The 116,194-nt window shown below is 41.9% G+C and overlaps 1 protein-coding gene across 1 annotated transcript; it reads right to left on the bottom strand.

Moving 5' to 3' along the window:
- Positions 1-8,695: 8,695 nt before the first annotated feature.
- Positions 8,696-109,346, bottom strand: Cmtm8 (CKLF like MARVEL transmembrane domain containing 8). Its single transcript, XM_027932474.3, has 4 exons — positions 108,724-109,346; positions 20,969-21,142; positions 10,715-10,831; positions 8,696-9,126 (listed from the first exon to the last, which is right to left on the bottom strand). The coding sequence occupies exons 1-4, from the start codon at positions 108,868-108,870 to the stop codon at positions 9,043-9,045; spliced, it is 522 nt and encodes a 173-aa protein (XP_027788275.1). The 5' UTR covers positions 108,871-109,346; the 3' UTR covers positions 8,696-9,042.
- Between the last annotated feature and the right edge of the window lie 6,848 nt (positions 109,347-116,194).

The raw sequence follows: 116,194 nt of genomic DNA, 5'->3' as shown, positions 1-116,194 counted from the left end.
AGTGCTCAAGCATTAAGTATCATGCACTTAGCTTATAGGAGAGGTTGTCTTTCATACTCTATTCTCATTTTACACACAGTTCCCACAAGTGTAGTGAAAATTAAAAGCAGTTAATTCAAAGGGGTTAGGCTGCCGTAGAAGGGAGATGTACTATCATATAAGAGTCTATGCTATCAATCTGCACAGTGAGGAAAATGCTTGCAAATATATAAAAAGCAGGTGCAAAATTAACAACAAGGCCATTTGGGTGGGATTTTGCTGGATTATAGCATTGTTCTTGACTATCACCCCTTATTTTCAAAAAGTGAAATCAAGTCCAATGCTAACAAACTAGGGAAGACTATTACATTTTTTAATAAAGATTTTTAGCCAAAATGTCAGCTAAATATGGTGGAAGAATGTTCTAGAATTATGTAAGGCAGTAGAATAGTGTGAATGCAAGAACTTCTCTCTGTGTAGGTGAGGTGTACAGATGTAAATTCTCACAGTTCTCTGTATTAGGTATAAGATAGGTGCAAATTCTCCCATTTATCCATTTTTATCAAAATTTGTAAATGAGAGCTTTGCAGATGTTTGGAACAGAATACAAACTTTCAAAGATGAGAAGCCCACACTCCCTTCATTCTTAGCTCCTACTTTACCCATGAAACCTTGCATAAATAAGACAAATGGTGGGGCTGGGGTTGTGGCTCAGTGGTAGAGCATTTGCCTAGCATGTGTGGGGCACTGGGTTCCATTCTCAGCAACGAATATAGATAAATAAAATAAAGGTCCATTGAGAAGTAAAAAATGTTAAAAAAAAAAAAAAAAGATAAATGGTGGCCAAAGATTACCTTTCCTTCCGAAGAGACCAAGGCAATGAGTGGGTACAGTCCTCCACATGGTTTGAAGGCAGTGGCTCCGGCTACTTGTCCACCTTTATAAGGGAGCCTGAAGATGTTCATTTTTCCACTAAGAGGATCCTATCTTTTCTGCCTGATGAAACAACTGCTTTCTTTTGTCTTCTACTTAAAAATTATTTTCTGATTGTGAAAGTATTTTATGCTCACTGGAGAAAACTGGGGAGAAATTCAAAGAAAATCAAAATTGTCCGATAGTCCTTCCACTCTTTACTACTTGACTTGCTCTGCCTTTTTGTAAACTCCAGTATACCTTAAACATTTCCCATAGAAACTCCTCATAAACAGTTTGAGTGGCATTGATTTTTTTGCATACTTTTTTTTTCTCCATCATGTATTTTGAGAAAGATAGCACTTTAACACCGATCTTTGATTTAAATAAGCAATCCAGCAGCCCCTGTTCAGCACAGTTTGAGAAACTTCTCTGCAAGAAATGCAAAGGGAATTCATCAGTGAAGTGCAGTGTGAAGAACGACTGGGGTTCTGTATAAACTTGGGAGGGAATCAGTTGGAGTCCATTGATTCGGTCTCATTGACCAGGCATGTAACTATTTAAGCCTTCTCCTACAGTGGAGTTTTTAGGTGACTCTAGCTTTTTTCTTTCCTATTACACATAAGACCAGGATTAACATCTTTGTGCATGAAACTTATACTCCTAAGATAGGCATCCCCAAGTCCAAGGGAACATTTTAAAGATTCTTTGTATATACTGCCAAGTAAATTTCTGGAAACATTGTACCATGGTGTCCCCACACCCTACATAGTTTACACCTGATTCCTTTCCTCATAGTCCCGGTGTTTGCAGTAGACTAGGCTGGAGAAGAGAAGATCCTTAGTGAGAAAATCTCAGTCAGCCCACATGATTCTATTTTTTCTTCTTGAAACCTTAAGCAAGTCACTGACCACTCAGTGGAGCCTTGATTGTCCTTATAGATAAACAGAGCTGTGGAAACTGCCTAAGGAAAAGACTTTTTCACTCCTGCAGGGCTAGGGATCAAACCCAGGGCCTGGTGGATGCTAGGCAAGCCCTCTACCACTAAGCTATGCCCAGTCCAGAAGGAAGACTTCTTTGAAGGTCAATCCACACTCTATATGAAAGTAACTTGTCAAGTGAAAGTTTGTAGGATGAATCATATGAACTTTTCAATTTTGTCTGTCAAAGAAGCTAACAGTGGTATTTTCATGTGGTCCAGTCTAACACTGTATCATTAAGTGGCCGGAAACTATTACACACCATGGCTCATAAGTGAATAATCATCTACATGTTCTAGAAACACATCAGCTAAGTTGTGTGTTTGTTAGGGTACTCAGCTCATGAACCATTTGTTAGCTCTAATTTATTAATCAATTTTTTTTTTTTTTTTGGGTACTAAGGATTGAACCAAGGGGCGCTTAACTTCCCAGCCCGTTTTTATATTTTATTAGAAACAGGGTCTTGCTGAGTTGCTTAGGGCCTCACTAAGTTGCTGAGGCTGGCTTTGAACTCATGATTCTCCTGCCTCGGCCTCCGAGTCGCTGGGATTATAGGCATGTACCACTGTGCCTGGCTTATTAATCACTTAGTCATTTTTCTAACAATCTAATTTGGAGCACCCCTAAATAGATGCACAGGTTCAGCTCTTCACCTGCAGGTCTCTGCTGACCTGCTCAGTGCTGGGTTCCCTGTGATGCACAGAGACCCTGTGGCCCCAGATCTAATCACCTTGGCAAGCTTGCCTCATCTTCTATCTTGCTAATCTTTCAAGGTGTTCCAGAACTCCTCCTGACCAACCAGAGTCTTCACTTCAGTAGATGTTTATTGAGTACAAATTATTCTAGGCATCGTACTGAGCTCCAAAGGGAAGATGGAGATAAAAACTCATCATTCCAGCTCTCCAAAAGATCACAGGTCAAATGAGAGGTAGATGGTAGGAAATGATTTGACAGCAGAAGAGATCAAGGTGATAATGGACATTGAAAAATATCCCACACTTTCTTTTAAAATTGATCTTATTATCATCTGGCATTGTCCCTGTAACCAAAAAGGCTAAGGCAGGAGAATCACAAGTTCAAGGCCAGCCCCAGGAACTTAGCAAGACCCTGTCTCAAAATAAAAAATAAAAAGGGCAAGGGATGTAGCTCAGTGGTAAATCACCCCTGGATTCAATTCCTAGTACCCAAACACAAAATACAAACAAATAAAAAACCCAGCTTTATCAAGATATAACTTACTTAAAAATGTACCATTTTAAGTGAAAAGTTGGTGAAATGTGTCAAACATGTACACTTAGCAATAGCCATCACAATCAAGACAGAACATCTCTCACATCAGAATATTTCCTGTTGGGACTGGGGTTGTGGCTCACTGGTAGAGCACTTGCCTCACACACATGAGGCAGTGGGTTCAATCCTTAGCACTACATAAAAATAAATAAAGATGTTGTGTCCATCTACAACTAAAAAAATATTTTTAAAAAAGAATATTTCCTGTGCCCCTTTCTGTACAATTCATCTTCAGCCCCAGACAACTACTGATCTGCTTCCTGTCATTATAGATTTGTTTTGTTTTTTGCTTGAATTTCATACAGATAAAATCTAACATTAGGTTTATGATCTGACTTTTTTCATTTAGTGTGACATTTCAATGATTCATGTTCACATTGTCACATGTATCAGTAGTTTATCCCATCACATGACTACAGCATACCACAATTTATTTAGTCATTCACTATTTGATAGATGTTTGAGTTGTTTCCAAATTGGGTCAATTATGAATATAGCTACTACGTATAATCCTGCACAAGTCTTTTTTATTTTATTTTATTTTTTTGGTATTGGGAATTGAACTCAGGGGCACTTGACCACTGAACCACATCACCAGCCCTATTTTGTATTTTATTTAGAGACAGGGTCTTATTGAGTTGCTTAGAGCCTCGCTTTTGCTGAGGCTGGTTTTTTGAACTTGAGATCCTCCTGCCTTAGCCTCCCGAGCCATTGGGATTACAAGCATGGGCCACTGCACCTAGCCCAGTCCTATTCTTGTAGAGTCACTGTTCTTTGGCATTTACTGGCCAACTTACTTATAGAGATGTAAACCACTTCTCAAGAGACGGTAGACCTTTGAGACATAACAGGTGAAGTTCTCACTAACAGTTAAAATGTTTGGAGTTCTGATTGTAAATGTCACTCCTTCACACTCAGCTTTTCTATTGAAATGATCAAAGATAGGTCATGAGGTTCTCTTTTGAGCACCTGTCCTCCCTCCTGTTTCTCTTTCTAGAATCTGTCCATGCAATTACCCTCTGAACTCCCTCAGGAAGCCTTGAGGAATTCTCTCAAATAGCTTTTCAAAATTTCTTCCTCCTACTCCTCCTTCTTCTGCCTCTTCCTTTTCTCATTCTTATTTTTTGGTATTGGGGATTGAACTAAGGGATGCTTTACCACTGAGCCACATCCCCAGTCTTCTTAAGTTTTCATTTTGAGACAAGTCTCACTAAATTGCTTAGGGCCTCACTAAATTGCTGGGCCTTGAACTTGAGATCCTGTTGCCGCAGCCTTCAGAGTTGCTGGGATTACAGGCATATACCACCACGCCCAGCTTCAAAATTTCCTTTGTCTAACGTTGACTTATCTATCCCATCATTACTGTCAGGACTCTATGGTGGCTTACTATGTCTCCAAGATGTCCTATGTACTGCTTAGGATGCATGCTGTTGCAAGAAATTTGAATTAGTTTGAGTAGAATTATTTACATATTTGCTAAGTCAGAGTTTGGAAGCTTTCAGGGCTGAACTGATTCAGTGGCTCTTCTTCTCTATGAATGGCTCCCCCTCTTGGTTCAAAATATTTGCAAACAACTTCCAAGATACATATTTTCTTAGTTGCCTTCCAAGGGGAGGACTGTCACTTCAAGGAGTTGCATTAGAAAAGTCAGTTATGTAATCATTCCATAATCTACACATATACCAAGGCATCACACTGTACTCCCCAAATATATATAGTTATTTGTCAATAAAAATATCAATTAAAATATAGGATAATAAAACATTCAATGAGCACCTACTGTATGCCAAGTGCTTTAAATACATTATTTAATATAATCCTCACATTGACACCTGCAATGAATATACTCACTTTTCACATTTGCTAGGTGGATGACTTAGCAAATTTCTTAATCTCCTTTTACCTTGTCTGTAAAATGAGGATAATCTAGTGCCCACTTCATAGGGTTGTTCTGAGAGTAAATGAAACAAACATAAGATAGAAACCCTTGGCACGGTGCCTGGCATATACAGAGAAGCTTCAATATACGTTAGGTATCTCACGCACAGAGTAAGCATGCTCCCAGAACTCCCAAGCAAACCCTGGCTTACATGATCATCTGTGAACAAATCACAGTGGCCAAGGGATGGGTTAGGAGCCACCTGCTCCATTCCTAGAGTCAAAGTGGAGTCAGCCTCCCTTAAGTACCTGGGTTGTAAGTAGAACAGACATCAAATGAAGACTAGGGGCAGTAAACAGTAAGAAGGAGAAAAGATATTGGGGAGAGGAGGGAGCTACAAGGTCTTTTATGTCCTGGATTATTTTAGTTATTCTGAATATTTTAGCAAAAAAAGATATTTACCACTGATAGGAAAGTTTTCTCAAAATATATCTTCCAAAAATAATCTTCCTCAAGTTCCTGAAGTCACATACCATATGAGGTCAAGCACTTTCTCTTAAACTCTGTCTTCTTTTATCTATACCTAACTTTATATAATCTCCAATTTATAACAATATTCATTATAATCTTCCTTATTATCCTAAGTCATCAGCACTGGTACAGTTATCTTACCTTCTTTTACAACTGCCTGCTTACAATTCACATTTGGTAACAGAATATCACCAGAAGGACATTTATATAAGGCCAAGTAGGTGCCATCATTCTTAGTATGTGTGTGTGTGTGTGTACAGTTTAGCATTATACGCCCAGATTATTTTCTTTGAAGATCCATCTTTTCAATTACATTTCAATAAAACCCATTTTTTTCCTTTTAAAACACATCTTTTCAATTAAAGCAATAATTGTCTGGGGAACAAAACTATGGACTTCAAATTGGTTTTCCACCCGAGGTTCATCTTCATTTAGGATTTTTAAATGTCGGTGCTGTACACAGAGATTCGTTATGTATTTAAAACCTTTTGTGTGCTAAGACCCTGAGGGGGTTTTCCTGTGAAGGGAGCAATTTAAAAATCTGAAAATAAATTATTGGTATTGAACATTCTTGTCTCTAGATTTTCTTGTAGTTTTCAAATATTGGCTAAATATTTATCTTTTGGGGGTATGGGTTGGAAATAGCTATGGGGAGAGATTAATTGCCTAAAGCATTTTATTGATCTGCCATGAGTGGGTAAATACATCAAATTAAAAACTCACCCAGCTCCATCAAAAAGCACATGAAGGGCTGAGAGGTGAAGGCAGATGTTGAGCACAGATGATGGTAGAGATGAGTTTAAGTATATTGTATGCTCTCCCCGTAATAAGATTTTTTCAAATCTGTTCTTTTCTTCTCTCTCCTTTTTTTTTTTTTTTGGTGCCAGGGATTGAACTCAGGGGTGCTTAGCCACTGAGCCACATTCCCAGCCCTTTTAAAAATATTTTGTTTAGAGACAGGGTTGCACTGAGTGCCTTAGGGCCTGGCTAATTTGCTGAGTCTGGCTCTGAACTTCTGATCCTCCTGCCTCAGCCTCCCAAACTGCTGGGATTACAGGTGTGTGCCACTGAGCCTGGCCAGAAACCTCTTCTTAATGTTAGCTATAGGTACAAGGCAATTTTGTTTGTTGTTTGTTTACTTGTTCATTTGTTTCTTCCTCCTCCTCCTTCTTCTTCTGCTTCTCCTTCTTCCCTTGAGACAGGGTCTGACTAAGATACCTAGGCAGGCCTTGAACTTCCGATCTTCCTACCTTACCCTCCATCCCCAGTGTCTGGAATCACAGGTGTGCATCACTGTGCCTGGCTTTTTCTATTGCTGAAAAGAAAAAAATATAAAGAAAACTAACCCAGTTCAAACCTTATAGTTTCATCTAGTGACAGAGCATCATTTTGTTTTCTAAAAATTATTCATGAACAAGATCTCTCAGCATGCACAAGAGGAAATAAGATCTTCCTTTCAGTTAAAAAAAAAATAAACACTTCTTGTTGTTGTTGCTTTGGTGAACTCTCAGGGTAACACGGAGTCCTGCTCCTGGAAAACCACAACAAAAGACAAGACAGCAAGTGGCCTGCCCAGACACCAACTGATCACTGCTTTTTTAAATAGACTATTTGGGGGATACCAGTTTAAGAGAGACCCAAAATTGTAATCTCTTTGGAGACCATTTCAAAGTGTGGTTTAAGGCATCCTGGAAGTTACTTCCTGTAAACATGGCCATGGTTATAGGAATAAGGTACTCTCCCACAGCATATAAAAGCAGTCTTTTCTTTCTTTTTTTTTTTTTAGCCATTTCCAGGAACAAACCTCTGTGTAGATGACTGTTTTCTTGCCTAGTCTGGAGCTTTGATTGCAATACCATGTGCCTAAAAGAGTCCCCACCAGGTATGTGAAGGTGCATATGAGCCTGAGAAGAACAGATGGACAGAGAAGTTATTTCAGCTTTTTTCTTTTTCTTTCTTTCTTCAAAATCTATTCAGTGGCAGGTTCTCCTGGTGATGACATAAAATGAGCTTTGAGAGGTTCAGGGCACCAATCTCTTTGCAGGTCAGTGTTGAGAAAGCTTGACCTTCCAACAGGTTGCTCCCTGCTGGCGCAGTGGTCCTATGTGCCCCTTGGCCACCCAAGCCCCACCCCCTGCCCTATCCCTACCCTACCTCTACATCTCATTTTTGGAATCTCCTCCCCATTATCTCTTTGGGCCTGATCTACAACCTAAGAACCTTTTTCACTTGGATTTTTAAAGGACTGGGGTGGCTATTATTAGATACTGAAGAAGAAGTCTTAACTCTCTTGATTAGGTGTAGACAGAGCTCGGAGAAGGAATTAGAAGCAGCTGAACAGGAAGACCCACATAAACAAGACCCAACAGAAAGAAACAGCACTGCTAAGCAAGTAAGATACTGAGAAGAGACCATGGGCAGTCATGTCGACAAGAGTGCATGGTGTCAGCTCTGTTCATGTCATCGACTCATCTACTAGTGTTTCTGTGGTTTTTATGGTTTTTCAAAAGCTCATATTGAAAAATCACCCAAGATACCTGCTGTACCAGCAAGAACCATCCTGCCAAAACACTTCTAAGTACAACCCTGATCAGAGCTCCACCCACCATCTGTTAACACCTACTAATAATGTTACAGTATATCTGTGCCAAAGATTTGAGATATTGAGACTTTTGGGGTCCACGAGTTTCTATACATGTCACTCTGGTCAGCAAGATAGTTTTAAGGTATATGCAAAACATTTATCCTACTTATCCTTTTAATGGTTATATATTCATTTTTAATATGCATTAGGAAAGAATGAGAGAAGAAGGGAGAGAGAGAGAGAGCAAGAAGAAGAGGGAGAGGGAAAGAGAGAGGGAGGGAAAAAATATATCAATCCCTACATTAAGCAGCATCACCTAGCATGAGTTCATTATCAAACTCAAGGCCAGGTCTCAATAGATGATTTGGGGGCCCAACCTGTTAGGGTGTGAGAATTATGGGCTCTGTGATACTCAGATTTGAGAAGATGAATCTCTCCTACTACCCTGACCAGTGACTGTGGACAAGTGTCTCCTGCCAGTTGGGTTGTGCGAGGAAGAACACTTTCCAGAGTCCTTCATTTTTCAGCGGACACATTAGCTGGAGTTTTGCAACATTTAATCACAAAAGAATCTGGCATTTTAAAAGTTAGTTTACAAACTTGACACATTCTTAATATTAGCAATTTATCTATTTATACATTGTCTACGAAAATAAGGTCTGGGAGACATCAACAAGATACTTAAGAGTTCATTAAAAGCTATAGCACTTTGCAAATGAGTATCCAGTTTAATTGTAACAAACCACTACCAGCGAATTTAACTAAGTATATAAAAACATTAGTTAAATACAATTCTCTGGAAATATACATTATACCTACAGTTGTTTTTACAGTGAGATTCTTCCTGTTTGAGTTTTTTCCCCCCTTTTAATTATCAAAATGGTAAATCACTGCATGGTCCTGGATCTCCATGCTGTAAAACTGAAATATGTGTTTCCAGCGTAGCAGATGGTGACCAGGAAGGCGAAGAACTGGAGAAAACAAAGCATAATAGAAAAGGGGTTTAGGGCACATTCTAATTAGCAAAAGTTATCATTTCACCTCCACTGAGTGAATCATGTACTCACGACATTCCCCTGACTCCAGGCTTCTCATCTAAAATTACTTTATTGGTTCAATTACTTTCTTCTCAAGCAATTTCTGGCCAGGCTGATTTTAGCTTTTGGAACATGTCTGGAAAGTCTATAGTTCTGCTCAAACCACCTCGGGGAGATCCCTTAGGAGTGAGTATGGTGGTGCATCTATGAAAAGTCTATCACTTCTAATTCAGCACAGGCAATTTTCGACCTTGGATTACCACAGGGTCAGCTCGCAGAAACAAATTGAGGTGGCCAGAATAAGCAACGAACCCAGATGGGGGAGGAGGAAAATTCAGGCCCTTCTTAAGGGGGCAAATACACTCACTGCTAGCCCATCCTTGCTGTATGTTAATTGGAGTCCAGTCTTACCAAAGCTGGGGATGTTTTAACATCACGTGCATTTATGCTCTCTACCTTTTAAACATGATTTTCAAATCTAAACAAAAGAATATAATGAACCCTTACATGTCATTAGTTTTCCTTTTTTTTTTTTTTTTTGGTACAAGGGATTGAACCCACAGGCACTTAACCACTGAGCCATATCTCCAGCCCTTTTTTACATTTTATTTAGAAATAGAGTCTGGATAAGTTGCTTAGGGCCTCACTAAGTTGCTAAGGTTGGCTTTGAATTCTCAATCCTCCTGCCTCAGCTTCTGCTCCTGGCCATACCATCATTTTTAATGTTCTCATTCTGTCATTCCTATCTAATCACCAATCTCTACTCCAGATAGGCTTCTTTTGGGCATGGGATATTTTAAGGCCAATCTCAGAGCCATTCTTCAAACTAGTTTTTTTTTTCCCTTTTGTATTGGGGATTGAACCCAGAGGCACTTAACCACTGAGCCACATCCCCAGTCCTATGTTGTATTTTATTTAGAGACAGGGTCTCACTGAGTTGCTTAGTGTCTCACTTTTGCTGAGGCTGGCTTTGAACTTGCAATCCTCCTGCCTCAGCCTCCCAGTCTGCTGGGATTAGAGGCGTGATCCACCATGCCCGACATTTTTTTTTTTAATTAGAAAAATAATATACAATTATGGTTTTAAAACAGTATGCAAACACATAAACTAAAAAATGGAGGTTTCTCATCTTATTCCCCTCATTTTCCAGTCCCAATCCCTGGATGGAAGCTCCATCTGTTTTTCTGAGCATTCTGAATGCACAAACATTTCCACTATTATGCTCATTCTCTGCAACCTCCTCCACTTAATAAGCTGTAGGCAGTGGAATCATTCCAGACAGTTCTTCTCTCTCAGGTACTTACCTTCCTCCATTCCACTTTCACTTAAGCAGAGGGCTTCAACCCGATGGCTCTGCAGCCTGCAGGTCATCTCACCAGTTTTTGAAACAGCAAATCAATTGTCCACTTGTTACTATTACAAGTGGCACTTTTTCCTGTAGATAACTTTGTCCTCTTCCCTAAGTAATCCTTGGGGGAAGGAAGAGGAGGAGGGCTGTGAGGAGATGGGAGGGCTCACTCACCGATGAGGCCGCCCAGCTGTTGAAGTTGTGATTGCCCCTCTCTGGAGAGACAGAAGATGCATCCACAATGGCGGCAGAGAGGTATAAGACGAAGGCACTGCCATTAAAGCACAGGCCCTGGGGAGAGGCAGAGGGGCAGAGTGTTCAGGGTGAGAGGGACCTCAGAACCAGGCAGAATTGCAAAATCTCAGAAGTGCAGAATTGGTAAGGGGCCCAAGGGGAGGACAGGAGGGGGAGGAAGCTGTGAGAAACAGCTGCAAGAGGAGAGGGTTTGGGGCTGGGGTTGTGGCTCAGCAGTAGAGCGCTCGCCTAGCAAATGCGAGGCACTGGGTTCAATCCTCAGCATCACATAAAAATAAATTACAAAAAAAAAAAGAGGAGAGGGTTTCATACCAGCTCACGCACCAGAAGCCATTCCACCCAGCAAGGCACCTCCATGCTGCTGCTAAATTAGCCCTTATTCTTCCTCAGCTGGTTCTTGGTTCTCATTTAATGCAAATTTCAGCATGGTGACACATTGGTGGAGCAAGGCAGGCAGAGGCAGGGGCCACATGGTGAGAAGAGACCTTTTGGGAGAGCCCTTTTTCCAAACAGACGGGGCTGATGGCTCTAAGCAAGCATGGGCATTTCAGTGAGCTCCTCTGGCCACACGGCCAGTTTTTCAAAGTAAAAAAGAAGACTGTAGATATCATCACAGCCCTTTAGGAACTAATCTTGCCCTTGGTTTCACCTTATTATTATTATTTTTTCTATTCTTAGAGAACAGAGATATGTAAATCCAAGGAGGTAATTGGTTTTGAGTTATATTTAAACTCCAGGAATTCATAGTCTGAAATGTGCAAAGCTTGGTCATTTCTGAACACCAGTGTGAGTGTGGTGGGGTCGGGAAAAACCTAACAGCCTACAGGTAAGAAGAGGGAGGCATCTCAAGGAGTCAGCCCCCTGTGGTCTAGCACCTCCCCCTCCACAGTTCAGAGGGGAGAGGGATGGGCAGAGGAAAGAGGAGGAGGCAATCTTTTCCTTCTCAGAGGAGAAAAGGTACATATAATTTTCCAGATGTGGGTCCCAGAATTTTGAGTTGAACATCCTTGTGACCATCTCTGCCCCTTGTTCACACGGCCCCTGGGTTAGGTGATGAGACTCTGAAACAAGGGCTGTGTCAGGATCACATGCAGGGTTTGGGCTGCCCCTGATGTTCATCTATCATTGATAATGTGTCTCCAAGAAGCTCTGGTTTCCCTAGATGACTGTTTTTTTGTTTTCTTTCTTCTAGTACCAGGAATTGAATCCAGGGGTGCTCTATCACTGAGTTACACCCTCAGCCCTTTTATTCTTCTTTTATTTTGAGACAGGGTCTTAACTAGTTGATGAGGCTGGCTTTGAATTTGCAATCTTCCTGCCTCAGCCTCATAAATCACTGGGATCATAGGTATGTGCCACCATGACCAGCCATCTGAAGATCCCCCCCCCCCCCCCCCGATATTGGGGATTGAACCCAGGAGTGCTTTACCACTGAGTTACATCCTCAGCCCTTTTTATTATGAGACAGGGCTAATGAAGTTGCTTAGCGCCTTGTCTAGTTGCTGAGGCTGGCTTCAAATTTGTGATCATCCTGCTTTAGCCTCCCAAGTCACTGGGATTACAGGCATGTGATACTGCACACAGCATCTGTACATTTTTTTAAAAAATATTTATGTTTTAGTTGTAGTTGGACACATACCTTTATTTTATTTATTTATTTTTTGGAGGTACTGAGGATCAAACCCAGGGCCTCCCACGTGCTAGGCAAGCCCTCTACCGCTGAGCCACAACCCCCATCTGTACATTTTTTAAAAAGAAAACTTTGCTCTCTTTTCACATCACCTTTTAGAACTTAAGGCAGTGTCTCCCTTTCTACTCCAACCCCTCCTTTTGGGTGCAAACACTTTAATACAAATGGAGCCATGGAATTATTAACTTGATTCCTCCACCTACATTTAAAAGATACCAAAGACATTTTCACAGGTAGTTCAAATAGACTGTGATTCTTGTCATGGTATTAGTGCCTCAAAATTAAACTCTTCCCCTATTGATGGGCATGTTGATATTACTTGTTTGCCAGGATTACAAACACTACTGTAATAACCATCTTTGAATGTGTATTTTGGGGGTACCCATGCATGGTCAGTTCTCCAACAAGGATGAAGGGGCCAGATATGGTGGCACACACCTGTAATCTCAGCAGCTTGGGAGAGGCAGGAAGATTGCGAGTTCAAAGCCAGCCTCAGAAACTTAGCAACTCAGCGAGACCCTGTCTCAAAATAAAATACTAAAAAATGGCTGGAGATGTGGCTCAGTGGTCGAGTGCCCCTGAGTTTAATCCCTGGTACAAGGGGGAAAAAAAAAAAAGAGTCCTTGAGCAAATATGTGAATAATGAAGACGTGCAATGGCCCTGTCTCCCAGTAAGTGTGGCCCAGTCCTTTTTTCTGAACTCTACAGAAAGGAGAAACTCCTCTACTTCCCTTGCAAACAGGGAGAGGGATGAGTAGGAGATAGGCCATTCTTTTCCATATACCACCTGCCAGGGGTCCTGCCGGTTATTCACAAGACTCCATTAATACCATCTCACAGAGCCTAACTTTTTGGTTTCTCAGTCTTGCTTAATACTCCCCAAAGTAAATATGTCCCAGGGGATGTCTGAATTGGGGAACTGGGGTGAAAACATGTGGAGACATGAAAGAAATAAGAAGAGCAAAGAAACCAGTACCCGAGGTTGTTTCAAAGGTTCAACAAAGAGAACAGGTGATTACAGAAACCTCAGAGGGCTGTAGAACATCACTGAGCCTCACAGAAATATGAGGTCTTACTGCTGTAAAAGAAGCAGGTCCCCGAATCAGGGGCTGTTCAAGCCGAAAGAAGTTAAAGCTTCCCTGTTGCAAATCCCAGTTCTGGACACATCCCTGGGCTATGGTAACGGCAGAGTGACAAGGACAACACTGTACCTTACTTGATCCCTGTTCCACATAAAGGCACTTTTTTTTTTTTTTTTTCTCAAATAAAGGCACACACAGACAAAAGCCATCCAATAGCTGGCAAAGCTTTGTTGATCCTCCACCCTGTGTTATTGGTGTCTACAGTTTAAAAGACCCAACTGCTGAGGATGCTTACTCCCTTCACGGTAGAGAGAAGGCAGGTTTAGGTTCATGGGTTTCTTCAAGGCTGGAACCAATTACTGAATTTCAGAGTCGAGTTCATTACACGTGACTCTGAGCCACACAGGTCAGCCCTGCACAACCTCCCTGCCCTGGGTGAGACCCAGACTCCAAGTGACCAGCTCCAACAACAGGTGACTCACAGCCCTCTGCAGTGGCCCAGTCAGTACTGGACAGATTTTGTTTGTTTGTTTTTGTTTTTAGAAGTTCCACATAATTGAGGGCAGTGTTATACATATGACACATACCAAATAAACACTTCTTGATTCAAAGGGTCAGAACTGAGCTTTATTTAAACTGGTTTATTTTTACACTGCTGTGCACAGTACTGTCTAGTTAGCTCGACTACTTCCAACATCCCTTCAACTCCTTTGGTCACAGAGGTACTGAGAGGAAGCCTACTTACAACTTCCCTAAATACTAAGAGAAATTTTAGGTCTGAAGGTAGTGGGAAGAAGCCCTGACCATGTGTAGTGAGCATGTGGACTTGGCTGTTGGGAACACGACCCCAAATGAGTGACTTAAGAAAAAGTTTATTCCTCTTTCACATCACAGGCTTGAGCAGCCAGAGCTGGAGTGGAGGCCTCAGGGTGACAGGAACACAGCCTCTTTCCTTTGTGTCAGTCAGCCATCTCTAAGGTCTTACTGTTTTGTACATAAGAAGGTTAACACTGACCCAGATGTATCCCAGCTAATAGGGACATGGGAGAATGTGCCCTGTCTTAAGGTTATGGCCCAGAGGTGTGGCCCTGCCTCTTTTATCCAATAGCCAAGCTTAACCCTAAGGCCCAACTAGGAAACCTAAACTAGCTGGGTGTCCATGGGCCTAGCTGAAAATTCTGACTAGAGAAGAAAATAGATACGGAGGGATAATGAACAGCCCCTGGTGCTGAATCTATTCAGAGAGCAAAGAGTACAAGACTTTCAGGTCAGCATCTGGCACTGGGTCTTCAAGAGTTCCAAGGAAGGCAGAGCCACCTGGATCACCATCTGGCATTCCCCAAGGCTCAGGTCCAAGCGAGCAGCTGGGAAGAATGGGTCCTTCCTCTTGCTCCCCTGGAACTTTGACACTCTTCTTAGTATTCACAAAATGTCATTTTGCTTAATATTATAATTAGCCTTGTGCATCTCCTCTGTCTTTTCCATCAGAGTTCATCTTTTGAGGGCAGTAGGATGTCCTACTCATCCACCACTTGCCTTTCTAGATCTCTGGCCTCCATCACCAAGTATTAGTGGAAGAGATATCCAGGTCTGATGGAAGAGATGTGGTCCAGGGAAAGGCTGAGAGGGTACAGAGTGACACCAGACTGCTCCCTATCCTGTCCACAAGCAGCTGCTGGAGGAGCTCCATGCTACTCAGGGTGTGGCCCACAGACCAGGGGCAGCAGCACTACCTAGATATAGCTCGTTCTCAGACCCTGTCCAGACCTACTGAATCAGGTCTGTCGGGAATTTCCAAGTAGGACATATTCTCAGCAATATGAAGAAGAACTGTATTTTGAATCCACTACAAAGGGAGAAATGATGAAGACAGAATGTGGTGAACAAGAAAGGATACAGGATGGAGGAACAGACTTGGATGCCAACTTCTGTCCTTCATCCTACCCCTCACTGGCTACATGGCTTTGGACAAGTCACCTCTTTAAGCTCTTTCCTCTGTGCCTTCTGCTATCTGTTCTCTCTTCTCCTATGATAACAGCATGTCTAGTGACCACTCAGAGTCAAGATCCTACTTTTCATCTTTCTTGGAAGGAGTTGCAGTCACATGGCCCTGTTTAGACCAATAGGATGCAAGCAGATGTAATGAATGTGACTTCTACATCATGGCTTAAGGGGAAGAAATGTGCCCTCCCCTTGCCTCCTTTTAATCTTCTCTCCTGACTAGAAAATAGATGTGATGGCAGGTGTTGAAGGTGCCATCTTGGACCCCAGGCAGAAGCCAAGGGTTAAAGATGGTAGAGCCACAGATAGGAAGAATGTGAAATGCTAGTTGATCTCATAGACCATGTGACTTACATGAGCCAGTGTTAGCTTGGATCTCTCTAGTGTAGGGATCAAACTGACAACTGAACCGATTCTACTCTTAATTTACAAAATGGGGAAACATACAAGTCTCACATATTTCAAAGGAGACAGTGCTTCACAAGGACCCATGTGAACTGTAAAGTGATCTACTTGTATAACCTACTCTTCTTATTTGTGTTTAATGACTGTATCAACTAGAGGCCAAATAGAGGCCTAAGTCAAGTCACTTAGAACCTGACTGTGCCCTTCATACTAAATCACTACTGGTTAATGGGAGACAGGAAGACTCAAGGAATACCAGTCACAATGTGGTCCTACCAGGTGATAGGAGGGCCTCAGCTCTGTAGGCTCAGGTAGACTGGCTAGAAACAGAGCCAACAGGAAGGTGTCCATTTCATGTCTCTCAGCCCTCGATCATGAATCATGTCCTTAATACTGGTACTACCATTTGTTGAAGGGTCTTTTGGAAGCTTTGCAATAACAAACAGGACTCTTTGGAGCTGCTATACTGAAAAGATCAACCAGGCACATCTAGGCGGGCACTTCCTACTCAAGATGGTACAGTGGAAATGGTCACTTCCAAGGTCAAGGGAAATTTGAATATCAATGAGCAATGGGAACCAAGCAGACTCCAGGGTTGAAAACTGTTGTCAGCATTAGGAGACCTGTCTCCCACTCCTGGCTACCAAACATCCTCTGAAGGCCTCAATTTCTTCATTTGAAAAATGGAAACAATCCATTCCACCTTTGCAGAGTTATTATGAGGATTAAATGACGTAAAAAATAAAGGATTCAGAACAACATCTGCACACAGTAGGTACTTAAGAAATGGCAGGTGCTCTTCCTGGTGAAATAATGCAAGCATCCCCTGCCCTTTGGAGCTCACAGGGATTGCAGGGAGGCCAAAGGAATGAGCAACAGAGGATGAGTCCTTGGGAAGTACCTTTATGGAGGCCCTAGTGCTTGGTGCTAAGAGGAGGGACAATTTTATTGCTTTGAACTTTCAGCTCCAATCAGATTTATCATAAAACGCATCCAAGTCTCTCTGAGAAAATGATGTTAGAACAGCTGTAGTCCAGGACCATAGAGGTACTACTGGAGACCAGCTGCTGCTCTTGCTGGTCTATATCAAAAGAGGATACAAGGTGATTGTACACCTCTGCAGACACATTAAGGGAATGGATTATTATTAAGATAGATTCCAGTGGAGAGCTCATGCCTTACCAGCTGGGGAGCTGGATTATGAAACTATTTTTCCAGTGTTCCAGAAGTGCTCTTCCAGCCAAGTTCCTGGGGACTACCAATCCCTGCTCTGCTATTGTAGATTCCCTAAATACTCTGAAAATCAAGAGCAAATCCAAAAGTCATCTGGTAGCAAGAACTGACTGGAACTGACATGGGAGCGATATGGTCTTTACTATCCCTCGTAGCAAGAAAATTCATACGTTCTTGCAGAAACATTAACATGCCTTATTAGAGTGCCATCCCAGACTTGGGCGCATATGTCACATATTGTAGTAAAGGCACCAAATTACTTTATTACCATTCTAGAATTTGAAAAAATATCTTAACTTACATCTGGCCTAAAAGTTTCAATTCAGGGATTTGGGGCCTATAATTATCTCCAGACCAGTGTTTCTCTCATACTTTTAGTTGCCTAAAAATTATTTGGACTAATTTTCATAATAGAGATTTCCATGCCCTTTAGAGTTTCTGAGCCAGTCAGTAGAGTAGGACCCAGGATTTTGCATTTTTGACAAGCATCCAGGGATGTAGCTGGTTCAGGGCCTGTGTTTTAGCATCATGATCCTAGGAAGGCTCATCCAGCACCAGGAGCCAATTGGCTGTTTCAGTCCACAGTCCTAGCCTAACCCTTGCTGTGTTCCCCATCAGTACCAGGACCCAACAGGGAAAGCCAGCACCCCTGGCCCCCAGACTGCTCTGTAAGAGATTCTGCTGGGCAGAAGGTAACACAGAAGTTTAGTCTGAGTCTTCAGTTGTTAAGCAGATGGAAACTTTTTCTAGTCCCCCCTCTGGATCTTCAGTTAGCACCATTTACCCAATCACAGATGCTCTGGGAGGTCGCAAAGGCATTTCTTAGTTGGCACAGCAAACAAAAACCCCAACCAAAAGCCAGACGTGTTTGAGCTGTAGCTTCTATCAGCAGAAAATGAAGTTTTAAAAAAACTGGCTGTAAATATGTTATAATTGGTAGAGTTCACACTTCTGGATTCTCTTAGGAAAACAAACAAACAAGTCAGCAGTCCTGGGGGCAGAGTTTCAGATTATTTCTTTGTGAAATGACGAATGTTCTCAAGTTAAGATGCTAAGAAACTGTTCCTGGGGTGGCAAGAATTCAGCACCAAGCTGAGTTTTCTCACTTGTTTGACCTATCTGGTCCTCACACGTATGAGAGTGCCCAATTCCTGACTGCTTTGCTTAATGAGATAAATAATGAAATGATTTCAAAGGGACTAAAGGTCCCAGTCCCTTGACTTCTTGTTGGGGTTCTTACCTACTGCTAAGGTAGAGGAGCACCTGGAGCAGGAGGTCAGAAAAAAAAATCTGGGTAAAAATTAAGACACACGGACCCCCAGTGTATATGAATCTATGCAGTCATGAGATTCCAAACCTCAGTTTCCTTATCTACAAAATGGGGACATTATAAACTTCGCAAATCAATCTCTTAGAATCAGGGATTGTCTGCAGGGTCAAAGTTAATTTTTGAAAACCTGCTATTTAAGGCAAGATTTAAAGATTTTAATGGAATAAATCAATATGAGAGTTTTGAGTTCCCTTCTTGGTTTATTCCATAAAAATGTTTAGTCTCCCTTATGGATCCAACAAGAATTTTTTGAAATAACGTTTTACTAGAATACAGGTATGCTCATTCAATCAGAAATTGCAGGTGGCTGCTTTTGCCCAGCAGGAAGAGGTGACTAGTTGTGACGGAGACAGGATAGCTCAAGATGACAATACTAAATGTATGGTCCTTTATTATTATTATTTTAATATTTATTTTTTAGGTGTACTTGAACACAATACCTTTATTTTATTTATTTTTATGCGGTGCTGAGGATTGAACCCAGGGCCTCGCACATGCTAGACGAGCGCTCTGCTGCTGAGCCACAACCCCAGCCCCAATTGTATGGTCCTTTAAAGAGAGAGCTTGCCATCCTCTAATCTAGACAACATAACTAGAAATTGAGACTTGTACAAAAGGGTAAGTAAGTAGCCCAACATTTTGGTTCCCTGCTACACTGTCTGAGCTCCTCTTCTTCCAGGTTCACGTCACTTTCTTTGAGACTGACATTAAGACTCATCTTTTAGGGCTGGGGCAGGAGCTCAGTGGCAGAGCACTTGCCTAGCATGTGTGAGACACTGGGTTTGATCCTTAGCACCACATTGAAATAAAATAAAATAAAGGCATGCTGTCCATTTACAACTCAAAAAAAAAAAAAAAAAAAAAAAAAAAAAGACTCATCTTTCAGCTGGGTACATGCCTATAATTCCAGCAGCTTGGGAGGCAGAGGGAGGAGGATGCGAGTTCAAGGCCAGCCTCGGTAACTTAGTGAAGCTCTGGGCAACTCAGTGAGAACCTATCTTCAAATAAAACATAAACAGCATTCCTTAAATGACCCCACATACTTTGAGCATTCCCTCACCCTGAGTTCCTATAGCTATTATTACTTTAGGGTGCTACCTGTCTTTGAATGCAATATACAAACGAATCTGTCCTTCCTGTACCCACGTGGGGGGGGGGGGGGGGGGAGGAGTGAGACATTGATTCCAGTGCCCTAGAAAGTCATGAGCGCCTTGCTTGGAATTCCTTTCAGAACCTGCAACATATTCTTAAAAACTCTAATGGAGAATCTTCACTTTTGGATGTGGGAAAACAGCCAAGAGTCAGTCAATCTATTTTGTAAAATAAAAGGAGAGTAGTTTCTTGTGGGGCTTAACTTAGTTCTGAAGGCAACTCAGAGAGAACAAAGCCAGGTGCATCTGAGCAGCGACAGCGTGGTTTGAAAGCCTGCCAACTTAACCTGGGTCCAGAGCCTCCAAGTGGGAAATGTTTCAAAGTTAGTTCAGAAGTCAGTTATTCAGCAATAATTTTTTTTTTTCTGACATATTGGTTGAAAGCAAACAAAAGAATAGTATACCTGAATGTGAGACTAGGCACATCAGAAGGTACCTCAGAGCTTTGTTTTATACATACTGACATACACACATGTGGCACCATTTGGATTTTTTAAAAAAATCATATGGCCACTTCAAATTCCCCAACAAGACTGCCCATGCTCCAAGGCAAAAGGACCTCCATCTTCTATCTCTGTGAGTCCACTGAGGACATGTATTGAATCTTCAGGATAAAGCTAAATGTCACTTCCTTTCTAAAGAGTTCCAACCTGAGGTGGCAACTCTGTCACACTGTGCATAATCCCATATGGCATGTGGCGAGGGACTGTTATCTGCACATTTTCTTATCTACTTCCCCTTACCCTGTGTGTTTAGCTTTCTTTAACCTTCAGGTAGCAGAGTTCCTGGAGCAGGACAAAACTCCAGTCACCCTTGATTGGAGTGTGAGGGTGGCTACTTGTTTTCTACAGTAATTTTCATTTTCCATTCAAACTCTTTACACACAAAGAGATGTGATGTGCAAAATATTCAGGAGAGGGTTGAAGGAAGGAAGATCTACAGAGGCTGGTGCCCTGACACTCCTGCTTCCAGTGACACTGTCTACAAAGAACAAAGAAGCAAGCATCTATGTACGAGAACCCAGCTTTTCTTGATTCAGACTCCTGAGAATTGGTTTGCTAGTGAAATGAATTCCTGGATCTTCCAACGTGTCCAGTTTCATACATCTCAGTAAAACACTTGAGAAGCCATCAGATGATGCTGACCCTGTATGCTAAACTGGGTTGTCTATGGCTTGGCCCACTCTGCAAGGGCAGAGAACCATCTTGAACTAAGTACAGGACTCTTGGGCCATCCCACCTAGTGGGCTCTGGACAGGAACACCACCCTTGGCTTCCTTACCACTGTTGTCCAGGGCACCTGAGGAATCCTGGTGTAGGTCATCGTTATGTAGATGATGAGGAAGAAGACGGTGAGGACCCAGTAAAATACAGCTACGAACATGACCCAGCCAAATGCGGGAACCCGGAAGTACTCGGTTCCAGCGATAAGTGTCCATACCAGTAGACCCAAGACCTGTAAAATGGTAGAGGCAGTGGAAAAGAAAGGGGATGGGGGAGGAACAGGGGACAGAGAAAAAGATAATTATACAGAGTGTCAATTACAACTTACTTGAATATTCACACATACAAACACACGATTTAAAAATAGGGATTGCAAACTCTTATGCCCACAAATACTAGGAGGGTAAGATCAATGACCATGGCAGGCAGGGTTAGAGCCATGGCAAATAAGAAAATCCATGTCTTGTGTTAAGCAGGCACTCTCTATGCAGCTCTGGCGGATTTTAGTGGGCTGGTTTCAACAAATCTGCCCCCTTTTTTCCTTAGAAGAACACAGAAACTCAAGTTTGCCCATGATAATCTTGTTTTTAAAATATTAGCACTAATTAAGAGTCTTAAAACACCACTCAGGGCAAAACAGCAACTGTGGCTGGAATTTGCTCTCAGAGCAGTACTTGTCAAAGAAACATGACTGCAGGTCCACTCAGAGGCAGTCCTGGAGCTGATCTGCTCCCACACTCTGAGCCTCTGGGCATTCCCTGCCTGCCATCGCTGCCCTGCTCACAGATGGTGGAGAGTGGTGGCCTGAGAGAGCTGTCAGAGGAAGAGCAAGCCAAGGTCCCCGTGCAGACACGATACTTGGCATCTTATCACAAGTGGCACACTATCCCAGCAACAGCCATTCAACTCTTCACCACTGCAGAGCAAGGCCAGAGCCAAAAGCCACATCAACATCACTTGCTGAGTCCTGGAGGCCTATATCCAGGCACAAGAAACTGACCTAAACCGGAGGTGTCTAGAGTCCTGAGCAAAGGAAGGCCAGAGAAAGGTAGGCACTTGCATTCCAACACTTTCCAGAGTGCTGGACAGAAGGACTTTATTCCTAAGTCAAGGGAAAGTTAGAGTCTGTACCACATCCCTAAGGGATACCATCAAAAATTCAGGGTGAACTCTGGCCATAAATGCTGGCTTGCTGGGTGACTCAGGACAAAATATTTCACTTCTGTTTTAGCTTTCTTTGCAGTCTGCAGAACAAATACTAAAGTAACGCTAAGCATACAAAGCTGGGAAGATAAATGTTGCTCATTCGTATACCATGTGTACATCTACAATGGTCAGGCTTCTTGTCATCGGAAAGTGGGATATGAACTGAACAGATCCTGCTTGTAAACAGCTTAACGTCTAGGGGTGGGAACATCAGACTAATTAGAACTGAAAATCACTATACAGGAATATGGTCAGGTTCCATATAGGGGGACATCACATTATTGGCAGGTACAAGAAGTGTCAGAGAAGTAAGCTCCTAAGACAGGCGGGAAAGTAATGTTCGTGCAGAGTGTGGCATGAGCAAAGGTTGAGGGTGGGGAGGGCTGGGCTACCTTCCAAAACCAGAAGGAACATGTATGTAGTAGGTTAAAAAGGGTCACATGACGCAGGCCCAGGAAACCTAAGGATTTTGTACTTTATCCTAAGGGTGAGGGTTTTAAGCAGAGACTGATGATATCTGGTTAATTTTTTTTTTTTTTTTAATCAGATCACACTGGCTGCATGCAGAGAATGGACATGTGGAGGGGTAAGAGGTGGGTCTGAGGGATGAGTTCAGAGATGGTGCAGGTACCCAAGTGGGAGATGGGGATGTCTTCAAGACCAGTGAGGTGGGAGTGAATATTGAACAGTTGGTAAATTCATGACAAATTTCAGGAGTAGGCAGGACTTTATAGATTACATATGGTGGTGTGAGAGGATACAGTGGAATGACTGGTCCCAGGTCTCTGGAAAGGTTTAGGACATGGTTTAGGGTTTCATTTGTTCAGCTGGAATGACAAAGGAGGAAAGGTTGTGGGGGTGGGGGGGTGGGAGGGATGCTGTTGATGAGCTCAGTTCTTAATCTGTCAAATTTGAGGTGGCTGCCAGACTTTCAAGACAGGTGTTTTAGTCAGCTTTTTCACTGCTGTGACTGAAGGACCTGACCAAAATAATTGTAGAGGAGGAACAGTTTATTTAAGGGCTCATGATTTCAGAGGTCTCCATCCATAGACAGCAGGCTCTATTCCCCAGGGGTTCCAGATAAGGCTGAACATCATGGCGGAAGAGAATGGCAGAAGGAAGGAGCTCACATGGCCATCAGAAAGCAGAGAGCAAGACTCCACTTGCCAGATACAAAATATATACCCCATAGCCACACCCCCAATGAACCACTTCCTCCAGCTACACCCCACCTGCCTCCAGCCGCCACCCTGTTAATCCCATCAGAGATCAATTCACTGATCAGATTAAGGCTATAACCCAATAATTTCTCCTCCAAACCTTCTTGTATTGTCTCACATGTGAGCTTTTGGGGGACACCACATCTAAACCATAACAACAGGGAGGAGATTTGGGCCCTTCTTTAAGAAGACCTCAGTGAGTCACGAAGCCTCAGGTAGGATTCCCAGGGACACCGTACAGTTGATTCCTGAGAGAAGCACACCTCTCTGTGAAAGTCTGCATGCCTGTGCTGGGAAGCAGGTGACAGAGTCTGAGTGTTGCTGTTTCTCCTCTTTAGAGTTGAACATGGACATTTCTTTTGTCTCCTTGATGTTGTATATGGATACCAAAGAAAAGGTGCTTAATGGAGATGTGTGTTTGTGCTTACATTGGTGGCAATAAAAAAAGTGAGGATGTACAAAATGGATGTGACTCTAGAAAGCACTAAGCCTCACACTAATGGGGATTTTGAGCCCGAATTCATCCCAACTGACAGGTAATCTATACCCCTATGTTTGACATTCCCTTGGATCAGTAAGGTTGGTAATGGGTATAATCCAGCACAACAGCATCGGAAACAACATTTTAGGGCCTCTTGATTCAAACTGAAAGGGTCAGATGGGCCTTTTGTTGATGATTCACACAAGAAACAACAGTGAATGAATGATTGCAAATGTGTTTATGGTGCTCTTTCAGGATTGCAAAGGTTTAAGGTTCACCTGACAGCTCTTGGCTATGAATGCAAAAACGTTTTTCATTAATAAGCAAATGGAGCCTGTTGTCCAGAGCTGCAGTTGTCCAATTTGCTAGCAACGGTCCTTGCAGATGCAGGACAATATGTTTAACTGAGCTGTTTCTCAAAGAGCAGGAATACTTGACCCCTGACCTCACCAGCAAACATAGTATAAAGAATGTCCCTGTCAAGAGAAGAATTGTTCTACCCCAGTGAATTTCCTAGGTAAGTGAAATCTATCTTCAGGCAAACCTTTTATCTCCCTCTATAAGCAGTACTGATGAAGATCACTCTACAAAAATGTCACTCATCTCCTATGTGCATGTGTATGTGCATACATTTAAGAAAAGTCCTAGATCTTTATTTGCTTAGACTGCACAAATACCATTTATTCTCCCCTGGATTGCATTTTGTAAGGCCAAGCCTAAAAAAAAAAAAAAAAAAAAAATTCAAGAGTGAGAAATATAGGTTAAAAAAGAGTGAGAAATATAGGTTAAAAAAGAGTGAGAAATATAGGTTAAAAAATTAACATGGAAATATATCCACGAGTTGGAAATTTAAGAAAAAAAAAATCAATACCAACAATTTTACCAACCTTTTCTCTTGCATTCCTAATCCACCACCTGAGTGTCCTTTTCTTTCTCTCTTTATAAATATGGATCATTCTGTACATGGCGCCTATAACTTGCTTCTTTCAGTCAGCAATCCCATGGAGGACATCCTATGTACTATGTACAGAGCTAGGTCAATTTTAATAGTTGCTGGTTCTCCATAATTCATGTAACCAGTTCCCTATGGAGGTAAATTTAGGTTATCTCTTTTTATGTTTGTACAAAAATGCCCAGAGCATATTCTTACAATATAATCTCTGCATACCTGAATTCCAGGACACAGTTCTAGAAGTAGAATTTCTAGACTGTTTGTCCTTACAAGCAGATGCTGTCAAATCACTCTCCAAAAACCCTATACTCATTTACCTTTCCATCAAAAAGCATGTATACATGTAGATATTCTATATCTATATATCTATAACCTATATTCTATATCTATATTCTTTTTTTTAAAATTGTAGACAGACACAACATTTTTATTTATTTATTTATTTTTATGTGATGCTGAGGATCGAACTCAGGGCCTCATGCATGCAAGGCAAGCGCTCTACTACTGAGCCACAACCCCGGCCCTCTGTATCTATATTCTATATCTTCATTTATACATGCTTTCCCCTTTCTACTCTCACTGGACTATATTCCCCAATTTTTGTTGTTTTTGAGACAGGGTCTCACTATGTTGCTCAGGCTGGTCTTGAACTTGTAAGCTCCAGTGATCCTCCTGTCTCAGTCTCTCTAGTAGCTGGGGCTACAGGTGTGTAGCCACCACAAATGGCTAATTCCTATGCTTTGAATGATTAAAAACTTACTTCAAAATAGAAAGCAAGAGAGCTCATATTTTGCCTTTCACTACTTTATTGAAATACAGTCAAGAGAAGTGTGACAAATCCTAAGGGAACAGTGTGGTGGATTTCCACTAACTGAACCAACCTGTGTACCTAGCATCCCCATCAAGAAACACACCACAGCCAGCACCCGCTTCTAGTTACTGCTTCTCCCCTCCAAGGGCAACAATGATCCTGATTTCTAGCCTTAGTTTTGCTCAATTTCCATCTTCATACAGATGGAATCGTACAGTCAGTACTCAACACACCCGGCTTCCTTTACTCAGCGCCGAGAGTCAGACACAACACAGAATGTAGTTCTTTCGTCCTCCTGACTACCAGCAACAGTTCTCAAACGTGGAGGGCTTGTTCACCCAGATTGCACAGACTTTGCTCTAGAGTCTGTGATTCAGATCTAGGGTGGGATCTAAGAATCTGCACTTCTAGCAAGTTCCTGGTGATACTGCTGTCAGGAGCCAGCAAGTTATGAACCACCGATACATACTGTTCTTGTTTCTGCTTTAAATTACATTTTCCTGACCTGTGCTAAGTATTTTTTTCAAATGTTTATCGGTAACTTACAGAGCTTTCCTTAATTGATAGGTTAAAAAAAATTGCTTTCTGATTGGTAGAGATTTTTACATAAGAGGGATAGTAACCAACAATACATGTGGTACATATTTTCCCCATGTAGTTTTTTTTTTTTTTTTTTTAGTGTCATGAAGTCTTGTCAATAGGAGTTTTAAAGTTTTACATTGTTCATTGGTTACCTGAACTCTTCTTCTATATCTACCCACTTAGGAAATTCTTCCTCAACACAAGATTATAAAAATATTCTCTTGTATCTTCTTTTGTAATTTTGTACGTATGTTTACACCTTTAATGCAACTTGAATTGACTTCTATATGTAAGTTGAGAAGAGCTTTTAACATTTTTTTTTTCCTAGCAAATCAACCTAAATATCACTTATTGATGACTTTCCATATATCGGGGCTCAGCTTCTGGACTTCTGGAATTTTTATTCCATTCCACTCACCCGTAGTCATTGCTGTGCCTGTGTCAACCAATGTAGCTTACAAATGTATTTAATGTATGTTAGGCTTCTGGATAAAGATATCAGACTGAATAGAAGAATCTAATTTTGTTTCCTTCCCCAAACTCTTCTAAAATTATCAGGAGGATGGATGAATAGGAGAGAAGGCAAAGGGAACACATTTGGGGGAGCTAAGAACACAGATTGATAAGGGATAATGGACTCAGCCACTCTGAGAGGGCTAAATGCTAAGATGGCTAGCAGGGAAGTCAAGAACAAAACCAACCTTGCTGCAAAGTCTGAGAAGATCTGGTATCTCTGGGCCTGGATGCCTAGGCTGGGTTTGGGTGGGGAGCAGTGGCTGCAATGTGGAGGGGGAATGGAAGGCTGTTTGAAAGCAGCTTAGTCTTTACCCTCTGCCCTGCTCCAAGCTGCTGCATGTCTCTTCACCTCTTCATTAGTTTGAAGGTTTATTTTCTAGGTCAGGATTCCTCACTCTCAGCCCTATTGACAAGGTGGATCAACAATTCCTTGTTGGAGGAGAGGACTGTCCTGTGCACTAGAGGATGTTTGGAGCAGTATTCCTGTCCTCTTACTTACTAGATGGAAGCAGCAAACCTCCACTTCTCCCCTCTTGATGACAATCAAATATATTTCCAGAATTGCCAACATGGGAGGTGAAAATCACTTCTGAACGAGAACCACTCTTCAGAAGGTGAAACGAAGTTAAGTCTCTGAATGGAGGGGCTTAGTTGAAAGTTTCAGCATCAGACTGTAAGCAAAGGTTTAAATTCAATGTGAAGACTTACCCACACTTTCAATCCCTAGACTTTTCCCTTTACTTGGGTTGGATGGTTAGCAGCCGGGTCTTGACTAATGTAGAAGAAAAAAGCTAAAGATACTGACTTCCAGGATTCTTCAGCACACAGCCCAGCTAGGTCAATCCACCATGAAGTTCAAGGCTGAGAAGCCCCAGCCACATGCTCAGAACAGCTAAACAGCTTTGCAGTCTCAAAACATGGGCAGACAATCCAGCCTTCCCAGATCTATGGAGACAGCAAAGCCTGTTGGCAAGGGTGGGATCTGAGACCAATATACAAACTGGGAGAAAGTGACTTGCAAGAGGGAGAAGAAAACATCCCAGGAAAAGAGTCTTCTGCATCCCAGAGAGAAGAGACTGTATAGGAGAAATAGGAGGTTAGAAGAAGGACAAATGGTCCTTCAAAAATAAAAATGGTTTTTGAAATTAAAGTGAGAACAGCAGAAATGAACAACTCAATAGAAATGTCAGATGGTAAAACAGAGAAAACCTTCTAGAAACACATCAAAAAGACAAAAACAAAACAAAACAAAAAAACCCCAAACACTAGTGTGAAATACAGAAAGCTAGAAGACAGGTTCAGGAGGCCAAACATCTAATTACTGTTTCAGGACAGAGTCTGGAGAAGATGGAGGGAAAGAAACCAATCAGAAAAGTCAAGAAAACTCAGAATTAAAGGAACACATTTCTACATAAAAGGGCTTATACCTCCTGAATACCTAGCACAATGGATTAAAAAAAGACCAAAACCCAGGTACATCATGAAATTTCAGAACATTAATCAGAAAGAGAAAATTCTTTAAACAACCAAAGAACAAACAGATTGCCCTACACGGGATCAGAAGCAAGAATGGCTTTTAATCTTTCTAAAAGTGAACAGTCAGAAGATAATGGCCAATGCTTTCAAATTCCTGAGGAAAAACGATTTCTAACCAGAAATTATCTGGAAGATTATCAATGAAGAGCAAGATGAGAATGCATTTTTTTTTCCTGATTTGCAATGTCTAAAAAATTTTCCTCCTCTCATGCAATCTTTCTCGGGAATCGACACCAAAACAAGGCATAAGCTTTAAAAAGAAAATGCCAAACAAGTCAACAGGAGAACCACCCAGGAGAGAGGTGAAGGTCATCCCCAAGATGAAGTGAAATCCACACAGGAGAGGTGCCCAGACTTGGAGGGTAACCAGGTCAGGCGGAAGACAATATTACAGGTTGTCATCATCATGACTATGGCATGTTCCTTTCTTCACCTGCTGAAGCTACTAGAGAACTTGCTCCACCAAAATGAGGCAGGAAACCAAGAAAGAGGAAGAGAAGGCAACAACCTCACAGAAAGGCAAAGGTTTGTTTAAGATGGCAGCCAGGGGAGATCCCTAGGAGAAATTCATCATAAGATAAAAACTGGAACTCTGGTTATCTGGTGTGATTTACCTTACAGAAAACGTTATTGAGAGGCCACTGGGAAAAAATGAGACCATTAACTACAAAGATAATTGAACAAATTTAAAAAATAATACTAGGCTGGAAATATAGCTCAGTTGGCAGAGTGCTTGCCTCACATGCACAAGGCCCTGGGTTCAATTCCCAGCACTACACACACACACACACACACACACACACACACACACAAGAGACACTATGCTATTATATATACCTCAGTATGAAACAAAAGAAAGGCAGGGGGCAGTGGTGCATGCCTGCAGTCCCAGCTACTTGGGACGCTGAGGCAGATAGGTTTTCAAGTTCAAGACCAGCCTGGGCAACTTTGCAAGACCCTGTGTTAAAATAAAAATATAAAAAGGGCTGGGGAATGTATATTTGTGGTAGAACATTCCTAGGTTCAATCCCCAGAATCACATACACACAAAAAAGTTATTGTTCACTGAAAAACTCAGATCTAATATTTGCATGAAGATAATAAACACTGAATATTGACTTCAATGATAACATGGAGCAGGAAAATGATAGACATGATGCCACAGCCTGAAACTTGTCTCTGGAAACATTCATTTGTGGAAGCCTCAATTCCCAGTGTGATGGTATTAGGAGGTGGGTCTTTAGGAGGTAATTAGGCTTAGGTCATGAGGGTGGTGTACTCATGGTGGGATTTACTGGCCTTGGAAGAAAGACATCAGAGAGTTGGCTTCTCTTCTCGTTGTCCCCACCCCCCTGCCACCACATGCACCAAGGAAAAGCCCTGTGAAGACCCAACAAGAAGGTAGCTCTCTGTGACTCAAAGAAACTTGCCCTGCTGATACATTGATCTTGGACTTTCAGTTTATAGAACTGTGAGAAATAAATTCCTGCTACTTACTCAGTCTACGGCATTTCATTATGGCAGTTTGAGCTAAGACAAAAGGTGATAGGAAGTTACCTGTTATCATGTAAAACCGAAGACAGCAGCTCACATATTATTTACAAGTATGAATGTGGATAAAGCAAGAGGTGACTCATGTGGTTACCTCTGGGAAGGGAGGATGCTGGAATAAGAAGATATGGGGTGAGAATAGCTGCTTGTGATAAGCCTTTTAGTTCTAAAGGTATTTTATCAATCTACTGGTGTCAGTTGATTCCCTGGACTTTTCTGGCTAAGACATCTGCTTTGATGCTTTCCAATATTTATACCGGTTCTTTCTCTCCTCCTCCTCCTTCTTTTTTATTTTTTTGCATTATTACATTAGCTAGACTCTCCAGAACTATCTTCCAGAACACAAGTGATAGTAACCATCTTTATTATTTTAATTTTTTTAATAGTTTGATGATGTTATTGTTTTTTGACAGATGGTAGATATCCTTGATCAAGCTAGAGATTTCTATTTTTTAGTGAACTAATCAGCTTCTTTCTTCTCCAATGTCTCTCCTGAATAGGACAATTAGCTCAGTCAAATGCCTTTCTTTATCTTCCTTTTAAAATTAAATGTAGTATTCCTAATTCCTTTTGATGATTCAGAGTCAAAGCAAACATCAAATATTTCAATTACCATCTTGTCCTGTAGGATGAGATTCCTTGCTTCTATTCTGATGGTACAGGTTTTCTATGAAGATTTTTTTTTTTTTTGAGGGAGTATCAGGGATTGAATTCAGGGGCACTCAACCACTGAGCCACATCCAGCCCTATTTTATGTTTTATTTAGAGACAGGGTCTCACTGAGTTGCTCGCTTTTGCAGAGGCTAGATTTGAACTCATGATCCTCCTGCCTCAGCCTCCCGAGTTGCTGGGATTATAGGCATGCACCACCATGCCCAGTTTATGAAGAAAGTTTTTAAAATTGAAAAGCATGAGCTGTCACCTCTATGGTTCTCAGTAAATGGATTCCAGCAGCCCTCCTCTGCTCTTTGTGTGTATAACCTGCGTCCATACCATCTTCATTCTAACATTCTGTGGACTAAGAAAACAGATATCTTACATTTTTTAAATGTAAGAGATACCAAGTTTGTCCCTGAGGACTTTCCTGAGGAGTCAAGTCTATAAGCTTGTGACAGCAATTCTGCTGCTCAGATTTATCTGCTGGTAGTGTTAAAATGATAGACATGAGGATGTACACTCATGGTGGGATTTATTCATATTCAAATACCACTAACACGGGTTTTCTTGGCACTGCTGGTGGGGCAGGAAATGCCACATGGCTGTAGCATGAGTTGGCTAATTTACTTCTGAGATTAGTTTTGATTGACAGAAGCACCTTTAGTATACCTACCCCTCAGCCTTGAAAACAGGTGATTTTTGACAAAGTTCCCTAGGAGCCAAGTACCAGTGTTCCCAGCAGATTTTGCTCAGAGGCACTGCATGGCTCCAGGTGTGAGCTTGAGAATAGTATACCTCTGAAGTAACTCTTTGGACCTTAAGTCATATTATCATTACAAATTCATTTCAATGAAGTGGCACTGGAAATCAGCTATTGTAGCTTTACTTTGACGTACCCCACCATGAGAACCAACCAACATTCCTCTGCCTGGCTGCTCTTCTCCTGACCTGTGTTTAATATGGTCAACATATGGCAACACACATTCATTCAAAATTCTTACCAAGTTCTCACTGGCAGTGCAAAGCTGGGGGGAAACTGACATGGTTGCTGCCCCCAGACCTCAATCAATATCTAATTACAAACTGTGATGAGTCTATAAGAAGAAATGAAGTTAATATGGGAATGCAAAGTACAAGGACCCCATCATTTGGACGGCTGAAGGAAGTTTGAGATTTAAATAGGTGAAAGGGAGTTAATCAGGCAAAATTTTGAGGGTGGAAGGAACAAGTCTCTGAGAGACCCCCAGATGATAATGTGTGTATCCTGTAAGTCCCAACCTCAGAGGCAAAGGCCGGGTGGAAGTCCAATTAGGGAGGAGGCTGACCCATGTTCGGCATCTGACACCAGTCTCCAAGGATGGCACTATTTCCTCAAGTCAAGACTTACTCCATGCGTGGTTCAAGGGCCCAATAGTGTTTCCCCTGGAATTTGATTAGCTCCTCGTTTTATAGTTGCTGGGAAGTGGAGGCCATTTTCAGCAGCAATCAGCCTAGGGTGACAGAGCTGGTCAATGGTCAGAGCAGAACCGGGCCCAGTGGCATCTTTTGGTCCAATGCTATCTTAACTCATAACGACATCTTGATTTCTTTATTGATGCTTTCTTTCCTTTTCCTTCCTCTCTGGCTGCGGGAGTGGGGGGAGGTGCAGACCAACCGCAGACCAACACATTCCCTGCCCTCAGGCAAGTTGCTACCCTGAGCTTCAGTTTCCTCATCTAGAGAATGTACTACAGAAGTATCCCTCACAGGGTTGTGGGAGGGGAAATTGAGTTGAGCAATGTGTGCACAACAGTGCTTGGTATGAGTGAGGTGCTATGTCAGTTATTGCTACTTTCTAAGATTATCTATCTATCTATCTATCTATTGGTATTGGGAATTGATATCTATTTATTTATTGATACTGGTAATTGAACCCATGGGGTACTTAACCACTGAGCCACATCCCCAGCCCTTTTTTATATTTTATTTAGAGACAAGATCTTGCTAAATTGCTTAGGGCCTCAATAAGTTGCTGAGGCTGGCCTTGAACTTGTGATCCTCCTGCCTCAGCCTCCCAAGCAGCTGGGATTACAGGCGTATGGCACCACGCCCGTTTATTTTCTAAAATTATTACCAAGGTTTATCATGACTGGCAGGTGTGTGCCTTCCCTCTTTGTTTCTCAGGTTAAACACTTATATTTCTCTGACTCAAGCTTTTCACACCTGTATGGAGCCTGCAAATCTTACCTATTTCCACCACGATGGATGTACAGACTGATCTTGAGGGCTCTTCAGTGAGCAGTACTACCAACAAGATTCAACGTAAGTAAGCTGGGGATGTTTGACCCTCAGCTCCTGTCCCTGCCCAGTGGAGACATGCTGAATGCCACAGGTCTGCCTCAGGGCTATGGTTACCATGTTCTCTGTTGCTATTTGGTTTAATGGTATAATGTCAAGGGCATCTGGCTAGTGGAAAGCTTCAGGCTTTGAATTCTCAGTGTGTGACTAGCAAATAACTTATTTATTCAACCAATATTTACCAAGCACTTTTTATGGGATCAAACCCCAGGCAACAGCACAATCTCTTCTAAAGTGTAAGTAAGTGCTTCATTTGAACCTCATCGCTTGTCCCCTGAAACAATTTCAATCATGATTGTTTTAGATGGGGAAACGGAAGCACACCCAACAACAGAGTCCAAGCTTTTTAGCTCTCATGCGACAGAATAGCAATGTCATGCTCTGTTGAACTTTTCTGTGCTCATCTATATAGTTCTGGGATAATAAGCACTTTCCAAAATCCACGTGATGAGACAATATGCTCTACTGGTGATAGCTACTGTTAATAACTAAAGAAACTGCACAATTTGGCAGACCATAAAACTACCTTCTAGGAATAGCCAGGTACAGTGCTGAAGAGGCTGGTGTGTGAGGCAGAGAAGCTGACTCCTGCTCATTTATTTGCTTGCTTGTTTCTCTCTTTCAGTTTACTGGGGAGTGAAGCTAGGGCCTCCTGCATGCTTGGCAAGCACTCTACCACCGAGCTACATCCCCAACCCTCCTGCTGTTTTCCTGTTGTGTTAGGAATGTAGCATTACCTAGAATACCCCAGCCAGCCCCCACCCCAGTGCAAAATCTGTGGACATAAGTAGGTTCTAGTGAAAATAGCAGATGCTTCAGGGCAAACTACCCCTAGTTCTGCAAAACAAGATTCCCCAAAGCTGTCCACTGCTACTAAACCCAGGGAATGTCCTCTTCAGATGGGATCAAGCTGATTATCACAAGGCCTTTTTATCTATCGGTCTCTCAGGTAGCTTGTTGGTTCACTTTAGATAGAGCCAGATAGAAAGAAAACGGGGAGGGCACTTAGTCCTATTTCTCTGATCATTTAACATCCAGTTCAGAAAGCATGGGGCTCTTTCTTCAAAAAATGCCAGGAAGTCCTCAAAGAAAGTTCATGTATAACAGAGATTGACATAAAGGCAATTTTGGACCAGCAACTTTTGACTACTTGCTGCCTCTGGGAACAGGGCTGGATACTCGGGGACAAAGGTGAGTGAGACACAGGGTCCGTGCACCTGAGAAATTTACCATCCACTGTGAGAGACAAACATGATTCAGTTTTTTCTTCTTCACCAGAGTTGACAAACTATGGCCCATGACACATGAAGCTCACTGCCTATTTTATGTAGACAATCAACATAGCCATGTTCATTCATTTATATAGTATCTATGTTTGTTTGGGGGCTAAAAAGGCAGAGTACAAAGCTTCTGGGCCACAAAGCCTAAAAATATTCCTTTATACGAAAAGTCTGCCAATTCTTGCTTACCATCACACATACTCTCTGCATCCAGAAATATACACACATACAAATGTGTGCAATCATTTGCTTTTATTTCTTGCATTTTTTTTTTTTCCAAACAAACCAGGTTATTTAGTGCATCAAGCTGGAGAAGATGCAGGACAAGAGTGTATCCCTTTCCAGGATCATCAAGGAACCACGTGATCCTCAAGCTGCCCTCTGCCTACATTCGCTTCATAGAGTCAAGAGGATCTTTAAGCCAGTCGTCCCCTCTGGTCCCGGCTGGTAGTTCTATTCAGCAAGAGAGGTGAGCATCTCCGCTTATCCACTAGAGGGTGTCCAAACACTGTTTATAAAGGCGCTCTGGCTGGCCGCTGCTCCACGGAGAGATCAGAGCTGGTCTGGATGCGTTCCTACGTGTAAGGTGCATCGCACAGAGTTGGCAGGATGTGGAAGAATAAACTCGACTCTCCCCCATTAGTCCCAGACGTTGCCTGGAAACACATCTGACACAAAACGCAGTCAGCTGGCTGAGATAAGGATGAACTAACACAAAGACTTGGAAGGGCAAATTCCATCCACACGTTCACAGCCTCCTCCTTGAGCCCTGCAGAGTTTTTACCAAAATGTGTTTAATGCTCTATGGGAGAACCGTGCGGAGCAATGACCAGTGCAGCCTGGGGACTTCAGGCCTGGGTGCCTTCTCCAGCCAGGCACGTGGCTCTTTGGGCCTCTGCTTTGCCAGTCTGGGAAACAGAGAGGATAAAGAAATCAACGGGATGGGGTGCCCAGCACCTAGGAGGAGCACATCCAAGTCACCTGGGTGATTTCAAGCCTACGGACTTCTTCCCACTTTCAAGCATGTCACAAGGGTGGGTGTGTCCCTTTGGCCCTCTCTGACCCTTTCTCAAGTCCCACCGTGGAGTCCTTTGGGTGCTCCAGGCAGAAGAAGCTTGAAGCCTAGACATTACCAGTCATTTGTGACTTACCTTGCTCTGGCTTAGGACTTCAGTCTGACGTTCTATGATCAACTAAAGGCCAGCTCTGGGGTATACCACAGGACCCTGACATTCCCAGTAGGCAGTGAAATGGAAATCTGCACACTGGGTGGGTTTTTAAATGTCTATAAATTCTCTGACACTCCTCTTGAATGTGGGCTGGACTAACTGATTTGCCTCTGATGAAGAGAATGTGACAGAGACGATGCTATGTGACTTGGGAGGTTAGGTCTGAATGAAGACACAGTGTCCCCCTGGCTGTCTGGCTCTTGGATCACTGGGTCTGGGGAAGTTAGCTGCCATGTTGTGAGGACACACAAGCAGCCTGAGCAGACGCCCACGGGGAAGGATCCGAGGCCTCCCACCAACAGCCTGCACCAGCCTGCCAGCCGCATGCGTGAAGCGCCAGTCAGGTCTTCAATAAGTACAGCCCTGGCTGCTGTCTGACTGAGCCTCAGGAAACCACCTGAGGCAGAACTGCCTAGCCAGCCTGCTTCTGAATCCCTAACCCAAAGAAACCGGGAGTGATAATAAATATCCACTGTTGTTTTGAGCCATGGAGTTTGAGGTAACATGCTACATTATGATAGGCCATGAATAAACTAAATACCATCCAATTTTGCATTGTACATAAGAGGCAGCGTGGTATGCAGTAGAAAGGATAGGAGGCCTGGGATTGTCACAAATACGTCCTGTGACCATGGGTAATCTTTCTCTTTTAAGCCTCAGTTTGTACCGCCATGAGATGGATACAGCCCTGTCCAGGTTACCGCAGGGTCTGAAGATGTTTTGTGATCTACAAAAATCTACGTTAAGCAACAGTGATTACTAGTCCCTGTGTTTATTTCTTCCAGGAAACATGATCCAATGCTTAGCAGAGCTGGTGTCTTGGTGGTGAGGGTCATAGAGTACTTAGCCAGTGAACGAAAGCAGGGAGTTGGGGGTGCTGTGCCTATAATCAGAACCACCAGCCTTGGGGAGTTGAGGAACCTCTACAGTGGAGGTTGGCACGCTTTCTCGGTAAAGGGCCAAATAGTAAATATTTCTGGCTTTGTGGGCCATATGGTCTCTGTCACAGCTACTCATTTTGCCACTGTAGCAGCGAAGCAGTCACCAACAATGTGGGAATGCATGGGAGTGACCGTCCTCCACTCAAAACTTTATTTACAAACACAGGTGGCAGGCTGGATTTGGCTGGCAAGCTACAATTAGCCTTGCTTCTCCAAGTGTGTGGTCCTGGACCAGGAGATCAGAATCACCCACAGCCTGTAGGAAAACGCAGACTTGCAGGCTCCCCCCAGACCTCCCAAATCAGCACCTTTGGGGCAAAGGCCTGGCAAGGTTCTCCCAGGTATCCAGGCAGCTCCAGTTGGACTGGCCCAACCTTTCTTCCCTCCTTTCCACAGGGTGCTCCCTGCAGCAGGGACCTAAGAGGGATCTTGAGAGCCAATAACCCAGATTAAAGATCTTCTCAGGCCTCATAAAGAGCACAGGTCATCTCAGTTTTCCCTATGAATCTTCCACAAACATTTGGTTTTATAGTCCTGGCCACCAATGTCAATAGAGCAGGCAGCCCAAGCCAAATAGAGTCTGGAGGAAAATAGAAATGTGTGGTCACAACACTCCTAGAGGGAGGGGTCTGGATCTGGTGATATCCCAAGGATGTCCCAGTGTGTGCAGGGCTGGACAGAGTCATCCGTGGTCAGATGCCAATCTGCCTCCCAGCTCTACCAGACTCTTTCAACACTTTACCTCGCTGAGTGGTTTTGGTGAAGTGAGGATATGGAAGACAGGTATGTTTTAAGGAACAGAAGAGAGACAAAGGCTTATGGGAAAGGCTTGTAGAAAGGAGTGAGGGGGAGACAAGGCACCACGAAACAACTTCTTCCATTTCTACGAGGGACAGAGACCCTTAATGCCATAACCACATTTGTCATCTTGCTGCCAACACTAACATTAGCATTTGCACATGGAATTACCAACTGCATCCCTCCTATCTCATTTAGGCAGAGAACCATCGTAGAGGTAAGTATGAGAATTCCCATTTTAGAGAGGGGAACCAAGGCTTCTGGCAGTGAAAGGCCCCATTTAGAACCACATTCTATGAAGCTGGTAGAGTCCCACCCAAAGCCAGATCCAAAGGCTACTTTATACCACAGAGTCTCCAGGGGTGACCCACAGGTCCACAGTCCCTCCTCTTTTTTCTTTTTTTTTTGGTACCAGGAATTGAACTCGACCACGCCACATCCCCAGCCCTAACTTGTGCTTTATTTAGAGACAGGGTCTCACTGAGTTGCTTGGCACTTCACTTTTGCTGAGGCTGGCTTTGTACTAGCGATCCTCCTGCCTCAGCCTCTCGAGCTGCTGGGATTACAGGCATGCACCACCGTGCCTAGGCTCCATAGTCCCTTTGAGGACAAGGTAACATCTTAAACATACAAGTCTTGATTTCTGTAGACTCCAGTTTATCACTGGTCCCCTGGAGACAAGAGCTCGCTTCTACTGGGGATAGTTCCACCTCTGTCCTACTCTTGGGCACCAGGGAGAGACGGTGATCATATAAAAGGTTTAGACACTGTAAACAGTGCAGGTAGCAAAAGTCAATCTCAGCCACCCTTTAAAGTCCATCTCAAAAGAACTAAAGTAAAAAAATCAAACAAGGAGGATCATGGAGTACTTCCCTCCATCAAAGATGGGAGCATCTGCCCCACCCCTGCACTTAAAGGGGGCTCTCCAGCCCTCTACGAGCTGCTGTTTTTCTGAAGTCCTTCCCTTGGTCTATTCGCCATCTGGATGTTCAACTGCCTCCAAGTGCAGGAAGGAAGACAGCCACATCTTTGAGTGGAGTTCTGACTTCCCGACCAGCAGGTCATGCTGCATCCTTGGAGCTGCCAGGGCCCTGGCAGACACATCTTCCTTGCAGGAATTTACGCTCCTTTCCATGGCCATTCTCGGCTCTGTCATCCCTGGGTTATGGTGCGCTTTTGGTTCCAATCAAAAAGAAATTTGAGAGTCATAAATCATAATGGACACTCTGGGAAACATCTGGGAACAGGTGTGGAGGGCACAGCTTGACACCAAGTGGGAAGACCCGAGAGAGTCTCTGGAGACCAAATCAGGCCTGTCCTTCCCTCCATCTCAGACACAGAAGCCCTGGCGGGATGGAATCCTTGACCCTGGCTAAGCTTCCCCGCTCCCCTGCTGGGCAGAGCATGGCAGAACTGTGCTCTTGCTAGGAGAGCAGGCAGGCACTTCAGAGACATGGCTCTCAAAGGCCCCAGCGACTTCCCCTTCTCTCCCTAAAATGGCCAGGGGCTGAGGGAGCAAGAACCTGCAAGACCCCCGGGCCCCTGGCAACCATTCATTTTTTAATGTCTCCAAAGTTTTGCTTTTTCCTCAAGGTGTAAAGGAGAAATCTTATGCTACAGTTAGAAGCAATGCATTAGAAATGCATCCAGCAACATAGTTAGATCTTCGAAGCAGCACTAAATGAGAAAGGGAAAAATATGAGAGGTAGCCCTTCCCAAAGAAGAGTGTGCAGGCAAATCATCCGGGGTTCTTATTAAAATGCAAAGCTGACCCAGTAGGTCTGTGGTAGTCTGAGCATCTGCATTTCTTCTTCTTTTTTTTTTTTTAAAAAAAAAAATAGTTATTTTAGTTGTAGTTGAACAAAATCCCTTTATTTTATTTATTTATTTTTATATGATGCTGAGGAATGAACCCAGAGCTGGGTGAGCGCTCTACCACTGAGCCACAACCTCAGCCCCCTGAGCATCTGCATTTCTAACAAGCTCCCTGTTGATGCCCCTGCTGCTGGTCCATCTACTGAGAAGCAAGGAGCTCACGAGGAATGATCAATCACACTTGATGGGCCAAATCATGCCACGACCTGTTTTCGTGGTCTGCAACCTAAAAATGGTTTTACATTTTTCAATAGTAGAAAGAAAAATCCAATGAAGAGTTCTTTGTGACATATCAAGACTTAAACGACATTTGAATTTTGGTGTCCACAATTAAAATTCTATTAGAACACTGTCAGGCTCATTCTTTTACAAATATCTTTGGCTGCTTCTGTGCTACAGTAGCCCAGTTAGGCAATTGCAATTGAGACAACACAACCCATGAAGCCTAAAATATTTACTCTTTAGCTCTTTATTTAATTAATTAATTTATTTTGGTACCAGGGATTGAACCCAGGGACCCTGAACCACCGAGCCACATCCCCAGCCCTTTTTAATATTTTATTAGAGATAGGGTCTCACTGAGTTGCTTAGGACCTTGCGAAGTTGCTGAGGCTGTCTTTGAACTCGAGATCCTCCTGCCTCAGCCTCCTGAGTCACTGGGATTACAGGAGTGTGCCACCATGGCCGGCTCTTTGGTCCTTTTTACAAAAAGCTTATCTACTCCTGATGTAGGCTGCTATTCCCTAGGTAAATTTAAATCACACACATTCTAAACCACTTCGTTTTACATACCAACTGCACATACATCAAACACATATTAATGGTAGTCCATGGGGAAAGGGGCTGGCTGAATGGGATGAGGTTAAAAGGCAACAAATCAAACGAGGAGCCTTCAAGGATCAGTGCAGGTCTGGTGCCATGAACCGGACTGGGAAAATTCACTCTCCTCCCAGGTGCAACAGAGGTTGAGAATCGCCAGCCAAGGTGGTCTTGTGAAGCATCCTGCCCTCTTGGTACTCAGAGGCCCCATTGAAAGGGCTCTATTTTCAGAGGCTGGCTGCTGGGTGCAGACTCGAGATGGACCGAGGGCTCTGTGTGTGCTCAGAGCAGGATTAGAGGTGCTGCCACAAGCGGCTCGAGCTCAGGCAATTTCCCCAAGTCCTTCACTCTGTTGGCCAGGTTTCCACTTCCCACTCTGTGCCCTTTCCCCAAGCCCCTGTCCCCTTCGGCCCCCTTTCTATTATTCTACTCTGATTTTGCTTGAGATTCTTCTCCAGCTAAGAAGCCTCATCTCTCTCCCTTGGGTCTCACAGGGCACAGTTTACTTCCTCATGTACACGTGAGGATGCTGATGCCCACAGAGGTGGCTATCCCCACGGCAGGTCCATGGAAGGCAGAACTAGAACCCAGGGCCCAGCCTTAGTCTTGTCTTGCGTCTACTGCAACAGGCTGCATCAAATCCAGTCCCACAGGGACAACTCCTTGCTGAACCTCTGTAGGGTTTGAACTTCATAATCCAAACTTTGCTCGAATCCTCCAGATCATTTTATACTTGCTTCGTGATTTAAGTGCTTCTCTTTTCCCCTTTTCATTCATGAATTACCTCCGTGTGTGTGTGCAGTCAAAACACACAACATAAAATGTATTACTTGAATCATTTGAGAATATACAGCATAGCAGTAATAACTGTGTGCACACGGTTGTGCCACAAATCTCTAAAACTTTTTCAACTTGCAAAGTGAAACTGTATACCCACTGAATATCAGCTCCCCTTTCCCCCGGTCCCTGGAAACTACCAGTCTGCTTTCTATTCCTAAAAGTTTGATTACTTTAAATTTTTTCATTTGAATGGAATCGAGCAGCATTTGATTTTCCATGACTGGCTTATTTTACTAAGCATGATGCCTTCCAGGTTCATCCATGTTGTAGCCTGTGATAGAATTTCCTTCCTTTTTTAGGGCTCAATAATATTCTCTCTCTCATAATCCCCCCCCTCTTTGTGTGTGTGTGTGTGTGTGTGTGTGTGTGTGTGTGTGTACCCACAACATTTTCTTTATCCATTAATCTGTTGATGCACATTTAAGTTGTTTCTACATCTTGGCTATTGTGAATTATGCTACACTGTTTTTTTTCTTATGTTTTCTTCTAGGAGTTTTGGAGTTTCAAGTCTTATAATCCATGTTGAGTAAATTGTTACATATGATGTGAGACAAAGGCTCCACTTCATTCTTTTGCAGATGGATATCCAGTTTTGGGTCTCACAGGGCACAGTTTACTTCCTCATGTACACGTGAGGATGCTGATGCCCACAGAGGTGGCTATCCCCATGGCAGGTCCATGGAAGGCAGAACTAGAACCCATTTGTTGAAAAGACTGTCCTTTCCCTTGGCACCTCTGTCCATTTTCCCATATGGATTATTTTCCAAATGCTCTATCATCCATAAATGACACATTGATCATAAATGGCCAATTTCCAGCAATTATTTGACTAAATAAATGAGGGTTTATTTCTGGGCTTTCTACTTGGTACCACTGGTTTATATGTCTGTCTTCATACAAGTGCCACACTATTTTGATTACTGTAGCTTTGCAACATGTTTTGAAATCAGGAAGTGTGAGGTCTATGGTGTTGTGCTCTTTCTCATCAATGTTCCAGTTACCCAGGGTCTTTTTTTTTTCTTTTTTGGTTCCTTATGAATTTCAGAACTCTTTTCTATCTCTATAAAACATGCCCTTGCAATTTTTATAGGATTATGTTTAATCTGTAGGTTGCTTTTGGTGGTAGAGACATTTTAACAATATTGAACCTTCCATTGCAATGAATATAAAAGGTCTTTTCACTTATTTATAACTCCTTTAATTTCTTTCAGCATTGTTCATGGCTTTCAGTGTACATTTTTCTTTGTCTCCTTGGTTATATTTATTCCTAAGTGTTTTGTTCTTTTTGATTATATTGTAAATCAAATTATTTTCTTAATTTCCTCATTGCTCATTGTTAGTGTATAGAAATGCCAACCGACTTTTGTGTGTTGAATTTGTATTATATTATGCAATCTTGTTCAATCCATTTATTATTCTAATAGCCCCCCCCCCCACTTGGGGTTCTAGGATTTTCTACATTAGATCATGTCACCTATAAAATGAGATAATTATTTTTTCCTTTCTCATTTATATGCCTTCTATTTCTTCTCTTGCCTGACTGCTCTGGCTAGGAATTCCAGTCCTGTGTTGAACGGAGGTGGTGAGAGTGGGTATCCTTGTCTTGTTCCTAATCCTAGCCAAAAAGCTTCCCATGCCTCACCATTGAGTATGTTAGCTACGGGCATGTCATACATGGGCTTTATTATGTTAAGGTAATTTTCTTCTATTCCTAGTTGTTTTTTCAAATCATAAGAGGGTGTTGAATCTTGTCAAATCTTTTCTGCATCAATTGAGATGATCATGTAGTTTTTCTTTATCATCTGTTAATGTGATATATTATATAAACTGATTTTCACACGATGAACTATCCTTGCATTCCAGTAGTAAATTCCACCTGGTTATGATGTATCATCTCTTTTCCATGTTGAGTTTGGTTTGCTAGTATTTTGATGAGGATTTTTGCATCAATATTCATTAGGAATAAAATCTGTTATTCTCTTGTAGTAGATACTGTCTAATTTGGCATCAGGGTCATGTTGGCCTTATAGAATGAGTTTGGAAGTGTTTTGTTGTTTTTTTTAATTTTTCTTTTAAATTTTTTTAAATACTTATTTTTTAGTTGTAGTTGGACACAATATCTTTATTTTGTTTATTTGTTTTTATGTGGTGCTGAGGATGGAACCCGGGGCCTCTCACATGCTAGGCAAGCGGTCTATCACTGAGCCACAATCCCAGTTCCTCTTTACATTTTTTTTTTTTTTTTAAGAATTTGAGAAGGACTGGTGTTAATTCTTCCTTAAACATTTGGTAGATGTTTCCAGTGATCCTGGGCTCTTCTCTATCCATACATTTTGGATTATTGATTCAATCTCCTAACTAGTTAAAGTCTGTTCAGATTTTTTCTTTCTTCACGATTCAGTATTGGTAGGTTGCTATGTTTCTAGAAATATATCCACTTCTTTTAGGTTATCCAATTTATTGTTCAGAGTAGTCTCATAGTTCTCACAGTTATTTTTGTTCGTAATGTATCCTCTTTCACTTCTGGTTTTTTGTCATTTGAGTCTTTTAATCTAGCTAAGGGTTTTTCAATTTTGTCAATCTTTTCAAAAAAATCAATTAAGCATTGCTTTCTTGATTGTGAGAACCACGTACAGAGATATGTATATAGTTTTGGGTTCTAATATTCACTGATGATTGGTTCACACCTAGTATCACAGGAAAAGACTCTGCATGGACCAAAAGAACATTTTCCATTCTATTGATGATTGTCCAGGCAGTTTCCTCTATCAATATATTCCACACTTCAATCTTTTGACCTGTCATATTTAAAAAAAAATGAAATTTCTACCTACATTAAGTACTCAGACAAACCATAACACAGCTTATATAATCTGGCAGATGGAAACAGAACACTCTAGTTGCTCTCTGAAGGCCCCTTATGTGCTGTATCTAAAATTTAGCAATGGCTGGGAATACAAACCATGTCTTAGCAAGGAAGAAAAATGCAAAGGGATAATTTTGACAATTTCCCTTGCGAGTCCTCAATGCAAACCTCAGTCTAGAAGAAAAGAAACCCAAAACCTTCAAGTAATTAAAGTAGACAAATTTCTTAAACATAAAATTCTTCTTGGCAGATAATGAACTGTTAAGTCATAAGAATGTTTTATTTTTTACATGTAACAGCCATTAATAAATACATCCACAACTACATTTTTAAATCTGAGCCCCAACATTTTAAGAGCTGTTTTTTTTTTCCTGTAACATATTAAGTTGCTATTAATCAAAATTTATTTTAAAAGCTGTAGGGAAGAGAGATTCACAAGGGGGATGCATAAAATCCTACTTGGGAGCATAATGGCTTTCTAATTCAGTTGCCATGTAAACTATGGTTTTCCTGGATTGCATCTATACATAGCAAGTTTGTGAAAAACTATTTGTTTAGTCTTCCAGCCACTGAATGAGGGTCACTAAGGTTACTAGATACCAGGACAACCGTAGAGGCCTTGCACCAGGCCAGTGCATTCAAGAAGGACAATGGAGTCCCTTCCCTTAAAGAATGCTCAGTGTGGCCAGGGAGAGAAAACTAACACCGTGGGGCAGCTAAACAGGGGCCAAGGAAGTGGAATCGTGTCAAGACATGCCGACAGAGATTCACTCACGGGGGGCAATAAATGACTCTAGGGACCCAGAGAGGATTCCCTTTCTGATCCTTAGGAAGGCCAGCACCTCCGTGTGAGTAGCTGTGCTGCAGGCAGGGATGAGGCTGGCGTTTGGCACCTACCTACTGAGATTGGGGCTAAGAGGCCATAAGGTTGGCAATGGTCCGCTTGGCAGTGCAAGATGCAGAGGAGGGTGGTTGGGGCCGCGTCATGGACAGTTGGAATGGCAGGTGAAGGAGTTCAGATTCTATTGACTGAGCAGGCAGAGATGGGGCCAGAGGGATTTTTGGAAATCTGTTTTGGCACCAGTGTTTCACCCTGGCATGCCTTCAAGAATCTTCTTTGGCAATGGCTATACGGGGAGAGCCAGTCAATCATGGAGCATGGCTGGTCATTGGGAACATTCGTTCAACGTGCTGTGAGGCCTTAAAGGCCAGTGAAGGCGCCCTGCCAGGACAGCTTCCACACATTTCCTGGCTGTCTCTGCCTCATCCTGGGAGCAGATCTGTATTCCTAAGGTCCTGTTAAGCACCACTGTTCTAGTTCATGCCATGAGCCACCACTGCCCCGGGGAGAGCGATGCCCATCCACTCAGGGGCTCAGATGCTCAGCCTGACACTTTACAGCCTGTCTCTGGCTCCTTGGAACGTGCTTTGTGACCGTGGAGTAATGAGAAGGGACATTATAAAGCACATGACAAATCTGGGGGACCAGGCTATGTGCTGGGGCATGGGAAGCTATGTTTTCTTGGAATATCAATTTGATTCATGAATTTGATTCAAAGGTTTGGGGGAGAGCTAGGGAAGATACTAAGTACTATCACAGACAAATAACGAAGTCTCTGTGCACCGAAAATCAAAAATCAGAAATATTGTAGGGGAGACAGCCCACAGGAATTTAAAAATATGAAACAAAACTTCAAAATCAAAAAAATTTAACCTGAGCAGCTTCAGGCCTTCCCCTCAGATTGCTGACAGAATGAGTTCGCTCTCAGAGGTCGACCATATTTTTTTGGAAAACCTGAAAAGTCCAGTGTGTAGAGACAACATGTTCATTTAGATATCTACGTGACGTTCCCCTTCCATTAAGTCTTTTTTTTAAAATATTTTTTGTTTGTCAATAGAATTTATTTTATTTATTTATATGGGGTGCTGAGACTTGAACCCAGGGCCTCACACATGCTAGGCAAGCGCTCTACCACTGAGCTACAATCCCAGTCCCTGCCCCATTAAGTCTTAAACAAAGAAAAGTCCTCTTCCCTGACTCCTAAAGGAGCTAGAAGTTAAGATGTCCTTTTATCTGAACAGATGATTGTGAAAGCATTTTAAAGCCTGCCAATGACAATCCATCTCTCTTATTGGAACTTTTTTTTCCCCCTCCCTGTAACTCCATGACTCCCAAGCATCCACAGGTCTATTTCACAATTTAAATCGGCCGTTAATGACTCACTAGGGATAGTCATATATCAGTGCCTCCCCAAAAACTGATATAAGATACTGCTGTAAAATGAGCCAAAATTTTAAACAGTTCACTGAAAAATGGCAGAATATGCTACCTCCAAATTTGCTACTTTGGCATAAAGATTATTTTGAGCTCCACACGCCTGAGAAGCAACAGATGCAGGGAGGGCCCTGCCAGGATGGCTTCCACACCTTCCTGGCTGCTGCTGCCTCCTCCTGGGAGCAGGCCTGCATTCCTAAGAGAAGATGCTATATCTCCAGGCCCCCAAGTCCACTCTGACAACAGGAAGTACAGCCTCTCTATGGGGAGTTTCCCTGCATCAGGAGGAGAAAACATTCTCAGTTCCAGAGACAGAGAGTTGAGGCCTGGAGTCTGCACAATAGGTCTTAAGATAACTCTATCTCCCTTTGGTCTCGCCATCTATTTTCGTTAATTTTCCACAATGGCCTCTTTGTTGAGCTCCGTAGGTAAGCACCTGGGTTTATCACTTCTTACAGTCTTTGTGGGGTTGGTCTATGGGGTTCCCCATGTGTATGTAAAAATCTGACTATGTGTTTTATTTTTGTTCTTCCTGCTAATCAATTTAATTCTCAGGCCCCCTCAGAGACCTGAGGAGGGTCAAATTTTGCCTTCTTGACATCACCAAAGTCCTTCCTGCGTGAGGTGAGACTAAGAGATCCCAACCCCCTTTTCCTTAGATAAGGTGAAAAGTAATCATTGCCTGAATGAGGAAAGTGAGATTGTCTACTACCTTTCCCACCCTGTTAGGCCTCCCATAGTTTTATGGAAGGCAAGGGCACACCCACAACAAGCCCTAATCCTCAATCTGCAGCTTGCCCACCATCCACAAAAACTTCCTGCTCAAGTTTTACCAAACAGTATTAGTAATATTTATAATAACAAATAACCCAATCAACAAATGGGCCAAGGACCTGAACAGACACTTCTCAGAGGAGGACATACTCAATCAACAAGTACATGAAAAAATGCTCACCATCTCTAGCAGTCAGAGAAATGCAAATCAAAACCACCCTAAGATACCATCTCACTCCAGTAAGATTGGCAGCCATTATGAAGTCAAACAACAACAAGTGCTGGCGAGGATGTGGGGAAAAGGGTACACTTATACATTGCTGGTGGGACTGCAAATTGGTGTGGCCAATTTGGAAAGCAGTATGGAGATTCCTGGGAAAGCTGGGAATGGAACCACCATTTGACCCAGCTATTCCCCTTCTCGGACTATTCCCTGAAGACCTTAAAAGAGCGTACTATAGGGATACTGCCACATCGATGTTCATGGCAGCACAATTCACAATAGCTAGACTGTGGAACCAACCTAGATGCCCTTCAATAGATGAATGGATTAAAAAAATGTGGCATTTATATACAATGGAGTATTACTCTGCACTAAAAAATGACAAAATCATGGAATTTGCAGGGAAATGGATGGCACTAGAGCAGATTATGCTAAGTGAAGCTAGCCAATCCCTAAAAAACAAATGCCAAATGTCATCTTTGATATAAGGAGAGCAACTAAGAACAGAATAGGGAGGAAGAGCATGAGAAGAAGATCACCATTAAACAGGGTCGAGAGGGGGGGAGGGAAAGAGAGAGAGAAGGGAAATTGCATGGAAAAGGAAGGAGACCCTCATTGTTATACAAAATTACATATAAGAGGAAGTGAGGGGAAAGGGGGAAAAAAACAAGAGAGAGAAATGAATTACAGTAGATGGGGTAGAGAGAGAAGATGGGAGGAGAGGGGAGGGGAGGGGAGGGGGGATAGTAGAGGACAGGAAAGGCAGCAGAATACAACAGACACTAGTATGACAGTATGTAAAAAAGTGGATGTGTAACCCCATGTGATTCTGCAATATGTATACAGGGTAAAAATGGGAGTTCATAGTCTGCTTGAATCAAATGTATGAAATATGATATGTCAAGAAAAAAAATAAATAAATAAAAATATAATAAGTCCATATTCCCTTCTGGAAAGAAAATTCCAGAGAACATTTTTTTCCTAGGGGGTAAATTGAAAGCATTTTTTAGATGGAGGTGAGTTTTTAGAACTTACCAGATTCAGTGACCACACTGGAAAAAAATTGTTACCCTGTTATAAGCAAACAGCTCTACCACCAGATTCCTGGCACCCTGCTTTGCTATTCTTCGGTAAATGGGGGCAATATGTGGAATTGAAAATCTGACAACTTTGAAATATGTAGAAATGAAGGGAAGGTAAAAGTTACAGGGTTACATGGAGACTAAAAGTTACAAAGGGTGAGAGTGGAAAGTCCCACCATGCTGGCATTAACTACAAGACACAGTTCATGTATACACACATGAATTTATTTTTGAAAACTACCTGGGAATGGAGAAGGGGAGTCAGGCTCCTGGAAACCCATAAATGCATGACAAGGAAATGAACTGGGGACAGGAAGCCAGACGGGTGGGAAGTGGAAAGCTACCAGAACAGCAGCCCAGCTCTTCCCATCTCTGTCCCCCAACCAGACTGGCCTTAGGAGCTCAGCAGTTGGGAGATGTGGAGTGGGGAGGACCCCACCCACCCCTCCCCCTCTCCAGGCTTGCACTGAAGCACCCAGGCATCCTCTCCCTTTGGCTGCAGCACCTGTGGGTCCTTCCATAGCAGCTACCTTCCACCTCCCTACCTCTGCTGGCTAGGAAAGGCAAAGCCTCAGGCTGGCATCCATAGCAAGAACCCATGAAGCTCTCCATGAGATCTAACCTCACCAAGCTCCTAAAGCAGCCACTTTGGAAAAGCGGGATCTAAGATCTACCAAGATGATGTGGAACATTCAGGAAGTTCTCATCTGTTGTTTCTGCCTCTGGAGTTCTCTGTGTTCCAGCCGCGTGGAAGGAAAAAAGGGTGCCCGAGCTGGAAACGTTAGAGTGCCTGTCGCTTAGCGTCTATAGCAACCTGGGCTCAGATCTAATTTCCCAGGAAACACTGTGATCGGCCCAGCTTGGGTCAGCTCCTGGACCAACCAACTGTAGCCATGGCTGGGGTGGGCTGGGGGTGGGAGGATATCATATCATGTGAATACGGCCATTTCTACCACTACCATATGTAAAGAGGATGGATGGTTCCTAGAAACACTGTGAGCAATGAACTCAACAGGTTTCCATAACCAGGGCAGCCAGGAAGTTACTTAGGGCATCAATGAGGAGGTCAACCTCATGGGGAAACAAAGCTGTCATGCAACATCTTCCTTTGGAAGCAAAATGTAAATTAATCTCATGTCTGTTCCTCACTGATTCCAAATGCTCCTATAAGTGATGAGCACATCACTAAAGAATAGTTGAGAGACCTGTGGATGTAAGCCAGGGGTAGAGTGCTTGCCCAGCACGCAAGAGATCCTGGTTCAATACTTAGCACTGGAAAGAAAGAGAGAGGGAGGGGTGGAGGGAAGGAAGGAAGAAAAAGACAAAGAATGCTTAAAAGATGACCAAATAATTGCCCTCCCGACTATGCTATGGAGAAAAAACAAATCGTCTGATGAGCCCATAGCCCATGTGCCATGTGAAAATAATCTGAAACAGGCTGCATGCTAACCTGGGTCCTTGAACCCCGGCTGCACAACTCTGTGGTTTTCCTCTCAAACACATTGGAGGTCAAGTTCTCTAAAGGCCTCTCCCAGGACTCCTAGGAGAAAAGAATCCCATCATTTCAGCACTTATGTTACTTTCACTACAACAAAGTATCCGAGACAATTCATTAATAAAGAGAAAGGTTTATTCTGGTTCATAGTTTTGGAAGTATCAGTCCATGATGGGTTGGTCCCATTGTTCTGTGCCTGTGGTGAGTTGGCACACTGTGGTGGGAGCACAGGGCAGAGCAAAACCACTTACATCAGGAGCCAGGGAACAAAGAAAGAAAGAGACTGAGGCCCCACAATCTCCTTCAAGGGCACACCCACAATGACCTAAGGACCTCCCATTAGGCTCCACCCACCAAAGGTTCCACAGCCCCCCAAAGCACCAGTCTGGGGACCAAGCCTTCAACACAGGCCTTTAGGGGACATTTAAGATCCAACCTACAATAGCACCAAAGTCACTGACAGGACCAGACAGTAAATAGTTTAGGCCTTGCAGGACAGAGAGTGGCACTAACTCCCCTCTGCTGCTGAAGCCTGAAAGCAGCCCAGCACGTAAGCCAGTGGGCATGAATGTGTTTGAACAAAAATTTCCCAAAACAGGAGGCAAGCCAGAGCTAGCCCCAGCCTGCAGCTCCAGACCTAGCAGATGGCAGCCACCATATTTTCCCTCGTGTCCAATGGCTTTGGGGATAACGTGGGGGCTCCCCACCAGGGAGGGCACGTTCCTCCTCAGCAGAACACATCACCTCAAAGCTCAGGGTCTGCCTCTCCCTTCAGGCACAAGGCTCCACGGAGGCACCTGTGGACTCCACTCGCACACAGAGCTCTCCACACGCTCTGCGAGCTCTTCCCACCACGATTTTCTCTGTTCAGCAGCTTTTCAAGTGAATGAGCTGGCGTGTGACCTGAGCCTCTTCCAGGTCCCAGGGGTTGTGTAAACAGTTTCCCTGGGAACCATGCTGGTCCGGCTGCTTCACCAGTAGGAAAACACACCAGTGACCTGGGTGTCATTTTAAACCCTGTCTGCTGGTTGAGTCAGATAAATAAAAGGGCCTGTCATTAGCGGATGCCCACACTGGCTTTTGAAGACCAAAGCAATTAGAGACCAAGAAAAACTCCAGAAAAGGAAAGTCAAATGACTGTTGCCCAAGAAGCACAAAAAATGCTTAACAATGCATGAGTCGGGGAGTGGGCAGAGAAGGAAGGAAGCTGTTATCAGTTAAGGAACAGCTGCCTTAACTCCATGAGGACCGGCAAGTAGCCTAAGATCACAAGATCACAGCTCTGTTAAGATGGAAGTTCCACAGCACACATGCAACCATGGAAAGTGTAGAATTCATGGATCTTGGTGGAATCGTCACCACAATCAGTTTTAGAACATTGCCACCAGTCTGTAGAAACCCCTCACCCATTAGCCGTTGCTTCCATCTTCTCCTGCCACAACCACCTGCAGCCCTCGGTAACCTCTCATCTACTGTCTATTCCATTCGAGACATTTTGTAGAAGTGGAATCATGCAACATGTGGCCTTTTGTGCTGCTTTGTCATTTAGTACTATGTCATCAAAGGCTCAGCCCTGTTTTTAATGAGGGAATACTTTACCATTTCATACAATTTTATGTACCAGAAATTTATCTACCATTATTATTATTATTATTATTATTTTTGGTACTGGGGATTGAACACTGGGACACTTAACCACTGAGACATATTCCCAGCCTTTTTTTTTTTTTGGATTTTGTTTTGAGACAGGGTCTCACGGAGTTGCTTAAGGCCTTGCTAAGTTGCTGAGGCTGGCTTTGAACTCGCAATCCTCCTGCCTCAGCTTCCCTGAGCTGCTGGAATTATAGGCACGCACCACCGTACCCAGCTGTCTATCACGTTTTATTTATCAATCCATCAGCTGATAATATTTGGGTTGTTTCTACTTTTAGGCTATTATGAACACTTATGTACAAGTTTTTGTATGGGTATGTTTTCATTTCTCCTAAATTTATTGCTAAGGAACTGGAGGAGTGGCCTATTTGGGGTCAGTTTAGTTTTTTAGGTAACACAATCACTGGATCTCCAGCCTGAAGGGGCAGAAGGTTTTTCTGTTGCTGCTTCTGCCAAGAGCTGCTTAGAGCAGAGGTGTCTACATGGCACAGCACACACGTACCTCAACTTCCAAGATGAATTTCTGCACTTCCTGAGTGCAACTCCCAAATGCCTTTTATGTTAAGCATCCCGACATCAGCCGACAAGCTCACTGAGGGTTGTTTTCCAGGACCGCATTGACAGTTGGCCAAGCCTGCCTCCCAGCAGCACCAGTGTGCACACATATTTGACTATTTTGTACCTTTTTTACTCTAAGTAGCCTTTTAAAATGTGAAAAGTAGAAAAGTGGAGCTGGAGAAACTGGTGATAAAATCATTAGCTACATATTCACAGGATGAAAGTCGCTAGACTGTTCAATTGAGGACGGATTTCATGTAGGCAAGGCTGGAAGGAGCTCTCAGGGGCATCTAACAAGCTAGGTGAAGTGGTGGAGGAAGGGGGAAACCTTGGTCAGGCTTCAAGTGTGAGAGTACGGTGACTTTCAATAGCCAGGGGCCTGGGGAGGAGGGATGGGAGGAAACTGGGGGAAAGGGAGTGGGGGGAGTTAAATTTAATTAAAAATATATATTTTAAAATACAATATTTTCAAAAAATATTAAGAAGATTCCTATCTTTCAGGGGTATATACTAAAATATTTATATATTAAATGATATGTCTCCTAGGACTTCTTTCCAAATTCTGCTGGAGAAAGATAGATAAAACAACAGTGACCATAAATTAATAATTACTAGAGCTACATGGTGGATAGATGGGATTTTCTTATGTTCAGTTTCAAATTTCTCATAAGGAAAAAAATAAAGCAACACTCCCTCTCCCATTCCTGAGATCTAAATGAAGACCGAAATTCTCAGGTCTGAACCATATCTTGCTTCAGATATCTCTATGACAGGGTGTGGTGTGGGTTGAAATTCTTCCTGGTTATTTTATTTATTTATTCATTTATTTTAGTACTGGGGATTGAACTCGGGGGCGCTTGATCACTGAGCCACATCTCCAGCTCTATTTTGTATTTTATTTAGAGACAGGGTCTCATTGAGTTGCTTAGGACTTTGCTTTTTTGCTGAGGCTGGCTTTGATCTCTCAATCCTCCTGCCTCAGCCTCCAGAGCCTCTGGGATTACAGGCATGTGCCACCGTGCCCAGCCCTTCTGGTTATTTTAATTGTTCAAACACATGGCTCAAAAGTGAAGAAAATGTAAGTTAGGCAGGGAGAAGCCTCTATGACCTTGGGATGACCTTGGGGATATTCCTTGCCATGGCTTACCCTACCTACTCTCTAGAGGTGGAAGCTGTTCTCAGCTTCCTGTGCATCCTTCCAAAATTATACTCAACCCTTCCAATTCCCCACCCATTGCTTTCCAGACTTAATGCATTTTGGAGATCTTTTCTAGGGACTTTGGGAAGCATCCTTATTTCCTTCCCTGGCATTCCTGATACGCCAGTGTCTGCCTGTCCTACTTCCTACTGGTGAGCATGGTGGGTGGTTTCCAGGCTCCAGCTGTCACCAACAGTACTGTGCAGTGTCACCTTGTCCACATGCCATCCTCTATAGGTCAAGTTCCCCTTAGGATAAATTGACACAGAAGTAACAGCAAGGCCAAAGAACACCTGCTTTCATCATCATCTTGGCTACTGTTCACTGCCCGCCATGAACGTTAGATTGGTCTACTCGCCCATGAACAGTGCATGAATTTAAAAATAAACCCCAAAGTTGTGACCATCTCTTCCCTCCCTCCCTTAAACAGTTAGTCTTTCTCCTGAGCCTAACATTTATTTTTCTACTAAATGTCATTTCCAGTAAGATGGACTAAGGCCAGTGTGAAGAATTTACTTTAGAAAAGTCATCACAATTGTCCATATTACTGTTTAATCTATGTCTTAAGCACTTATACAAAAATAAATAAACTAACATTTACTGAGAAGTCCCTCCGGTCCAGCTTATTCTCTGAGCCCTTTCCACGTATTGACAAGCTTAATTCTTGTGCAGCCTTGAAGTCAATCCCATTACCAACCTCGATTTCAGATGAGGAGAGAAGCACAGAGATGAGCCACTGGCCCGGGTCCTGCAGCTTGAGTGACAAGCTGATGTCAGATGTACTTCACCCTCTTCCTCCACTGCTTACCTGTGCATAACCGACAGGAGAGCTGGAAAACTTACAAATTAGGATCCTAGGCCATTTCCCAATACTCAGTTCTTTTATAGTAATATGCAAATCTGGTGCTCAATTTTTAAACATTGGCTTGCCCTTATTTTTTTTTTTTTTTTTTTTGTACTGGGGATTGAACTCAGGGGCACTCAACCACTAATCTACATCCCAAGCCCTATTTTATATTTTATTTAGAGACAAGGTCTCACTGAGTTGTTCGGCGCTTTGCTGTTGCTGAGGCTGGTTCTGAACTAGCAATCAATCCTCCTGCCTCATCCTCCCAAGCCTCTGGGATTACAGGTGTACACCACTACACCCGGCTTGCCCTACATTTTTAGGAATAAATTGTATACAAAGCATCTTTCTATCATAGAAAAAATATCTACCACCTTGGTAAAAAAGACTTTCAAATCTGGACTCATGGTCAGGAGTTTGATTCAAATGTTAAAACCTGAGATATTCCTAAATGGAAAATGTTACACACACACACACACACAATTCCACAGTTAAAGTCTATGACCTGGAAAAAAATAATTAAAACTTAGGTCAAGAGGGGTTCTGCATTGTAACAACTGATTTCTAAAAAATTTCACTGAAAAATGTAGCTTTCAACTCAAGTTGAATAAATCTTGAGCCTCAATTGAAACTGCTGCTGCTATCTTAGAAGATAACTATCCAAAAAAAAAAAAAAAAAAAAAAACAAGCCAGCAGGCGCCTTGAGATTCAGCTTCCACTTCATATTCAGGTGGTGTAGAGCTGACAATTGATTCAACATCTCCATAAGGCCCGACACATTTAGCCACAAACCTCTCAACAATAAAGGTCACATTCTTGTCATGCCTTCTGTCAACCTTCTTCTAAGCTGCTCTGAAAAAGTTGCCCATCTGTCAAGATGCAGGACACAATGTGTAAACACGGGGCATCTGGAAGAGTCTGAGGTGATCTCAGAGGAATTAAAAAAAAAAACAAAACCTTCATCAAATCTGTTCAACCAGTAGATGGACCCACGCAGGCAAAATGTGGACTCAGAGAAAGGACTGAGTGTAATTTTAGATTTCTGTCATTTTCTTTCTGTAACTTCCCTGAGGATGTTCAGTTATTTCATGGAAAGTTAAGAGTTTCTCAAAATAGATCTCATTCATTAAAACAAAACAAAAAAAAAAAAAAAAAAAAGAAGAAGAAGAAGAAGAAAAAGAAAAAAAAAAGCCAATTAGAAGAAGAATGAGAGGCATTAAGTTTTCTTAGAACAAATAAAATGGTCAACTTTAGATAGTTTAGGAATTAGTATTGAATACCACAAGCCATCAGAAAAATATGCCACCTGCTTCATAAGTCACCTTTTTCAAAGCCCGTTCTCAGGAAACCTAGAAATAAAGATGAACGGTCCAATTAGTTTGGGAAAGCCCAGACCCTAGCCTTGGAAATGGGCAAGTTACAGCCTCTGAAGAGCTACAGTAATGAAATTAATCTCGTCTCACTCAGCCTTCTCCAAACTCACGGTGCCCTTCACTTTTTCAGAGCACCCCGGGCACCCCACCTGGGGTGCCTCTCTGGACGGCAGTCACTCTTCTAGCATTTGTTTCACACCAGCCCTGCTTTATGGTTCAGAATCCCCGTGTTGTCTTCCTTGAATTGTTAAGGGACTCTGGGACTGTGGCTTTGTGACCTTAGTTTTCCCAACCAACCGAATGAAGGACCCAAGGTTCACTGTGGCACCAGAAAGTTCCAACAGGGAAAGGGCAGCTGTGACGGGAATTTTCAGTATTTAAGTTTTCACATACGTTCCCTAAAGCCCAACTCAAGATCTGTGTAAAAGCCTGATGCCTCAATTGGACCCTCTCCCCAACCTCCCCCTCTAGAAAATTCTTCCTCCTCATTGATAATGGAAAGTAAGAAAGCAGGCGTATTGGAACATTTCTGGCTTACCTACCTACCCACCCTCTCCCTGGCAGGACGTCTTCACACACCCCCATTCTGAAGGGCTGGCTCCTCCATAACATGCTCCCTCAACTTCCTCAGAGTGGCCCTGGGCAGGAGCTCCCCAACACTCACTCAGCTCATCCCCCCACAGGGCACCAGCAGCCCTGATACTCAGTGCTTGCTCCCTTCCCAGCATGACCACAGGACAGCACACTTGTTCTGCATTGCCACGGGCTGATGCAGAACAAGGAATTAACGAGACCTGTGTGGGGTGTGGCTTCTACTCAGCTGTGTACCAGCCCGTAAGTGAACCCTGCAGACTCTTCTGTAGGAACCAGCCTGGGCAGTGCCTCTGAGACTGAGCCATCTTTCTTTTTAAGGGTGATGCTTACGCTAACAGCATCCAAATCTGTTGGTGCATTTGTTGAAAGTACAGATGGCTGGGCCCCATCCAAGAGCTACTGGGTCCAGACAGGTTGGGGCAGGGACTGTTCAGGAATGTACGTTGAACAATTTATGGGTGACTGATGATGCACAGTAGTTTGGAACAATGTCTTGAAAGATCAGGTGAGGAGGGAAAAGAGAAAAGATAATTCTTCATAGTAGGTACAATAATGCCCCTCTTCCCAAGATGCCCACATCCCAGTCTCCAGAACTGTGCAAAGTCACCTTACATAGCCAAAGGTAAGATTAAGTAAAAAATCTACAGATGCAGGGGCTGGGTTGTGGCTCAGCGATAGAGCGCTCGCCTCACATGTGCGGGGCCCTGGGTTCGATTCTCAGCACCACGTAAAAATAAATAAACGAAATAGAAGTATTACATTCAACTACAACTAAAAAAAAAATAGAAAAAACTATTTTTTAAAAAATCTACACATGCAGCCAGGCACAGTGGCACACACCTGTAATCCCTGCTGCTCGGGAGGCTGAGGCAAGAGGATAGCAAGTTCAAAGCCAGCCTCATCAACTTAGCGAGACCCTGTCTCAAACATAAAATAAAAAGAGCTGGGATGTGGCTCAGTGGTTGAGCGCCCCTGGGTTCAATCTCCAGTACAAATAATAATAATGACAATAATAATAATAATAATAATACAATAAATAAAAAGGTAAAAGAAATATACAGATGGAGAAATTATCATGTATTATTGGTTGAGCCCAACTGTTTATATAGGTAAAACATGAAGGCAGAGAGAGATCTGAAGATTTAAAGGAGGAGATGCCTCAAGCCAAGGAAAGCCCTAGAAAAGGCCAGGGAACCATTTCTACCCTACAGCCTCTAGAAGCAAAGTCCCACTAACACCTTGACTTCAGATCAGTATGACTGATCTTGGACTTCTGACCTCCAGGACTATAAGAGAATAAATTTGAATTGATGGAAGCCACTAGCACACTCAAACCACGGAAAACCTGAGAAAATAGCACTGTAGTAAGGGTGTTAAATATACATCCCTCCTAAGAGATAGGCACTTTATGTGAAAAGTGACAGCCACCCAAAGAACGAAAGCACTTTTGGCCCTAATGGCAGATGAAGTGGGAGGCAGGAAGAGCTTGTGGAGGGTGCTCAGGGTGGAATTGGTGATAACGGGGCACACTGGGACCTCACTGTGCCAGGTACTATCCTAGGCTGTCCTTTGTAAAATCACTGTAGCCTAACCGTCCTGCAACATGGGTCAGCACTGTGTGCACGGGGAGGCCACACTGCAGTGGGGGAGCACGCAGCAATGAGAGAGCGAGCCAGGAATGGGAGTGGAATGGCGGCTCTCGGGTGGCCTTGAAGTGAGGGTGGGAACCCTAGCTGAGACAGGACAAAGAGCCATCTGGGGACGGTGAGGTCTAGGTTGGCCAGGCTGCCGATGGCAAGAGGCGATGTTCCGTAACGTGGCCTTGAGGATGTCCAGGAGAGAGCTAGACAGAGAGAGGTCAGCATGGCCAAGGCGACTGGACACTGAGCAGGAAGTACTGAGATGACTCTGAGAAGCAAAGGGGCCAAGAACCTGCGCTCACGGGCTCTTCTTCAATCTTAAAGCAAGACTGAGGCACAGCCCTCCAGCATCATGAGGGACAACTGCAGATTTGGAAGCAGATTTTGATGGCATCACCTTAAGCAAGGTAACAAACTTTCTTCGACCAGAACTCACACCAGGAATGGACACTACATGAGGACTCTATTAAAAATAATTTCAAAATTTTATGCTTTAACATCACACATGTGGAAAACGTTCACATATCTGAATAAAGAGACAGGAACTCAAAGTTTAGAATCCCTGAACTGCCATGGGGGGGTGGAAGAATTCAGACTTGATTTTTCTCCCTACAACTCCAATAAAATAGGAGTTACATACAATAGATTGCATTCAATTTAAAGTGAAGTTTAGTAAGTTTGGACAGATTGTATAAACATCCACAGAACCTCAATCAAAATATAAAACATTTCAGCACACCTCAAAATGGCCCCAAGGATCCTTTGTGCCCTTTCATAATTAAACCCTCCATCTCACCCCACCCCCACAACCTCCAGGCAACCGTCTGTGTTTTCTATCACTATGGACACGGGAGGCAAGCATTCTACCACCTGAGCTATATCCCAGCCCCATCACTATGGATTAGTTAGTATTTTTCATACAAATAGACTCATACAGTATAGGGGGCAGCATGACAAAAGGCCAGAGAGTAAATATTTCAGGCTTTGCAGGCCACAGAGTATTGAGGATACCTACTCACTTTCTACAGATGATACTAACTTGCACTGGTTCTCAGTGTGCACAGAAGAAAGCCAGTGTCCTCCAAGATAGTATGCATCTGGATTTTCCTGCCCAGGCTTGTTCTCACTGTTCCCTTAACTTAGTTAGGTTTTGGGGGGAACAAAAAGGGGGTATTCAGGGAAATGGTTTTTTATGTTCCATGTTTTTTTTTTTTTAGGGATGATGCAATATTGAATAAGAAAAGCCAGACATCAAAGTATATACTGTGTCCAGGGTCTGCTGTGTTTTTGAATGACCTGCAAGCTAAGAGTGACTTGAGCATTTTTCAGTGGTTGAAGAAAATTGAAATAAAAATACCGTCTTGCAACCAGGCATGGGGGCGCATGACTGTAATCCCAGTGACTCAAGAGGCTCTGAGGTAGGAGCGCGGAAAGTTGGAGGCCAGCCTCAGCAATTCAACAAGATCCTCAGCACTTAGTGAGAGACCCTGTCTCAAAAAAATAAAAAAGGCTGGGGATGTAGCTCAGTTAGGTAAAGCACCCCTGGGTTCGATGCTTAACCCCCAAAAGAACAAAAGACAAAAAACAACTATTTTGTAATATGAAAAAAAAAATTACATGGAATTCAGAACACAGTGTCACCAAATAGAGTTGTATTGGAACACAGCCATTCATTTGTTAACTGTCTGGCTGCCTTTGTGCTTCTTGGGCAGAGCGGAAGACTTGTGACAGATATGGTGTGGCCTGCAAAACCTAAAATATTCTGGCCCTTGGCAGAGGAAGCATGCTGCCCCCTGTACTATATTGATTTTTTTTTTCTTTTTTCATGGTACTGGGAACTGAACTCAGAGGTACTACAACCCCAAACCTTTTTTTTTTTTTTTTTTTTTTGAGACAGGGGTCTTAATCAGTTGCAGAAGCTAGCCTTGAATTTGCAATCCTCCTGCCTCAGCCTCCCACATTGCTGGGATGACAGACATGCACCACTGTGCCCAGCAAAACTTAGTTTTGGGTGCTCAGAGGCATGCTTGGCTCCATTCATGGGGGTGTGTGCTCACAGATGACAGTAAGGACGATTCTGGCAGGGCGACCCTTAGGTTCCCAGGACACTGAATGCACACTTGCAGTGCTGCACCTAGCAGCGTGACTGCAGGAAAGGAATCCTAAAAGAGAGTCATGAAGAAAGGCTGCTTTGAAGTCCAGTCTGTTCTCATGGAACTCATTTCTTCTTTTCCCGCCCCTCCTCAGCGAGGACGAGCCCTCCTATGAAGCTGTTATTTCTTGCATGGGAGATTTCTAAAGCACCTCCGGACAGCCACGTCTGCAGCTCAGGTATAGTTTTTCTTGGGAGCACAGACATGGGTGGACTGCAAATTCAAGCTGCAGCCTGACATTGCCAGCAAGTCTCTTGCCTCCACACTGCAGTGGCAGGCTCCTGACGTAAGGTCATGAACAAAGATGCACCCGATCTCCTGATGCCTTTGCCCTTTGCGTTCCAGTGCCCATTCAATGGCCCCACTGAACACCTAGGATCCTAGAGAAGAACCTGAGGTGTGGAACTGCCTAGCTGTGTGCAGAACAGCTCTCTTGCAAAAATCAGTTTTCTTTTAAGCATATGCACAGGGTTAGGGAGGGGGAATTTCTACACTTGTCTTTCCCTGTATTGACAACTCAATATATTGCTCTGGAGCTGGATTTTTCTTGTTCTTCACAATATATCACTATTGTCTCTAACATCATAGACATGCATCTGCCTCTGTGTTTCCACATGCTGCAGAAAGCAAGGCCATTTAGTCTGTAAGTCTCCTCCTACCCATGCTAAGTTAGAGACAAGCAATGAGGTAGTGTCTGAAGGAGGTGTGACTCTTAGCATTTAAATGGCAAGGAAAACATCATTGTCACCCTGTGACCTCTTCTGTTTTCTGCTTTCTCTGTCTCTTTCTTTTCCTTTTTTTTTTTTGGCCATGCTGGGGATGGAACCTAGGACCTTATGCACTGTACCCCTGAGCTACACCCCTACTCCTCTTTTCCTTGTTAAGTTGAGCTTCTAAAATAAAGCTCCTACCTTAGCATCTCAATCTTTCCTTAAAACACTATTCTCTTGTCTTTTAAGAACCCCAAACTGGGGCTGGGAATGTAGCTCAGAGATAGAGCACTTGCCTAGTATGTGTGAGGCCCTGGGTTCAATCCCCAGTATCACAAAAAGTGAAAACAAAAAACATTAAAGAACCTAAATTCTTTTGAAATGCCTTTGCTGATTGGTTTTCCTTTGCCCATTCCTTGAACGTGGTCCTCCAGGGCCTTCGGCTTTTGTACTCTTGCCCTAGACTGCTTCTCAACCTGTTGTCCCAAACCAGCAACACTCTACCAACTCAACCAGCAACACCAACCTCACTGGGATATTGTTAGAAATGCAAATTCCCTAGCTCTACTCCAGACCTCCTGAATCAGAAACTCCAAGTGGGTCCTGGCCATTCAGGATTTAACCATCTTCCAAGGGACTCTGATATAGCTAGCGCTCTAGACAAACCCATCCTTAATGGCCATTTCCTGCCTTGGGCCATTCCCACATCCTCATCTATAACCTCAATTTCTCCTCAAGCTGCACAGTCAGACATGCAGGTGTGCTCTCTGGGCATCTCTCTCTCTCTGTGTGTGTGTGTGTGTGTGTGTGTGTGTACCAGGGATTGAACTCAGGGGCATTCGACCACTGAGCCACATCCCCAGCCCTATTTTGTATTTTATTTAGAGACAGGGTCTCACTGAGTCGCTTAGCTTCTTGCTTTTGCTGAGGCTGGCTTTGAACTCACCATCCTCCTGCCTCAGCCTCCGGAGCTGCTGGGATTATAGCGTGCGCCACTGCATCCGGCTTCTCTGGGCATCTCTACCTGTTCATACCACAGACGCCTTAACACATCACCACCCCAAAAAGCTCTTCTTCCCCAGGATCTGCTCTTCCCTCAATGCTCAACAACAACTTGAGCCAATATCACCTCTCCACCCACCCAAGACAAAAACCACTAAGTCATCTTAGACCCGACTTGTTCTCATTTCCCTCATTCAATCAGCCACCAACTCAGGCCGATTCTACCTGTTCTCCCCATTTCTATGACCTTCATTCAAGTTCCTATTTCCTCAAGTTCCACTGAGGCACATCAAGACCTAATATAGCACGATAGCACGTGTCCCTTCCAGTCCTCCACATGGTTTCGAAGAGAGTCCCTCTAAATGCATTAACCCAACCTAAAACCTCAGGTTATCCACCGTCCTCAGCACCAAGTCCCAAGTTCTCAACAAGGAAGTCTTGCTTCTGTCCCCACCCCCATCCCCTGCTGTTTCTGCAGCCATTCCAGATGTAACCATTTCGCCCCCTTCTGTTTCCTCTTCAATGTTTTTGCCCAGGAACAAGCTCATGAAGAGATGGCCCCACTCAGTACAGGGAAATGCAAAACAAATCATGACGATGAGATGTACACATTAAACCAGCCAACAGGAGAAAGCTTGGACTACGCAGAGTTGGCTGAAGTGGGGAACACAGGAATCCCCGTCACTACTTGAGGAGTGGTAACTGCAGTAGGCACCTCAGAGAACACACATGTGGTTAAACTAAGCACTGGTGTAGCTCATGTCACAGAAGTCTTACTCTTGAGAACTCCCATAGCTCCACAGGATGTTCATTATAGCACCAACAGACAGAAGTAACTCGGGCATCCATCACTGGGAGAATGGACAGGTAAAAGGTGGCAGATGCATTTGTAGGGCCCAAAAAGGGAGTGATTCCCTCCCTACCCATCAGAGAGGGTCATGGGAAACACCCTTATACCAAAAGTCAGGTTAATAAGAGGAAAGCATAACAAATTTATTTGATCAGTTTTGAACAACATGGGAGCCCTTAGATTGAAGATCAATGTGAACTATCTATTTTTATGCCTAGGTTCGATGAAGCAAGAACAGCTGTGCAGAAACATGATTGGACCAAAAGGGCCTGATCTCATGCTGACACATTGGGTAGGGAGGCCCAGCAAGGCCTTTCTGTTCAGATTCTCTCCCGCCCCCCACCATACCGGGCAGGATCCCTTGTGAAATGAGAGTTTTCTGATATGCTATCACATAAGGTAGGTCAGGGAATTTCTTTATGGTCAGCTCCATGACAGAAAGGCAGGGGGAAATTAGAGTCCTATTTTTAGGCTTTTATGGCTTGCCTTAGGGTTCCAGTTTCTATGACTCGCCTTGGGAAAGAGAAATGCTAGTTTCTGTGGCTTGCCTTGCAAGTAGGGAAAGGGCCACAGGTGACAGAAGGACAGAAGTCAGAGAGACACTTTGCTTTTGAGGCTACTTCAGTGGCCTTCACTTTGGTGCAACAATCAATGGCCCCAATTAACCTCCTTGTAACCACATCCTTTGCAATGAGACCTTTCAATACCTTCCATCAAGAGGCAGAGTCTGCTTCCCCATGGTCTGACTCCAGGTTGGACTTCTGCCTTGTTCTAGCCAACAGAATGTGGCAGAAATGACTGTGTTCAATTTCTAAGTCTAGGCCTTACACATTTCTCCTCTCAGCTCAGGCTAGCCCTACAGAGGATGACAACAATGTGACCAGGCCCTCTTACGTCATCCACTCTCCAGCAGATCACAGATGAATGATGACACCAGCTGACATCAGCAGACCAGACACGAATCAGCCAAACCACGGAACAAACCCCAACGGACTAGTGAAAAATGACCGACTGTTGTTTTAAGTCACTAATGTTTGGGATAGTTTATCCCAAAGTAGACTAAGTGATACCCAACCCAAGGAGTACCAGGAAACAACGAGAAACAACAAAATAGATGATTCCATAGCGAGTTTCATTTTAGCAATGTAGGGCTAACTGGACAAGAAACTGAATGAGACAATCTATGCAAACGGAATGATGATATCTAATATCATCAATAGCACATATTTTAGTTTTTAAGAACATGCAAAAATCAGGGCTGGGGTTGTGGCTCAAGGGTAGTATGCTTGCCTAATATGTGTGAGGCACTGGGTTTGGTCCTCAGCACCCCATAAAAAAAATAAAGTTATTTAAAAAATAAAAGAACATGCACAATCAAAGATTTGTATTTGACCCATGATCATTGTGGCCAATGGTATAGGGGAAAGAAGGGACAAGTGGAAAAACAGTAAGAGGCCTCCGCGGGCCATCAGACTTAGGAGTGTGGCTTCTCCACCCTCTGTACTTAATGCTTGCTCGGCTTGTAAGCCACGCCCAACAAAGCTTCTGTTCATAGCCTGCTGCACCCTCTTCTCTGTTTAGCAGGCTTGTAAAAGAATAGGAACATGCACTCCTGTAACTCTAAGGCTCAGGATACAGGTGGTGGCAGAGTGCTTGCCTAGCAGGCAGGAGGCCCTGGGTTCGATCCTCAGCATCTCAAAACAAAACAAAACAAACTCCCATTCCATAAAACAGAGTTTCCCTAACCTTGGAATTAGAGGCATTTTGTACCTGATATTTCTTTGCTGGGAAGAAAAGAGGGAGGAGGGATCTCCTGGGCATTGTAGGATATTCTAGAAGCATCCCTGGTCTTTACCCACCACCCCTCTTAGCTGTGACCCTATAAAACATCCCCAGACATTACCAAACGTTCCCTGGGGTAACAAACTGCACTCCGGGTGAAAACCACTGCTATGAAAGATTGGGCTCCACAAAGCTACGATCCTACGATGGTTTTGTAGACACATTTAATGTGTCTGAAATAAACAATGTTTGAAGTTATTAAATGACATCATCTAATACCTAACACTGCTTATGAAGGATTTAAGAGCATCAACATTTTTCCCTCTTAGAGAGATGGTTTTCACCCACTCGCCTAAAACTAATGTTTTAGTTCACTACCCTATGGGGGAAAATTAAATACGAAATTCACTTGAGTTTTCATATCCACTTAGAAATATTTCTTCTCCTAAGCCTTAGTGAAACCTTTTATTTACCAAGTTTAAATCTGTCTTCTTAAGTCAATGGTATATGCTGCTGATTTTTCTCTATTACTCTGCAGAGGCTGTTTATCCAGCTGAGCTGCCGAAGCAGACATTCTTGTACTGTGCTATTAACTAAAACATGAAAAGCCAACACAGAGCTAAGTTAGAAGAATGCTGCCTCATTTATCTTGTGTGTGCCACCAGGGCAAACATCAGGCATTTTAATAACCTCATCCAGACCTTCAGTAATCATTGTAGGCTACTGACTCCAGACAAATATTTGCCCTGGAGGTTTGTCTACCAAGAGACTGAAGTAAACCACGCTTCTTTTGTTCACGGAGATGGAGTATAACAACCTGAAAACACTCAGCACTCAACATCATTCATTTCTTGCAACCATCCACATAAAGGAGCAATGGAGATGGTTCCATAAATACTAGACTGGATACGTTTGTTTTGTCCTTTTCCTCTTTCCCCAGGCCACCTCCAATGTCGAATCAAAAGGAAGCCAAGAAGAACATCAGTGGATGCTACAATCAGTGGGTGAAAGGCTGTTGGGGTCAACTTCATTCACATGGCCTCCAAACAGAACCCCATGGAAGATCTGCAGGTACCCCTGCACCTCAGCAACCAAACTTCACAGGACCTATTTTGGAACAACCAGTGGTCACAAGCCATCTCAGGTGATCAAAATCAGACACAGTGTATTGCCCCTTGCGCCCCATGTTCTTGCCCAGATTGTTCAATTAAAACCTCATCATGAGAGCACAGATAAACCAGGCTATGGAGCCTTCTAGAAGACAACTGGCCTGGACTCATCTAAAATGTCAATGTCATAAGACCAAAAAAAAAAAGGCAGGGGACTTTTCAGATTAGAGGTGACTTAAGAGACATTGGCAGCCACATGGAATTTGTTGATCCTTGAATGGATTCTCAGACAAAAGGCCAAGGTAAAAGCTGTTAATAGGACAATTTGGTCAGCATTCTAGATTACTAAATTGATGTTAACTCCTTGAGTGTGATGAAAGTATTGCAATGATTTAAGTGAGTATCTTTGTTCTTGGGAGATACATACTGAAATATTTAGGGAATAAGTGTCATGCCTGCAATTTCCCAGTGGTTGCACAAAATATAAAAATAACAGGCATATTCCCGGAGAGGGATAAAGCATATGTGGTAACATGCTCACTGGCAAATTTAAGTGAAGAAGTCTGTATTATTCTTAGTTTTCCTATATATTTGCAATTATTCAAAATTAAAGTTGGGGAAAAAAGAAAACTAGGTATAAGTCGGTTGCTATGAGTATATAATCAAGCCAGAATGTTTCCAAATGTATCACACAGGGAACGAAATATAAGAACTAAATATTATTTTCTGCCTCATATCTGATGACAAGTAGCCTGAGTTAGTTTAAGGGTTTGGAAGCATAAGATAAAAACAAAATCAAAACAAAACACCTGAATCGAATCCAATATGTTTTGATTCTCTTGTCACACTAAGAAAGCTGAACTCAGAAGTTTGAATGCATTGGAGCTCTCAAAACCCTAGGAATTCCTCACTGATATGATAATGGGCTTGAAGATTATGCATATACTAAGTAAATTCCAAGCACAGCATTAGAGCACTTTTTGCATCTTGTGAACACAACTGCTTTCAAGAGAACATAGAGAGATCATGTCAGGAAAGGTCTCCACTCTCCAGAAGGCAGTGGTTCTCAGCAACTTATTTTTAAAATTTATTTATATACATTTTTTTTTTTTTTTGCAGTACTGGGGGTTGAATCCAGGACTGCTTTACCACTAAGCTACATCCCCAGCCCAGCCCTTTAAAAATTTTATTTATTTTATTTTCGGACAGGGTCTTGCCAAGTTGCCCAGACTGGCCTTGTGCCTCAGCCTCCCAAAAAACTGGACTGTCATTTAGAATAAAAATATAAAAATGTTTCTTTAAAAATCTTACTTAAATCATTTTAGATCCTAGACTTGTGCAATTGGAATGTTCAATTTAGGGATTATGTAATGGTAATAAAAAATTTTTTCTTGGGCATGTAATTATAGGTGTTGGAGGCTAGAGAGACAAAATTAGTTTAATAAAGCTAAACAGGGCCACTTGGATATTTAAATAGGAGAACAGGTTCTCTTTTAAAGACAACAAAGTTCTCTGCCAAATGCCCTGGGGTTCCCTTGTTCAACTTACAAAGTCTTTATGTCAGGCGTCTCAAAAGATCAAAAAGTTACAGGCAAAACTTGAGGACCTTAGCTTTCCTCTGTAGCAATAAATGTCAGACCTCCTCCCAAAAGACCAATGCCTTGTAAGATATGCTGTAGTCTCAACTGCAAATTGGTACAACCACTCTGAAAAGCAGTATAGAGATTCCTCAGAAAACTTGGCATGGAACCACCATTTGAACCAGTTATTCTACTCCTCAGCACAAACCCAATGGACTTAAAATCAGCATATACAGTGCTGATGTGATATAGCCACATCAATATTTATAGCAGCTCAATTCACAATAGCTAAGCTCTGGAACCAACCTAGGTGCCCTTCAACAGATGAATGGATAAAGAAAATGGGATACCTATACACAATGAAATACTACTCAGCTCCAAAGAAGAATGAAATTATGGCATTTGCCAATAAATGGATGGAACTGGGGACTATCATACTAAGTGAAATAAGCCAACTCCCAAAACCCCAAGGCCTAATGTTCTCTCTGATGTGCAGATGCTAACTCAAAATAAACTGGGGGGGGGGGGATGTGAGAATAGAAATTTGCTGGATTAGTCAAAGGGCAATGAGGGGAAGGTATGGGGGGTGGCAATAGGAAAGACAGTAGAAGGAATCAGGTGTAACTTTCCTATGTTCATATATGAATACACGACCAGTGTAATTCCCCACAAAAATGGGAGGTTATACTCCATGTATGTATAACATGTCAAAATACCTTCTACTCTCCTGTACACTTGAAAAGAACAAATTTTTAAAAAGATATGTTGTAGTCTCTTTCCTGGGCTTGAAATCCCCAGGGAATTTCAAACACCCACAAGTGTACTTCTAAATTCAAAAGGAGCTCTGATTCCTCATGTGCTATTTCAGTTTGCCTCACCACTGCTCCAGCAGGTCAGTGCCCACCTGCCCGTCTGCGGCTTGGCTTCTTCTCTTTGTCCCTTAGCCAAGGAAATCTTCACCCTCAGACTTAAGGCTAACTTTGACTCGGGAACAGAAAAATCCTATTAAGTCAGTTCGTACTATAACCCAAATAGCAAATAAAAGCAGATAATTCCTTTTTGTACTTTTCTACCACTGCTATTTCTTCCAAACAGAGAATTAATTTAAAAAATGATTATCTTTGATAAATTATTTTATTCTATATGATGACTTTGTCTTTTATATAAGAAGTCACACCTGGGGATCCCGGGAGAATGATTAGATTCTGAATACAGACTATGCTATTATTTAGCAAAGAATCAGTGACCACTCTTAATTCCACTCAAAGGAAGTGGAATCAATTTTTTTTTTTTACTATAAAATTCTCAGCACTAGAAGGAATATTAACATCATCTATAGCATTCTAACTTTTCATTTGACATATGCAAAAACATACTGTCCTTTACCCAACATTACAGATTCAAAACAAGGAACGTGTTGATATTCAGTTCCGTGTTCTCTGGGACATCACCCAGCTTCCTCCCATCAATTTTCTTTCTTTTTATTTTTAATATTTTTTTTTTTTAGATATATAGACCTTTATTTTATTTATTTAATTATATGTGGTGCTGAGAATCGAACCCAGTGCCTCACACATGTTAGGCAAGCACGCTACCACTGAGCCCCAGCCCTGGGCCCCGCCCCCATCAATTTTCCTGCAAAAAAAATTTTTTTTCTCTTTTTCTTCTTGTTCTCCTTCTCCTCCTTCTCTCTCCCTCCCCTCCTCCTCCTCCTCCTCCTCCTCCTCCTTCTTTTTCTTAATACTATCAATGATAAGAACTACTGGATGAAAACCAAAATGATTTGTGAGGAACTGATAAGATTCAAGAATCTCCAGTATAATGTCGCCATTGATGCCTGGGTTGGCCACACAGGAGTCCAGGGGGCACAGGGAGGACCCTGTCCAAGGATGTATCTCCCCCACCATCCTCTTTCACTCTCCCTTGGTCATCTCCTGTGTCCAATGGGTAGTACAGAAAGATAAAGTATAAACTGTTTGCCTTCTTTGAATAATTATTTAATTGCCCCATTCTTAGTTTTAAAAATAAACAGACGTAAATTTATATACTATTATTTAAAATGTCCCATCTTTCTTAATATATATGGTGGTCAAAGTCTAATTTTTTGAAAATTATGCATTTGACTCATAGAGGGTGCACATGCCAAATATTTCCTGAGTCCCTTGTGAGGATCAGCAGGAGAAAAAGCTGGGTCAAACACGGGGTACAAAAACCTAAGGTGGGGGAACGGGGTGGAAAAGTGGATGTTGGAATAGGGCTGGAAATGAGGCAAAACCGGTTGATGTCCTTCAGGGCATAACAGGACAGTGGCCCCAAGGTCTACTTGAGAAAACATTTGCATCTTAATTAGATAAAAATCATTTGCAACTTATTAATCTCAGCCATCTGTTTCTAGGGGCCTACACAATAAAAAAAATGACCTTTCTATTTTTATTTGGTTAAAAAATAAAACTCATATTTTATAATATGAAATACAAAACATGAAAATGATAGAAAATCCAAATTTCAGTGTCCCTAAATAAAGTTTTACTGGAACACAGCTGCAGGCATTAATTTTTATGTATTACCTCTGGCTGCTTTCATGCTACAATGGCAGTTAGTAGCTACAGATAATAAATATTTTGCCCTGCAAAGCCTAAAGTACTTTCTGACACTCTACAGAAAAAAAAGCAAAATAAATAAATAAATAAACAAACATTACCAGCTTCTTCCCTGGAACATCAGATGGGCTCAGGACCCCAAGAAGGATTTAAAGTAGCAATGAGGGGATATATCACAGGACAAAAAATGAAACATGAAGTTGGGGCTGTTTAATAAACAGAAGCAGAATGGAAGAAAAATATCTAGGTAGGGTCTCTCCCTTAACAGGGACCAAGAGTCACATTCTGATTTTTTTTTTTTTTTTTTAAGAGTGAACAATTTTGGAAAGGAAAAAAAAAAACAGTCCTATGTGTTTTCGATCCTCAAATATTTACATGAAGTCTTAGGAGACTGTGGTGCTTTAGTTGGAATTCTATGAGTAGTGAATGCTGCTAAGGACCATGAAACCCTAAGGGGACAACATATACCAACCCCTTTACCTTGGCCCTTGAGTTTCTCATCATCTTTGATTTTTTAAATGTTATTCTTATCCTGGTTTTCCTCACAAACACTTTGTGAGTCCTTAAATTAGTACCCGAACCATTTCTCCAAGTCCTTCCCACACAGAGGCCTTAATTTTCCCACATGCAAGCCTTTATTTTAACCTGCCAAATCCCCCTGAGTTTAAGAACTTTATTTTCCCTTAACTGCCGCAAGCTGTAATTAAATGTTCCTCCAGATAAGGGTGGTGAATGAACAATGGGAGAAAATGTTATCTTCCACCAGCCATGTTTGTGCAAGATCCTACAACACCATTGGGATCTCAGACGCACAGAGTGGCTGGGAGTGTCCACCCCAGCAGCAATCAGTGCTGACACCAGCCACTCATTCTCTGGGCGAGTCAACCATTTTCTCCATGAGGTCACAAATGTTGGTCCACAGAAGAGAAGAATGGCTTCATGAAAAATGTAGGTACACACTGTCTACTTCCAAGGTGAGGAAATGGAGTGATTTTTCCCCCCTTCAAATCTAGAGGGCAACTTTTCTAAAATCATCTTTCTAAAGGAACAGAGACGGTGCGGGGGGGGGGGGGGGGGTGGGGGGTGGTTATTATCCCTGTTGAGTGATTAGACCACAAACCATCCAGAAAAGCTTACCATTATTTTGAGGGCAAACATGCGGTGGAGGGGTGGTGAGTGGAAAAGGTATTCTCATGGTGGCTTATTAAAATGATTACAAGGTGAACATTAAGGAAGATGGCTCTGCTGCCCTCTACTGGCTAGGCCAAGCACCACCACCACCATCACCATCATCCTCCTCAATATACGCCCTCCCTTTTCCTTTTGTAGTTGAATTCAGCATTGCTCTTATCAAGAAAAACCTGGGTGAGAAAGGCTGGCGGGCCCCACCCATGGAACTTCACATCTGGAATATCTAAAGCAACATGGACATATTACACCACCCAAAGGGGTGCCATTCCTGTATAAATACATCATCAATGATCCCACAGCCTCAGTGGGTCGATTTAAATAAGTGCCCCAGAGTGATAGGTGATCTTTTCAGGGGGATGGACCAGAAGCAGAGACAGATCAAGGGAGTGAAAAAGGGACAACAGATTCCTACAAAGGAAAACAGGTTCAAATGTTTTAGGAACAGTTCAGGGATGGACAGGAATAGAGTCAGATGTATTAGCTTTCCATTATTGTAACAAAAGCTCGAGGTAATCAACTTCCAAAGAGAAAAATTTAATTTTGGCTCACAATTTTGGAGGTTTCATTCCATGAATGACTGGCCCCCTTATTTGGATATTCGATGATACAGATCATGACAGAAGCATGTGGCAGAACAAAGTGGCTCACCAAGTGACCAGGAACAAAAAGAGGGAGAGGAAGAGGAAGGAAATGGGGCCTCACAATCCCCTTAAAGGCACACCTCCAATGACCTCCCAGTGGGTCCCACCTCCTAATGGCTTGACCACTCCCTAATAGCGCCAAGCTGAGGAGTAACCTCACGGATCTGTGGGGGACACTTACTTTTCAAACTACAGCCTCAGAATATGTATTCATGGCCCGATCTACAAACTTGACCATCCATTGCTCAATCCATCACTCATTGTGTCAGGCCCTCATTGCAGACAGGCCACAAGATGAGAGAGATGTGCCTGCTTCCAGGGGGTTTTAACAGAGAAACTCAACAAGTAAAAACTGGCAATCACGGGCTGGGGCTATAGTTCAGTGGTAAAGCGCTTGCCTCACATGTGTGAGGCACTGAGTTCAATCCTCAGCACCTCATAAAAATAAAAAAATAAAAAAAAAGATACTGTGTCTATCTACAACTAAAAAATGATTTTTTTAAAAAAAACCTGACAATCACAATATAATGTAGAAGTCTGACAATGAAGAAGTCCTGTTACTGAAGCACAGAAGAAGGGTGTATGGCCCAGACTAGGGGATTAGGAGATCAAGGATGGCTTTCTTAAAGAAGTGACATCCAAGAGAGACCAAAAAGATGAAGAGATAATGACCAGACGAGAAAGGCACAGAAACTATTCCAGGCAAATGGAAGAGCGTTGCAAAGAAGCAGAGATCAAAGAGCAAAGAGCGTTCCAGAACCCGGAGTCCAGTGGAGCCTGAGTGTGGGATGCAGGGGTGAGTAGGCATCCAGACAACAAGGGAGGCTGGAGAGGAAAAGAGACCCCAGGCCACACAGGGCCTCACAGGTCCAGCAAGAGTCTGGGCCATACCCTGAAGGGCCATGAGGAATGGCTCAGAGGTTTAAGCAGAGGTGACATACTAATAGATTTGGGTTTGGTTCTCCTCCATTGTATTAGGCGCCAAGGAAGTTTGATGAAGAACAGTCATTGTGTACCATCCCCTAGGGCATGAATGTAATAAATAAATAATAATAATTCTTGAAACAATTAACAAAATATGTTTGCTACAGTTTGGATCTTAAGTGTCCCCAAATGTTCATGTGTTAAAGGCTTGTTCCCACAATGATGGGAGGTTGGAGGTAGTGGATCTTTTAGGAGGTGGGACCTAGTGAAAGGAAATTAGGTTATTGGGGGCAAGTCCTTGAAGGGGATATTGAAGCCCTGGTCCCTTCCTCTGTCTTTACTTTACGGCCACCATGACATGGCAGTCTCTTCAATGGTCCCACCACCATGATGTTCTACCTCCTCACAGACCCAAAGCTATGGGGCCCAGCAACTGTGAACTGAAACCTGTGAAACCATGAGGCAAAATAAAAGTTTCCTCTTTTGAACTGTACATCTTAGGTACTTTGTCATAGGGGTGAAAGATGGATAATCTAATGGTGCTAGAGGATTTCAGAGATTATATAAAATAGGCGGATCTATACCTACTACTGTATCATTGACTTCTGCTCATTGTGTCTCACCCCAATGGAATGCAAGTTCCACAAGGCAGGGATCTGTCTCTCTTCACTGCTAAATCCTCATTGCTCCCACATGTTTTGTTCCAAAGCCTAGAACAAAACAGGTGCTGAAATACTTATGGAATAAATCACCGCCCATTTATAGGGACAATTTGGTTTCTTAAAGATCAGACCCAATGAGTTTATTTACTTTGCAAAGACATATATGGAAGGCAGGTGCAAAACATAGTGGATGGATGCCTCTGTCCTCCTGGGGTTATTTATTAAATGCCTATCTGCTGCTACATACCCTACATGGGTTCTCCTGTTTTTTGCTTTTCTAGGTTTTTTTTTACAGGTGAGAAAACCAAGGCTCACTTTGGTTAAGAAATTTGACCAAGGATCTGCAGATGGCAAGTAGAAAAGCTGGGATTCAAAACCATACCTGTCCAGCCCCAGATGCCCACCCGACTGGGCAACGAGACAAGATATGACGGGCAACAGCACAGAGCAGCTTCAGTTGGCTAAAGGGAATGAGGAGGAGCAAGACACGATGGCAGGGCTGGGGCTGTGACTCAGTGGCCGAGCGCTTGCCTCGCACATGTGAGGCCCTGGGTTCGATCCTCAGCACCACATAAAAATAAATAAACAAAATAAAGATATTGTGTCCATGTATAACTAAAAATATATTTTGTAAAGCAAAACCGGGATGAACCAAGGAGATGGCATTAGGAAGCCTCAGAGAGAAGCATAACATCTGAAAGGCAGGTGGCAGAGCACTCCTGGTGGAGGGCAGCAGGAGTAAAACAAAGGTCTGGAGACTGACCCAGCCGGGACACGGGTCCTCAGGGGAAGGCAGGCTGAGGCTGAGGTCACTCAGCTCCTGCTCAGGATGGGTAAGGCTATTCTGAATAAGCCCCACGCTGATCTAGTAGAAAACACGGAGGCATTTCTCACCTACAGGAATGGCAAGGATCCAAAGGTGTCATAACCCCATTGTTGAAGCCATGGGGAAACAGACCTCTCAGATCATTGCTGAAAGGATGTGCCAAAGGGCATGGCGCTCATGGAGGAGGAATCTGAGAGCAGCCACCAAATGATCCAGCAACCCAAGTTCTGAGGAGCTACCTCACAGGTACACGGGCAAAAGGAAGAATGATGCGTACATAGGCTCACTTACTCAGCACAGTCTGATAACAGTGGGTTGGAAACCGGTGCCCACCACCCACAGCAAACTGCTCAGTCTGCTATGGTGCCTCCAAACCATGGAATGCCATGAAGCTACCAAAGCAAGGACAAACTCCACGCACTGACCTAGAGATCTAGGAGATCTAGGATCTCTACACACGTAAAAGTAACATACAGCTACAGGACCTATGTTATGCATCGGGACATATGTGTGAAATATATATGATATACCCATTTATTATTAATATACAACCTAGATATATATTATATATAATATACATATATAATATACAACCTAGATTATGTATCTATCAGAATATAGAACAATAAATAATAGACAGATGACTCATCAGGAAAAAGAGCTGTGTATATAGATTGCACAGGACAGTTCCCCACAACAGAGATCATCCAGGCCAAAAATGTCAATAGTGCCGAGGCTGAGGAACCCTGACCTAAAGAAATAAAGGAAGGATCAACATGAAACCTTTGGTTGTCATGTGGAAGAGGCAGGGCAAATGGTAATGGTAGGGGGAATAGCAAGATTTCTGTCATACTTTTGACATCTGGGTCATGTGGACATATACCTTGACTATGCCTATTTGAAAATTAGGTTTAATTAGGAAAAGAAAATCACACGATTGCAACATACGGGAAACAGGACAGCATCTCAATAAGAACTTGGGAGCCTGGGTTTGGGATTCAACTCTGTCAGAAACTTAGGATTCTGTCTCTAGGCTCCGTCTCCTCATCTGTGACATACCTATACGAGAGGGGCTAGAGGTCTCTGAAATCTCCCATTTCAAGCTGCCCTGCCCAAGGAGGGGGTCACATGCAAGGGGATGTGGGTTCAGTGTAGGACGCAGGCATTTCCACCACTCAAACTCTAGCTCACGAATGCTCAGATTCTTCTAATATTTCATTCAACAAGCACCTTGATTAGCGGGAAACATCCGGTGTTTCCTGATCAGCTTACTAAACTCAAACCACAGGGTAGATCTGGATAGAAGGTGATGACAACTGTAAGTCTGTTGGAGGAGTTTAAGTAAATATTGTCTCACCTAACTTATTTCTCAAGTTCCAAGAAAATGTTTATAGCCTAAGATCCTATTACAGCAAGTAATAAGAAAATACTGTAAGACTGGCCATGAGACTAGTTCCTACTAGCTCTAGGTGGAGTGGAAGCAAAGACCTCCCCCTCTAATAATAAACTCTAGGAGCCAGGTGCAATGGCTTGGGAGAAGGAGACAGGAGAATCTCTAGTTCAAGGCCAGCCCCAGCAACAGTAAGGCACTAAGCAACTCAGTGACACCCTGTCTCTGAATTCAATCCTCGGTGCCCCTTGCACCACCCCTCCCCCCAAAAAAGAAAGGAACTAATCTGGAACTCTTATATCTTGAATTGTCCTTTTCCACCAGAAAACCTGAGATACCCAGGCTCTGTTGGGGGCATGGTGAATTAAACCAGTGCCCTGAGTACTCTAAGGCCTGGGCCCAAACCAGGCTTCCTTATACTTAGTTCCTAGAGTTTCTTTCTTTCTTTTTTTTTTTTTTTTTCTTTTGGTACTAGGGATTGAGCCCAGGGGCACTTAACCACTGAGCCACATCCCCAGCCCTATTTTGTGTTTTATTTATTTCACTGAGTTGCTTTGTGCCTCTCTTTGGCTGAGGCTGGCTTTGAACTCATAATTCTCTTGACTCAGGCTCCTGAGCCGCTGGGATTACAGGTGTGTGCCACCACACCCAGCTGAATTAGCTCCTTTCTCTGGAGGCAACTGCAGCCATCCCAGTATGGCTGCCACTTGTCCCTGCATCAGCATACCCTGGTAGAACGCAGTCTGAACTGACATCCTATCTGCTTCTCTTTCCATCTATGTGAATTTAGGTTACTTAACTTTTCTGAGCCTCAGTTACTCCTGATGCTATTTCAAATGGATTAAGTGTCTAATGACTCAGCAACAGTCAACCTTCAATACATATTCTTCTCTATACAAACTCACCTTTGCCGCTCACCTCATTTGTCCTGCAAATTGCCAGTGGTGAAAACTTTATAAATAAAATCTATATCATTTCTCGTCCCTACTCAAATTCTGATGGCCATTGTAGAATTCCTCAAACTTGAATAGTGTATGATCCTCTGTGAAGTGAAAATAATTCCTAAAGCAATCTTCAGTGATGACCAACTCATGTAATGTCGGTATGAACATAAAACCAAATGTACACCTTTTAGTTCTGCTTTGAGAAAGTTAGATTAAATCTGCAAATTAAATAGAACACAAAAATCACAACTCCAATGAAATTCAAATCAACAGCCTTATTTATTTTTATCAAATCAGACCACTATTTGCCACTCAAATATAGTACAACAACATAAAACAAGAGCTGGGCAATTTCTTTTGGGTTTACAAAGTTTGTGTCATCTAACATATCCTATGTGACAATACCATAACCTATATAATTCCCCACCTATTCTACTCCAGCTGCTATGATCCCTTTTTGAGCTGTGACATTATTTGGCCTACACTTGGTCTAACCAAATACTTATATAATCAACCTGCTTTGTTTCTTTGTCAAAGGTCCGGGACCAATTACTACATTTCAGCACCAAGGTGACTACAAATATAAACACCAGGTGTCTGTCCTAAAATTACCTAGCAGGTTTTAGGCAAATTTAGAATTCCAGAATTTGCTTATATCATTAAAATAATATATTAAAAAAATTTATATCCCTCAAAACACAAACACTGACTTCAGTGGGAAGAACATCAGAACACTGGAGGTCAAAATGCCATAGTCTGGTACCAAAGTCCTCCAAATTTGGCTTCAGATTATCTGTTACACATAATAATGCATTTTAGAGGCAGCCTAGTCCACACATATCATATATACCATTACAAAACTGTTGTTATTTGGACTATAATTATATTGAATGTGTTGTTTGAGGAGAGGATTGAAATCTTTACAATATTGATGTTTTCCATTCATGAACATGGTATATATAGCCTTCTATCCATTTAGATCTTTACATTTCAGTGAAGTGTCATAGTCTTGCTCCCTAAAGGTCATGTGTATTTTAAGTTTTAAAAATTATATTTTCAAGTGGCTTATTGCTTCTGTAAAGAAATGAAAATGTCTTTCATATTACAATCTTATATTGAGCAATCTTGCTGTACACTATGATTTTAATCATTTGATGTTCTTTGCAGACGATATTGACTACACATAATGACAGTTTGATTTTTTTCTTTCTAATTCCTACATTTCTTACTACACTGGTGAGGGCCTCTAGTACTATGATAAATATAAATGGTGACAGTAAATATCCTTATGTTCCTAATTTCTTATGTTTTTCTATATTTAGAAGGAAATGCCTTGGAAGTTCCATCACTAAGTATGATGTTTACTGGAAGTTTTGGTAGCTGGGCCTATGTTTTCTATGAATGTATTTCAGTCAGACTGGCTTTCCTGTTTTTTTTTTTTTTTTATATATCATTAACAGCACATTGATATCACTGTTGGTATTATAATTTCAGATAATATTTTGAGTGCTGTGCTTGGTATTTACTATACATTCTCTGTCATATCACAATTCCCAACCAGACTCCTTCCTTTCTACTATTTATCCTTAAAAGCTCTTTCCAGACTTTACCTCCTCCAGGAAGCTTTCTCTGATACCATGGCTCTTGGAAATTTCCTGACTTCCTATTTATTCATTTGATTCCTTTGGGCCCTTCCTTTCTCCATGGCCACAATCAGTTGGAATTTGAAATTTGGGGTTCACTAAAAACCTTCTGCTCTCTGTTTTTTATAACCAGCTACTTTGCTCATTTAAGCTGCCTGCCTGACCCCTACATGTAGTTGATTTCGTGAACACTGGTGTAAAAGCAACCTTAAAGGTAAAAGATCAGGACCCTGAATGGGGCATGGAGACATACACCTGTAACTCCAATGGCTGGGGAGGCTGAGACAGGAGGATTGTGAGTTCAACCCCAGCCTCAGCAAAGAAGCAATTCAGTGAGACCCTGTCTCTAAGTAAAAGACAAAAAAAAAAAAAAATAGGTCTGAGGATGTGGCTCAGTGGTTGAGTGCCCCTGAGTTCAATCCCTGGTACCCAAAATAATAAATAAAAATAAAAAGATTAAGACTTTGAGCTTTATCATGTACTGGTATAATCTTAAGTCAGTATTTCTTTGAGTCTTGGTTTCTTCACCTGGAAAATCAACTAATGGCTTGTGCCTGAGCTGTTTCATAGCTATAGCAAATTCAAATGAGACAGTAACTAAATAGCCTTAGAAATGCTAGCTATATTTTCATCTAGTTACCCTCAGGTATGAAAGCCAGTTCCTTAACTATGTTGTAAGCTCAGGGGCAAAGACCTGTCATCTAAAACCCTGTGTTTGCAGAGTTCTGGGTATAGAGAAACAAAGTGGTGCTGTCAAAAGACCCTGGGTTATACGGTTAGTTCCCTGGTTTTTGATTCCAGGTTTAGCTCTATAATATCGGGCCAGTGACTTAATTTCCAGAACCTCAGTTTTATGATTGACAATAAAATGTTAAGTAAATAGTAAATATAAAATGAATTAAATATAAATATAAAATGAATTAAAATTTCATAAGTAATTTTCTTAAGCCACAAATGCTTGAAGTCTTGCTAAACTTCAACTGCAGAGAACTGCTTTGTGACTGTTGGTTGTCATATGGATGTTTCTGCAGATTTGTTGGTGGTTTCCACCATAATCTTACCAACAGCTTCTAGAAAATCTTATGCCTCTGACACTTAAAACCAAAGTCACTTTTACTGTCTTTTCTGATTTGGCCATCTCTATAGGGTTGGGAAAATATATAAAATAATATGCATTTTTGTTCAAAATATAACTTTCTAAAATATTTATTTCAATTCTGTTAACCTAATAAATCTCAAAAGACATTTGTATTTTCTACTAAAATTTTATTTCCCTAACTCTAATGTTTCAACGTAATCTTACTTTGAATTGGCACCTCTCCATCATTTTTTCATATATAACATAAAACTTTTTTGGTAGACTTTACTAAATCAATTCATACTAAAATGTATTTGAGCACTAAAAAAATAACTCACCTAGAAATAGTTTAATAGCAAAAAAAAAACAAGTTTAATAGCACTAACAGCTGAAATGTTTCAATATTTTAAGAGTTAGGATAATTATCACACTGGTCCCCAATCTGTCTAGAAACAAAACAAATGGGGGTTTTAAATAAAACTTTTTTAAAAAATTAATGACTTTGTGTCATGCTAATTCTGACAAAGATTTAAAAAAAAAAGGAAAACTTCAATTTCAGAGAACTGAGAGGCTGTTGTATGTATCTAAAAGGATGGAGACAACCTTACAATCTCAGCTCATCTAAATTTAAACCCTTTAGAAAGAGCCCAATAAACATGGCAGTTAAGTGCCAGGTGCATTAAAACACTGTTCCATTTCAGTCCTCAAAGCCGTCTTCCATGGGGTTCGATCAGTATAATGACTTTAGGCAGAAAGGGGAATTGAATACATATTAGCTAGCCCCAAACAAAAGCCGTGAACAGCCTCAAGTGTGATCCACTGTGCATCACCATCCCAACTTTAAAGTGAAGGAATCCAAGCTTCCTCAGGCCTGCAAGCCCTGCCCAAGCACAGGGTGGGAGGGACTGTAACGCTGGGTGTGAGCCCAGATCTGTCCTCCCCACCAGACAAGTTCAGTGGACACCATAGCAAGATGCCTAGAGCCGAGAGTATTTTTTTCACATTTCATATGGGAAATGGGCCAACCCTGCAAAACTTCCTGAGGAAAGTCCAGGCTGGGTTTACTTAGGCCTCAGGAACATCCTTCTTCTCAGCCCAAAGAGAAACCCAGGTCACAGAACTGCTTTGTGGGGAGCACTGACATTGCCACCAGTGGTCCTCTTTGATCCGCAAGGGATGTGTTCCAAGATCCCCAGCAGATACCTGAAAGCATGGACAGCACCAAATCCTGAATATCTGTTTTTCCTATATGTACCTATAGAGTTCAATTTATAAATTAGGCACAATAACTAACGATAAAATGGAACAATTAAGAAAATATACTGGAGTAGAAGTTACGTGAATGTGGTCTTTCTCAAAATATCTTATTATACTGTACTGGGTAACAGAAACTGCACAAAGTGAAGCTGTGGATAAGGGGGCACTGTTGTCCCCTAATTTCCATAGCTGCTGTGTGTGCAATGGCCAGTGGAACAGAGAATGAGCTTGCCAAAAATGGTACTGCCTACTGCAGAGAACCAGTGTGGGCCTGGGCTACCACCAGCCCACCACCTACTTTCGTTCAGATCACTAGCTAAAATTGGTTTTTATGTACTTAAATATTTGGGGAAAAAAGAATATTGTATGAAATTCCAAGTTCAGCTTTTTTTTTTAAGTGTTTGTTTTTAACTTTAAATATTTAAAATTTGGAGGGCAGGAGTTGTGGCTTAGTGGTATAGCACCCCTGGGGTCAATCCCCAGTACCAGAAAAAAAAGGGGCAGGGAGGGAATGTCAGGTACTATGGTAGGAGCTGGAAATTTAGCACCCATGGGTGAGAAAGGCAAAGAGCAAAGAGTCACAAGCCATGTTACATTTCAGCCAACGAAAAATTGCATATTCAAGGATGGTTTGATAATATCCTAATGCAGCTGAGGGATTCCTTTCAGCTAGTGACGTCACAGCTTTCAGGCCAGCGCAGCGCAGGCATTACTCAGGTGTTTGTAGTGGAGCTGGTATAAGCAAACCCAGTCTGCCGCAGTCATGTAAAAGGATAGCACACAAAATGATGCACAGTGTCTAATACTTGACGATGACAACAGATGACTATGTTACTGACGTATGCATTTAGTATGCTTTGCATGTTTATTTCACAGTGTACTCCTTCTGTTAATAATCATAATAAAAAAAAAAGACTCCGGGAAGACAGTAAGCTGTTATGCTGGCAGCAGCCTCACACATCTTGAGGTCACCACATCTCTTGGTTGCACCATTTTTCTCTCATGCTTGGCTTAGTCTCATGCCTTTCCTCATGGTACTAGCTGTATTAGGCTGTATCCTACATATACACCATACAGCCCAGGTGTGGAGGTTGTACCACCTAGGTTTGTGTGAGTACACTCCAAGAGGGTCATGCAGTGACAAAATTGCCTAATGACACATTTCTTAGATCCTACCCCTGTTATTGAGCAATGCATGAAACCATGTGGTTACCAATCATAAGCACTAAAAGAAAAAGTCACCACTCAGCCGGGTAGCACAGAGTTGAATCCAGTTCTGTTGTCAATGCTCTGCTGAAAGGAAGGAAGGAAGGAAGGAAGGAAAGAAGGAAGGAAGGGAAGAAAAGAAAAAATAATAAAAGAAAAACCTCTTTATTTTGAATTAACTACTTACAGAAGTTGCAAAAATAGTGCACAGATTTTTATACCCATCACCCAGCTCCTCCAATAGAAGCATCTTATGTAACTATAGCACTTATCAAAACAAGGAAACTTATATGGGCACAATGTACTTAAGTAGTCTACAGAGCTTACAATGGATTTTACTCATATTTGCAGATACTTATTACTTTGCAGGTACTTATTACTTTCGTGTGTGGTGTATCTTTACGTACCATTCTAAGCAAGGTCTTTGTATCCTGCTATCATATTATAGAACCTTAAACCAAACCACCTCCAGTGTATACTCATTGCTGCCCTGAAAGCAATATATTCAGGTACTGTCCTCTATTTTCCTTCCAGAATCTGCATTTGCTCCTGGACCACATCAGATGACCAACAGGCACGTACCTAGATCTACCTAGATCACATCAGCTGGGGCCTCTGAGATGCCTTCACTTTCCCTTCATAAGTAGAGGCCCAGTCAATCCTATGCCTGTAATTCTCTCCAGTTTTCTCGAGAAGAAGGCGCAGGACACCACTCAACATTCCTGATCTAACAGCCCACACGTGAGAACTCCCAAAATAGAGCCAGGAAAAAACAAAAATAAAAACCTTTCTCTCAAACAATTGGCAGGCTTCTTCCATTCCGGTACGGAGAACTGTGATTCCACTAATTTATTTTTACTTCCAGATGCTGGAATATAAAGATGAATAGACACAGCTCACGCCTTCAGTGAGCCGTGATCCCAGGCCAGTAGTAGAGACAGATAAGAATCTTCTAAGATGCCTACGAAAAGCCCTATGTCCACTTAAAAAAAAAAAAAAAAAAGGATACCATATAATCAGTTACTTGGCATTTTCAATAAAAAAAACACAACATGATGACTAAAGGGAAAAATTATGAATGATAATAAAAAAGCCAGTAAGTAGTGGGGCCCAGGTGAGGCAGCAAGCGCCCTACCTGGCCTCCTCCTGCCCATGGTTCTCCTTCACAGGCCCTGATATAACCCTTAGGCCTCCCCTGCTTCTTCCTGTTCTCTCAGGCCAGGTTTCTTTTCTTTCCCTTTTCTCTCATTTTTATTTGATTAAGTCTATAGGTGTGTGTTTTGGGGGGGGGGGGTGTATATTTATAAAACTACTTCAAATTCTTTTTGGAAAGAAGTGATCTATAAATATTTACAAATGGAGATTCACAGAAAAAAAAAAATACCAAAGGTCCTTCAACCTAAGGATTGTTTTCTGACCATAATCCAAGAGGACGTTTGACTCTCTGAGCGGATTGTCTTTATTTCTTCCTTATTTCTGCTTGGAGTTTCCCTGACACCTTGGTTCTCAACCTGGGATGTGTGTGTGTGTGTGTGTGTGTGTGTGTGTGTGCGCGCGCGCGCGCGAAGCAGATTGAGCCTCCCTTCCTGGGAGCCAGAGAAGGTGTAAATTCTGCTGTGAGAGGACAGTCCCAAAGCTCAATTGCCAGCCTGAAATGCCAAGTGTCCCATGAGATGCAGCCTCAGTCCCTGTCCTGTCCTGCAGACTCCAGCTCCCGCATGGGGAAGAAAGCTACTGGCCCATGAAGTGCTGGTCATTTCACACTTGCCCACTGTGGGAGCAGCCTTGTCTACAAGACGACGCCTTGGTCAGGGGGCACAGCATTCCAGCATCTGATGCTGTTCCCCGGGGAACCAGAGACCAGGAGAAGCCACAGAGCCAGAGCTCAAGAGACCGTGGCTCTGCCCAAAAAGAAGAAATGCAAATGGCCATTCCCCCAGTTACAGCCAACCCCAAAGTATTGCTGTAAGACATGTAGATGCTGTAGATAAAGCACAGACTGTCCCCAAGAGGAAAAAGAGGAAGGAAAAAATGTAAAGACACTAACAATTGTAATAGCAGGCACCAAGGGACCCTGTGCTGCCTACAGCTTGGGCTAAGATAGTGTTTTCTAAATTTTTCTTCATTATCGCCCCCTGATCCCTGAAAATAGCTTTCTAAACATTGCTTCACTGACCACCCCCATGTTACAGAAGCAGCAAGGAGGCCAGAGTGGTGACCTAGGAGGGAAGGAGGACATGAGGTGGGAGAGGTACCGGAGGATCCCCAGGGGCTTGTAGATTGAACAGACTTTGGCTCTTCCTCCAGTGAGAAAGTTGCATAATACGCCACATTTTCCAGGATCCCTCTGGCTGCTCTGTTGACAACAGACTGGGTAGAAATGGGGAGACAATGGTAAAATAAGACAAGAGAGGGGCTAGGGTTGTGGCTCAGTGATAGAGCGCTCACCTAGCACGTGCGAGGCCCTGGGTTCCATCCTTAGCACCACATCTAAATAAATAAAACAAAGGTATTTTATTTATTTGGACACAATTGTCCAACTACAACTAAAAAATATTTAGAATGGCCATGTGATCTGAACCAGGACAATCAGGGATCCCTCCAGTGTTTGGTTACCACTTGGTTACCACCCTGGAGAAACATGCTTTTTCATCTGGAATTAGTAACTGTACAAATAATACAGACTATGCTTGATTTTTGTCATTTCGTAGCAAAAGCCTCCCTGAGGAAGAAGTCTACATGGAAGAAAGTATCATTAAGAGATGGAGAGAGCCTGAGGCTGCTGTGATTTGAGCTCCTGGTTCCAGTCATATGGACTCCAGACTCAGCCTCCACTTGTTAGGTACTTCAGCTTCCTTTTTATTGCTGTTTAAGCTAATTTGGCCAAAGTTTCATCGTCTACAACTGTAAAGACCATGATCAATACCCTATTTCACTGTGGTGTATTAAGAATAACGTTTATGGGCTGGGGAGATAGCTCAGTTGGTAGAGAGCTTGCCTCGCATGCACGAGGCCCTGGGTTCAAACCCCAGCACCAAAAAAAAAAAAAAGAATAACGTTTATGCCAGGCGCAATGGCGCAAGCCTGTAATCCCAGCAGCTCAGGAGGCTGAGGTAGGAGGACTGTGAGTTCAGAGCCAGCCTCAGCAAAAGCAAGGCACTAAGCAACTCAGTGATACCCTGTTTCTGAATAAAATATAAAATAGGGCTGGGGATGTGGCTCAGTGGTCAAGTGCCCCCAAGTTCAATCCCTGGTACAAAAAAAAAAGTTTATAAGAGTTCTAGTAAGTGTCTCTCTTTGGATAAGTGCTCAGTAAGAAGAACCGATCACTAGTCTACTATGTACCAAGCACTGTGCAAGGCATGGAGTATGTAAAGGGAAGTAAACTAAAATCAAACTAGTAGTTTCCGCATTCGGATGGGACAAAGGAGAGAGAGCCTCATTAGGGAAAGGAAGCAGAAGATCGAGTTAGCCTGAGAGGGAGTCTGCTAGGTCTGGAAGGGAGGGCAGGTGATTCTAAACATAATCAGCAGCAAGTATAAAAGCACAGAGGTGCCCTGTGATTGTATGGGCAATGAGGAGAAGGCAACTTCAAATACCTAGGGACTTTGCAGGGACCATAAATAAGTAAATTACGTGAGAAATGAGGCAGAGGCTTTTGGCATCAGTCACAGGAAGACCAGAGAGTGAAAGTTGAGGACTGCTGCAAATAGGTGAGCACATGGCTCATCCCTGCACAGAACGTGGGTCTCTATCCTGTCCACACTTGTCTTCTCACTTCATTAAGGAGTGGGTTTTTGCTACTCAGTGAACCACACAGATGAAGACCATATTTCCCCGGCATCATTTGCAGCCAAATGTGGCCAGGCCAGTGAGTTCTGACCAGGAGGATGTGACAGGAGAGGGTCCCTGCATCTTGCAGGCTGGGTCCTGAAGGGATCACTCCACTCCCCTTTCCTTCTGTGGGCTGGACCGCACAAGACAATGGGAAAGAAAGCATCCAGGACTAGAACAAGGGACCCAGTGGAACAGACAAGATCGACCTACCTGCCTCTGACACATGAGCCATTACATCCACCCTTGAGCAACAGGCGCTTTGACTGTCAAATGAGAACAAAACTGGTTTCTCCCTTGTTTGAGGTACACTTATCTGGTCTTTGTTACAACACTCAAACACACGTCTTGCCCAACTCTTACATGCAGGGAGGGCAGCCACTTCTTGGTTCCAAAGAATTATTGTCATGAGGGATTGTGGGCTCAGTGCTGAACATTTTGTCCAATTTTCCAAGAGAATGTAGAAATCTGGATTTTCTTCTTTTACATACTGCCAACTAATTTTGATTTTGCGACACTTTACAGGCCTGCACTGGTTTAGGGGGACAGTGTCACTTCTGTTTCACAGACTTCTCTCAGTCTTTTTATTAGAATAACATAGTTTAGGATGATAACAGTGACCCAGAGTTTGGGCAACACAAGATGGTTCTCATCAACTCTTGTCACCCTCAAATGCAGTTCTCAGGGCAGTCACATTCTCCCGGGAGAATAGAATGAGCAAGTCCCTCAAGTCAACAGAGCAATGACCATGCTGCTGATCTACCCATAGTCTCTGTCCCCACCCCTGCTTGGGGCTTCCCTAGCATGAGTGGCCTGGGCCAGGATGAACACTGATTATTCTCCTCCCTTCCCCACATCTTTTCAAGATTAAAGAATTTCTCCAGAGACAGGCTGGAAAACTGCACCATGGAAATACCACCTATTTGTGCAAGAAATAGCAAGTGAAAAAGATAGCGCTCAGTTTCATGTGGAAGTTCTGGGAGCCTCACCAAACAAGTCCACCCAGATAAACGGCTCCTTGGAGAAGCAGTGGGAGGTGGTGTAAAGGAAGATGCATGAGATGCAACATCCAATGCTCATTATGCACGAAACCTTGACCAGATGGGTTAAGACAACCTAAGTGACATCAGCAGAATGCAAGGTAATGCTCGCCCCTAAAAAACAAAGATCTATGTGACAGCTTCAGCTGAGCCCATTTTTCTTCTTCAGGGTTCACCTCTGCTGAGGTCTGTGGGCAGCCAAGGGAAGCCAATCTAATTGCCAGTTGGGCGGTGCCTCCATTGAGGCATGGCCCCCCAGGTTCAAACCACAGGTGTCTTCTCAAGCCAATACAGATAAGAGAAATATCACAGCACTGCTGTCGCACAAATAGCACAAAGAACAGAGCAAAAACAGCCAAGTTATTGAAAAAGGAGTTCCTAAATATAACACCTTCTGTCCTCTAGGGAGCTGGGGCCTGAATTGGTGATGAACCTTTGCTCAGTGACGCCATCACTTGGCTAAGATACACAAGTCAGGTGGTAGGAGCTGAAGAGTTTCCTTGCATTGTATAGGGAGAGGGATTAGGAGGTGAGGAGGATGAATAATACAGGAAGGAAAGGTGATAAAACAAGAGGGGAGAAAGAAGTGGGAGGCCGGTATGCATTCTGCCAGGGTCCCCCCCTCCATTACTGGTCAATTTGCAAAACCAATCCACCACCCGGGGTGAGTGGGCTTCATTTGGCACTAGAGATGGGCAATATCAAAGGGTAAGGAGATAATGGAGAGGGCAGAGAAGGCCGGGCAAAGACTGAAGTATGTGGGAGGCCTTCAGGCTCTGTCTACATAGATACTGAGATTCTGAGTCATTTCAGCAATACTCCTGAGGGACAGGAGGTCCCCAAGCCACTTGGGTAATATCACCTCTCCCAAAACAAGAGTTATGAGTTCTTACGATGTGCCAAGCACTGTGATAAACAGTTCACAAGAATTCACATTTAATTCTTTCAGTAATCACAAGAAGTATAGATATTGAGACATATTTTACAGAATGGGTTTAAAACATTAAATGTTTTGCTTGAGAGCATAGAGCTAACAACAGTGAGGCCAAAACTTGAAGCTAGATCTGTTTCAGTCAAATTACTTCACTTTTGCTCCAAAAAAAGTGCCACATTTAGGTTCTGAAAAAGGGATTCTGGTTAGGTTCAGTAACCGTGAGACACACTAGCAACCCATGCCTCCTGCTGGGGTGCACTGGTGACAACATGCTGCCGTGGACAACATTCCTGCCAAGGACGCACAGCCTGGATCTGCCCCTGAAGAAACACCACACAAGCCCAATTTGCAGAGCATTCCACAAGGTTCTTCAAAACAGACAAGGTCATGAAATAGACAAAGACCGCTGTCTACTCCAGGAACTATTCCAGATTAAAGAGGCAAGACAACTGCATACGACACATGATTCTGGAGTTTACCTTGAACAGGGGAAAAGAATATAATAGAGGCAGGTGCAGTGGTACATGTCTGTAATCCCAATGTCTCAGGAAGCAGGAAGTCATGAGTTCAAGGCCAGCCTCAGCCACTTAGTGAGACCATGTCTCAAAGTAAAAAATAAATGGACATTATTAGGATAATTGGTAAGATACAGGTGTGGACTCTCTTAGGATCAAGGATAAATTTGATGAACTTGGTAGTTAGGCTGTGGTTACATAAGAGATTGTTCTTGTCCTTGGAAGAAGCATGTTGAAATGCCAAAGCAAGTTTGCACATGAGACTTTGATGAACCTCGGAGACCCTTGAGCATCTTTTTGTCTTAAATAGCTTTTATGAGATATGCTTCCTATACCATAAAATTAACCTTTTCAAAAGATATAACTTAATAATTTTATATTAATAGAATTGTGTAACCATCACAGCTATCTAATTTCAGAACATTTTTATCACCTCCATAAGAAACCAGTCATTCTCCATTCCTTCCTCTTCCCAGATTCTAGCAATCACAATTCTATTTTCTATGGTTTGTCTACTTGTACATTTCACACAATGGAATTTATAATATGTGGCCTTCTGTATTAGACTTTTTTTGCTTAGCATAATGTTTTCAGGGATTATCTGTACTACAGCATGTATCAGTACTCTATTTCTTTTTATGGCCAAGTAATATTCCATGGTATGGCTACTAAACACTTTGCTTATCCATTTATCAATTAATGGATGTTTGATTTGTTTCTTCCTGTTGGTTATTGTGAATACTGCTGCTGTGAACATCCACATATAGTGTGTGACAACATATGTTTTATTAAATTCTCTTGGATACATACTCAGAATAGAATTGCTGGGTCATATGGTAACTGTTTTTCCTTTTGAGGAACATTGCTTTTCCAAAGTGGCTGCACCATTTTACAATCCCATAGCAAGATAAAAGGACTCCAATTCCTCCACAAGGCTTGTTATTGTCTGATTTTTTAATTATAGCCATCCTAGCGGGTACGAAGTGGCATCTCACAGTGGTTTTAATTTGCATTTCCCTAAAATCTAATAATAATCTAACATCTTTTCATGTGCTTATTGTCCATTTATTTCTTCTTCAGAGAAACAACTACTCAAATCCCTTGCCAAGCTTCCATCTAGGTGCTAGATGGTGGAAGACAAAGCCAAGAGTTCAAGGAGAACTACTCATGTAAAGATGGTATCTTAAAAAGCTATCCCTTCCATATGAGGGAAATTAATTCACTGTCCAGATGAATTAGCAGGAAAGCTCACTATCTCAGTCTTTGCGATGAATAAAGGTATGTATGTGGGTGGGTGGCGGGGATGGGGATGGGTCCCTTTCAATTTATAACCACAGTCAGTCTCTCATGTGAGTTGGGTCTGAGTCTATGTGGGCTATGAAAAACACAGTAGATCTGAAAAAGTTAAGAAATTTCTAGAAACATAACTAAAAATTCAACAGATGAATTAAACAGCTAAGAAAACACTACCTAAAATAGAACACACAGCAATAATATTAATGTAGCCCAGGAACCCAGAGTTGAAAATTATCAGTTGAAAAGACATGGAAGATGAAGTCTGAGGCATCTGATACAAAATTAAAGAGTTTCACGTTTTTAAACCCAAAGACTTGAACCACATTCCCTGCACCTGGAACAAGTTTGCTTTTTTCATTCCTCATTTTCTCCTTCCCCTTGGAGATAAACATACCTGCCAATATACCTTGGAAGGGTTGCTATATATCACAGCAACCCTTCCGAGGTATTTTTAGTAAGAGTTTCGTCCATTTATTATTTTTCTCGACTATCTAAGAACTGCTGACATACTGCGGATGTAGTAGAGTATAAAACTTGAAAGACGGAGATGCTGAAGGAATAATAGGTATCTTGTGCTTTAATACTTTGTGGCAGGGTTGTACTGCAAGCAAATGAATCAAACAACTTCCCTTGTAAATAGCAAAAACTTAAGATGAACCAAAGTGAAAAGATAACTTCCAGGCAGTATGTTTCTATTACAACCTGTTATTTAAGGGAATTACTAGTGTTGTCTTCTAAATAGGAGGTAAAATTGTTCCAAATTACTCTTCCCCAGTTCTCCTACCTGCCAAGAAATCAAGTGTAACTGTGATACATAGCAACCCTTCCGAGGTATATTGGCAGGTATGTGTGTGATCTAAGAATACACAGGTGACATAGATATGACACCAAAACTGGTAATGGTGGATTCATTTGCATTGTTTACACTTCTGTGACCAGGCCTTAAGGGATGGTTAGTTTTTTTTAAAAAAAACAAATAGTGTCTTCCTGCCTGTCTCCAAATACATGTCAAACAAGATGGGTGTTTCAGCTTCAGCTTGATCTTTGCTCAGTAATACAGTCAAGCAAGAGTTTGTCTCCAAGGGAAAGCAATGTAAGCTTTCTTTGTTTACTTCAGATAAAATATATTTGTATTATTTATCATTTATACTATCCAACCATACTACACTATCTTCTGTATCAGGTAGTCCAAAAGACATATACTCATTTTGTTCTTTAAAAAAAAAAAAAATTAAGAGTTTCAGGAGTTGAAGTAAAAAAAAAAAAATAAGTTGAAGTAAAAAAGGGAAAGACAATATTTCTAACATGTCAAGAGATAATGGCTGCGATTGTTCCAATAGAAGGATGCATCATCCCAATCAAACCCAAAGGTAAATAAAAAGAAATCCTCGGCTAGACATATCCTAATGGGGTTGCTGTATACAAAGACAAAGAAAAATTTAAAAGCAAAAAGCAGCTAAATTAGAAAGAAATGGCAATTTACAATTTGCCAACTTTGACAGCAACCATAGAAACCAATCAGACAGAAGAATGATACCTTCAATGCACTGACACAAAAATAGCTTTCGACTTAGAATTCTACAACCCTTATAATTATCTCTTGAGAAAATAAGAAAAAGATTTCCAGAAAAAAACAAAAACAGATGGGAGGGCTGAGATGTAAGAAGGAACAATAAGCCAAGATAACAAGCAACGATGTGGGTTGTGGGTCTCAGCTAAAGTGTTGACTGTACAAAATAATTAGGATGCCTAACTTGTAGGTGGAAAGTGGATAGAACTAAATAACTAGAAAGTACAACGAATTATGAGGGATGACATCTGAGTTAGAGCTCTGAGGTCTTTCTTTTATTTGGGAGCAGGGTAAAAAGATTAATTCAACCTAAATTGACTAAGAATCTATGTTAAGACAGCTAGAGAATCCACTGAAGAACAGAGTAACTTTAGGGGCTGGGGTTGTGGCTCAGTGGTAGAGCTGCTTGCCTAGCATGTGTGAGGCACTGGGTTTGACTCTCAGCACCACATGAAAAAATAAAATAAAATCAAGATATTGTGTCCATCCACAATTTAAAAAAAGAGTAAATTTCAAATAAATTTTAAAAAAAGGGACATAGACATACAAATGGATAAAAGATGGCAATTTCAGGAGGTCACCAACATAGAAGGGACAAAATATGATACATTCATAAAATGGAATATGATACAACTTTTAAAAGAGTGAACAACATCTACATGTATTAATGTAGGAAAATGCTTTCAGTGATTAAAAAAAAAAAGCAGCAGCTCATAAGGGAAAATATTCATGAAGTTTTATCTTCTGTGAAGTTCAAAATGAGCCAAGGCTTCATAATACCCAGAACATTTGGAACTTTATAGAAAATAGAATATACATGCTTCAATAAAACCAAACCCAAGCTGCGCATAGTGGCGCATGTCTGTAATTCCAGCAGCTCAGGAGGCTGAGGAAGGAGGATCATAAGTTCAAAGCCAGCCTCAGCAATATGAGGTGCTAAGTAACTCGGTGAGACCCTGTCTCTAAATAAAATACAAAATAGGGCTGGAGATGTGGCTCAGTGGTTGAGTGCCCCTGAGTTCAATCCCCAGTACAAAAATAGACAAAAAAAAAAACAGGGCAGTGGTTACCGGAAGAAGGGCAGGGCCTCCAAAGAGCCTCCAAGAGCCTCCTCCTTTTTTTTATGGAAGGATTTTTTAATACCTTTATTCTATTTATTCATTTGTATGTGGTGCTGAGGATCGAACCCAGGGCCTCACATGTGCTAGGCAAGCGCTCTACTGCTGAGCTATGGCCCCAGCCCCAGTACTCTATTTCTTAAGCTCAGTGGTTGATGCTCTGGTCTGAATATGTCCCCAAAATGCATGTATAGGAAACTCAATCCCTAATGCAACCACATTGGGAGGTGGGGCCTTTTGGGTGGTGTTTAGGGTGATTAATGCTTTTATAACAAGGCTAGACAAAAGGACTTTGGTCCTTTTGCATCTTCCACCTTCTGCCATGTGAGGATACAGTTTTCTAGAGGATGCAGCACTCAGGGCTCCATTGGAACCAACGACTGGACTCTTAGCAGACAACAAACCTGCTGCCATCTTGGTCTTGAACTGCCCAGTGTTTAGAACAGTGAGACACAAACTTCAACTACCTGTCAAGTCTCAGGTATTCTGTTATAGTAGCATGGACCAAATTGGCATATGGTTGTTTTATTTTTCTTTAAATTCCATGTGGGTTTTAGTACTTCATGAATATGTCACACACAAAAAAGTTGCAGTTAAAAAGGAAGGAACCTTTGTTCTGGGAGCATGGGAGTCTGCAGAAGACACAGTCCCATTTCCCAGTTACACACATCAGCAACTGAACCACAGTGGCCTGATTTTTCCAGTACCTTGGGAGACAGGAAACTTTAAGTGTCAACTCCCATCCAAGCTCTGGTTCCTAGGATGGCAGCTAAGGCAGCATTAACCTGGATCCTAGTTAACTGAGCGCTGGTCTTCTACCTTTCACAAAATCAACTTAATCACATGCAAGTAAAAAAAAAATAAATAAATAAATCCAACATTAGCTTCCCACGACAGTACAAACACTAGCTCATGATTTCAAATGTGAATGAAAAGGAAAACCGCTCAAGATTCACATCACAGCTAAAGGAAATTTAGATATAATTTCCACTGTATAAGCCAATAGAATATTCAATTCAGTAATTACAGACTTCCTCAAACATCTCTATCTCTAAGGAAATTCTGGTCCTATGAATCACAAGGTCAGTGCTCCAAAGCACACAGACTTTTTTCTCCCTAAAGTAAACCTACAGTTCAAGGGAGATTAGATGATGAGTCCTCAATACATTCCTGCTGTTGACTGCTATGCACGGCAGTCATGAAAACTGTTAGCCATCTCTCATGTATCTTAGTCAAAGATGCCCCTTCAAGCCTGGTTGGGGCTTAATGTTTCTGACCAGGTTTTTTTTTCTCTAAAAAAAAAATCTTTGATGCTTGATTGTTATGTATTTCTTGTTGCAACCTTTAAAGCCTCAATTTAAAGATTTTTGTCCTGCTTCAAGCCCTTCCTAGAAACAAGGCAGGTTTATAAATAAACAATAAAGATGTCTTTCTCCTCTGAGTTCTTTCTGCCCCCAGAAAGTGGCACCTCTTATAATTAGATTTTGGATACTCGAAGGAAAGGGCAAGGTGAGATAAGGAAGAAGCAGCTCAGAGCTTTGCATGTTTTCCAACACAGGTCATTACACTCAGACCTCCAGGAAATGGACCACCCCATGGCTTAAAAAGGTGTGTTAGTTGATGAGATCTTTCTATTGTACCTGCGAGGCTAGTATTGTTCATTATTATGGCTAGATCATTCGACTTGTTTTTTACAAAGTCTGAATGAACTCATCATGTTAAAAGTTAAAATTGGGGCTGGGGTTGTGGCTCAGTGGTACAGCACTTGCCTTGCACATGTGAGGAACTAGGCTCGATTCTACCATATATAAACAAACAAATAAAATAAACACCCATTGACAACAAAAAAAAATTGTTTTTAATTAAAATAAGCAGATCTTTGTGGTTCTTAAGCTTCAAACCTTTTTTAAAGGTATGATCTTAAGCTGGGTATATATCAGAGAGGCTCAATTCTATGCTCATGCTCAGTGCTAAGTGAGAATGCTCTAGAAGCTGAGATATGTCTGCTCACCCCAAATGCCTGTCCAAGCAGGATTGACCTATGCACTGAGGGAAGAAGTAACAGAATCAATATACCTTTATCCAAGGAATAAGCTAATATTTACCTCTGGGATAGAGTTCTCATGTGCTTTAGCTCACTTGATTTGCTGCTAACGTGTAAAGTCATCATTACTTTTCTCATTATCATAGATGGGAGTTCAGGAAATATTAGATCAGTTACAGAAGAGCACACAGCTAGAAATCAAATGCATGTCTCCAATGAAAAAAACAGTTAAGTCCTTACAATGTTTTAGTAATGCAGCAAATCACAATTGGTTTTCAATACAGTGACCTGGCAGACTACTGTGAAAGCAGATATAACAGAAGCTACCTGTGGATCCCCTCTCCTCTATTCCCTTGAATTGTCCCTGACTCCCTCACTGCCCACCCAAGGTTGGAAAGCCAGACTGTCGCTCAGGTCCCACACATGTTTATGTAGCTTCACAGACACACCCATCCAAGAGTAAGAAGGTCAAACAACATCACGGCCAGAGGACACGCTTTGGCTACACCTGTGTTTCCACTGGCAGACACAACCTAGGGAGGAGTTTTTGTTTTGCTGTGGTGGTGGTAACTGAAATTCCAGTATCCTATTACTGGCTTCATGGTGTTGAGGTGAATCAGAGAGCTTGTACCCTATAGTACCATATGTGACAGTGGAGATGGTGGAGAACCAGGACCTGGCAGTCTGTGAGAGTCGATACTGCTTCCTCGCCTTCCTGTTTGTGTCAGGCTGCGTCCATGGATGATTCTAGATGTTATTCCTGGAAATTTAGTGTACAGCCTGCTCCTTCAACCCTACTGAAAATCTGAAAGCTATCCAATGATACTCAGCAAATCCCTTGCTACTATGGCTGGCTAAAATGGATTCTGTCATCTGCAACTGAACCCTGACCAAGACAATGGATATCCTACTTTCCCATGGAAGAAAGATGCTACTGGGCTGGTTACCAAGGATCTCCTGGCTGGGACAAGCAATCAGATGGGATTTTCCCATCTGGCAGTCCTCAAGGGCATGATGAACTCATTCATGTATGATTTGTTTCTTCAAATCATGGCTCAACCAGAAACGAAATGAAATAAAGGAGGAATTCCCTAGAACACAGGGGCTGGTTTCTTATCAAGCAAGGCAATGAATGTGAAAATCCTTTAAGGGGTAAATGTTCATCTAAGAAAAAGTATTGCTACCTTCCTGGAAATAGTCATAAATCTTAGTGAAAATTAGAAGCAAACTGCATTTTAGACTTAACTCTGTGAGGTGAATAAAGGATCCAAGGCCTGGAAAGAATAAGTGCCCTCTTGAATTTCAGCTCAAATTTAAAAACCTGAGGTTTTTTGTTTTTTTTTTTCCCCCTTACTATGATTCAACATCTCCCTAAGCATATATTTTTTTTCATGTCCTACATCTTATCATTGATCATTTGTTTAAATACAAATAGATGAAATTTCTCTCTATGGTCTAAGTGTCAAAAGACACAGACTCTGGCATCTGATAAATATTCCACATTTTTGATGACTGAATAAACAAGATATTATTGTGAATTTTCACTTTAAAACTCATAGCATTTTAGACTGGGAAAGACCTTGAAAAACAACCAAAACTAAGGTAATATGGGGCAGGAAACAGATGAGGAGTTTCCCTCCTAGCAACTAGAGTAGCCCAAGCATTTTATAAAAAGCCAATATAATTTGACAACGGACAGGGGACACAGCTGTGAATGACTTTAAAAAAATCCTAACAGTCAACTTGAAGAATAAACATGTGAAAATTAGGAAGAAACTTTGAAAAATCACAGCTGGGGTAGATTACCCTATGAGATGTTCAAATGATTTCTAAAGCTGCAGATATAGTAAAACAACAAAACACGGTATAGGATTTAACCCAAGCAGATATAAAAAGTAAGTAAATGGGGAAAAAAGGAGGAAGCAATCTAGATCAGTAAATGAAGAATGGATTTATCTACATAAAATGTTGCGATAACTGAGTAGATATTTGAAAACAAAGTTAGAACCCAACTTTGCAACTTCTGCTAAAATAAATTTCAGTACTAAGGTTAAATATTACCTTAGTTCATTTTATGCCAACTATACCATAATACTTGAGACTGGACAATTTACAAAGAACAGAGATTTGGTTTTTGCAGTTCTGGAGGCTGGGAAGTCCAAGGTTGAGGGACCTATATCTGGCAAGGGCCTTCTTTTTTTGTTTGTTTGTTTTGGTACCAGGGATTAAACCCAGGGGTGTTCAAGTACTAAGCCATATTTCCAGCCTTATTTTATTTTTTTTGTTTTGAGACAGAGTCTTGCTAAGTTACTTAGGGCCTCACTTTAGTTGTTGAGGCTGATCTTGAACTTGTGATCCTCCTGCCTCAGCCTTTTGAGCTGCTGGGATTATAGGGTGTGCCACCATGCCTGGCTGGCAAGGGTCTTCTTTTGGGGTCATCTCATGGATGAAGGTTAAAGGCAAGAGTTCACTCTCCTGAGTAAAAGAAGGTAAGGGGGCCAAACTCATTCTTTAATCATGAATCTACTTACTCAATAACATACATTTATTTATTTATATTAGTTTTTTGGATGAACACAATATCTTTTTTTTTTTTTAATGTGGTGCTGAGGATCGAACCCAGTGCCTCACGCATGCCAGGTGAGCGCGCTACCACTTGAGCCACATCCCTAGCCCCTCAATAATATTTTTGAAGACAAGAGTCTCCATGACCTACTTATCTCTTAAAGGTCCCATTTCTTAACACTATTGCATTGGGGATAAAGTTTTCAACAAATGAACTTCAGAGGACACATTTAAGCCACAGCAAATATTTTTAAGTACCACAAGAAAAATATACATAAATATGAATGTATGATCAATTTCATCAACTATACTTAGCTTTGCTAGTAAGCATGACACCAAATGTTAGGGGAAAATGAGGCTGATAGATCTGAAGATAAACTTCGGTTTATGGGTACAATTACGAAAAAGAAAATTAAGGGATGACAAAATGGAAACATATTCATAAAAACAAAAGGTCAATATTCTTTATATACATTAAAACTATCTGTATGTAACAAAACAGTAGAACTTCTCTATAGCTGACTACGTCTGTATGTTGACTTCTTTATTCTCCCCAAATCTCACTAAAATGATTTTGAAGAAATTTAAAATACCTAATAGTGTTGAAAGCTAGAAAGAGCAACCACAATCTGGAGCAATAAGGGATTCCTGGGGGGCATTTGGTGTCAAACTAATGACAAGCAAGGGGTTTCCAACTTAAAAAAAAAAAAAAATAGTCCAGGGGAAAAATATTGGCTAACACAAGGTACATGACTAGAAATGGACAAGGGAGAGACAGTGTTCTTTTGAATGTAGTAATACAGCCATACATCTTGATTAATTCTCTAAGTAGTTAAAAAATATGAATTTAAACGTAGACAGAAATTACAGAGTAACTCCAAACAAATAACTTTCAATTACTAGAAGAGAAAATAAGGAAAACTCAGAATTCCAAATAACCCATTACAATAATTAAGCCGGGCATGGTGGCGCACACCTGTAATCCCAGTGGCTCTGGAGGCAGAGGCAGGAGGGTCGCAAGTTCAAAGGCAGCCTGAGCAATTCAGCGAGGCACTAAGCAACTCAGTGAGACCCTGTCTCTAATAAAATACAAAACAGGGCTGGGGATGTGGCTCAGTGGTCGAGCATACCTGAGCTCAATCCCTGGTACCCCTCTCCCTCCCCCCCCCAAAAAAACCCAAAATACAATAATTATAAATGTGTCAAATTTTCATACTGAAAGACAAGTTCCCAGATTGGGTATAGAAGTAAAATCTAGCTATATGAACGTATGACATAGAAGATGTACAAATAACAAGATGACAAAGAAGGTTTAAAAATAAATAAATAAATAAAGTATCTCCTTTTGGAGGAGGTAAAATATTTTGGAATTAGAAGTGGCAACTTTACAACACTGGAAATAGACTAAATGTCATTTGATTGTTCATTTTAAACTGATTGACTTTGTTATGTAAATCTCATCTCAATTGAAAAAAAAACAACAGGAAGAAAACATAGATAAGTGCTCCAAAAGAGCTGATAAGGTGATTTTTTAAATTTATTTTTTTATTCTTGTTTGTTATATATATGACAGCAGAATGCATTACAATTTCCATTACATATATTGAACACAATTTTTCATATCTCTGGTTGTATATAAAGTATATTCACACCAATCGTGTCTTCATACAGGTACTCAGGGTAATGATATCCATCGCATTCCACCATTTTTTTTTACCCCTATGACTCCTCCCTTCCCCTCCCACCCTTTTGCCCTATCTAGAGTTCATCTAATCCTCCCATGCTCCCCCTCCCAACCCCACTATGAATAGAGCTGATAAAGAACACAGCAAAGGAAACTAAAAGACACGATATCCCCAGATATCATATTAAAAACTCAAATCCAAGAGTTAAAAAAAAAAAAAGACATTTTAAATCCAATAGTCTATTAAAAGAATACATTACAGTCATGTGCTATTTTAACAGTGGGGATACATTATGAGAAATGCTTCATTATATGATTTTGTTATTGTGCAATCATTATGATGTACAGTTACACAAATCAAGATGACCAAAATGTCACTAGACAATATAAACTATGGGACCACCATTGTATATGCAGTTTGTCATTGACTAAATGGTATGTGGTGTATAATGAATAACTAAATATTGATTATCCCAAGAGAGCAAAAGTGTTTCAACATTAGGTTTCCTAATATAACTCACTACATTGGCAAACCAAAGAAAACAATACCCCATACAATCACCTCAATAAAAAGCTACCCCCATCCAAATCCAAACTCCTTTTTCCATTTCCATTCACAGTCACAGATCACATTCCTGATTAAAATGAGTACACAATTGAACTTCCCTTCCTTAAATCAAGGAAGAAGACCTATCAGACCCTGAAGCTAAAACTGCACTATCATTTTAACAGTGTGTGTTAATCAATTTTTTGTTGCTGACACAAAATTCTTGAGAAAACAACATAGAGGGAGAAAGACTTATTTTGACTCATGTTTTCAGAGGTTTAGTCCATGGTTGGCTGGCTTCATGGTTCTGTACTGAGATGAGAAGAACATTATGGCAGCAGCATGTGGTAGGACAAAACTGCTCATTGCATGGTGGCTGGAAGGCAGAGAGAGAGGGCCTGGGGACAAGAGAGAATCCCTTAGGGGAAGACCTGCTTCAACTAGATTCCAAATCCTACAGTATCTACTATCTCCACTGTTATGAATCCCTCAATGGATTAATCCATTGATGAAATAAGAGTTCTCCTTATCCAATCATTTCTAAAAATCCTCACCTCTGAACATTGCTGCTTTGGGGACCAACCTTCAACACATGAGCCTTTGGGATATACTGAGATCTAAACCATAACACAGTGGAAACATCCAATTAAAATTATGAGTCAACCAAGGATATCCTTATTATCCAACATTATCCTAGAAGTCTTAACTCATACAATGATGAAAAAGTAAAAGTATAAAAAGAAAGTGAAACAACCGTATTTACAGATATTACTTTTATTTATGAAATAAAAAATAATAAAAATTATGAGAATAATTCAAATAAGATGGCTACACACAAGATCAAAATTAAAAAACAAATAGCTTTCAGCCAGGTTCTATGGTGCACACCTGCAATCCCAGCTACTCAGGAGGTGGAGGCAAAAGGATCAAAAATTCAAGGGTGGCCTGGGCAACTTAGCAAGTCCCTGTCTCAAAATAAAAGGGCTGGGGATATAGCTTGGTGGCAGAGCACTTGCCTCGCATGCATGAGGCCCTGGGTTCCATCCCCAGCACTACAAAAAATAATAGTCTATAGCTTTTATATATCACAAGTAATCAAAATTTTATAAACCAAATTCATTTTTTATAAATATCATTCATCAACAATGAAAAATAATTAAATCAAGGAAGGCATGCACAAGACTTACCTGGAAAATAAAAACTTTTACTTACTGGAAAAATAAAAACAACTAAGAATTTTAAGAAAATAAGAGGACCTGTATAAATGGAGACACTATTCTTAGATGGTAAAATACCAGGAAGATAACTTTTAAAATTAAATTATAAATGTAACATGTCTACAATCCAAGTTGTAATGAAATTTAAGGAATGCTGACTCTAAAAGCCACAAGTGTTAGTGTAATATACAAGAACAGAAAAAGAAATAAACTTGTATGACTTACCCTAGTGGGTATTAAAATGCACAATACAACTATAATTAAAGAGGTCTGGAATTGACTTAAAAATAAAACAAAAGAGAGTCAAGAAATATTTATGCACATAGGGGAATATAATTGATTCATAGCGAGACACCTGAATATCCAGTTGGGAAGAAATGTAAAATTGTTATATTACACAAAGAGAATGTCTGACAATTTAAGTATGTAAGTATTCTTAACATAAAATTTTTGTCTCCTATAATTTCTTCAAATATTTGTATAATCATGGGGAAGCCCTGTTTAAGCAAGTTAAAGCTCAGAAAGCTAAAGAAAGTTAAGACTTCAAACAAATTAAAAACTTTCTTTGATGAAACATGGCATGATGACATTAATAGCAGGTAACAGATGAGAAAATTAATAACCATAACATACAGGAAATGTATGCAAGAAAATAATGTGGAAAAATATTAAGATACTTCACATAAATGAGGGAGGGAATGAAAGAGACTATTTAAGTGACCTGAAACTTATTTTTATAACGTACATTTTATATTTTAAGTTTCTTCAATTACATTTAAGCAAAAATTTATCTTCATTCTTAAAAAATTAAATCATAGGGACTGGGGATATAGCTCAGTTGGTAGAGTGCTTGCCTTGCATGCATAGGATCCTGGATTCATTCCTCAGCGACACCAAAAAAAAAAATTAAATTAAATCATAAATAAAAATAAAGAGTTAGAAAGCAAGCATCCCAGCCAGGCATGATGGCTCATGCCTGTAACGGCAGTTGCTTGGGAGGTTGAGGCAGGAGGATCACAAGTTCAAAGCCAGCCTCAGCAATCCAGCAAGGCCCTAAGCAACTTAGTGAGTCTCTGTCTCAAAATAAAATATAAAAAGGGCTGGGGACGTTGCTCAGTGGTTAAGCACCTCTGGTTGAATCCCAGATACAAAAGAAAAGAAAAAGCAAGCAAGCAAGCAAGCAAAAATCCCCATTCAAACACACACCCAATTCATTATTATTTCCCTCCCAGGTAGTAATTTTCATTAAGGGATTCTTCCTCTTTTATATCTTTAAAAATGTTTTTTAAAGAAAGAAATATCCCTCCTTTTTTAAGTAGGTAGAAGAAAAAGCAAGAAGTTACCCAAAATAGAAAGAAATAGCTAATAAGCATATTTAAAATGTACAACTTCCTTCAATAATCACAGAAATGCAAACAAAAACAATTTGTTCTTTTTCACATGTCCACGCTCCCCTGAATATTGTTTATGGCTGGTGTTCTCTCTGATTGGCAGGTTCCCAGGCCAAATGAGTTTTTATTATTTTGAATCTCTCTCATCTCTAATTGGCAAATATCAAAAGAAAGTGTGGGTCTGCAGAAACAAATCCTGTTACTCATGAAACACCACGAGAGGAAATGCAAATTGACACAACATTTTTGTACAACTTGGCTGAAATATCAGAAACAATAAAAACATATGACAAACCACACATACAAAAACAATATATTACAACTAACAAATATCAGAAAAGTTGTAGAATACAATATCAAGGATGTAGAACTCAACTGGATTTCAATAATCTAGTACTAAATAATCTGGAAAAGAAATTAAGAGAATAATTCCATTTGCAATAGCAACAAAAATAATAAAATACTTAGGAATAAATTTAATAAGAGAAGCTCAAGACACATATGCTAAAAACACAAAATACTATTGAAAGAAATTAGAGAAGACCTAAATAATAGGAAAGACATCCCATGTTCATGAATTGGGAGATCATTTTGTGAAAATGGCAATTTTTGCCACATTGGTCTATAGATTCAACATAAGCCACATTGAAATTGTAAGTTGCCTTTTTATGTTTTTACAGTTATTAAAAGTTGATCCTAATTCATGTAGAAATGCATGGGACCCACAATAGTTAAAATTATCTTAGACAAGAAGAATAAATTTGAAGGATTTCGATTTCTGATTTCAAACTTAGCACAAAGCTACAGTCATCAATACAGGGTGGTACTGGTATAAGGGTATACATATAGACAATCAAATATACTGAAAATTCAGAAATAAATCCTTATATTTATGGTCACTTTATTTTCAATAAGGATGCCAAGAAAATTCAATGGTAAAAAAAAAAAATAAATGGTACTGGGAAAATTAGATATCTGCATTTAAAAGACTGAAGTTAAACTCTACCTCACATCATACACAAAAGCGAGTTCAAAATGAACCATAGATCACAAAACAAGTTCAAAATGAACATAAATGTAAGACCTAAAACTATAAAACTTTTAGAAGAAAATACAGGAGTAAATCTTCATGACTGTAGATTAGGCAAAGTCTTCTTAGATATGATATCAAAAACCCAAACAAAATAAGAAACACATAAATTGAACTTTATCAAAATTAAGGACTTTTGCACTTTAAAGGACACTATCAAGAACTTCATTGAAAAGACAACCCACAGAATGGGAGAAAAATATTTTCTAATCATATAGCTGAAAAGGAATTTGTACCAGAATATGTATAGAACTCATACAACTCTGCCCTAAAAGCCAAATTAATCATATTTTTAAACCGGCAAAGGGTTTGTTAAAAAATACATACATATATATTTATATATTATAAATATGTATATGTATTATATATTGTATATAATATATAATATATATATATATATATTTTACTTATAGATGGACACAGTACCTTTATTTTATTTACTTATTTTTATGTGGTGCTGAGGATCAAACCCAGTGCCTCACATGTGACAGGCAAGTGCTCTACCACTGAGCCACAACCCCAGTCCCAAAACTGGCAAAGGATGTGAATAGACATTTCTCTAAAGAAGACACACGAATGCTCCATAGACACATGAAGATTGCTCAGCATCATTAGTCTCGATGGAAATGTAAACCAAAACCACAATGAGACACCCCTGCATAGCCCCTAGGATGACATGAATCAAATATAGAATGTAAGTCTTGGTGAGGATGCAGAGAATCCAGAACATTCTGTTGCTGATTTCCACTTTGGAAACAGTCTAGCAGTGCCTCAAAATGTTCAACAGAGTCACCATGTAACCCAGTAATTCCATTTCCAGCCAAATGCCCAAGAAAACCAAAAATAAATGTCCACACAAAAACCTATACATGAAAATTCATCCCAGCATTATTCGCACTAGTCAAAATATGGAATCCCAAATGTCCATCAACTGATGAATGAAAAAATAAACATATAAATACAATGGAATATTATTTGACAACATAAGGAATAATGTGCTTATGAATTCTATATATGGATGGATGGTTCTTAAAGAAGCCAGACAGAAAGGGCCACATAGTGTAGAATTCCATTTACATGAAATGTCCAGAGAAAGCAGGTTAATGATTACTAAAGGCTGAGGAAAGGGAGGAATGGGGGGTGATTGCTAAGAGGGGATTTTTTTTTTTTCAGGCAAAGTTCTAAAATTGAATAGTGGTAATAGCTGTACACTCTTATGAATAACCTAAAATTCCTTAAACTGTAGACCTTAAAAAAAGTCAGCTTTATATATGAATCATATCTCAACGACGCTGTTTTTTTTAAAAACACACACAGCCAAACTCATAGAACTTTACACCAAAAAGTGTAAATTTTACTGCATATCTAATAAACTTGGCTTTAAAGAAGATTCATTGGTGGTTGGGGTTGTGGCTCAGCAGCAGAGTTCTTGCCTAGCACATGCAAGGCACTGGGTTCGATCCTCAGCACCACATAAAATAAGTAAAATAAAGGTACTGTGTCCAACTACAGCTAAAAAACTTAAAAAAAAAAAAAAAAAGATTCATTGACGCTTTTTATCAATTCTAAGTTTGATCCTGAGAAAATATCAGACGTCCAGGAAGATTTAGCTTAATGGATATTTATTACACGGCTATTAGGAAAAGGAAATAAACACACATTGAATAGTTGGAGCCTAGATATTTCTGGAATACTACGTGGCCATTAAGAATGTCGTTAAGAAATTAATCATTGATAAGAAATGCAATAGGTCAGGTCTCAGCAGGAAACCAGGCACACTCACATTAGGTAATCCGAGCAGAGTTTAATAAAGGTGCTATCTGTAAAGCAGGATGCAGGAAAACCACAAGTGATAGCACAGTATCTGGAAACAGTAAGCAGAGCGGGAGTGGACAGTGATCAGTGCCAGAGAAAACAGCAGCCAGATAGCCCACCTTTCATGGAGGGACACAGCTAACCTGCTGAGACCCAGCAAGGAGGACTCCTGGGGAATGGGTACCCAGAATTTGCTTTCTTTTCCCCCAGAACCTCCTGCTGGGGACACCAATGAATGAAGCAAGAGGCATGTCAGAGGGTGGGGAGTCCTTGAGAGTCCAGCAGGTCAGCCTCCCAGGTAGAGAACAGGTGGAGAATGGATCTGGGGACAAATGGCAGATACCAGCACAGACGGTCATGGCAAGAAACAATAAGAATATTTTTTTTCTCCCAAAACGTATTGGTTAATAATATAAAATTACTTAAGAAATTTTGGAACACTTTACTCCAAAGGGTAAACAATGGTTCACTCAGTTCCCCAACAATGAACAGTGAACCAACGGCTACTGGAATTTGGTGAAGGGATTCTGTGTTGTTGGAGACTGTTCCATACATTTCAGGACATTTAATAGTTCTACTCCCCAGGGCACTAAACACCAGTATAAAGCCCAGGTGGTACAATAACCAAAACAACTTCAGGACCCTACCCACTTCTAGACTGTGCCCTTGAGAAACCACTGTGGGAGCAAGAATTCATTTTTTGATTTTTTTTTTCTTACCTGTATTTTTCCAATTTTCCTACAAAGTCTGGATATTGCTTTTGTGAAACGGAAGCCACGTTCACTACTTTTTTAAAAAAGGAACAAGATAGCAATTTCGATTACAGTTCTCAGTTAACCCTATTTGTCCTTCCCCAACCAAGTCTGCTCATGACAGTAAGTAAATAAAAGGTGACCTAACATTATTATGTGGATGCTATAATTCATTTTAAAGTCACCAATACAGGAAGGGTGCAATTAACTCAGCTTCTTATAAATCACTTTTATTCTTCAAGTACTTGTAATAGGTATGAGATCACAGCATCCTACAATTCACAGGTCAAGTACTGGATTGCTTCTAGCTTGTTATAAAACTTTAAAAGGAAGGAAACTGCCATGATTTGGTTTCAACACGGTGTTACACTGGCATAGCCTTAAGTGTCTTAGTAGGCATAGCTACTGCCACTCACCCCCGCAAGAAGGCCAGGGCAAGCAATTTTTTTAAATATTTTTTTTTAGTTATAGATGGACACAATACCTTTATTTTATGTATCTGTTTTTATGTGGAGCTGAGGATTGAACCCAGTGCCTCACACATGCTATGCAAGCGCTTGACCACTGAGCTACAACCCCAGCCCAGAAAGCAATTTTGACAAGTGATTTGGGGAAATATTGTGTTTTGTTCTATTATTTCATTTCCTCGGATCCAAGCAGAAGTCAGGATCTCAGTAATTCTTCATCTCAATATTTTTACAGGGCTGGAAAAGTAGCATTTTTCTGCGTTTGGGTTTAGCATAATCTCAGAAAAGGGACAGTGATAGTTAGAAATACACATATACCCCTCCAGATAAAGAATCAGTGGTACCATAATTCATAATATCCAAGAAACCATCAATTTGAAGCTACATCCTGATCCAAATGTCAAATCATGAATTTAAAAAATCTTAGAATCAAAACATAGTATATCATTTCAGGGGCTCTTCAGCATTCTGAATGTTAAGAGTTCGTTTAATAAAAAAAAAAAAAAAGTAATTTTTTTTTTAAAAAGTGCACACTGCTGATGACAATTTTGACCAGTAAAACTGCAGAATATGTCACATAATCCTTAAATTTGCATACCTTTTGACCCAATGATTTTACTTTAAGGAACTTTTCCTCAAGAAAACCATTGTGCAAGCCCAGAAAGATAGACAAAGAAGGACAGCAGCTGCAGCATTGCTTATATTAGTAAAATTTAGAAACGTATTTGTCTTAAGAGGACCAAGGAAATCAAATATGGTACTTCCTTATGATAGAAAACTAACGATGCGGGCTGGGGCTGGGGCTCAGTGGTAGAGTGCTCGCCCAGCATGCACGAGACACTGGATTCGATCCTCAGCACCCAGATTTACATAAATGTAAAATAAAGATATTGTGTCCACCTAAAACTTAAGAATAAATATTAAAAAGAAAAGAACGAGAAAACTAACAATGCAAGAAAACAGAGATCTGAAAAATGTTCATGGCATCATAGGTACAAATAGCAGGTCACAATCAGTAAGAAAAATTGCAAAAACCACATGATAGAAAAAATAAGTATAAAAAGAGTTTTGAAAAGAAATGAAAAGTGGAAAGAAAAACAAATTTTTTTTAAATCTCCTTAAACTTACATGAGTTTTCCTTATTTGGGAGAACACACTAAGTCCCCAGTATAAGGGAAGAAAACACATCACTGATAACTCAGATCTCTGAGGAGAAGGAATATTCTATAGGTTTCCAATGTGGTGAGCAGAGGTGAATTGAAATAAATTTTTTTTTTTAATCAGAACAGCTAAAGGACTATAGAATACTTTTAAAATTCTGAAGATCAACTATTTCCAGTCTAACAGTCAAATTATGTGTAACAGTAGAATTCTGAAAGATGAAAATCTCAATTTCCACTTGCATCATTTCTTAGGTAACTATGAGCTGCTCACCTCCTGCAGGTAAAGCAAATCAGAGTAGGACACTGACCAGAAGAGGTACAGCCTCCAACCCGAGACAGAGAGCACAGAACTTCACGTGACGGTGCAGTCACCAGACAAGTGAGAGCAGGTCAGAGGCCCGGGGGTCAGGCAGGTCAGGATAACCCTGATAGAATACAGTGGGCTCTTTCTAGCCAGAGATTTGGACAACTCCAATTAAATCGGTGACTAAATATGTGGGGAAATAAGAAATGTGAAAAGGGCATTACTAACACCAAAGAAAGCAAGAAATTGGGCAGGAAAAGTGCTCAAGGTTACTCTGTGGCTCAGCTCTGAAGTGTTCATGGTATCATGAGTCAGTAGTGGCTGTTGGTCCAAACCAAATCACCTGATGACCGTCCTGGGAGACAGGAAGGGTATTATGTAATTGGAGGTGGTCTGAGACAGTGAAGGCTTCAGCTTTCAGAGCAGAAAGGCGGTGGGACAATGCAGGCAAGCTGGGGGAAAACTCTAAGCTTAGAGACACATTACTCAGAGCGCTGAGAGTCTTGAATATGGTTGTCTCTAGGAATGGAGAGCGAGGAAAAGATTTCTGCCTGTAGTACTGTTTGATTCTGAAACATGTCCATAATTATCTCTGTCAAAAATAAAAACTCAGCCAGGTGCCGTGGAGCAAGGGCATGGTTTGGGAGGCTGAGGCAGGAGGACCTTGAATTCAAAGCCAGCCTCAGCAACTTAGTAAGGCTCTAAGCAACTCAATGAGACCCTATCTCTAAATAAAATATAAAAAAAGGGCTGGGGATGTGACTCACTGGTTAAGTGCCTCTGGGTTTGATCCCCGGTACCAATAAATAAATAGATAGATAAATAAATAAATAACTCGCCTACAGCAGTAATAAGGGTGACATGGTTTTTCCACCTTTTTCAAAAAGCTCCCCGAAATGCCAGGCACGGTGGCACATACCTGTAATCCCAGTGGCTCAGGAGGCTGAGACAGGAGGATCGCGAGTTCAAAGCCAGCCTCAGCAACGGCAAGGCGCTAAGCAACTCAGTGAGACCCTGTCTCTAAATAAAATACAAAATAGGGCTGGGGATGTGGCTCAGTGGTTTAGTGCCCCTGAGTTCAATCCCCAGTACCCAAAAAAAACCTCACTGAAATCTAAAAGGATACATGCCAACATGTCAACAATGGTTACTTCTAGTAATGGGATTGTGGGCCATTTACATTTCTTCCTTCACTTTCATATTGTCTGAAAAAGTATGGCACAGAGAGCATATCTGAGCTTGTTGTCAGAAAACGAAGAGGCATTTTATTTCATGCCTGATTGAAACCCACCCCATAATAGAAGCCCCAACTCCATCGTGTTAGCTTCTGTTTGCCCTGCTCAAGCAAGGCGACTGCCAGCTCCTTCACTCTCACTGCAAATATTTGTTGAACTTTGTAAAGTCAGGCCCTGTAAGGTGATTCCAATATTTTCAGCTTTTTATTGGGTCTCCCGAGTCTTTAGTACCAGCCAGGAAATCAGTTGGGAGGGCTAAGCCAACATCACTCAAACTTTCTGTGCACTGGAACACTTGGGAGATGGATTCCCTAGCTCTAGGATAGGGTTTGAGCCGCTGGAGGAGCAAGCAAGCTCTTTGATGTACACAGGTTTCACCAAAGGTTTCTCAAAGGGACTGTCCAGGACTGTATATGTCTACTTTCTAGCTTTCACACAGGCTCAGTTCTGAATTCCACAGTGTTTAAACAAGTCTCTGAGATAGCAGAAGGAGTACTGGCCAGACAAATGGAAGGAATGCCCCTTAGCGGTTAAGAACAGAGACCAGGAAAAAGGCTGGCCTGAGTCTGCATTCCAGCTCCACCCTCCACAGGCATAGTTGACTTCCTCTCTTAGGCCTCAGTTTCTTCACATGTAAAATGGGTTTAATTAAAGCCACCTTTACCTTGAGGGTTGTTGTGTGGACGACATGAGATCTCTAAGGCATCTAAGGGATTTGATAACCCTGGCACAGGGGGCAGACTCAGTAAATGACCACTGCTAGCTGTTAACAGGGCTCCAGTCCTTTCTCAGCCATGAAGGATTGGCTGGGACTTCTGGGGAGATCACTTGTCCTCAGTCTCCATGTGTAACAATGGAGGGGAGCAAATACATGTCCTGTCACCTGTTGGCAGGACCTTCTGAGCCCGCACCAGGATGTGCACAGCACCAGACAGGAGGCCCTTTAATTCTCAAAGAGGTTGATACTCTCAGATTTTACCCAGTGATTATCCACCCCCCAACCCCATTCACTTCATTTTTACTTACCAGGGAGATATTAGAAAAAGGAAAAGCCCCCACACACACACTACCCCCCCCCCAATCTTAGGAAAGTTTTACTTTAAGGAAGGAGGCTATCCACGTGGAAATCAGGTGAAGGAGGCACCAAGTGTCCCTGACATGCAACACAAACTTGAACCAGGCATCCTGCTCCCAGCACAGATCATCTCCACTGAGAGTGCCCAGCAAACTAGATTTCTTCCCCCCTCCAGACATCGTGAGAGTCACCACCCTCTCTCTCCCCAAGAGGTTGAAAGGATCTCCTTCTGAGTTTTGCATTTTGCGAAGAATAGAGGCTGAGTTAAAAAAAAAAAAAAAAAAAAAAGAGTTCCCCAAAGCCTGCCCGAGGATCTGAGCAGGTTCCATTGGAGAAGCACAGCGGGTGCCAACGCGCCGGGTCCGTCTGCCTCCCCCGCCCCCGGCCCGCTGGCACTCACGATCTCGGCCACGATGAGAAGCCCGGGCACAGTGCGGAGGAACTCTCGATCGTAGGCGAAGCTGCTGCTGGTGGTGGAGAAGTTCTCGGCGAAGGAGCTGGTGGTGGTGGTGACCGTGTGCGAGCGAGCACGCTGCGGCTCCTCCATCGTCGCGCCCGGATCGGGCTGGCCGGTCCCCGGGGACCCCCAGCGCGTCCGGGGGTTGACGCGCGGCCCAGTGCCCCGGGGACACCGGCGAGCGGGAGGGGAGCGCGGCTGGAGCTGGGAGCTGGGCGCTCCGGAGGCGCCCTCGGGGCCAATCCAGGAGCCACGCGTGTCCCGCAAGTGCGCAGCGCCCTCCGCAGCTCCGCGCGCGGGCTCCGGGGCGGCGCGGGGGCCCAGGAGGAGGAGATCGAGCGAGGGGAGGCCGCCCGGCGGCCGAGGAAGGCGGCGGAGGCCCGGAGGAGGGGAGGGGGCGTGGAGAGGGGCGGGCGGGAGGCGGGCTGGAGAGGGACCGCCCCGCCGAGGCGTCGCGGGCGCGCGGCCTCTTCACCTGTTGCGGGACACCTAGCGACCGAGAGAGTCGCTTTCAGTGCAGCTGGGCCAGCATTCCCGTGAGCCGCGCGGAGGCGAGGGCCGGGGTCCCAGCCGCCTGCCCTCTAGGCTCCAGCCTGCCAGGCTCCGCCTTCCTCGGGCGGCCGCGGCCGCTGACCTGTTTCCTTCCACCTGGCCGGGTCCCGGGGGCATCCGGGGCCCCTCAGGGAAACCCAGGCCTTCAGGGACTCAACCCTTTGAAGAATGACCGAGGCAGGGGGTGGGTGGTGACTGGAACTGGGGGAAGAGTGGCTGGAATTATGACCCGGTCGGACCTTAGACCCGAGATCGATGCCAGGCCGCCAGGACTGCCTGGGAGTCCCTTTCCCCCCTCCCGCTGCGGCAGCCACTGGAGCGCGGTGTTATTTCCTGCCCCTCCTGTCGCGAACAATTTGAGGAACCAACTTAATCGCTGGCCTTGGAGAGCAAGACGCTTCCAGGCGCTCTCCAGCAGGGATCGGTCGCCTGGGCCGGAGATGGGAGGGGGGAGATGTTTGGGGTTCCTGGTTCAAGATGAATCAATGTGACCGACCCATCACCCTTGGGGGAAAATGTTTCCCAAAAAGCCTGAAAGGTGTGGTTTGTGCAAAATGAAGTTTACTGTGACAAATCGGCTGCTCTGTCCTGGGGGATGGGGGAGGGGATGAGGACGCCTCAGTGTGGCGGCTTGTGCAGGTCAGATTAGACCTGACTCAGGCAGGGTACTTGTGTTTGTTGGCGGTAGGTCAAAAAGCAAATAGCTTCACTTTTCTGGGCCTCAGTTGTGGCTTCTGTAAAAACGACAGGCCTAGACGGACGGACTCCGGCCTAAAAGGTGTCTTGTCTGTAGCCCCTCTTGTTTTGTGAACGGATAACAAAAAACTTCTGAAACCACCAAAGGGAAAGGAAATAATCTTTGGTCACAAATAAGAGCTTTGAATTCAGTGAAGACATACCCGTTGATCTGGTCCAAGACAAGTTAAAAAGAGATCAGAAAGACATTTTATCCACAATGTTTAATCAACAGTGAAGGAACTTACAAAAGACAAACTAGAAAAACAAGAAATTAGTTTCTTTTAAGTCTGGGGCCTAGCCAGGTGGATCTCAGAGTAAAGGGCTTCAGAAGCATGGTACAGATGAACATTTGGAGCCATCCCGTCCATGTACACTGGATAAGCACCTTGGGCTAGGGGGTAAACACAATAAAACTATTAAATATAGGGCTCTTCCTAGAGCAGTAGGTCTCAACGTCTGGTCCCTGGACCTACAGCTTCAGCGACCCTGGAAACTTGCCAGAAACACAGGTTCTCAGGCTTCACCTCAGACCCACTGAATCAGAGCCTTTGAGTATAGATTCAGGAAGCTGTGTGGGAATAAGTCCTTCAAAAGACACTAATGCAAAGTGAAGCTTGAGAGCTACTAGCTTAGAGAAATGCTAATGCATTTGGGGGAAAATCAGAGATACATGAAATGACCGGCAACATGCTTGACACTTAGTGAGTGTGTAACACAAAAAGAAGTATAGACAATTGTTTTCATAATGCAAAGGATAATCCCTTCCAAAAACCCTGGGGGCCAGATGGATTTCAGAATTCAGATTTTTCTTTAACTTAGAAGGATAAAATGCACACATACCATACCATGCATCCATAGTGAGGTCTGGAGCAGCACTCTAATCAAATACACTAATTTTCTGCAGTGAAAATGTATCAATGACAGTCTATTTGGGTTGTTTATTGCACTGTAACAAATGTTCCCAAACATGAGTAGTGTAAAATAAGTGCTTTATTTGCTCAGGAATCTGTGGCCAGGAATTTGGGCTGAGCTTGGCTGGCAGGTTCTTTAGCTCTATCTGGTATTGACTGGAGGCATTTACTCAGCTGCTTTCAGCTGATGGCTAGGCAGGACTAGAAAGTCCAAAAAGGCTTCACTTCCATTCAGGTATTTCAGAGTCCTTCTGACTAACCTTTCTCTCTGTGAATATGGGACTTCTGCAGAGTTGGCTATTAAAGGGAACTTTCTATAAATGCAAAAGCAGACGCTGCAGGTTTCTTAAGGTCCAGATCTTCAAACTACACAGCATCATTTCTGCCATATTCTGTTGGCCAAAACCAAAGACAAGGCTAGCCCAGTTTCAAAGAGAGGGACAATAGATACTACCTCTGGAAGTGTGCTCATTTTTTAATGCACCAAGAGAGAGAACAAAAATGATAAATAGCTTCACATCAGTTCAGGTTTTTCTACCAACTCTATCTTCTGAAAACTTAACAAACAAACAAACAAACACTTTTTGGTTTTCAGCTTTTGAGGTTACAGAATGGCAGAGAAGTGATCATACATGGTTGCTTAGAAGTGGCCTGCTACTTTTGAAATGCTGCTTAAATTTAGGTGCTCATCTTCCACCTAGAACCCGCCTGATTGGGGTTCATTCCTTCAATATCTTTCAGTCCACTCTTTACCTTCCTACAAGAATTACTATCCTAAGGGCTGGGGCTGGGGCTCAGTGGTAGAGAGCTTGCCTAGCATGCGTGAGGCACTAGGTTTGATCCCCAGCACCACATTAAATAAATAAACAAAATGAAGTATTACTACTGTCCTGAAACCCCAGGCTAAGTATATAGTGTAAGGGCTCTTATAAGGTAATTCAACCTATCTCTCCCAATCCTTTTTCTCAATTACTGAAGAAAGCTTCCCATTCTAGACCCAATTACATATTGACCACTTTATGTCCATAACCAGTTTTTTTCTGCCTAGACAGCCTCCTACCTTCACACACAGTTCAGAATCAGCACCCTTCCCTGCCCATTTCAAATGCCACCTTTTCTGTGATTTACTCTCCATTAGTTTTCTTCTTTGTTTAGAAGTCATTGGTTTTATGTATGTCTATTTACCTTTTCTTTTCTTTTGGTACCGGGGATTGAGCTCAGGGGCACTTGACCACTGAGCCACATCCCCAGCCCTATTTTGTATTTTAATTAGAGATAGGATCTCACTGAGTTGCTTAGTGCCTTGCCATTGCTGAGGCTGGCTTTGAACTTGAGTACCTCCTGTCTCAGCCTCCCAAGTCACTGGGATTATGGCATGTGCCACCACGTCCAGCCCTCCAAACTTTCTAAGTCATGTTTAATGTTTTTGCCTGATTTTGTTTTCCTTGCTGTTCTTGTTCAAAACTGCCTTAAACTGCATGTGAGCAATTACATTCTATGTATTCAACCTCAATAAAATCATGCCTTTATTTTTTTAAAAAAGTATACTTCCAATCACAATTATAGTTCACATCTCCAAGCACATTGAATTCTGTGGTTTATCCACCCCACAACTATTAGTATTTGTCCTGCGGGAAACCAGGACATTGTCTAAGAAGTAAGAGTGTTCTTCCTTCTCCAATCACAAAAGCCACCAGTTAGTCTAGGGTGCCTCCGTTTGAAAACAGGCAGAGATGGGACCCAAACCCATTGGGCAATGAACTTTTGGGTTTGGGGTTTGTTTAGGTTTCAAGAGGTTCTATCACTTTGACCAGAGATCTTAAATCTTAAAGAACACAAAGTTTGACAAATAAGATAATGAAGGACTAGACTCAGATTGGTTTCCGAGGGGCCTTTTATACTGTATTCTTCTGAACCAGACACTTCCATGCTTACATGTTAACTTCGTGGTGATTTCCTTACTTTCTACAGAAAAGAAAACATTCACTCCCCTTTTTTTTTTCATGAAACGTATGACCTCCTGGGTTTCGCTGTCATTTTTCCACGTTGGTTTGAGACAGGGAGAAGAAATATTTCTCTTTTCTCTTTCCATAGGAGACTAACATCTGGGGAATTTGGGAATATTATGCAATTAACCCTCAACAAACTCAGTTGGGGGAGTAATAGGGAGTGGTGGGTTCTGTGGTAGACTGGAGCACGGATACTCTACAAGGACTATCTTGGTTTCTGCTTGATTTCATCTTTTTTTAAAAAAAAAATATTTTTAATTGTAGATGGACATAATATCTTTATTTTATTTATTTATTTTTATGTGGTATTGAGGATCGAACCCAGTTCCTCACACGTGCTAGTCAAGTGCTCTACCACTGAACTACAACCCTAGCCCCTCAATCTTGTTTATTACCATACAGGAGTTGGGACCTGGTATTGCCAGAAATCCTGATTTTTAAATCCTGGCAACTAATTCATTATTTTAAAAACTATAAGTGGGTCAAATAAAATGTGGCACCCTCTGATTAAGATACAGAGTAAAGTCCCTCTTTTTCCTGCCTGGGTCCCTCGGACCCCTGGCTTCCCCTGTGAGGGTCTCCAGAGACCTCAGAGGACACAGAGTTTACATACACAGGACAACCCAAGAGCAGAATAGCGGGAAGAAATACGGAAGAGAGTGGTAGTAAAATGGGATGTGCTAAAGGCAGAAGAGGGTTAAGATTGGGAAATTATGGAGGGATGCTAAGAATTAGATTAGAAGTAGGGATTCTCAGAAGACGTAACCAGGACATAATAACCTAATTTATTGTTGGCCTGTTTTGTGCCAACCACTATCTTAACTCTTTGAATAATTTTATTAATCACTGATTTGAAAAAAATAAACTTGGACCTCTATGTCTTGCCATACATAAAATTCAACTCAGAATAGATCAAAGACTTAAATGCAAGACCTGAAACTACTGGGAAAAAACAAAACAAAACAAAAAACAGGGGAAATGCTTGAGGACATTGGTCTGGGCAAAAGTTTTGAATTTGACCCCAAAAACATAGGTCACAAAAGCAAAAACTGACAAATGGGATTACATCAGACTAAAATGATTCCACATAGAAAAGGACACAGATTGAAGAACAGTAGAAAATATTTGCAAACTGTTCATTCAATGAGGAATTAATATCCTGAACATATAAGGAATTCAAACATGGCATCAAAAAGAGACTCCACCTAATCTGATTTAAAAATGGGCACATGACCTAAACAAACATTTCATTTCTCAAAAGAAAATATACATAGGACTAACAAGTATAAGGAAAAATGTTCACGATTCATGATCATCAGGATAATGCAAATCAAACCCACAATGAAATACCATCTCACCCCATGGTTGTTATCAAAAAACAAAAAAATATCAGGGCACAGTGGCACACGCCTGTAATCCCAGTGGCTCAGGAGGCTGAGACAGGAGGATCATGAGTTCAAAACCAACCTCAGCAAAAGCGAGGCGCTAAGCAACTCAGTGAAAAACTGTCTCTGAATAAAATACAGAATAGGGCTGAGGATGTGGCTCTGAGTTCAATCCCCAATACCAAACAAACAAACAAATAAAATAATAATAATAATAACAACAACAACAATAATAATTTATAAAGCAGTGAGGGTGCAGAGAAAGGGGACTCCCACTGTCAGTGGGAATGTAAATTAGTACAGTTATTATGGAAAACAATATGGATGTTCTTCAAAAAACTAGAATTAGATCTGTCCTCTGATCTAATAATCCTACTATCTGGTTTATTTCCAAAGGAAATGAAGTCAGTATGTCAAAGAAACAACTTCACTCTCATGTTCATAACAGCCAAGAAATGGAAACAACCTAAGTGTCCCTCAGCTGATGAAAGGATAAGAAAAATATGGCATATATATATAAATACACACACACACACAATAAAATATTAATCACCACAAAAAAAGAATAAAATTCTGTTACTTATAGCAACATGTTTAGAACTAGAGGATATTATGTTAAGTGAACTAAGTCAGGCACAGAAAGACTTACATGTATGTGGAAGCTAAAACGTTGATCCCATAGAAGTAAAGAACAGAACAGTGGTCAGCAGAGCCTACAAAGGGTTTGGGGGCAGGTGGAGAGAAGATGGTTAAATGGTATAGGGATGCAGTTGGATAGGAGGACAAATATCTAATGTTCGATAGAACAGTTGAAAGCAAGTAATTGAATATTTCAAAATAGCTAGTAGAGAGGATTTTGAATGTTCTCAGTACAAAGAAATAACATCCAGAGCTAAGCCAATTACCCTATCTATTTATTACACATTGTATTCATGTATCGAAATGTCACGCTGTAACCCATTGATATGTGCAATTGCTATATGTCAATTAAAAATAAATTTTAAAAAACCTTCTAGGGCTGGGAGTGTGGCTCAGTGAGAGTGCATGCATGAGGCCCTGGTTCAATTTCCAGCACAGGAAAAAAAATCTTAAGAGTTCTTGATCTCAGTAAGGAAGAGAGACTCCTCAGAGTTCTTAGCTGCATTCAGGGGCTTGGCATTTATTTACCAAGCTGTACCATTCACTACTGGAATACACGGCTCAGGAAGACACTGTCTCTTCCCTGGTGAGTATTTCATCAAGAGGTGGGAGACAGAGGTGGACTGGGGCTCAAGCACAGGAGGAGGGTGGCAAGATAGGGCCTCGTGAACAGTGACTTCGGGGAACAGATATTTACACTGTTCTCAAGGGTCATTCAAAGTTAGCTAAGCAAAGAACAAGGGGATAGAGAAGGAAATCCCTGGAGGAGGACACAACCCCTCTAACCAGAAGCTGCAGGCCAGAGTGTTTTCTGAGAAATGCTGCTGAAGGGAGTTTCAATGCTTCTTGATTCTGGTGTAGAATATAATGGGCCTTCACTGCCCCTTCTCTGTTTTCCCACACACATTCACTACACTGTGCTTGGCAGAGGAGAAGACATGGAGAAATCCCATTGAGAAGACTTCAGGCAGCTTGAGGTCTCACCATGCTCACTCACTCTGGTTGAGATAGAGGAAGGGGTGCAGATTATATTACAGTCTTCTTAGAGGGGTGACACACTTGAATCTCATTTGTTCTGCAGACTCCCTACATTTTTTTTTCAGCAATTACTTTGACAAATAGGTAGAAAAAGAAATTGGCACCCACAAAAACAAAGACCAATAAGAAAAGGGAGGATACC

This window comes from Marmota flaviventris, chromosome 1 (assembly GCF_047511675.1).
Source record: "Marmota flaviventris isolate mMarFla1 chromosome 1, mMarFla1.hap1, whole genome shotgun sequence".
Classification (NCBI taxonomy): Eukaryota; Metazoa; Chordata; class Mammalia; order Rodentia; family Sciuridae; genus Marmota; species Marmota flaviventris.
Note: the sequence above shows the minus strand (reverse complement) of the source record. Positions and strands in the feature narration are given on the sequence as shown.

Coding starts and splice junctions, on each gene's coding strand:
- Cmtm8 (XM_027932474.3), bottom strand. CDS start 108,870: ATGGAGGAGCCGCAGCGTGCTCGCTCGCACACGGTCACCACCACCACC. Junction 21,143..108,723: donor TTCTCATCGTGGCCGAGATC/GTGAGTGCCAGC, acceptor ACCATTTTACAG/GTCTTGGGTCTACTGGTATG. Junction 10,832..20,968: donor AGGTGCCCTGGACAACAGTG/GTAAGGAAGCCA, acceptor GCCTCTCCCCAG/GGCCTGTGCTTTAATGGCAG.